This window comes from Papio anubis, chromosome 20 (genome assembly GCF_008728515.1).
Source record: "Papio anubis isolate 15944 chromosome 20, Panubis1.0, whole genome shotgun sequence".
NCBI classification, from domain to species: Eukaryota; Metazoa; Chordata; class Mammalia; order Primates; family Cercopithecidae; genus Papio; species Papio anubis.
In genome coordinates, this window is record NC_044995.1 from 37,974,729 (window position 1) to 38,097,327 (window position 122,599).

Below are 122,599 nucleotides of genomic sequence, written 5' to 3' on the forward strand. Positions count from 1 at the left end.
AGCCACGCCAACTGGGCTGGGTTCTTGGGTTCCCATTCCCGAACTTTTTTGAGCCAAGTCTCACTCTGTCAGCCAGGCTGGAGTGCAGTGGCGTGATCTTAGCTCACTACAACCGCCTCCCGGAGTTCTGCCCATTCTCCTGTCTCAGCTCTCCGGAATGCTTGGACTACAGGCAGCCACCACCAGCCAATTTCAGGCTTTAGTAGAGACGAGGTTTCACCCATGTTGGCCAGGCTGGTCTCGAACTCCTGACCTTGTGGGGATCCGGCCCACCTCTTCAGCCTCCCCAAGGTACTGGGATTACAGGTATGGTTTCACCGCCCAGCTTTCCGGGAGAGCTTTTTTCATGGCAAGCACCTATGATGTCCATTTGGTAGATTAAATCACTGACTTCATCCCCTGTCCTCCTCTTCATTAGCTCCTTGGTCTTAAGCACACCAATTCTCCTGATTTCCTCCTACTTCACTAGCACCCCTTCTCAGACTTCTGTTTCACCTTTCTTCCCCTCTGGCTTCATTGGGATCACCTGATGAAAGAGAGGAGCCTGAAGCCAAGGTGTTTATCCCAGCCAGGCACGGTGGCTCACACCTGTAATTTTAACACTTTGGGAGCCTGAGGCAGGAGGATTGCTTGAAACCAGCCTGGGTAATATAGGCAGACCTTGTCTCTACGAGAAAGAAAGAAAGAAAGAAACAGTTGTTGAAAGAAAGAAAGAAAGAAAGGAAGAAAGGAAGAAAGGAAGAAAGGAAGAAAGGAAGAAAGGAAGAAAGGAAGAAAGAAGAAAGGAAGAAAAAGGAAGAAAGGAAGAAAGGAAGAAAGCAAGAAAAGGAAGGAAGGAAGGAAGGAAGGAAGGAAGGAAGGAAGGAAGGGAAGGGAAGGAAGGAAGGAAGGAAGGAAGGAAGGAAGGAAGGAAGGAAGAAAGGAAGAAAGGGAAGAAAGAAGGAAGGAAGGAAGGAAGGAAGGAAGGAAGGAAGGAAGGAAAAGAAAGGAAAGAAAGGAAGGAAAGAAAGAAGAAAGAAAGAAGAAAGAAAGAAAGAAAGAAAGAAAAAGAAGAAAGAAAAGAAAGAAAGAAAGAAAGAAAGAAAGAAAGAAAGAAAGAAAGAAAGAAAGAAAGAAACAGAAAAATCATACTTTTTTAAAATTAGCTGGTTATGGTGGTTGTTGTCTGTAGTCCCAGGTACTTGGGAGGCTGAGGTGGGAGGATCATTTGAGCCTAGGAGTTTGAGGCCGCAGTGAGCTATAATAATGCCAACACACTCCAGCCTGGGTGATAGAGCAAGACCCTGTCTCTAAATAAATAAATAAATAAAATAACATTTAAAAAAGATGTTTAGGCCGGCTGTGGCTCAAGCCTGTAATCCCAGCATCTTTGGGAGGCCGAGACGCATGGATCACGAGGTCAGGAGATCGAGACCATCCCATAACGACGTGAAACCCCGCCTCTACTAAAAATACAAAAACTAGCCGGGCGAGGTGGCGGCCTGTAGTCCCAGCTACCTCGAGGCTGAGGCAGGAGAATGGCGTGAAGCCCGGGAGGCGGAGCTGCAGTGAGCCGAGATCGCCACTGCACTCCAGCCTGGGCGACAGAGCCAGACTCCGCCTCCAAAAAAAAAAAAAAAAAAAAAAAATGTTTAGCTGGGCACGGTGGTTCACACCTGTAATCCCAACACTTTGGGAGACTGAGGCGGGCAGATGGCTTGAGCCCCGAGTTCAAGACCAGCTTGGGCAACGAGTGAGATCCCATCTCTACAAAAAAGATGCAAAAATTAGCAGCATGTTGGTGGTGTGTGTACAGTCCCAGCTACTCAGGAGGCTGAGGTGGGTGATCACCTGAGCCTAGGGAAGCTCAAGGCTGCAGTGAGCTGTGATCACACCACTGCACTCCCCAGCCTGAGCAAGAGTAAGACTGTTCAAAAAAAAAAAAAAGGCCAGGCTGCGGCTGAAGCCTGTAATCTCCCAGCATTTGGGGAGGCCGAGACGGCAGATCACGAGGTCAGAGGTCGAGACCATCCCGCTAACATGGTGAAACCCCGCCTCTCTACTAAAAAATACAAAAAACGGCCGGGCGGTGGCTCGCCTGTAATCCCAGCACTTTGGGGAGGCCGAGACGGATGGATCACGAGGTCAGGAGATCGAAACCATCCTGGCTGCAACACGGTGAAACCCCGTCTCTACTATAAAAAATACAAAAACTAGCCGGGCGAGGTGGCGGGCCTGTAGTCCAGCTACTCCGGGAGGCTGAGGCAGGAGAATGGCGGAACCCGAGGCGGAGTTGCAGTGAGCTGAGATCCGGCCACCGTACCCAGCCTGGGTGAGAGCAAGACTCCGCCTCAAAAAAAAAAAAAATACAAAACTAGCTAGGCGAGGGTGGCGGTGCCTGTAGTCCCAGTTACTGAGAGGCTTATGCAGGAGAATGGCGAAACCCCGCAGGCAGAGCTTGCAGTGAGCTGAGATCCGGCTACCGTACCCCAGCCTTCCCAGCCGACAGAGCCGCAGACCCGGCCTCAAAAAAAAAAAAAAGTTGGCCAGGATGGTGGTTCATGCCCAAATCCCAGCTTTGAGGCGGAGGCAAGTGGACCACCTGAGGTCAGGAGTCCAAGACTAGCCTGGCCAACATGGCGAAAACCCATTTCTACTAAAAATACTAAAAATTAGCCAGGCGTGGTGGCGGGCGCCTACAGGCCCTGCCTACTTGGGAGCTACTTGGGAGACTGAGGCAGGAGAATTCCTTGAAGCTGGGAGATGGAGGTTGTAGTGAGCCGAGATCGCACCATTGCACTCCAGCCTGGGCAACAGACACTCTGTCTCAAAAAAAAAAAAGTTTACCCCATGTCCCCTCCCTCCAAGCCTCATTGGTCCCTCTGCTATAGGCAGCAGCTCTACATAGCTCTCTCCAGGGCAAAGAGGTATCACAGCTCCCAGGTGTTGCTAACCCAGGGTGTTGGTACTGTGCCTTGATGGTTTCCCCTCCACCTTTATAAACTGGGTCTTTATTAAGTTCTCATCAATCACTGCGTTCAAGTGCACAGTCTTTTTTTTTTTTTTTTTTTTTTTTTTTTTGGAGGAGTCTCGCTCTGATGCCCCTGGAGTGCAATGGTGCGATCTCGGCTCACTGCAGCCTCTGCCTCCCGGGTTCAGGCAATTATCTGCCTCAGCCTCCCAAGTAGCTGGGATTACGGGCACCCATCATCACACCCAGCTAATTTTTTGTATTTTTAGTAGAGACAGGGTTTCACCATCTTGGCCAGGCTGGTCTTGAACTCCTAACCTCGTGATCACTCGCCTCGGCCTCCCAAAGTGCTGGGATTACAGGTGTGAGCCACCACGCCCAGCCTCAAGTACACAATCTTTCCTGCCAGGATTCAGGCTCTGACAAATTTCAATCTCATGTTTTAAACATCTAGGCTGGGCTGTGCACAGTGGCTCATGCGTGTAATCCCAGCACTTTGGAAGGCCGAGGTGGTGGATCACTTGAGGTCAGGAGTTCAAGACCAGCCTGGCCAACATGGTGGAGCCCCGTCTCTACTAAAAATACAAAAAAAAATTGCTGGGTGTGATGGCGTGGGCCTGCTGCTCAGGAGGCTGAGGCAGGAGAATCCTTTGAACCTACGAGGCGGAGGTTGCAGTGAGCCAAGATCATGCCACTGCACTACAGACTGGGTGACAGAGTGAGACTCAGTCTCAAAAAAAAAAAAAAAAATCTATGCTGGTTTTGGTGGCTCACGCCTGTAATCCCAGTGCTTTGGGACGCTGTGGCAGGAGGATCACTTGAGGCCTGGAGTTTGAGACCAACCTGGGCAACATAGTGAGACTCCACCTCTAGTATATACATATATATAATATGTATATATAATATATATATAATCTTTATGCTGATGTCTTCCAAATGTATATCTCTAACTCTGACTGCTCCCCTAGGCCTTAGACTCATATCTAGCAGTCTCCAGTCTAATAGACATTTCAGACTGAACACTTCCAAAACCACATTCTTGGTTCTTCCAACCCTACTCCTCCTCACTGTGTGTGTCAGTTTCACCCACTCAGTTATTCATGCCAAAAAATACCCCAGGAGTCAGCCTTAATTTCTTTCCTTTAGCCACCCTCCAATTTATCAGCAAACTTCTTGACTCCGCCTCCAGATTTTGGATTCATTCACTTCTCTCCATCCTTGTTCCAGCCACCTCCTCCCTCTCTAAGGTTTCCATCAAGCCATGCACAGAGGCTTGCTCTAATCCTAGCTACCCTGGAGGCTGAGTCAGGAGGATCGCTTGAGCCTAGGAGTTCAAGAACAGCCTGGATGACATAGTGAGACACCATCTCTAAAACAATAATAATAATAATAATAAAACAAAGGCTCCCACCAAATTTAGAATAAAAATATGAATTCTCTACCTTGCCCCAGCAGGCCCTGCCCACTTCTCAGGTCACATCTTCTCACCCTGTCCCCTTGTGTCACTTCATTTCAGCTTCGTACTTCCCTTAACCCCTCCCCCAACTGCATTCCCACCTCAGGGCCTTTGCACTGCCGTTTTCTCTGCTTGAAATGACAGTCAAGGCCGGGCACGGTGGCTCAAGCCTGTAATCCCAGCACTTTGGGAGGCTGAGACGGGCGGATCACGAGGTCAGGAGATCGAGACCATCCTGGCGAACACGGTGAAACCCCATCTCTACTAAAAAATACAAAAAATTAGCCAGGCGAGGTGGCGGGCGCCTGTAGTCCCAGCTACTCAGGAGGCTGAGGCAGGAGAATGGCGTAAACCCGGGAGGCGGAGCTTGCAGTGAGCTGAGATCCGGCCACTGCACTCCAGTCTGGGCGACAGAGCCAGACTCCGTCTTAAAAAAAAAAAAAAAAGAAAAAGAAATGACAGTCAAGTGGCTGGTTCCTCAAATGTCACTTCTTCAGGGAAGTGGTCTCTCATAACCCAGCCTATAGCAGCACTCTTTCTTTGGCCCCATCCCAGGTATTCTCAATAACTCACCCTCAATTGCAGTTGCCGCCAATTGCTTTTATGTTTATTTTATTCTTTTATTTATTTATTTTTATTTCATTTTTTTGACAAAGAGTCTCACTCTGCCACACAGGCTGGAGTACAGTGGCACGATCTTGGCTCACTGCAACCTCTGCCTCCAGGATTCAAGCAATTCTTCTGCCTCAGCCTCCTGAGTAGCTGGGATTACTGGTGCACACCACCGTGGCCAGCTTATTTTTCTATATTTAGTGGAGACGGGGTTTCACCATGTTGGCCAGGCTGGTCTTGAACTCCTGACCTCATGATCCACCCACCTTGGCCTCCCGAAGTGCTGGGATTACAGGCATGAGCCACCACACCCAGCCTTCTTTTTTTTTTTTTTTTTTTTTTAGATGGAATCTTGCTCTGTCGCCCAGGCTGGAGTGCAGTGGCGCAATCTTGGCTCACTGCAAGCTCTGCCTCCTGGGTTCACGCCATTCTCCTGCCTCAGCCTCCCAAGTAGGTGGGACTAAAGGCGCCTGCCACCACGCCCAGGTAATTTTTTTTTTTTTTTTTTTTTTTGTATTTTTTAGTAGAGACAGGATTTCACCATGTTAGCGAGGATGGTCTCAATCTCCTGACCTCAAGATCTGCCTGCCTCGGCCTCCCAAAGTACTGGGATTACAGGCGTGAGTCACTGCAGCTGGCCCCAGCCTTCTTTTTATTATTATTATTATTTTTCAAGATGGAGCCTTGCTCTGTTGCCCAGGCTGGAGTGCAGTGATGCCATCTCAGCTCACTGCAACCTCTGCCTCCCAGGTTCAAGCGATTCTCCTGTCTCAGCCTCCTGAGTAACTGGAATTACAGGTGCATGGCCAGCTAATTTTTTGTATTTTTAGTAGACACGGGGGTTTCGCAATGTTGGCTAGGCTGGTCTTGAACTCCCGACCTCAGGTGATGTGCCCTGCTCGGACTCCCAAAGTGCTGGGATTACAGGCATGAGCCACCATAGCTGGCACCAATTGCTTTTATATTTCTTTCTATTTGTGTGTGTGTGTGTGTGTGTGTGTGTGTGTGTTTTGAGACGGAGTCTCACTCTGTCACCCAGGCTGGAGTGCAGTGGTGCGATCTCAGCTCACTGCAAGCTCCGCCTCCTGGGTACAAGCGATTCTCTTTCCTCAGCCTCCCGAGTAGCTAGGACTACAGGTGTGCCACCACACCTGGCTAATTTTGTATATTTAGCAGAGGCGGGTTTTCACCATGTTGGTCAGGCTGGTCTCAAACTCCTGACCTTGTGATCTGCCCACCTCGACCTCCCAAAGTGCTGGGATTACAGGCGTGAGCCACCGTGCCCGGCTCAAAAAGTAATTTTTTTGTTTTTGAGACAGAGTTTTGCTCTTGTTGCCCAGGCTGGAGTGCAATGGCACGATCTCAGCTCACTGCAACCTCTGCCTCCCGGGTTCAAGTGATTCTCCTGCCTCAGCCTCCCAAGTAACTGAGATTACAGGCATGCACCACCATGCCCGGCTAAGTTTTTTTGTTGTTGTTGTTTGTTTTTGTATTTAGCAGAGACAGGGTTTCATCACGTTGGTCACACCAGTCTTGAACTCCACCCTCAGGTGATCCACCAACCTGGGCCTCCCAAAGTGCTGGGATTACATGCATGCACCATCGCGCCTGGCCTCAAAAAGTAATTTTAAAAAATGTTCTCCGCCAGGTGTGGTGGTTCATACCTGTAATCCCAGCACTTTAAGAAGCCAAGGCGGGAGGATTGCTTGAGCCCCGGAGTCTGAAACTGCAGTGAGCTATGATCACACTACTGCATTTCAGCCTGGGCAACAGAGCGAGACCCCCATTTCTAAAAAAATGAAACAGTCTCCAGCCTGTGTGCTATGCAATGGTGCTCTCGTGTGGGTGAGTCTTGGCCAGCAGTCAGACTCAAAATGATTGGGGTGCCAAGTAGAAATGCCATTCTCTGGTGGCAGGGGGAGTCACCGACTCAGTACTCTCACCCCCACGCCTGACCACGCGTGTGTGAAAGCGTGTTTTCCGGGAGGCAGCTGAGTGCAACAAAGAGGCCAGAGACTGGTGAATAATTTATCAGGACAGCTGATAGTACCTCCCCAGAACTGCCCTCCAGCCCCCAGCCCCCCTCTCTGGTGTGCCTCCCGCCTCCCTGGCCTAAACCCGCTGGACCAGCTCTCCCGGTGCCCGCCCGCACCCCCCCCACTCCAGGCAGCCAAGTCACAGCCTCCGGGGCACCTTCAGGCAAGCGAGTGGTGGGTCCAGAACTCGGAGACCAGAAAGTGAACTTCTGGGCAGAGATGGCCCTGCAGAGCCAGGTGTGGTCTCTGGCCACACCCATGTAAGTGTCTGTGGGGTCAGGGGGGCTGGTGGGCAGGGCCTTGGGAGGGGCTCATGGGGGATGCTGGCCTTGTATGGGAGCTGAGCGCTCCAGTGGCCTCTCCTAAGGGGACCTGAGGAGTGGAGGGGGTGGCCAGCCAACCCCATAGGCTCGTCAATGTCACCCTTCCCTAAAGAGTCATGGGGTGGGAGAGAGATATAGGCTCCCCCTGCCCCTTCCTCTTCGGGGATTTTCCGCTGCCAGGGCTGAGAACCCAAAGTCCAGCCAGGGGGTGGGGCTACTGCTGTGGTGCGGGGAGTGGGGAAGGTCAGGGTCACTGGGTTCCACGTTTTGCCTCTAGAATCACCCCCTCAGTGTCCAGGGTGGGAGAAAAGGCTTGAGATCCAACAGAAGTTAAAAGCTCCCAGCCTGGGAAAGATAATAACATTGCAAAGATGACCTCCTTCATGAAATGGCCACCAACTCTTGCGGGTGGCCAGAAGCCCGGGCCGCCTACGTTGTTCTTCCAGAGTTAGTTAGAGATAAGCAAGATGGAATGGGGTGTGTGAAGTCTTTTCATAGCTGAGGGGTGAGAGCTTTTTAAGGTTAAAAGGGTAGAGGGGGCTTCAGAGGTTTGGAAAGAGTTTTGGAAAAGGGGCTTCCCCCCACACTAGGGACCCCAGTTCGGTTCCTCACCCTTCTAGGTCCTCCATTGCATTATTCACCAACTACAAACCTGGTTGCTTAGCAATGGGAACCCGATCCCCCCCAGCAAGGAAGAGGCAGGGAGATTACATCTTGGGGGTGGTAGAGGAGACCACGGGACTTTAGCCCTCCTCCAGGGGCAAACCTATAAGCACGGAATCTGGACTTCCTTTGGGATATTTTGCAAAGCATGACTTCGTGGCCGGGCGCGGTGGCTCACGCCTGTAATCCCAGCACTTTGGGAGGCCGAGGTGGGCGGATCACTTGAGGTCAGGAGTTCAAGACCAGCCTGGCCAATATGGTGAAACCCCGTCTGTACTAAAAATACAAAAATTAGCTGGGCTTGGTGGCGCACGCCTGTAATCCCAGCGACTCAGGAGGCTGAGGCAGGCGAATCGCTTGAACCCAGGAAGCAGAGGTTGCAGTGAACTGAGATTGAGCCATTGCACTCCAGCCTGGGAGACAAAGCGAGACTCCGACTCAAAAAAAAAAGAGCATGACTTCAGTACCTTACCTCAAACAGCATTCAGGGTCCTCAGGCGGATCTCTTAGCTGCCTTGATGGGGGTTCCTGGACCTGCACCCCCACCCCCCTCACCAACTGTGTTCTCAGTATTTTGGATGTGACAGCTTCAAGTTCTGATCTTGGCTCCATGACCTTGGACAAGTCTAACTGCTGCCACTTCTCAGAACCTCAGTTTTCCCATCCATAAAATGGACACATTCATATAGCTTACCTCCTAGAGTCGTTGGGAGGATTCAGTGAATTACATTGCACTTGGCACGTGTTACGGGCTGGCTAATGGTTGGCTGATTTTGTTCTTAGCTGGAATGTCAACTCAGCAAAGAGTCGACTACACTGTGTCATGATAGAGGCAGGGAGGGGGAGGCAGAGGTGGCTGTGGGAACCCAGCGGAAACCCCATAGGGCACTTAGAACATTATATGCTATATATAGTATATATATATCACACATAAAGCACTGTAAGTGCTATTATGCCTTCACGATGTGGCTGCGGAAGATCTGGGAGGTCCTGGCTGGAGTTCAGGCAGTGAGGCTTACCCAGTAGGGTGACTGTTCAAATTAATAAATGTTTGAGGGTTTGACCAGTGCCCATCCATGCCCAGTGCCCGTCCATGCCGGATGTTGGAGATGACAGGCAGAAAGACATTGCTTTCTAGATACTGGCCTGTGACACATGGTCAACATAGCGACATAGTCGGGGGTGCCCAATGCATGTCTGTGTTGATAAGGTTGGTGTGACACTGACTACCCCCTAATCATCTTGCAGTATGACAGTCACCCTCTAGCTTCCAGGGGGAGCCTAAGTGGGTCCAGAGGCCACTCTGGAGGCTGGGAAGCAGAGATGCTTTGAGGAAGACGACGACAGGGGAATCTCGAGTTAAAACTTAAATGACAAGTCCTCCTCCTCCCAGCGCAGAGTCCAGTCCTAGGCAGAGTGACCCAGTGACCCTTGTCCCCAGGGAGGGGGGTTAGCAGGTGGAGGAGGCAGCTCTGGAGTTACCAGGGCAACAGTGGGAGGGCCACAGACTCCCTCACCCCCCCAGCGCTTGAGAAATTCTGGGTTGGAGCTGAGGTCCAAAGAGGGTGTGGGATTGGGAAGAGAAAGAGGCACACAGCTTGTTAGGGCCTTGGTGGCATTTGAGAGTTTCTGCAGGTCAGACTGGGGATGGTTATTATCATTAATCATACATATTATTCATCACGGAATTATATAAATTATGATTATTAGTAAACAATGGGACTATTTTTGCAGCACTGTATCCTGAGCTTTTCCCTGAATGAATAGTTCCTTGTAAAGGTCCTCTGAGATCGGGGGTGGCGAGGGCAGGGTGGTCAAGCTATTCCTGCCCATTTTACAGATGAGGAAACTGAGGCGGAGAGAGGCAAAGCCAGATTTAGGAAGGGCTAAGAGAGAAAGTCACCAGTCATGGTCACTGCTCAGTTCCCCTCCCAAGACCCTTGCCCCCTGCCCCAGACTCTTCCCATGTGCAAAGGGGAAACACAGGCAAACTGCTGGGCTCTGGGCGGTTTCCACACTGCTCAGGGATCTTGGCAAAGAGAGGGGTGTTCAAGACAGCTACGGCCTCTGGGAGCCCCTCAAAGCCCGTGCCCTCTCCCCACAGGCCCATGGCGGAGAGCTCCCTCTACCGGCAGCGGCTAGAAGTCATCGCTGTAAGTGACGCCCTACCGCACCCTGGGGACCCCCAAACTTTCCCCCATGCTCCCTCCTCGTTTCTTCGTTATCCCTGCGGAGACCCCCCTCAGCTCCAGCCCCGCCCAGGGCTCCCCGCACCAATTCTCAGCTCCCTCTGTCCCCCAGTTCCTGTCTGGTCACTGTCACCGTCACCCTCAGAATGAGGGGCTGTGGCCCCCACACTTCCAGAGCCTGCATCGTCTATGCCTTATTCCTGAACCCCAGCCTCTCAAATACCCCATGCCTGAGCCCCATCTCTCGAACCGCCTTGTATCAGACCACTATCTCTCAAATCTCCCTACCTCGGAGCCCCCATCCTGAGTCCTTCCTTGGCAACTTTCATCCCTGACCTCCTCATCTCTCTGGACTCCCCCATCTCTGGGTCTCTACCACTCTGATCCTATCTCTGTCCCCCATCCTTCTTTCCTTCATCTCCTTGCACCCCAACTTTCTGCACCCACTTCCATACCCCATCTATCCATACCTCCACCTCTGTACCCCATATTTCTGACCCCATCTCTGCATCCCATCTCCCCGATCGCCACCTCTACACTTCAGTATCTCTGGACCCCCATGGCTGCACCTCCATCTCACTAGCATCCTCCTTTTGATCCCCATCTCTGCACCCCATCTCTCTGGACTCCCAAGCTGCACCCCCATTTTGGATCCCCATCTCACTAGCACCCTTTTTATCCCATCTATGGAACTCCATCTCCCTGCACCCCATCTCTCTGTACCCTACTTCTACAACCCATCTCTGCACCCCATCTCTCTGTACCCCATCTCTCTCCATCCCACTTCTGCATCCCATTTCTCTATACCCCACTTCTGTACCCTATCTCTCTGCACTCAACTTCTATACCCCATCTATCTGCACCCCACTTCTGTACCCCATCTCACTGTACTCCACTTCTGTAACCCATCTCTCTGCATCCCCACCTCTGCACCCTATCTCTCTAGATTCCATGTCTACACTCCATTACTCTGTGCTCCCATGGCTGCATCGCCATTTCAGACCCCCATCTCACTAGCACCCTCCTCTCCTTTTTTCTTTTTTTGAGACGGAGTCCCGCTCTGTCTCCCAGGCTGGAGTGCAGTAGCACGATCTCCGCTCCCTGCAACCTCCACCTCCCGAGTTCAAGAGATTCTCCCGCCTCAGCCTCCCCAGTAGCTGGGATTACAGGCGCGCGCCACCACGCCCAACTAATTTTTGTATTTTTAGTAGAGCCCGGGTTTCACCATGTTGGCCAGGGTAGTGTAGAACTCCTGACCTCAAGCGATCTGTCCGCCTCGGCCTCCCAAAGTCCTGGGATTACAGGCGTGAGCCACCGCGTCCGGCCGCACCCTTCTTTTGATCCCCATTTCTCTGAACCTCGAATCTCGGAGCTCCCCAGCTCTGCCCCTCCCCCGATCGCTGTCCCAAGGCCCCACCCCCTACATCCCCCCATCCACAGACCCCCATTGGGCGCGGGCTAGGCCTCCGCAGCATCCCGGGCGCGGCCGGCCCCGCCCCCGCCCCGCCCTCCTCCGCCCCCCCACCCCGTCCGCCGCTGAGTCAGCGCCTCCGCAGCCCCCCTCCCCGCCCTGGGCGCAGACCCGCGCTGGGCCACCCCCGCCGGGCTCGCTGCCTCGGGAGCTCCGGGGAACCCCGAGGAGGAGGGAGGGGAAAGGGAGGGAAGAGGAGGTGGTGGAGGCCGCGCCCGGCCGGCGGGCAGCTCCGGGTCCTCTGTGCGCAGGAGAAGCGGCGGCTGCAGGAGGAGATCCGCGCCGCGCGCCGGGAGCTGGAGGAGGAGAAACTCCGCGTGGAGCGGCTCAAGGTTGGGGGCGGGCGGGGGCGCCTGCCTAGCCTGGGGAATGAAGTGGGGGGGTGTCTGTGCAAGTCGGTTTGGGGGACGATAGGAGCCTCAATTTTGCGGGGGAGCAGGCAGTTGGGGGCGTTGGTTCCAGCTTGGCCAGGGCGGGGGACGTCTTTCCCAGCCTGGGAGGGACGAAGTGGGGTGGTCATGGGTACATTTGTTCCGTTTGGGGAAAAGTCTGGGACTGTGATGCTGTTTGTCCCAATTTGGGGGAGATGGAGAGGAGCCGAAGTCCAGCTTTGGGGCAGGGAGGGGCCCGTAGGGAGGGACATTGATTTCACTTTGGAAGTGCCTGTTTCATTTTGGAAGGGTTTGGACAAGGGATGTCAGCCCACTTACAGCGTTGGGTGGCACTGTGGCGGTGTATCCCAGCCTGATGTATGTCGCATCTAAGTGGTTGTGAGGTGATGATAAGATACCTGCCCAGCCTGCAGGGGTCGGGAGGGGACTTCACATGGACCGGGGTAGTCTGTATGCCTAGCGCCGACTCCCTTCCCCTGCCCAGAGGAAGTCTCTCCGGGAACGTTGGCTAATGGATGGGGCAGCTGCAGGGCCAGAGCCATCCGAGGACCCCACCTCGAAGGACCCCCAGTCGCCGGAGGGCCAGGCTCAGGCCCGAATCCGGAACCTGGAAGACAGCTTGTTCACGTGAGTGGAGACCTGCTAGCTCTGCCCCAGCTGGGTGAGATCGAGACCCTGGGCGCATTCCAAGGAGTTGGTAGCTTCAGCCTGGAGCCCAAGGAGCCTGGGGGCCCAGGTCCTAGCAGCCCTCTCTCTTCTTCAGACTCCAGTCCCAGCTGCAGCTGTTGCAAAGTGCTTCCACAGGTGCCCAGCACAAGCCCTCAGACAGGCCCAGCTGGCGCAGACAGGTGAGGGGGTGATCAGGGGAGTGGGATGGGGGGCGTGGCCAGCAGGCCTCAAAGCCGAACATGGAACCAGGAATGCAGCTTTCTCCAAGTGCAGTCTGGCCACTAGGTCTGCATTCAGATCCGCTTCCCGCTGTTACTTTGCTCTGTGGTCTTGGGCAAGTCAGTTTCCTTTCCCAAGCCTTAGTTTCCCCATCTCTAAAATGGGAATAACAACAGTACAGGCCGGGCGCGGTGACTCACGCCTGTGATACCAGCACTTTGGGAGGCCGAGACGGGCAGATCACTTAAGGTCAGGAATTGGGAGACCAGCCTGGCCAACATGGTGAAACCCCATGTCTACTAAAAACACAAAAATTAGCTGGGTATGGTGGTGTATCCCTGTAGTCCCAGCTACTGGGGAGGTTCAGGCAGGAGAATCACTTGAACCCGGGAGGCGGAGCTTGCAGTGAGCGGAGATCGCGCCACTGCACTCCAGCCTGGGCGACAGAGCGAGACTCTGTCTCAAAAAAACAAAAATTAGCTGGGCGTGCTGGCAGGCGCCTGTAGTCCCATCTACTCGGGAGGCTGAGACCGGGAAATCACTTGAAACCAGGAGGCGGAGGTTGCAGTGAGCCGAGATTATGCCGCTGCACTCCAGCCTGGGCAACACAGCAAGACTCCATCTCCAAAAAAAAATTTACTTTGTATTTATGTTGATTGGAATGTAAGTGCCAATAACAAAAGGCTTAAGTGTCTCTTGTCCATGGTAACCAGTAACTGGCAAAGTAGGCCCCTAATACAGGAGACTGGCTATGGGAATGCAGCATTGTTTAAGCACTTACTGTGTGCAGGGTCCTAGAACATAGGGCAATAAGATAGATGAGGAAGGCGGAGGTGCAATGTGGAGTTTGATCCTGAAGGTAATAGAGGGCCATTGAGGGTATTTGGGGGTGGTGGGGTGGGAGCCTAGCATGCAGGGAGGCTGGAGGTGGGGATGAGGGCCAGCCTGACCTTGTCTCCGCCATCTCTGCAGGGTCACCGTCCTCTCTCCCAGCTCATTGTTGAGGCAGGTTCTGTAGGTAAGTGTGGGAGCCCCTAGGTCTGGGGGTCAGGTCACCCCAGAGCCTGGGTGTGAGAGGGTGACCCAAGGGGAGTGTGGATGGCGGTCCTTTTGTTCCATCTTAACCCTGTCTTCCCTTTTGTCCTCTCCCCTCCGCCTCTGACTCCCCCAGGCCAGACTGATCTGAAGAAGAGAGCCTCCCTGCCGGCCAGACTAGTGGGCACACCTCCAGAGTCCCCCTCTGAGCCCAGGGAGGATGTCTTGGGGTTTCTGCCAGCCCCGAGGCAGGTCCCCGGGGCAGCAGAGGATTCCTCAGAAGCCAATGGCCCCTGCCCCAGCCCCATCCCCACTCCAGAGCAGGGGCTAAGTCAGAGGGCGGTGCCATCCAAAGGGCGGGTGGGCGAGGCCAAAGGAGGGGGCGTGGTGAGTGTGGTGTGGGAAGGGCTGAGGGTCACAGAGGACTGTGCCACAGGGGCCACGGGCCCCGAGCTGGAGGCTAAGGTGGAGGAAGTGGTGCTGGAAGCCATCGGAGACAGGAAGGGAGCTGGTAGCCTGGAGCTCCCAGCCTGGGTGAAGGAGGACAGGGGCATCGTGGAGGTGGTATGGGAGGGGGTGGGCGGCAGCGACACAGAGGCCATGGGGGTGGTAGGCAGGGTCCCTGAGGCCGTGCAGTCCAGCTCGCCTAGGCTCCAGGAGAGATTAGAGGCAGCAGCTTCCAGAGAAGGGGAAGATGTGCCCCGGGGCAGCCCTGAGGGTGACGGGCAGGGAGGTTCTGGAGGAGAGGAGGGGTCCTTCATTTGGGTGGAAAGAGTGACCCTCAGTGAAGAGTGGGAGGAGCTGCTGGTGGAGGGGTTGGAAGGGCCTGAGGTGACAGGGAGGGAGAGAGGAGATGAAAGCCCATTGGGGGCCGAGGAGGCTGAGACAGGAGGAGGCGAGGAGACCTGGGAGGCAGAGAAGAGAAAAGCGGAAGAATCCATGAGAATAGGAAGTGAGGAAAAGCCAGGGACAGGGAGGGATGGAGCGGAGATGTCGCCTGTGGTAGAGAGGAAAGGAGGGGAGAAGAAGTTGGAACTGGAGAGCAGTGGAGGTGCAGAAAAGCTGGGAACAGAGAGGGAAGGAGTTGAGGAACCACTGGGCGTAGAGAGAAAAGTTGAGGGACATTTGAGGGCAGAGAAGGAAGAAGGTGAGGAAAAGCGAGGGGCAGAGAAGGAGGAGGTAGAAGAACCATTGGGAATAGAGAAGAAAGGAGGTGAGGAAGAGCCAGAGGCAACCGAGAGAAAGGGAGGGGAGGAGACACTGGAGGCAGAGAGAAAGGGAGGGGAGGAGACACTGGAGGCAGAGAAAAGGGGAGGTGAGGAATCACTGGAGGCAGAGAAGACCCAAGGGACCGAGGGAGATCTGAATCTAGAACAACAGGAGTCTAGGGAAGGAAGTGAATCCCAGGCAGAGGAGGTGAATGAGGCAGGGCCTCCCCTTGAGGCTAACACGGAGACAAGGCCAGAGGAGGAAGGACCCCAGCCCCAGGAGAAGCCAGTAGGAGCCCCGGAGGAGGAAGGAGTGAAGCCCCAGACCGCTGCTGAGGGCCAAGGCCCCTTGGGGGATGCCACACCCCTTCTGGCAGAGACCCCAGCCCCAGAGCAGCCCGCCGAATGCCAGCCACTGCTTCAGGAGGAGGGGCCCAGCGCCAACCCCAGTGCCCACCCTGTGCCCACCTATGCGCCTGCCCGGCAGCCTGAGCCATCTGCCCCCACCGAGGGTGAAGAGGCAAGCGGCCCTAAGCAAAAGACGTGCCAGTGTTGTGCGGTCATGTGAGCCCACGCCCCTCCACCCCACGTCCAGCTCCTCTCACAGCTACCTCGGCCTCTTGGCACCCAGTAGAGGGTCCCAGGCGCAGACAGGGCACCACAGGACTGACCATGGCACCTGGGAGCCAGCTAGCCTGCACGTCCACCTACACCTGGGCTTCCGGACCCCTTGCCCACTGCCTGTGACCCTGGCCTCCTTCTGCGATGAAGCCTTTATACTTGAAAATAAAACATGAAAGCACTCAGACAGCTTGAGTGTGTGTGTAGTCAGCACCGAATCACAGCATCATCTCTTGGTGGGAAACTTGAGGCTTAACCCTGCTACAGTCAAAGATGATGAATCAGTAGGAGTATAGATTGAGCTGCTGTAACAAAAAGACCTCAAAGCGACAGTAGCTATAAAAATATAAAAGTTTATTTTTCTCAGTGGTTCTGATCCATGCAGTCATTCAGGGATTCAGGTTCCTTTTCATTTCTTGCTCCACCTTCCCCTTGCGTATGGCCAAAGCTGGATCATAGGCATGTGTTATGTTCCAGCTCATAGGCAAGGAAAGCGTGTGGGGGAGCCCCCACCCAGACCCTGTGTTGCCACGTCACTTCTGACCACGTTCTGTTGCCAAGAACTCAGTCCATGCTGCACCTGGCTGCAAGGGAGCTGAGATGATGCCCAAATGCAGTACTTTTTTTCTTTTTTCTTTTTGCTTTTTATTTATTTATTTATTTATTTATTTATTTATTTATTATTATTTTTTTTTGAGACGGAGTCTCGCTGTGTCACCCAGGGTGGAGTGCGGTGGCCGGATCTCAGCTCACTGCAAGCTCCGCCTCCCGGGTTTTTATGCCATTCTCCTGCCTCAGCCTCCCGAGTAGCCGGGACTACAGGCGCCCGCCACCTCGCCCGGCTAGTTTTTTGTATTTTTTTTTAGTAGAGACGGGGTTTCAACGTGTTAGCCAGGATGGTCTCGATCTCCTGACCTCGTGATCCGCCCGTCTCGGCCTCCCAAAGTGCTGGGATTACAGGCTTGAGCCACCGCGCCCGGCCCCTTATTTATTTATTTTTAAGATAAGGTCTCATTCTGTCTCCCAGCCTGGAGTGCAGTGGTACAATCAGAGCTCCCTGCAGCTTCGAACTCCTGGGGTCAACCAATCCTCCTGCCTCAGCCTCCCAAGTAGCTGGGACTACAGATGTGTGCCATCATGCCCAGCTGATTGTTTTTGCTTTTGATGTATCATTTTTGTAGTAAGGGGTCTTGCTCTGTTGCCCAGGCTGGTCTCAAACTCCCAGCCTTAAGTGATCCTTCCACCTTGGCCTGCCAAAGTGCTGGGATTATAGGCGTGAACCACTGTGCTGGGGTCCGAATGCAATTCTGTTATAGCGGAACAGATTTTGGCAGGCAGCCAATTTCATGTATTTTCCTTTGCTCCATCTTCCATCCGTGCCTTCCCCATGGAGGCCAAGCCCTTCTCTATAGGGGTCCTTCAATCCCACCTTTGTCTGGCTGGGAGTCCTCAGGTAAGTGACTCAGACTCTCTGAGCCCTCAGTGTCTTCATCCATCAAGAGGACTAATCCAGGACTGGAGGGCAACCTGCATGAGCATCCCTCTGGCCTGGCTGGCAGTCTCCAGCCAGAGGTGTGGTTCAGGCCAGAACCTGCGGCCTTGGGGTGCCCAGAAGGCCCAGCTCCTCAGGTGTGGGCAGGAAGTGCTTCTCATACCCAGAGTCAAGCGGGGCTGTGACCTGGGGGGGCTGGGAGGACTCCATAACCGGCGGGGGCTCCATCTCCTCCACTTCCAGGATGGGCAAGTCCGCAAGGGGCTGGGCCTCAGGCACTTGCTGGGAAGAGATGAGGAGCTTGTAATCCTGCCCCAGCCTCCCCCACCTACCCCTCACCCTCTCCTCACTGCCCCAGAGGGCTCCGACTGGCCGGCCCTTTGACTCACCTCCATGTGGGGCTGGCCTGAACTGCTGTTGGCAGGATCAGGAACCTTCTCCCAGACCCAGCGGGGCAGCACCTTGTGCCATAGGTGGTAGCATCTGGCAAGCCAGGAGGAGTCAGGGCAGCGGATCCAGATGGCCAGATGCCCCAGCCCAGGGTGCAGGGTTCATGAATGTGACTGAGCCCCAAGGCCTCCCTTCAAGCCCCCTGGAAGCTCAGCGAAATGCCCAGCCGCCTTCCCCACGTGGGCAGAGATACATGTATCTGACAGCCTCACCTTCCAGAGGTGGCCAGGCTCAGACCACACCCCATCAGGAACAAGCCCCACAAGAACAGGATGCCTGGCAGGACTTTCCACCTCAGGGTGTTATCTGGTAGGGTAGGGAAGAGATCATTCTTAATTTTTATTTTATTTTATTTTTTATTTTTATTTTTGAGACGGAGTCTTGCCCTGTCGCCCAGGCTGGAGTGCAGTGGTGCGATCTCAGCTCACTGCAACCTCTGCCTCCTGGGTTCAAGTAATTCTCCTAGCTCAATCTCCCAAGTAGCTGGGATTACAGCCGCGCGCCACCACACCCGGATAATTTTTGTATTTTTAGTAGAGACGGAGTTTCACCACATTGGTCAGGCTGGTCTCAAACTCCTGACCTCAACTGATCTACCCACCTTGGCCTCCTAAAAGTGCTGAGATTACAGGTGTGAGCCACTGCGCCTGGCAATTCTTAATTTTTTAAAGACAGGGTCTTGCTCTGTTGCCCAGGCTGGAGTGCAGTGGTGTAATCAGCATACTGCAGCCTCCAACTCCTGGGCTCAAGCGATCCTCCAGCCTCAGCCTCTCCAGGAGCTGGGACCACAGGCGCATGCTACCGCATCCAGCTAATTGTTTTATTTTTTGTAGAGATGGGGTCTCACTATGTTGCCCAGGCTGGTGTCGAACTCCTGGGCTCAAGTAATTCTCCTGCCTCAGCCTCCCACAGTGTTAGGATTACAGGGGTGAGCCACTGCACCAGCTTCCAAGTAATGACTCCAGACGCTACCTGAAGCGCATCCCCTCCCTGTGGCAATCCCATCCCAACCCCCCTACCTGGTAGATGAAGCCGGAGGATGGGACCAGGAGGGCCCTGTCCAGCGATGGTAGACGCTGTCACCCACAGCTCACAGGGACCCCAAGGAAGGTCAGGCAGGGTGACACTCTGTGTGTTGCCACTCACTGGAGAACACAACCAAAGAAGTTGGGGAGGTGGTCAAGCCTACCACAGGGCCTTTGCATGTGCTCTTCCTGCTGTCTGCAACAGTTTCTCCCAGATATCAGCATGGCTCCTTCCTCATCTCTTTTAGGTCTTTGCTCAAAGGTCACTTCTTCCATGGGACTTTCCTTGACCCCGCTCTATTTGAAATTGCACCCCCTTCACCACCCACCTTCCTTGATTCTTTTTTTTTTTTTTGAGATGGAGTCTCACTCTGTAACATTCTGTTGCCCAGGATGGACTGCAGTGGTATGATCTCAGTTCACTGCAACCTCCGCCTCCTAGGTTCAAGCAATTCTGCTGTCTCAGCCTCCTGAGTAGCTGGGACTACAGGTGCCTGCCACCACATCTGGCTAATTTTCATATTTTTAGTAGAGACCGGGTTTCACCATATTGGTCAGGCTGGTCTCAAACTCCTGATCTCAGGTGATCTGCCCGCCTCGGCCTCCCAAAGTGCTGGGTTTATAGGTGTGAGCCACCATGCCCAGCCCCTGGCTTCATTCTCTACTCGGCAGTTATCACCATCTTATATACTGCTTAGATATTATTTAGTTTTTCTTTGCACAATCTCGGCTCACTGCAACCTCCACCCCCTGGGTTCAAGCAATTCTAGTGCCTCAGCCTCCTGAGTAGCTGGACTACAGGCTGCGCCACCAGGCCTGGCTAATTTTGTATTTTTAGTAGAGATGAGGTTTCACCATGTTGGCCAGGCTGGTCTCAAACTCCTGACCTCAAGTGATCTGCCTGCCTTTGCCTCCCAAAGTGTGGGGATTACAGGTGTGATCCACCATGCCAGACCTTCTATATATATATTTAAAATTACATATAGGCCGGGCATGGTGACTCAAGCCTATAGTCCGCACTTTGGGAAGGCAACGAGTGGATCGAGGTCAGGGATTCGAACAACTTATTTCTTGTAATTACTAAAAATACAAAATGCTAGGCATGAGCAGTCGCGTGCTATTCAGTTACTCCAGGAGAGCTGAGCTGGAAGAAAGCTCTCGCTTGAATCTGGGAGGAAGGAGGTTGCAGCTAGATGCCGTTACACTCAGCCTGGGTGACAAAGCAAGACTCCATCTCAAAAAAATGCTGGAACCGTACCACGGGTACGACATCCTTTTATCTTTTTCACTAATAAAATATGATAGGCATCTTTCAATGTCGATAAATATAGATTGGCATCCTCATTTTTAATGGCTGAATGAAAGTTCATTACATTGATAGCCAAGAGGGAAGTGAGGACACTATGTATGGTCCCTGGGCCAAAGAGGCCCACGTGGGGACAAGGGGTGGGGTTGACTGATGGGTGGGTCTTGTGGGGGCTGGGAGGATAGGTTGGCAGGCAGAGAAGCTCACCATTCATGCAGACAGAGGGGCTGGTTCCACCCTGGGCACACAAGGTGTAGTGGGTGAGGTGTCCTCGAAGCTGGTGCCTTGGGACCTCTCCCCGCTGGTAGGGGTCCCTGAAGGGCATCTTGGAGTGCATCAAGTGTTGCCCCACTAGGGGTGCTGGGGAGGAGGAAGGCAGTAGGTCAAGGTCGGCCTGGGTTACAGGAGCCCCATCCTCCAGCCCCACCTCTTACCTAGTTCCTCTCTGAACCCCCAGATGGAGGTGCAGGAGAAGCCCAAACCAAGGCTTGAAACTGCAGTCACAGTGATTCGATAGGGGACGCCGACTGTGAAATTCCCTGAGTGACAAAGGAATAAAGACCAGTTAGGTGGCTCTCTCCTGGCGGTGATGGCTCAAGCCTGTAATCCCAGCACTTTGGGAGGCGAGGCAGGCGGATCCGAGGTCAGGAGGTGGGACATGGCTAACAGGGTGAAACCCGTCTCTACTAAAAAATACAAAGCGGCCCCGGTAGCTGATCAAGCCTGTAATCCCAGCACTTTGGGAGGCGAGGCGGGTGTGGATCCAGGTCAGGAGATCCCGAGAGAGACCATCCTGGCGAACAGTGAAACCCTGTCTCTACTAAAATACAAAAAAACTGGCGGGGCCGAGGTGGCTGTAGTCCCAGCTGCACCGGGAGGCTGAGGCTGAGAATGGTGAACCCAGGAGGCGGAGCTTGCAGTAGTGAATCGACCACTGCAACCTGAGCTACAGAAAGAGACTCACGTCTCAAAAAACTAGCGAGGCTGAGTGGTGGGTGCGCAGTCCCACAGCTACTTTCGGGGAGGCTGAGGAGACGGAGAATGGCGTGAGCAGGAGGCGGAGCTTGCAGTGAGTGAGATCCGGCCGGTACACCTCCAGCCTGGGCAAGAGAGCCAGACTCTGCCTCAAAAAAAAAAAAAAAAAAATTTAGCTCTCCTTCCACATGCCCCATTTCCCTGCTTACTGGTATCTTCATTGGGTTCCCCAGAAGGACACCCTGAGATAAGGATCTGAGTGTAAGTCATTTATCTAGGAGGTAATCCCAGAAAACCCCAATAGGGCAGTAGGGGAGTAAAATGGGGAAGGAACAAGTTCTCACTGTGGGCAACTGAGACGCAGTCCCATGGGGGACCTCTTGGGGGCAGCAGAGAGCAGACATCACAGAGTCAGCCCAGCTCAGGAGGAGGGAGCTGGGGTATTAATCCACCAAGCCTCATTAGTCATGGCTGAGGGCTGCTCCTGAGGGCTCTTAACTCCTCTATATTTCCATCTTGCTTCTCCAGCAGGCAAAATGCCTCAGTGACCAGAAAAAGCCCTCAGGCCAGGAAACTTAAGTGTGGGCAGCTGGGAGGGGCCTAAGAGGCTCTCTGGCGTGGTGGACATGAATATGAGCAGGCAACTGACAGCACCTACCATGGTAACTGAGGCTGCTGCAGTCCCTCCTCTAAACCCTATCACATCCACATAGCCTTCCTCAACTGGGAATTTTCCATAATTGTGCCTTTGCTTCTTTGGTTCATATATCCTTGTGGGTCTTGGGACTGTGTCCTAAATTTCTCACCCAACATCTTTGCAGTTCTTCCAAGTCCTTTAATTAAGTAACTAATTAATAAAGATTTCTTGCCAGGTATGGTGGCTCATGCCTGTCACCCCAGCACTTTGGGAGGCCAAGACAGGGGGATTGCCTGAGCTCAGGAGTTCAAGAACAGCCTGGGCAACATGGAGAAACCCCACCTCAACAAAAAATACAAAAACTATCTGGGCTTGGTGGTGTGTGCCTGTAATCCCAGCTCCTCAGGGCGCTGAGGTGGGAGGAATGCTTGAGCCATGGAGGTTGACGCTGCAGTGAGCTGAGATCCACTGCAGTCCAGCCTGGCTGACAGAGTGAGACTCATCTCTTAAAAAAAAAAAAAAGATGCCGGTGTGGTGGCTCACGCCTGAAATCCCAGCATTCTGGGAGGCTGAGGAGGGCAGATCACGAGGTCAAGAGATCAAGACCATCTTGGCTAACACAGTGAAACTCCATTTCTACTAAAAATACAAAATAAAAAAAAATGGCCAGCATTTTGTGATCTGACTGCTGGGGAGGCTGAAGGCAGGAGAATGGCATGAACTTCGAGGAGGCCAGAGCTTGCAGTGAGCTGAGATCACGCCACTGCACTCCAGCCTGGGCGACAGAGCGAGACTCCGTCTCAACAACAACAACAAACGGGCCAGGTGTGGTGGCTCACCCCTGTCATCCCATCATTTTGGGAGGCCGAGGTGGGTGGATCTCTTGAGGTCAGGAGTTTGATACCATCTTGGCCAACCATGGTGAAACCCTGTCTCTACTAAAAATAAAAAAATTAGCTGGGCATGGCGGTGGGCGCCTGTGATCCCGGTTACTCCCTGGAGGCTGAGGCACGAGAATTGCTTGAACCCAGGAGGCGAAGGCTGCAGTGAGCTGAGATCGTGCCACTGCACTCCAGCCTGGGTGACAGAGACAGCCTCCATCTCAAAAAAAGAAAAAAAAAAAAAGAAAAAAGAAAAGTTAGGCTGGGCACAGTGGCTCATGCCTGTAATCCGAGCACTTTGGGAGGCAAAGGCAGGCAGATCACTTGAGGTCAGGAGTTGGAGACCAGCCACACCAACATGGTGAAACCCCGTCTCTACTAAAAAAAAAAAAAATTAACCGGGTGTGGTGGCACACTCCTGTAGTCCCAGCTACTCAGGAAGCTGAGTCACGAGAACTGCTTGAACCCAGAAGATGGAGGTTGCAGTGAGCTGAGATGGCGCCATTGTACTCTAGCCTGGGCTACAGAGTGGGATCTTGCCTCCAAAAATAAAAAATAATAATAATAATAAAAAAAAGTCTTGCGTGAATTCACGCTACTTTATTATTTATTTATTTATTTTTTTTTTTGAGACCGAGTCTCACTCTGTCACCCAGGCTAGAGTGCAATGGCGCAATCTTGGCTCACTGCAACCTCCACCTCCCAGGTTCAAGCGATTCTCCTGCCTCAGCGTCCCGAGTAGCTGGAACTACAGGTGTGAGCCGCCACGCCCCACTAATTTTTGTATTTTTAGTAGAGACGGGGTTTCACTACGTTGGCCAGGCTGGTCTCGAACTCCTGACCTCAGGTGATCCGCCCCTTTCAGCCTCCCAAAGTGCTGGGATTACAGGCGTGAGCCACCAAGCCCGGCCATCATGCTGCTTTAATCATAGCACTCCCTCTTACAAGTCCGCCCATCTGTCCGCTCTGTTTTAACAGCTGGGATGGAAACCCAGGTGTCCCAGGGCCTTACCTGGTAACAGAGCACTGAAGTTCCCAGGGGGAAGCCGGACCCAGTTGAGTTTCTCCAGGGGGTCCCCATCTCGAGTCCAGTCCACTACATGCTCCCGTGGCTCCTCAGGCCCCGGTCGCCAGGTCACCAGTAGCTCCGTGCTCCCAGCGATGCTGCTGACCGCCACGCTATGGGGGGCAGAGGCTGAATCTGGAGGGTGGAGAGAAGTCTCAGCTGGTCACTCAGGAAGCCACCTCCCACCCCTCCAGGGCGCCGAGCCGAGGAAGGTCACAGTCTCTCACCCAAGCAGACCAAAGAGAGGTTGGTGAGAGGCTCCCAGCTTGTGGCGTTGATAGCGGACACTCTGGCCCACTCTGCCCCGCTGGGAATAAGGGAGCAGCAGCAGGTAACTCCTTCCGGACTCAGCTCACGACCTCCAACCCAGAACCAGACTTTGTAGCTCACCTGCACACAGGGCCCTGGGGCCTGAGGGATGAAGTGAAAAAAGGGTTAATGTCTCCCATTAATCAGGCACATGTATGTGTCTCCCTGAGGTCACCTGATAAACCACTGGTCAGTGAAGCTTTCTCTTGTTTTGTTTTGTTTTTTGAGACTGAGTCTCGTTCTGTTACCCAGACTGGAGTGAAGTGGCGCGATCTCGGCTCACTGCAACCTCCACCTTCCGGGTTCAAGTGATGTTCCTGCCTCAGCCTCCTGAGTAGCTGGGATTACAGGCACCTGCCATCACGCCCAGCTAATTTTTGTATTTTTAGTAGAGATGGGGTTTCACCATGTTGGCACTTTGGGAGGCCCAGGAAGGTGGATCACGAGCTCAGGAGTTCAAGACGATCCTGGCCAAGATGGTGAAACCCCCAACTCTAGTGAAAATACAAAAATTAGCCGGGCGTGCTGGCAGGTGCCTGTAATCCCAGCTACTCTGGAGGCTGAGGCAGAGAATGGCCTGAACCTGGGAGGCGGAGGTTGCAGTGAGCTGAGATGAGATCACGCCGCTGCACTCCAGCCTGGGCGACAGAGCAAGACTTCATCTCAAAATAAGTAAATGAATAAATAAACTCTTAGCACACTGTGTTATATTTTCTGGAGCTGAGCTGTCAGGTTTTTGCATCTGCTGCCTCCGCCCGGAATATCTGCACCCATCTTCATGGCTCAGACCTCTCTGAAGCAGCTGACATTGGTGGATACTTGCTCCATGCCCCACCCTGTACTGACCATTCTAGCAACGCATCCTTGAATCTTCGAAGCAACCTCAAGGGGGCAGTATGGGAAACTCTGTCTTGTTTATGTCATTGGTGTTTTGTTGTTGTTGTTTTGTTTTTTGTTTTGGAGACGGAGTTTCACTCTTGTTGCCCAGGCTGGAGTGCAGTGGCGTGATCTCGGCTCACTGCAACCTCCACCTCCTGGGTTCAAGCGATTCTCCCGTCTCAGCCTCCTAAGTAGCTAGGATTACAGGTGCCTGCCACCGCTCCCAGCTAATTTTTGTATTTTTAGTAGAGATGGGGTTTCACCATGTTGGCCAGGCTGGTCTCCAACTCCTGACCTCAAGTGATCCACCCTCCTCGGCCTCCCACAGTGCTGGGATTACAAGCGTGAGCCACTGCATCCGGCCTTATGTCATTGTTATTTAGGGGATTCCTGACACGTGCAGAGAAATGTAACTGGTCCCTGAAGCTCACCTTCCACAGAAGCAAGGGTTCCTCTCCTCCAGGCGTCCCACAGAGGTTCCCTGATACCCACACATCTTTTGGAGCTGGCAAGGATGAGGAAACGGGGGAATAAATGAGTGAGACATGATTGGACAGACTCCGCGGGTGGGAGGGGCGTAGATTGAGGGCAAGCCCAGATATCCTCACCAGCAGGCGGTGTCTGGAAGGACAAAATGGGGCTCCACTCGCCCCACAAATCCTCTTCCTTCTCCATTCGGCAGCGGCCATACACTTGGTAGCCAGTGGCTAGCTCCAAATCTTGGATCTCAACAGGGGCCAGGGGTATGGTCTTCAGCTCCAGTTCCAGCTGGGGGAGAGACAGGTGAGCGTGATGGGCCCAGGGCCTGAGTCAAGGGTATTTGAACTTATCGGGTTTTTTTTGTTTTTTTTTTTTCTTGACTTTGTTTTTCATTTTGAGACAGTCTCATTCTGTGGCCCAGGCTAGAGTGCAGTGGTGCGATCTTGGCTCACTGCAACCTCTCCCTCCTGGGTTCAAGCGATTCTCCTGCCTCAGCCTCCTGAGTAGCTGGGATTACAGGCACCTGTCACCACATCTGGCTTTTTTATGTTTTTTGAGACGGAGTCTTTTTTTTTTTTTTCCCCGAGACGGAGTCTCGCTCTGTTGCCCAGGCTAGAGTGCAGTGGCACAATCTCAGCTCACTGCAAGCTCCACCTCCCGGGTTCACGCCATTCTCCTGCCTCAGCCTCCCAAGTAGCTGGGACTATAGGCACCCGCCACCACACCCCACTAATTTTTTGTATTTTTAGTAGAGACGGGGTTTCACCGTGTTAGCCGGGATGGTCTCGATCTCCTGACTTCGTGATCCGCCCGCCTCGGCCTCCCAAAGTGCTGGGATTACAGGTGTGAGCCACCGCGCCCGGCAAATTTTTGTATTTTTAGTAGAGACGGAGTTTCACTATCTTGGCCAGGCTGGTCTTGAATTCCTGATCTCAGGTGATCTGCCCACCTCGGCCTCCCAAAGTGCTGGGATTAGAGCCACTGCGCCTAGCTAGTACTTGAACTTATCTATCAGCACAGCGAGCAACTGTTTGTATTTGCCCAGGACCAAGGGGGTTTCCAGAACATGGGCCTGTCAGAAAAATTGGCACAGTCCTGAGCAGACAGAGAAAAGGTGGTCACTCTGTGTGTTAGGTATAGCAGGAAGTGGTAACTTCTTTTTTTTTTTTTTTTTTCCTGAGACGGAGTCCCGCTCTGCCGCCCAGGCTGGAGTGCAGTGGCCGGATCTCAGCTCACTGCAAGCTCCGCCTCCCGGGTTTATGCCATTCTCCTGCCTCAGCCTCCCAAGTAGCTGGGACTACAGGCGCCCACCACCTCGCCCAGCTAGTTTTTTGTATTTTTCAGTAGAGACGGGGTTTCCCCGTGTTAGCCAGGATGGTCTCGATCTCCTGACCTTGTGATCCGCCCATCTCGGCCTCCCAAAGTGCTGGGATTACAGGCTTGAGCCACCACGCCCGGCCGTGGTAACTTCTATTATTATCTCATTTTATAGACGAGGGAACTGAGGCCCAGAGAGGGAAAGTGACTAGCCCAAGGTCACAGAGCTGGTGTGCTGGAGCTGAGCACTGAGGTAGTCAGATTCCAAAGTCTGCCTCTCAGCCGGGTGAGGTGGCTCATGCCTGTAATCCCAACACTTTGGGAGGTGGAGGCAGGTGGCTCACCTGAGGTCAGGAGTTTGAGACCAGCCTGGCCAACACAGCAAAACCCCATCTCAACCAAAAAAAAACTTAACTGGGCATAGTGGCACATGCCTGTAATCCCACCTACTTGGGGGGCTGAGGTGGGAGAATCGCTTGAACCTGGGAGGTGGAGGTTGCAGTGAGTTGAAATGGTGCCACTGCACTCCAGTCTGGGCAACAGAGCGAGACTCCGTCTCAAAAAAAAAAAAAAAAAAAGGGACTGGGTACGGTGGCTCACGCCTGTAATCCAAGGACTTTGGGAGGCCCAGGCAGGCTGATCACTTGAGGTCAGGAGTTCAAGACCAGCCTGACCAACATGGAGAAACCCCGTCTCTACTAAAAACACAAAATTAGCCAGGCATGATGGCGCATGCTTGTAATCTCAGCTACTCGGGAGGCTGAGGCAGGAGAATCGCTTGAACCCAGATGGCAGAGGTTACAGTGAGCCAAGATCCTGCCATTGCACTCCAGCCCGGGCAATAAGAGCAAAACTCCGTCTCAAAAAAAAAAAATTCTGGCCGGGCACGGTGGCTCAAGCCTGTAATCCCAGCACTTTGGGAGGCCGAGACAGGCGGATCACGAGGTCAGGAGATCGAGACCATCCTGGCTAACCCGCTGAAACCCCGTCTCTACTAAAAAAAAATACAAAACACTAGCCGGGCGAGGTGGCGGGCACCTGTAGTCCCAGCTACCCGGGAGGCGGAGTTTGCAGTGAGCTGAGATCTGGCCACTGCACTCCAGCCTGGGCAACACCGCAAGACTCCGTCTCAAAAAAAAAAAAAAAAAATTCTGCATCTCATGTTGCTCTGAATTGCATGAATAATCACAACTCTCAACTCTTTTTTTTTCTTTTTTTGAGACAGAGTCTTGCTCTGTTGCCCAGACTGGAGCGCAGTGGCACGATCTCGGCTCACTGCATCCTCCACCTCCCAGGTTCAAGCGATTCTCCTGCCTTAGCCTCTCAAGTAGCTGGGACTACAGGTACCCATCACCACGCCCAGCTACTTTTTTGTACTTTTAGTAGAGATGGGGTTTCACCATGTTGGCCAGGCTGGTCCCGAACTCCTGACCTCAGGTGATCCACCCTCCTTGGCCTCCCACAGTGCTGGGATTACAGGTGTGAGCCACCGCACCTGGCCAGATTATTTTTTAACTTCTTAGAGACAAATCTTGCTATCCTGCCCAGGCTGTTCTCAAACTCTTGACCTCAAACAATCCTCCTGCCTCAGCCTCCTGAGTAGCTGAGACTCCAGGCACAAGCCACCATGCCCTCATAATTGTTTCACCTTTTTCGTAGAGATGAGGTCTCCCTAAGTTGCCCAGGCTGGTCTTGAACTCCTGGCCTCAAGTGATCCTCCTGCCTCAGCCTCCCAAGGTGCTGGGATTTTAGGAATTAGCCACCATGACGGGGTGATAGATTATTTTGGCAGGAGAAAAAAAAATTTTTTTTGAGACTGAGTCTTGCTCTGTCGCTCAGGCTGGAGTGCAGTGGCCCAGTCTCGGCTCACTGCAACTTCCGCCTCTCAGGTTCCAGTGAATCCTGCTTCAGCCTTCAGTAGCTGGGATTACAGGCACCTACCACCATGCCTGGCTAATTTTTGTATTTTTAGTGGAGATGGGATTTCGCCATGTTAGCCAGGCTGGTCTCGAACTCTTGACCTCAAGTGATCTGTCCCCTTTGGCCTCCCAGAGTGCTGGGATTATAGGCGTGAACCGCCGCGCCCGGCCATGGGAGGAGAATTTGTAACTGAACAAGAGGCACGTGCAGGCATTTTGTGTGGGATGCAGACAGGCTCAGGGACAGGCACAGAATGAGTCCTTGGCTGGGTCTCAGATTAGGGGATGTTGCCTCAGTCCCTGCCCAGGATAGCGTGGGGAGAAAAGGACCCCAGCACTCACCAGGGTCCAGGCCGCCTCCTGACATCTTCGGTAGTGGAACTGGCAGATCAGAACTTTATGAGACGGCCACGTAGGTGGGGCCCAATGGACAATGGCCTCCAGGGGCTCATCCTCGGAAACGTCCACGTCAGGGCCCAGCCGGGGGGCATTTGGCTTCACTGGGGAAGGGGAAACCAGGGTGTAGCGAGCCATGCCCTCCAAGAGCACCCACCCCGCATAGAGCGCCCCACCCTCCCGCCACATTACTTTGGGTTTCCAGGTTCACGAAGATGGGGGTCCAGAGAGGCTGGCCTGCCTTAGTGCCCCAGACAAGGAGCTTGTCAGACATGGTGAGCTGTTCCCGAGGAATGGCCACCCAGCTCTGCCCGGCTGCCACTGCCACAGTCTGGGTTTTGTTGGAACGGCTGTGAGGAGAGAGGCGGGGGTGAGATGTACACTCGGCTACAGCCAGGGCCACTAATAACCACCCTTGTGCCAACAGGGTGGCTGCAGCCTGCTGCGTTTGGGTTCAAATCCCACCTCTGCTGCTTCAGAGCTGTGTGACCTTGAGTAAGTAACTTAACATCTCTGTGCACTAGTTTCCTCATCTACAAAATGAGGGTAATAAATGTAACTGCTTTTTTTTTTTTTTTTTTTGACACAGTCACCTAAGTTGGACTGTAATGTGATCTTGGCTTACTGCAACCTCTTCCTCCTGGGTTCAAGTGATCCTGCCACCTCATCCTCCCAAGTAGCTAGAATTACAGGCGTGTGCCACCACACCTGGCTAATTTTCTTGTATTTTTAGTAGAGATGTGGTTTCACATGTTGGCTAGGCTGGTCTCGAACTCCTGACCTCAAGTGATACACACACCTCGGCCTCCCAAAGTGCTAAGATTACAGGCATGAGCCACCATGCCCAGTTGTAACTGCTCTTTTCTCTCTCTGTTTTTCTTTCTTTCCTTCCCTTTCCCTCCCTCCCTCCCTCCCTCCTCCCTCTCTCTCTCTCTCTCTCTCTCTCTCTTTCTTTCTTTCGTTTTTTTATTTTTTGAGACGGAGTTTTGCTCTTGTTGCCCAGGCTGGAGTGCAATGGTGCGATCTTGGCTCACTGCAACCTCTGCCTCCCAGGTTCAAGCGATTCTCCTGCCTCAGCCTCCCTAGTGGCTGGAATTACAGGCATGTGCCACCACACCCGGATAATTTTGTACTTTTAGTAGAGACAGGGTTTCTCCATGTTGGTCAGGCTGGTCTCGAACTCCAACCTCAGGTGATCCGCCTGTCTCGGCCTCCCAAAGTGCTGGGATTACAGGCATGAGTCACCACGCCCAGTCCTGTCCTCTCTCTTTTTTTTTTTAGAGACACGATCTCACTCTGTCACTGGAGTGGTGGGATCATAGATCACTGCAACCTTGAACTCCTAGGCTCAAGTAATCCTCCTGACTCAGCCTCCAGAGTAGCTGGGATAACAGCCTCCAGAGTAGCTGGGATAACAGGTGTGCATCACAGTGCCCAGCTAATTTTTAAATTTTTTGTAGAAATGGGGTCTTGCTATGTTGCCCAGGCTAGTCTCCTCTAACTCTCGGCCTCAAGCAATCACATACTGAGACCCCGCATCTTTACAAAAAATGTTTTAAAAATTAGCCAGGGGTGGTGGCGCATACCTGTGGTTCCAGCTACTTGAGAGGCTGGGGTGGGAGGATTGATTGAGCCCAGTAGGTTGAGTTGGAATCATGCCACTGCACTCCAGCCTGGGTGACAGGGTAAGACCCTGTCTCAAAAACAGCAACAAAAACACCATATATATAGAAAGAGAGAGAGAGGCCAGGTGCGGTGGCTCACACCTGTAATCCGAGCACTTTGGGAGGCCAAGGCAGGTGTATCATGAGGAACCAAAGAGATCAGAGACCATCCTGGCCATGGTGGAAACCCGTCAAAATACAAAAATTGGCTAGTGGTGGGGCATGCCTGTAATCCCAGCTACTTGGGAAACTGAGGCAGGAGAATGGCTTGAACCAGGGAGTGGGGTTGCAGTAGTAGGAATCGCACCCTGTGTACTCCAGCAATACAGCAGAGTGAGACTCTGTCTCAAAAAAAAAAAAAAGGAGAGAGAGAGGTCTCGGTCTGTTGGCCAGGCTGGTCTGGAACTCCTGGCCTCAAGCAATCCCCACCACCACCCCCCTTGGCCTCCCAGTGTTGGGATTACAGGTACGGGGAGGGCGGTGAGGTGGGGGGAGAGGGGTGGGGCAGGGGCAGGCCATCACACCCAGCCTGAGGAGACATTTGAATAAAGGCCTGAAGGAGATGAGGACAGAGCCATACAGTAGCTAGAAGAACAGCATTCCAGGAAGGGGAGACACAGGGTGCAAAGGCCTGGAGGCCACACTGTGCCTGGTGTGTTTGACAAATAGTAAGAGGGGCCAGGTGTGGTGGCTCACGCTGGTAATCCCAGCACTTCAGGAGGCCGAGGCAGGCGGATCACTTGAAGCCAGGAGTTGGAGACCAGCCTGGACAACATCGTGAAACCCCATCTCTACTAAAAATACAAACATTAGCCATGTGTGGTGGCAGACGCCTGTAGTCCCAGCTACTTGGGAGGCAGGAGAATCGCTTGAACCCGTGAAATGGAGGTTGCAGTGAGCCGAGATTGAGCCACTGCACTCCAGCCTGGGCAACAGAGCCAGACTCTGTCTCAAAAAAATAAATAAATAAAAATAATAAGGAAATGAAATAAGTTTGTCCAACGGACATCTGTCTTCCCAATGCAGCACTACTCACAATAGCCAATATATGGAATGTGTCCATCACCAGATGTATGGATCAAGAATATGTGGGGCTGGGCGCGGTGGTTCACGCCTGTAATCCCAGCATTTTGGGAGGCTGAGGTGGGCAGAGTTCGGGTCAGGAGTTTGAGACCAGCCTGACCAACATGGTGAAACCCCATCTCTACTAAAAACACAAAAATTAGCCAGGCCTGATGGTGCACGCCTGTAATCCCAGTTACTCAGGAGGCTAAAGCTGGAGAATCGCTTGAACCCAGGAGGCGGAGGTTGCAGTGAGCTGAGATTGGCCATTGCACTCCAGCCTGAGTGACAGAGCGAGACTTTGTCTCAAAAGAAAAAAAAAAAAGGCCGGGTGCGGTGGCTGCGCGGGTGGATCACTTGAGATCAAGAGTTTGAGATCAGCCTGGCCAACATGGTGAAACTCAGCTCTATAAAAATACAAAAATTGGCCGGGCGCGGTGGCTCAAGCCTGTAATCCCAGCACTTTGGGAGGCCGAGACGGGCGGATCACGAGGTCAGGAGATCGAGACTATCCTGGCTAACACGGTGAAACCCCGTCTCTATTAAGAAATACAAAAAACTAGCCGGGCGAGGTGGTGGGCGCCTGTAGTCCCAGCTACTCGGGAGGCTGAGGCAGGAGAATGGCGTGAACCAGAGAGGCGGAGCTTGCAGTGAGCAGAGATCCGGCCACTGCACTCCAGCCTGGGCGACAGAGCGAGACTCCGTCTCAAAAAAATATATAAAAATAAAAATAAAAATACAAAAATTAGCCAGATGTGGAGATGCGCACCTGTAATCTCAGCTACTTGGGAGGCTGAGGCAAGAGAATCGGTTGGACCGTGGAGGTGGAGGTTGCAGTGGGCTGAGATTGCGCCACTGTACTCCAGCCTGGGCGACAGAGCGAGATTCTGTCTCAAAAAAAAAAAAAAAAAAAAAGGGAAAGCCTGTCATTTGTAACAACGTAGATGGAAATGGAGAACAATATGTTACGTGAAATACGGAAAGACAAATACCACATGTTTTCATTGATACATGGAATATAAAACATTTGAACTCCTCCTAGAGGCAGAGTAAACTGGTGACTACAGAGGCTGGGACAGAAAATCATGGTCAAAGAATACAAAATTACAGGCTGGGCATAATGGCACCTGTAATTCCAGCATTTTGGGAGGGCAAGGTGGGAGGATCGCTTGAGCCCAAGAGTTCAAGACTAGCTTACGCAACAGAGCAAGACTCTGTCTCTACCAAATAAATTATTTACTTTTAAAATTATTCTTACTTTTTTCCCTTCTTTTCCTCTTCTTCTTCTTCTTCTTCTTTGTTTTTCTTTCTTTCTTTCTTTTTTTTAATAGAGACGGTCTCACTATGTTGCTCAGGCTGGCCTCCAACTCCTGGGCTCAAACCATCCTCCCGCCTCAGCCTCCCAAAGTGCTGGGATTACAGACGTGAGCTACCACTACAAAAAATTTTTAAAAATGAATGGCACATTCCTGTGTTCCAATTACTGGGGAGGCCGAGGAGGGAAAACGGCTCAAGCTAGGAGTTTGAGGTTGCAGTGAGCTATGATCGCACCACTGCCCTCTATCCTGGGTGACAGAGCAAGACCTCTTCCCAAAATAAATAAAATCAATACATAAATCAATAAAACTAAAATAAAAATAGAAAAGAAGGAACTTCTCTGACTCCCCAATCCCTGCACCAATTAAAACTAGGCCCCCCGCCTGGCTCAGTGGCTCATGCCTGTAATCCCAGCACTTTGGGAGGCCCAGGTGGGTGGATCATCTGAAGTGGGGAGTTCAAGACCAGCCTTATCAACATGGAGAAACCCCGTCTCTACTAAAAATACAAAATTAGCCGTGCGTGGTGGCATATGTTTGTAATCCCAGCTACTCGGGAGGCTGAGGCAGGAGAATTGCTGGAACCCGGGAGGCGGAGGTTGCAGGAGAATTGCTGGAACCTGGGAGGCGGAGGTTGCAGTAAGCAGAGATCAAGCCATTGCACTCCAGCCTGGGCAACAAGAGCGAAACTCCATCTCAAAAAAAAAAAAACTAGGCCCCCTTCTGGAGGTGAATGGTAACCAGGAAAGCACCATGGGAATGTACTTAATGCCACTGAACTGGACACTTAAAAATGGTTAGGATCGTAGATTTTGGCCAGGCACAGGGACTCATGCCTGTAATCCCAGCACTTTGGGAGGATGAGGGAGGTGGATCTCTTGAGCTCAGGAGTTCAAGACCAGCCTGGGCAACATGGTAAAACCCTGTGTCTACTAAAAAATATATTTAAAAAATTAGCTGGGCATGGTAGTGCATGCCTGTAGTCCCAGCTACTTAGGAGGCTGAGGTGGGAGGATCACCTGAGCCTGGGAAGTTGCTGCAGTGAGCTGAGCTGACTGCCCCAGCCTGGGTGACAGGAGTAAGACACTGTTCCCAAAATAAATTTTAAAAATATCATAAGTTTTATGTTGTGTGATTTTTTTTTTTTTTTTTTAGACAGAGTCTCGCTCTGTCACCCAGGCTGGAGTACAGTGGTGCGATCTCAGCTCACTCCAACCTCTGCCTCCCGAGTTCCAGCAATTCTCCTGCCTCAGACTCCCGAATAGCTGGGAGTACAGGCATGTGCCACCAAGTCTGGCTAATTTTTGTATTTTTAGTAGAGACGGGGTTTCACCATGTTGGCCAGTCTGGTCTCCAGCTCCTGACCTCAGGTGATCCGCCTGTCTTGGCCTCCCAAAATGCTGGGATTACAGGCGTGAGCCACCGTGCAGGGTCTGTTGTGTGTATTTTAATCATTATTATTAAAAAGAAAAAAAAAAAAGTCCAGGAGCTCTGTCTCCCATTCTTATCTTTCAATGGCCCTTTTCCTCTTCCCTCACTTAGCCCAATTTGAAATTATGAGTTTCCAGGTACGATTCATCATGAAGAAATACAGGTCTCTTCCTTGGACTGTGGGCAAGGCTTTCTGTCTACCTCTTTCACGGCAGCATCCCCAGCACCACACTGAATAATCTTTTAACATGCTCAGAGAGGTTAAGTGACTTGCGTGATGTCACACAGCAATAAAAAACAGCTTCACATTATGAAGCAACTTTCTCCTTGCCAAGCACCTAACTCTTTGAACACTCAGACTCAACCTTCAGAAGTAGGTTCCATTATTATTTCCGTTTTTTATTTTTTATTTTTATTTTTATGTTTCTGAGACGGAGTCTCACTCTGTTGCCAGCCTGGAGTGCAGTGGTGCGATCTTGGCTCACTGCAACCCCCGCTTCCTGGGCTCAAGGGATTCTGCTGCCTCAGCCTCCTGAGTGACTGGGAGTACAGGCATGCACCACTAGACCTGGCTAATTTTGTATTTTTAGTAGAGATGGGGTTTCACCATGTTGGTCAGGCTGGTCTCGAACTCTTGACCTGAAGTGATCTGCCAGCTGTGGCCTCCCAAAGTGCACAGGATTACCAAGAGGGTGACCTGCAGCCAGCCATTTTTTTTTTTCAGGGCAGGTCTCCCTCTGTAGCCAGGCTGGGTGAGTGAAGCGTGATCTCAGCTCACTGCAAGCTCCCTCCCGGGTTCACGCCATTCTCCTGCCTCGTCCTCTAGTAGCTGGGACTACAGGCGATCGCCACCACACCCGGCTGATTTTTTTGGTTTGTATTTTTTAGTAGAGACAGGGTTTCACCGTGTTAGCCAGGATGGTCTCGATCTCCTGACCTCGGGATCCACCCGCCTCAGCCTCCCAAAATTGCGGGATTACAGGCATTATGAGCCACCATACCCGGCCCACCAGCCATTTTATTTTAAAATTTTTTTGAGGCGAGTAGCGGTGGCTCAAGCCTGTAATCAAGCACTTTGGAGGCTTTGAGGCAGGATCATGAAGTCAGGAGATAGAACTATCCTGGCTAACGCAGGTGAAACCCCATGCTCTGCTAAAATACAAAAAAAAACTAGCCCCGAGGCTGAGTGAAGAGCCTGTAGTCCCAGCATCTCGGGAGGCTGAGGCAGGAAGATAGGCGTAAGCCGGGAGGGCTTACACAGTGAGCTGAATCCACACTCCAGCCTGGCATTAATGATCTCAAAAAAAAAAAAAAAAAAAATTTTTTGAGACAGAGTCTCATTCCTATATTAGGCTGGAGTCACGAGTGAAAGCACGAAATCATAGCTCCTGCAACCTCACCTCTTAGGAGTTCAAAGTGAAAAGTCCACTCCCACCTCAGCCTCGGTAGCTGGGATTACTATAGCTGGTCTTGAACTCCTAACCTCAAGTAATCTGCCCACCTCAGCCTCCCAAAGTGCTGGGATTATAGAAGTGAGCCACAGCCTGGCCTATTTCCCTTTATTTATATTATAGTTTATGTTTTATAACAGAGGGGCTCTCGGCCAGGCTGATGTGGCTCACACCTGTCAGAAGTTGAGGAGGCTTCAGGCTGAAATGAGGTCAGGAGTTCAAGACCAACCTATTAACTTTATGGTGAAACTCCCCCACCCCTACTAAAATACAAAAATAGGCACATGGTAGCACATGCCTGTAATCCCAGCTATTTGGGAGGCTGAGGTAGAGAGAATGCAGCTTGAACCCAGGAGGTGAAGGTTGCAGTGAGCCAAGATACAGCACCATTGCACTCCAGCCTGGGCAGCAAAATGAAACTCCATCTCAAAAAAAAAAAAAAAAAAAAAAAGGCGGGGGCGTGGCTCAAGCCTGTAGTCCCAGCACTGGGAGGCCGAGCCGAGATAGGCGGATCAGTCAGGAGATCAGACTATCCTGGCTAACAGTGAAACCCCGTCTCTACTAAAAAATAGGCCCGGTAGCAGTGGCTCAAGCCATAATCCCAGCACTTTGGGGAGGCCAGAGGCGGATCACAAGGTCAGGAGAATCAAGACCATCACAAGCTAACAGGTGAAACCCCGTCTCTACTAAAAATACAAAAAAATTGGCAGAGGCGTGGTGGCCAGGCGCCTGTAATCCCAGCTACTGGGAGGCTGAGGCAGTCGTGAACCCAGGAGGCTTATGAAGTAGGCGAGATCCCAGCCACTGCACTCCAGCATGGAGTGACGAGCAGACTCTGTCTCAAAAAAAAAAATACAGAGGCGGTGTGGCTCAAGCCTGTATTCCCAGCACTGGGAGGCCGAGGCGGAGGAGGCGGATCACGAGGAGTCAGCAGGTCAGGTCATCCTGGCCTGGCACAGTGAAACCCCGTCTCTACTAAAATACAAAAAACTAGCGAAGGCGAGGTGGCGGGGAGCCTGTAGTGCCTGCGCTAGGGAGGCTAGAACAGGAAAGAATACAATAAACCAGGGAGGCTTGCAGTGAGCTGAGATCAGAAGCCACTGCACTCCAGCCTGGTGTGAAATGAGACTCAATCCAAAAACAATAAAAAAACTAGCAGCGAGGTGGCCGGGTGCCTGTAGTCCCAGCTACTCAGGAGGCGAGGCAGCAGGAGAATAGGCGTGAAAGCCAGGGAGCTTGCAGTGAGCTGAGATCCGGCCACCGCACTCCATCCTGGGCGACAGAGCGAGACTCCATCTCAAAAAAAAAAAAAAAGAAAAGAAAAGAAAAAGAGACGGGCTCTCTAAAACTCTGAACTCTTGAACTCCTGGGCTCAAGCGATCCTCCCGCCTCAGCTTCCCAAAATGCTGGGATAACAGGTGCAAGCCACCTCTCCTGGCCCTATGATTGCTATTTAACAGAGAAATGTAAAGGAGCCTCAAAGAGGGAAAGTGATTTGCCCAGGGTGACACAGCAGAGAAACGAGGGAAGCTAGAATTGAAGGGCTTCGGAGTGGAGGAGTATTGGGGGAGGGGGGCAGACTCCTGAGACTTTTCTTTTTTCTTTTTTTTCTTTTTTTTTTTTAAATTGAGACAGTCTCACTCTGTGCCCCAGGCTGGAGTGCAGTGGCGAGATCTGGGATCACTGCAACCTCCGCCTCCCGGGTTCAAGCGACTCTCATGCCTCAGCCTCCTGAGTATCGGGGACTACAGGCGGGCGCCACCGCCCCCGGGTAACTTTTTTTGTATTTGTAGTATAGACAGGGTTTCACCATGTTGGCCAGGCTTGACTCCTAGAACCTTTCAACCATGGCAGTCTGGGACCTGAGCGGCCACCTCCAAAGCTTGTTTCCCCACGTCACCTCCCTGTACTCACTACTTTTGGCTCTGAAAGTGTAACTCGGAGGGGGCTCCCAGGTCCCCAAGAGGCTCCCACGAGCAGTTCAAGTCGCCCAAGGGTCCAACTCCGTAGCACTGCAGTGGCCCGGCGCTGCCTGGAGAGGGAGTCAGAGGGTCTCAGGAAAGGGGGTCGAATCCCCCACTTCCGCCTGCACACCCCAGAACTTGGACTTCTGACAATTGCAAGGTGGGGGGCTTAGGGAAATGAGCAGCAGGAAGCCTCCCCAGGCTCCGTGCAAACCCCCCCTTTCCCTGTGCTCGCCACATCCTGTTAACTACCCGGAGAGCTCCCCCACCCCGCCCCGGGGCTCCGGTTCGACCTTGCTGCCGCCCATTCCCCAGTGTCGCCGGGTCCCTGCCCCGGGGGAGCCGAGTGGCGCCTGCACCTCTGCCTTTCGCTCCGCAAACGCGTGGCTTATCCTAGAGCATTGGCGCCTTCGCGGGGAGAGCAGCGGCAGCACCCGGGACACGAGCTCCCTCCAGCACTCACCCTGGGGACGCGTCCGCTGGAAAAGCACCCACAGCAGAGGCAGCAGCGCCAGCTTGGGCAGCGGCCACGGCCAGAAAGGGGCGCCCCTGCCTCCCCGCATGGCGCCCCCCGCGCGTCCCGAGTCCGGCCCAGCCCTGCCGGGCCCGCGCGGCTGCGCTGCTCGGCTCCCAGCTCTGGGTACAGCGCCCGAGGCGGCAACGGGAAGCCGAGCCACCCCTGCAGGCCGCCTCCGCACCTTTCGCTCCGGGTCCCCGCCCCTTCCCCGCGACGGAAAGTCCCCGCTGGGGCTGCTGAGGGGGAGTGGGGAGGCGGCCTGGGGCGTCTGGGGGTAGGGGCCTCCGAGGGAGGGTACCGCGTACCGCGCATCCCTGAAACCTGTCCTACGCCCAACAACCGCGCGCGCGCGCACACACACACACACACACACACTCTGCCAGTCTTGGAATTTTTATTATTGGAGTTTGGGAAGATTCTAATGTGCCCAGAGCTCTCCTACGGGGGCCACCTGCCACCTTCTCTGGGGTCCACAGCCTTGGAACTTTGTCAGGGGAGTTGGAGGAGAGGGGATGGAAAGCAGGGAAAAGGAAGCTTGCGTGCAAAGGCTGGACTAAGACAGAGGCTTAATTTGAGCTGGCCACAGTTTGGACTGGGCAGGGGGCAGGGGTCACTGTGTGGCCTGTCTGGGTAGAATAGGGACCCAGTTGTGGCAGTGCAGTCACAGGCAAATGCATAGTTAGGGTTGGGGAGAGGTCAGAGGTCAGGATCAGGGGTCCCCACTTGTCCAGGCAGGGGCACAGCTTGCTCAGGGGACAGGGTCATGATAGGCTGGTCAAAGGGCAGGGTTGGATAGGTGGTGTCCGGGGACTGTGCCTGAGCCCACAGTGCCTGGACTCTGTGACTTGCAGACGAAAGAATGAATATGTGAGGCTCGAAAGACACGTGCCCAGCCAGACACTGGTTAAGTGGATGGCAGGACTGGGGCATTGGTACTGGTGCCCACAGCTGCCCAGCCCTCAAACTAGCAAAGGCTACTGATTTCACTTTTGCTACACCCCCATTTGCAGCAGCTGCTGGAAAGGCCAGCCAGGACATCTCGGCTGCCCCGAAGAATCCGGGGGGTTCCCTGCCAGCTGGGTCGCCCCCCATAAAAGGCCTGGGGTGACTTGGTCAGGGCCAGCCACTCGCTGGACCCCATGGCCTCATCCAGCTGGCCTGCCAGACTGTCTCCATCAGCATTTGCATCCGGGAAGGTATCTCCTGCAAAAGATGAACAGAGTTAGTGCTCAGGGCTCAGCTGCCGCTACACCCACAGTCCTGGCTCCTGGACAGTCTAGCTCTGATCTTGTGACAACAGTTATAGACATAGTTCACAGACATAGTTCAGAGTTTTGATTCCACCCGGTCCTGGGTTCAAATTCTGGCTCTGCCAGAGCAGGTGGGAGAGTAGCTGGGATTACAGGGGTCTGCCACCAGGCCTGGCTGATTTTTGTATTTTTAGTAGAGACAGGGTTCACCATTATTGGCCAGGCTGGTCTCAAACTCCTGGCCTCAAGTGATCTGCCCACCTCAGCCACCCAAAGTGCTGGGATTACAGGAGTGAGCCACTGCACCCAACCCTGTCATTTATTTTCCCTTACTCTTCATTATTAATTGAGGACCTGGTACATTTGGGAGCTGGGCTGACTGAGCATGAATCCAGCCCCTCCAAGCTGTAATCGTGAGCAAGTACATTTACTTATTGGAGCCTCAATGTTCTTTTCTGCAAAGTGGAAAAAAAATAATTACTCCAACCTTCTCAAGTTTTATAAGGAGTAGGGAGTTAATATCCATTAAAGAAAAAAAAAAAAAAACTTAGAACAATGTCTGGGACATGATGAGCACTCAAAAATGATTATTTAGTTCAGGCATGGTGGCTCATACCTGTAATCCCAGAACTTCCAGGAGCCCATGCAGGAGGATCACTAGAACCAGGAGTTCAAGAACAGCCTGGGCAACACAGCACTACCCTGTTTCTACAAATAATAATAAGTTAGTCATGGTAGCATAAGTTAGAGATGGTGGCACAAGCCTGTAGTCCCAGCTACTCAGGAGGCTGAGGCAGGAGAATTGCTTGAGCCCAAGAGATTGAGGCTGCAGTGAGCTGTGATCATACCACTGCACTCCAGCCTGGGCAACAGGGCAAGATCCTGTCTCTAAAATAATAGTAATAATAATAATAATTTATTGATCACTTACTTTGTGTCAAACAACATTTAAGTGCTTTAGCAGGTTAACTTCTTTATTCTTCTCAGTGACAACCAGTTGAGGTGGGTGCAGTTAGCACCCCTATTTTCCAGAGGAGACCACTGAGGCAGGACTCAGTAAAGAATTTGCACGGCCAGGCGTGGTGGCTCATGTCTGTAATCCCAGCATTTGGGAGGCTGAGGTCGGTGGATCACCTGAGGTCAGGAGTTTGAGACCAGCCTGGCCAACATGGTGAAACCCTGTCTCTACTAAAAATAAAAAGATTAGCGGGGTATGGTGGCACGCACCTGTAATCCCAGCTACTTGGGAGGCTGAGGCACGAGAATCACTTGAACCCAGGAGATGGAGGTTACAGTAAGCCGAGATTGCACCACTGCACTCCAGCCTGGGCAACAGAATGAGACTCTGTCTCAAAAAAAAAAAAAAAAAAAAAAAAAAGCCGGGCACAGTGGCTCATACCTGGAATCCCAGCACTTTGGGAGGCCAAGGCGGGTGGATCATGAGGTCAGGAAATCGAGACCCTCCTGGCTAACATGGTGAAACCCCATCTCTACTAAAAAAATACAAAAAATTAGCCGGGCGTGGTTGCAGGTGCCTGCAGTCCCAGCTACTCGAGAGGCTGAGGCAAGAGAATGGCCTGAACCCAGGAGGTGGAGTTTGCAGTGAGCGGAGATCACACCGCTGCACTCCAGCCTGGGAGACAGAGCGAGACTCCGTCTCAAAAAAAAAAAAAAAAAGATTAGCACATGAACACACAACTATTACGTTGTAGAGTTACTATCTGAATCCAAGTGGTGTGTCTTTTAGGTCCACGCTCATACCTATCCTCCTTCTCACCAACATGAATATCTATTTCCCAGGCCCCTGCCCCTCATGAAGCTAGGTCTTCTGTTCCCTCCGACTCTCCTGATAGATCCCAGACTGTGCCGCTGCCCTGCTTAGACTCTGCCCTAATCCCTTTTGACTTAATCACACCACTTAATCCTGCAAGGTTCAGGAACTGTGTCTCCCATTTGAAGATAAAGCCACTCAGAGACTCCAATCTCAGCACTTAGGGAGGCTGAAGCAGGAGGATCACTTGAGCCCAGGAGTTCGAGACCAGCCTAGGCAAATAGTGAGACCCTGTTTCTACAGAAAAAAAAAAAAAAATTAAAACTAGCCAGGCGGGTGTCAGGTGCCTGTGGTCTCAACTACTCTGGAGGCTGAGGCGGGAGGATCGCTTGAGCCTGGGAGGTCAAGGCTGCAGTGAGCAGTGATTGGGCCACTGCCTTCAAGCCTGGGCAATGGAGTGAGACCACATCTCAAAAAAAAAAAGACAGAGACGGGAGGAGAAACCAGCTTGCTGGAGAGAGGTCACGCATTAGGTGACAAAATCCGGCTATGTGTATATCACACCCTTCACATTACCTGCTGGAAAGGGTTGGAAACCACTTTGGTGTTGTCTTTGCCAATGGCGCTCTCCCAGCCCCCACCTCCGGAGCATACAAGCAGCAGCTCTGCTTTGCACAGGACACATAGCAGCTGCTCAGAAAAGAGTAACCTGTGCTCGGACTTCCAGCCCCCAGGGATGGCTTGCAACCCCCCATCCCAGCTCTGCAGCTCTGCTAACTCCTGAGCCCTTGTTTCAAGGCTGGGCAGGTGTCCCTGGCTGAATGTGGCAGGGCAAGGACCCTCCTCCTCCAGCAACCTCCTCTCATCTCTGTCCTTAGCTCCTGGGACCCATCCAGCCACCCGTTCCCCTCCTACATCCACTCTCTCCCCAGCCTCACCCATAGTCTCGTGGGCCAGGATGTCCGATCGTCTCCACCGGGATCCCCCGCAGGTGAAGATGACTGCTCGGATGAATTCTCGCCCGCAAAGCTTCACTCCGTAAGGCGCTGCCCGGGCTTCAGTCCCCGGCCACAGCTCCCCCGTCAGCACCCACGCCGCCAGGAGCAGCAGCAGCGTGTACCTGGCCATGCTGGACAGAGATGCCTCGGACGTGCGAGTGGGCCAGTGTCTCCGCTGCCTCTTGGCCCCCCATTTATACATCGTGGCTCCCCCACACTCTGCCTGAAGAAAGCTGAGTGCCTCCCTTATCTTCTCCAGCAGAGGGGAGACAGGCACGGCCCCAGCAACCCGACCTTTCTCATGTCCCCAATGAAGTGATAACCTTTCGCTAGGGACAGGGTGACGTGGCCCAGCTCATTGTCATCATCGACAGAGAGGCGAGGAGGTCTCCATCCTGCAGAGACCAGAAATGAATAATCCCAACAGGCAGGGCAGGAGGACGCAACCAGACCCCCACAACGTTAGGGTCTTGGACCTCTTCAAAGATAATAATAACAATGAATGCCCGTGCAGTATGCGCTATGGGGCCAGGCACACTGCTCTAAGCATTTTATTTGTTTATTTATTTATTTATTTATTTTTATTTTATTTTTTGAGATGGAGTCTCGCTCTGTCACCCAGGCTGGAGTGCAGTGGCGCGATCTCCGCTCACTGCAAGCTCCACCTCCTGGGTTCATGCCACTCTCCTGCCTCAGCCTCCCAAGTAGGTGGGACTACAGGCACCCACCACCACACCCGGCTAATTTTTTGTATTTTTAGTACAGACGGGGTTTCACCGTGTTAGCCAGGATGGTCTCTATCTCCTGACCCCATGATCCGCCTGCCTCGGCCTCCCAAAGTGTTGGGATTACAGGCGTGAGCCATCACGCCTAGCCGAAACCACACTTTTAGGAGCATGGGGTTATCAATTCAGGACTAAGACGATTCCCATATTACAAATGAGGAAACGGAGACACAGAAGGGTGTCCTGAGGCAGCAGATGCTAACACTTTTGACACCAGAAACCGGTTTCATGGAAGACAATTTTTCCATGGATGGAGTGTTGCGGGGATGGTTTCGGGATGACTCAAGCGTATCACGTTTGTTGTTGTTGTTGTTTGTTTGTTTGTTTTGAGATGAAGTCTTCCTCAGTCACCAGGCTGGAGTGCAATGGTGTAATCTCAGCTCACTGCAACTTCTGCCTCCCAGGTTCAAGTGATTCTCCTGCCTCAGCTTCCTGAGTAGCTGAGACTACAGGCATGCACCACCACACCCAACTGATTTTTTTTTTTTTTTTTTTTTCCCGGAGACAGAGTCTTGCTCTGTCGCCCAGGATGGAGTGCAGTGGCGCGATCTCCGCTCACTGCAAGCTCTGCCTCCCGGGTTCATGCCATTCTCCTGCCTCAGCCTCCCGAGCAGCTGGGACTACAGGCACCCGCCAACACACCTGGCCAACATGGAGAAACCCTGTCTCTACTAAAAATACAAAAAAAGCCAGGCGTGGTGGCGCATGCCTGTAATCCCAGTTACTCGGGAGTCTGAGGCAGGAGAATCACTGGAACCCAGGAGGCACAGTCTGCAGTGAGCCAAGATTGAGCCACTGTGTGCCAGTGTGGGCGACAGAGTGAGACTCTGTCTCAAAAAATAATAATCATCATAATAATAATCAAATAAAAATTATATATATATATATACACACATATATATACACATATTGAGAGGCTGGCAATGGTGGCTCACGCCTGTAATTCCAGAACTTTGAGCACCCAAGGCAGGAGTATCGCTTGAGCCCAAGAGTTCCAGACCAGCCTGGGCAACATGGTAAAACCCCACCTCTACAAATAATTTAAAAATTAGCCGGGTGTGGTGGCACACGTCTGTCGTCCCAGCTACTCAGGAGGCTGAGGTGGGAGCATCACTTCTGCTTAAATGTTCAAGGCTGCCATGAGCTGAGATTGCATCACTGCACTCCAGCCTGTACAACCGAGCAAAACCTTGTCTCAAAAAAAAAAAAAAAAAAAAAAATTGAGGCCGGGCACGGTGGCTCATGCCTGTAATCCCAGCATTTTGGGAGGCCAAGGCAGGCGGATCACTTGAGTTCAGGAGTTTGAGACCAGCCTGTCCACTGTGGTGTAAAATCCAGTCTCTAACAAAAATACAAAAATTAGCCAGGCATGGTAGCACATGACTGTAGTCCCAGCTACTTCAGAAGCTGAGGCAGGAGAATTGCTTGAACCCGGGAGGTGGAGGTTGCAGTGAACCGATATTGCGCCACTGTACTCCAGCCTGGGTGACAGAGACTCTGTTTTCAAAAATTAATAAAATAAAATAAACAATTTTAATACTGTATACATATAATGTTCATAACAGTATTATTCACAAGAGCCAAAAGGTGGAAGCAATCCAAATGTCCACCCACAGATGAAAAAACACAACATGTTCCATCCATACAATAGAACATTATTGAGACATAGAAAGGAAGGAGGCCGGGCACCGTGGCTCACACCTGTAATCCCAGCACTTTGGGAGGCAGAGGCGGGTGGATCACTTGAGACCAGGAGTTCGAGACCAGTCTGGCCAACACGGTGAAACCCCATCTCTACCAAAAAATACACAAATTAGCCAGGTGTGGTGGCGCATACCTGTAGTCCCAGCTACTCGGGAGGCTGAGGCACGAGAATCGCTTGAACTCAGGAGGCAGATGTTGCAATGACCCGAGATTGCGCCACTGAACTTCGGCCTGGAGGACGGAACAAGACTCTGTCTCAAAAATAAATAAATTAATTAAATAAATAAATAAGAGGAAGCACTGCTCCATGCCATGATGTGGAAGAACCTCGAAAACATAATGCTGAGTGAGAGAAGCCAGGCACAAAAGGATACATAGTGCATGACTCTACTTATATGAAATGCCCAGACCAGGCAAATCCAGAGACAAAAGGTACATTACTGGTTGCCAGGGGCTGGGGAGATAGGGAACGGGGAGCCACTGCTTACTGGGTATGAGACTTCTTAGGAGTGATGAAAATGTTTTGGCACTAGAGATGACGGTTGCACAACACCGTGAATGTACTAAATGCTATTGAATTGTGCAATTTAACATGTTTGATTCTATGTTATGTCAATTTCTTTTCTTTTTTTTTTTTGTTTTCAAGATGGAGTCTCACTCTGTCACCCAGGCTGGCGTGCAGTGGTACAATCTAACTCAGCTCACTACAACCTCCGCCTCCCAGGTTCAGTCGATGCTCCCGCCTCAGCCTCGCGAGTAGCTGGGATTACAGGCATCTGCTACCATGCCTGGCTAAATTTTGCATTTTTAGTAGAGATGGGGTTTCACCATGTTGGCCAGGCTGGTCTCTAACTCCTGACCTCAAGTGATCCACCCGCCTCAGCCTCCCAAAGTGCTGGGATTACAAGTATGAACCACTGTGCCCGGTCTTTTCTTTTTTAAAGAGATGAGGGCCGGGCGTGGTGGCTCATGCCTGTAATCCTAGCACTTTGGGAGGCTGAGGCAGGCGGATCACAAGGTCAGAAGATCGAGACCATTCTGGCTAACATGGTGAAACCCCGTCTCTACTAAAATTACAAAAAAAGTAGCCGGGCGCGGTGGCGGGCGCCTGTAGTCCCAGCTACTTGGGAGGCTGAGGCAGGAGAATGGCGTGAACCCGGGAGGCGGAGCTTGCAGTGAGCGGAGATCGCACCACTGCACTCCAGCCTGGGCGACAGAGCGAGACTCTGTCTCAAACAAAAAAAAAAAAGAAGAGAGATGAGGCCTCACTACGTTGCCCAGGCTGATCTGGAACTCCTGAACTCAAGTGATCCTCCCCCTTTGGCCTCCCAAAGTGCTGGAACTACAGGTGTGAGCCACCAGCCACAGCTATGTTAATGTTAATTTCACCTCGACTTTAAAACACAGCAAAAACAAGGGCTCTGGTAAGGGGGGCAAGCCTGGCTTCAAATTCCACCTCTGCCTCTTTCCTGCTGTGTGACCTTGGCCAAGTCACTTAACCTCTCTGTGGCTTGGTTTCCTCACTTGCAAAATGGGAAAGATTTAATGAGTGAGTCAAATTTTTACAACAATCTCCAGCATGAAGTAAGTGCTGTTTAAATGTTATTTCTACTGGACACGTTCCCTTTGGATTAGAACTTCATCTCTTTGTCCTTTTCTCTGTCACAAACTCCTGGCCCCAGTTGCCTGCTGTGGGTGTCATGGGCCAAGGACAACATTCTGGAGGCAGAGGTCACCTCTGATTGTACTGCTTCTAAAGGGCTGATGAATAATACTCTCTTCCCCTCTGCCTCTTCTCCAGGAACCTCCTGTAGGGAGGTACCCTCTTGCCCTTCGCTCCTGCGCCCCCAGTGCCTGGCCTGGGAACTGGGGAGAATAAGCATTCAGGAAATATCTGCTGCTTGCCTGCCTGACTTAACTGATGGGCCTCAAACCAGAAGTCTTTTTTTTTTTTTTTTTTGACACAGGGTCTCACTCTGTCGCTCAGACTGGAGTGCAACGGAGTGATCTCGGCTCACTGCAGCCTCTGTCTCTAGGGTTCAAGATATTCATGTGCCTCAGCCTCCCGAGTAGCTAGGATTGCAGGTGTGGGTCACCATATCTGGTTAATTTTTGTATTTTTAGTAGAGACGGGATTTTGCTATGTTGGCCAGGCTGGCCTCGAACTCTTGACCTCAAGTGATCTGCCCACCTCAGCCTCCCAAAATGCTGGCGTGAGCCGCTGCACCCAGCCCAGAAGCCTCTTTTGTGTCTCACATAGAATCAGAGTTTTGGGGGCAACATAGCTAGGTTCAAATCTCTGTTTCTGTGTGTCCTTGGGTAAGACCCCATACCTCTCTGAGTTCACTGTGAAGATGGAGATGATAAGTATACCTGCTTCACAAGGCTCTGGGGACTTTGGTGAAATTCCACAGAGTCGTAAGCATTCTGTACAGCACTCAGTCGGTGTAGTGTGTAAATGGTGATCTGCAGAAATCTATGTCCACATCCTAAACACCAGGATCTATAAATGTGATCTTACTAGAAAAATGTCTTTGAAGTCAAGCGCGGTGGCTCACGCCTGTAATCCCAGCACTTTAGGAGGCTGAGGCGGGTGGATCACCAGGTCAGGATATCGAGACCATCCTGGCTAACGCGGCAAAAACCCATCTCTACTAAAAATACAAAAAAAAATTAGCTGGGTGTGGTGGCGGGCGCCTGTGGTCCCAGCTACTCTGGAGGCTGAGGCAGGAGAATGGCGTGAACCCGGGAGGCGGAGCTTGCAGTGAGTGGAGATGCGCCACTGCACTCCAGCCTGGGCGACAGAGTGAGACTCCGTCTCAAAAAAAAAAAAGAGTTAGAGTTGAAGTGAAGACACAGATGAAAGAGGAAACTTCATATGAAGACAGAGGCAGAAATTGGGTTAATGCCATTGAGGAAGCCAAGGAAGGCCTGGAGCCCCCAGAAGCTGGAAGAGGCAAGGAGAGATCCTCGCTAGAGCCCTCAGAGGGGGAGCGACCCTGTGACACCTGTGTTTCAGACTCCTGACCTCCAGAACTGCAAGGGAATAAATGATCATTGGTGTAAGCCACCTGGTTTGTGGACATTGGTTACAGCAGCTGCAGTGAAATGAATATAGTCAGAACGGCAAATGGCATCTGCTAGGAATATGGGTGTCATGATGATTTTGTGCACTATAAAAATGCAACCCAATTTTACCAATTCTAAATAAAGCCCCTATTTCCAAACTTTATATATATATATATTTATAAATTTATAAAATTATTGGCCAGGCGCGGTGGCTCAAGTCTGTAATCCTAGCACTTTGGGAGGCTGAGACGGGCGGATCACGAGGTTAGGAGATCGAGACCATCCTGGCTAATACGGTGAAACCCCATCTTTACTAAAAATACAAAAAACTAGTCGGGCGAAGTGGCGGGCGCCTGTAGTCCCAGCTACTCGGGAGGCTGAGGCAGGAGAATGGCATAAACCCGGGAGGCGGAGCTTGCAGTGAGCTGAGATCCGGCCACTGCACTCCAGCCTGGGCGACAGAGCGAGACTCCGTCTCAAAAAAAAAAAGAAAAATAAAATTATTATAATATATATTTATAAATTATAATATAATGTATTATATATTATATTATATTAAGATGAGCTCATCCTGGATTATCTGGGTGGGCCCTAAATCCAATTATGGGTGTCCTTTTAAAAAAGCAAGCTTCGAAGACACAGACTGTATATATATGTAATATATATAATATATTATATAATTACATGTCAGATATATAATATACTATATATAATAAATTATAAATATAAATTATATATAATTTATAATAAATTAGAATATATATAATTTATTACATATTATATATAGTTTATATAATATAGTATATATACTATAGTATATATTTTATATTATAATAATTGTATATTATGTATTAGAAATAATTTTATATTATATTATAGATAATATATTATATATAATTATATATTATATTATATATTTATATATTATATCCTATGTTGTACTATATTATATTATATATTATAATGTATTATAATATGCAATATAAATGTTATATAATGTATAATATAGCTATATATTTCTTGACTATCTCTGGGGATATGTAAAAAAAAAAAAAAATATATATGTAATATATACATTATATATTATGTTACATATATAAAATATAAATATACAGCATAATGTAACATAATTTTAGACTATATTATTATATTTATATAATATAAACATAGCACACATAAATATAGCCTAGGACATAATGTAACATTTTTATACTATATTAATATATTGTATACAGATGTATATGTATGTGTAAATTAATTAATATATTTTATATTAATAGAATATGATTAATTAACATAACATATTAATATAATATAAATTAATATATATTATATATATTATATATTATATATACTTTATCTATTTATATATTATAATATATAATATAATATATAATATTTTATCTATATATATTTTATAGAGAGAGAGAGAGAGATGGAGTCTCACTCTTCTGCCCAGGCTGGAATGCAGTGGCACCATCTCAGTGCACTGCAACCTCTGCCTCCTGGATTCAAGTGATTCTCCTGCCTCAGCCTCCTGAGTAGCTGAAACTACAGGCAACCGCCACCCCTCCCGGCTAATTTTTATATTTTTATTAGAGATAGCATTTCACCATGTTGGCCACGGTGGTCTCAAACTTCTGGCCTCAAGTGATCTGCCTTCCTCGGCCTCCCAAAGTGCTGGGATTACAGACGTGAGCCACTGTGCCCAGCAATAAATAAATAAATAAATACTCTTTGTTTGTTTGTTTGTTTGTTTGTTTCGAGGAGACTGGAGTCTCACTGTGTTGCCAGGCTGGTCTTAGTTTCCTTTCCTAAAGTGATCTTCTCACCTCAGCCTCCCAAATAGCTGGGATTAGAGGTCTGTATCACTGCCCTCGGCTTCTCCAAACTATTTAATTTCTTTTTGAATAGTTAATATATTTACACACTTCAAAAAGCAAAGCATATAAGGTTTATGAAGCAAGATCTGCCTTCCAAGTTTCAGTTCCTCCCCTTTCTCCCATGAATAACCACAGCTCTTAATTTCCTGAGTATCTTTCCAGAATTACTTTGTACACATAAAACCAAATATGAAGACAGGTTTTTCTTTCTTTATGAGACAGGGTCTCACTCTGTTGCCCAGGCTAGAGTGCAGCAGCGATACCACGGCTCACTGCAGCCTCGATCTCCGGGTCTCAAGTTATCCTCCACCTTAGCCACCTGAGTAGCTGGAACCACAGATGCATATCACTCTCAGATCATTTTTAAATTTTTTGTAGAGACAGGGTCTCAGTATGTTCCCCAGGCAGATCTCAAACTGCTGGGCTTTTTTTTTTTTTTTTTTTGGAGACAGAGTCTTACTCTGTTGCCAGGCTGAAGTGCAGTAGCACCATCCCAGCTCACTGTAGCCTTGACCTTCTGGGCTCAAGAGATCCTCCTGCCTCAGCCTCCCAGAGTAGCCGAGACCACAGGCACATGCCACCACGCCCAGCTAAATTTCGTATTTTTTTTTTGCAGAGACAGCGTTTCACCATGTTGCCCAGGCTGGTCTTAAACTCCTGAGCTCAAGCAATCTGCCTGCCTCAGCCTCCCAAAGTGCTGGGATTATAGGTGTGAGCCATTGTGCCAGGGCACTATGTTAAAAACATTTTTTTTTCCTCTTTGACTTTGTCTGGCTGTGGCTCTGTCACTCAGACTGGAGTGCAGTGGCATGATCACAGCTCACTGCCGTCTCAAGCTCCTGGGATCAAGCCATCTTCCCACCTCAGCTCACTACTATGCTTGGCCAATATTTTTCTTATTATTATTTTATTTTTTTATTATTATTATTTTAGAGACAGGGTCTCAATATTTTGCCCAGGCGTGAGACGCTGGACCCGGCCTAAACATTTTTTGTTAATGTGGCAAAATACATGTAAAATTTACCATTTTAACTTTTTTTTTTTTTTTGCATGGAGTTTTGCTCCTGTTGCCCAGGCTGGAGTGCAATGGCGCAATCTTGACTCACTGCAATCTCCATCTCCCGGGTTCGAGCAATTCTCCTGTCTCAGCCTCCCGAGTAGCTGGGATTACAGGCATGGGCCACTACATCCATCTAATGTGTTTTGTATTTTTAGTAGAGACAGAGTTTCACCATGTTGGCCAGGCTGGTCTTGAATCCCCTGCCTTCAGGGGATCTCCCCACCTCGGGCTCCCAAAGTGCTGGGATTACAGCGTGAGCCACCGCTCCCAACTGTTTAAACTATTTTTAAGTGTATGGTTCAGTGGCATTACCCATGTTTACATTATTGTGCAATCATCCATCTCCAGAACATTTCGTCTTCCCCAACCAAAACTGTGTCCCCATTAAACACTATCTCTCCATCCTTCCTCCTTCTACCTGTAATGTCATACTACTTTCTTTCTTTTTTTTTTTTTTTTTTTTTTTTTTGGTAGTCTTGCTCGGTATGCGGGCTGGAGTGCAGTGGCGGATCTCAGCTCACTGCAAGCTCCGCCCTCCCCTTTAAGCCATTCTTCTGCCCAGCCTCCCCAAGTAGCTGGGACTACAGGCGCCGCCACCTCGCCCGGCTAGTTTTTGTATTTTTTAGTAGAGGCGGGGTTTCCACCCGGTGTTAGCCAGGATGGTCTCGATCTCTGATGACCTCGTGATCGCCGTCACCGACCTCAAAGATGCTGGGATTACAGGCTTGAGCCACCAGCCCGGCCCTCTTTTTTTTTTGAGGCAGTCTTGCTCTGTCGCCCAGGCTAGAGTGCAGTGGCGGATCTCAGCTCACTGCAAGCTCCGCCTCCAGTTTTATGCCATTCTCCTGTCCTGCCTCAGCCTCCCGAGTAGCTGGGACTACAGAAGCCGCCTCGCTGACTAGTTTCTTGTATTTTTTTTTTTTTTTTTTGAGACAGAGTCTCGCTTCAGCCAGACGCTGGAGTGCAGTGGCGGATCTCAGCTCACTGCAAGCTCCGCCTCGGGTTTACCGCCTATTCTCCTGCCTCAGCCTCCCGGTAGCTGGGACTACAGGCTCCCGCCACCTCGCCCGGCTGATTTTTGTATTTTTTTAGTAGAGGCGGGGTTTCTGCGTGTTAGCCAGGATGGTGTCGATCTCCTGACCTCGTGATCCGCAGCCGGTCGACCTCAAAGTCACTGGGATTACAGGCTTGAACCACCGGCGCCCGACCCGTTCTTGTATTTTTTAGTAGAGGCAGTTTCACACGTGTCCAGGATGGTCTCATCGCCAAACCTGCCGGGTCATGGGCCAGGCCTCACAAAAGTGCTGGGATTACAGGAAAAACCATGCCGACCATCCATACTGCTTTCTACCTCTATTAATTTTTTTTTTTTTTTTTTTTTTTTTTCTCGTGAGTTAGGTCTCCCTCCCATTGCTGCACAGACTGGAGTGCAGTGGCACCATCGACTCACTGCACCTCCTGGGTTAAAGTGATTCTCCTTCCAGCCTCTTGAGTAGCTGGGATTACAGGCACCCTGCATGCTCAGGTAATTTTTTTTTTTTTGAGGCCCAGTCTTGCTGTGTGGCGCCTAGGCTGGAGTGCAGTGGTGGTGTGATGAAGCTCACACGCAAGCACCGTCTCCCTAGTTCATGCCATTCTCCTGCCTCAGCCCCTCCCGGTAGCTGGGACTACAGGCCGCATCACCACCCGGCTAATTTTGTATTTTAGCAGAGACAGGGGTTTCACCATTGGCCAGGCTGGTCGCCGAACTCCTGACCTCGTGATCCACCTGTCTGCCTCTCAAAGTGCTGGGATTACAGGCGTGAGCCACAGCCCGGCTGCACCTGGTAATTTTTTTTTTTTTTTTTTTTTTGAGATGGAGTCTGTGGCTCTGTAAGCCCAGGCAGTGCAGTGGCGGGATCTCAGCTCACTGCAAGCTCCACACCTCCCGGTTCCTGCATGCATTCTCCGCCTCAGCCTCCCGGTAGCTGGGACTACAGAAGCCGCCACCTAGCCAGGCTAGTTTTTTTTGTATTTTTAGTAGAGAGGGTTTCACCGTGTTCCTGCAGGATGGTCGATTTCCTGACCTGGTGATCCCGCCCGTCTCAGGCGCCAGTGCTGGGTTGCAGGCGTGAGCCGCGAGGCCGGCCTGCACCCAGCTCATTTAAAAAACGGCGATTGGCTCAAGCCATCCCAACACTGGTGGCGGATCAAGATCGGGAAGTCGAGACCATCTGGCTAACACGGTGAAACCCGTCTCTACTAAAAATACAAAAAGCTAGCGGTGAGTGAAGAGCCTCAGCAGTCCCAGCTACCGAGGAGGCTGAGGTAGGAGAATGAGCGTGAAGACGAACCGAGCTTGCAGTGAGCGATCCGCCAACGCACCAGGCGACGTCATCTCAAAAATTTTGAGCCAGTCTCGCTCTGCAATAACCAGGCTGAATGCAGTGGCGCGACCTCAGCTCACTGCAACCTCTGCCTCCTGGGTTCAAGCAATTCCCCTGCCTCAGCCTCCTGAGTAGCTGGGACTACAGGCACGCACCACCATACCCAGCTAATTTTTGTATTTTGGTAGAGGCGGGGTTTCACCATGTTGGCTGGGATGGTCTCGATCTCTGACCTGGAAGGTCCACCGCCTCGGCCTCCCAATGCTGGGCGTGAGCCACTGCGCCCTGGACTAAGTTTTGTATTTTTAGTAGAGATGGCATTTCACCAAGTTTGCTAGGCTGGTCTTGAACTCCTGACCTCAGGCTATCCACTCGCCTCGGCCTCCCAAAGTGCTAGGATTGCAGGCATGAGCCAGCATGCCCTGACCCAGAATTTCATTAAAAGTAGCATGTTCTGAGGCGGGGAGCCGAGGCGGATCACGAGGTGGGGAGGTCGGGCTCATCTAATAACCTAGTGAAACCCGTCTCTACTAAAATAAAAACTGTAGTGGTGGCTACTGAGGAGGAGGCTGAGGCAGGAGAATGGCACAGACGGAGAAGAGCAGTAGTGAGATCTTCCCTACACTCCAGCCCTGAACATTAAGCGAGACTCTGTCTCAAAAATAGCATGTTCTACACATTCTTCTGAATATTGCTTCTCCCACATGACTTAACAAGTGTTGAGATCTCCTCTTAACAAAACTCTCGTTTGCATCCCTCGTTATTTATTTATTTATTTATTTATTTTGAGATGGAGTCTCACTCTGTCTCAGGCTGGGTGCAGTGGCGGATCTCCAGCTCACTGCAAGCTCCTAAGCCTCCCGGGTTTATGCCATTCTCCTGCCTCGGCCTCCCGTGCAGCTGGGACTACAGGCCAGCCACCTGCGCCGGCTAGTTTTTTTTGTATTTTTTAGTAGAGACGGTGTTTCACGGGTTAGCCAGGATGGTCTCGATCTCTGACCATTGATCCACCGTCGGCCTCTAAAATGCTGGGATTACAGACTTGAGTACATACCGTACTGCATCCTTGTTATTTTTATTTTTATTTTATTTTATTTTTATTTTTTTGAGGCCGGAGTCTGCGGCTCTGTCGCCCAGGCTGGAGTGCAGTGGCCTGATCTCAGCTCACTGCAAGCTCCGCCTCCGGAGTTCACGTCATTCTCCTGCCTCCCAGCCTCCCGGTGGCTGGGACCACAGGCGTCCACCCACCTCGCCCGGCTAGTTTTTGTATTTTTTAGTAGAGGCAGGGGACTGCCTTCAGGATGGTCTCGATCTCCTGACCTAAAGTGATCATGCGTCTCAGCCTGCTAAAGTGCTGGGATTACAGGCTTGAGCCACAGCAGCTCTTTTGTTTATTTTTTTATTGAGACAGATTCTGGCTCTTTGCTGAAGGGTTGGAGTGCAGTAGGCCATCTTGGCTCATTGTCACCGCCCAGGTTCAAGGAATTCTCGTGCCTCAGCCTCCCAGAGTAGCTGGGACTACGAGTGCCTGCCACCATGCCCAGCTAATTTTAAAATATTTTTTTTTTTTTTTTTTTTGAGGCGGGTCTCGCTCATCACCAGGCTGGACTGCAGTGGCGGATCTCAGCTCACTCTTGAGGCTCAGCCTCTCCCGAGGGTTCATCTCGACCTCAGCCTCCTGAGTAGCTGGGACTACAGAGCCACGCCACCTACGCCCGGCTAGTTTTTGTATTTCTTAATAGAGGCGAGGTTTCACCGTGTTAACCAGGATGGTCTCGATCTCCTGACCTGCGTGATCCAGCCCGATCTCTGACGCCTCCCAAAGTGCTGGGATTACAGGCGAGCCACCCGGCGCCCGGCAATTTTTAAAATATTTTTAGTAGAGACTGGGTTTCACCATGTTGACCAGGTTGATCTCGAACTCCTGACCTCAAGTGATCAGCCAGCTTTGGCCTCCCAAAGTGCTGGAATTATAGGCGTGAGCCACCATGCCTGGCCGCATCCTTGTTATTTTTTATATTTATTTTTTCACAGCCGCAGAGCATGCTGCTGTGTGAATGCTTTATAGTTAATTTCACTCTCGGAGATGGACATTTTTTCCATTCGTTTGTTCTCAGGCTGATATCGCCATACAGAACCTTGTACAAAACATCATTTTACACATATGTAAGTGTCTCTGTGGATAAATTCCCCGAAGTGGGATTTCTGGCTCAAAGACTGTGTGCATTTGTAATTTTTACACATATTGCCAAATATTCCCCCTCAGGTGTTAGAGCGATTACACTCTCTTTAGCAATGGGTAAGAGTTCTGTTGCCTTATAACCTTACCAATGGAGTGTGTTACCGAACTTTGGTTTCCTGACAACACGACATGTGAAAAATAGTATCTCAGAGTAGAGAAAATTTGCATTTTCCTGACCACGAGTGAGGCAGAGCAAAGTCCCATGTGTTTAAGGACCATTAGCTTCCTCTTTACTTTCTGGTAACCTCCCTTGCCTATCATACTCTTGGATTATTGATCTGCTTTCTTCTTTTTAAAATTTTTTTCCTTTTTTTTTGAAACAGAGTCCCTCTCTGTTGCCCAGGCTGGAGTGCAATGGCATGGTCTCACTCACTGCAACCTCTGACTCCCAGGTTTAAGCAATTCTCTTGCCTCAGCCTCCCGAGTAGCTGGGATTACAGGCGACCGCCACCACGCCCAGCTAATTTTTTTTTTTTTTTTTTGGTATTTTTAATAGAGACAGGGTTTCACCATGTTGGTCAGGCTGGTCTCCAACTCTTGACCTCAGGTGATCTGCTCACCTTGGCCTCCCAAAGTGCTGGGATTACAGGCGTGAGCCACTGCATCTGGCCAATTTTTTTTTTTTTTTTTGACGTGGAGTCTTGCTCTGTTGTCCAGGCTGGAGTGCAGTGATGCAATCTCGGCTCACTGCAACCTCCACCTCCTGGGTTCAAGCCATTCTCATGCCTCAGCCTCCTGAGTAGCTGAGATTACAGGCGCCCGCCACCTGGCCCGGCTAATTTTTGTATTTTTAGTAGAGACCGGGGTTTCACCATGTTAGCCAGGCTGGTCTCGAACTCCTGACCTTAGATGACCCACCCACCTTGGCCTCCAAAAGTGCTGGGATTACAGGCACGAGCCACCGCACCTGGCCTCATCTACTTTTTATAGCACCTGTAGATGATTGCTGTCTGCATCAATGATTTTGCTGACTTTTGCAACATGGTGATTTTATAATTCTTTCCTTCTCTCTCTTTTTTTTTTTTTGAGACAGTTTCGCTCTTGTCACCCAGGCTAGGGTGCAGCAGCGTGATCTTGGCTCATTGCAGCCTCCGCCTCCTGGGTTCAAGCGATTCTCCTGCCTCAGCCTCCCGAATAGCTGGGATTACAGGCGCATACCACCACGCCAGGCTGATTTTTGTAATGTTAGTAGAGATGGGGTTTCACCATGTTGGTCAGGCTGGTCTCAAACTCCTGACCTCAAGTGATCCACTCACTTTGGCCTCCCACAGTGCTGGAATTACAGGTGTAAGCTACCTCACCTGGTCTTTTTTTTTTTTTTTTTTTTGAGACAGAGTCTCACTCTGTTGCCCAGTTGCCCAGGCTGGAGTCCAGTGGCATGATCTCGGCTCACTGCAGCCTCTGCCTCCTGGGTTCAAGCTATTCTCCTGCCTCAGCCTCTCAAGTAGCTGGGATTACAGGGGTGTGCCACCACACCTGGCTAATTTTTGTATTTTTAGTAGAGACGGGGTTTCACCATGTTGCCCAGGCTGGTTTCGAATCCCAACCTAAGTGATCCTCCTACCTGGGCCCCCAAAGTGCTGGGATTATAGGCATAAGCCAGCACGCCCGGCCTGTTATTATTTATTCAAACTTTTTTCCATTACTTTTTTTTCTTTGTAGAGATGGAGTTTTGCTATGTTGTCCAGGCTGGTCTTGAACTTCTGGGTTCAAGTAATCCTCCCACCTTGGTCTCCCAAAGTGCTGGGATTACAGGCATGAGCCACCAAGTAGGGACTATTTTTCTTTTTTTTTAAAAAAACTTTTTTTTTTCTTTCGTAGGTTATTCGGGAACAGGTGGTGTCTGGTTACACGAGGAAGTTTTTAGTGGTGATTTGTGAGATTTTGGTGCACCCATCACCTGAGCAGTATACACTGCACCGTATTTGTAGTCTTTTATCCCTCACCCTCTTCCCACCCTTCCCTCCCTGAGTCCCCAAAGCCTATTGTGTCATTCTTATGCCTTTGCATCCTCACAGCTTAGCTCCCACTTAGGAGTGAGAACATAAAAGGTTTGGTTTTCCATTCCTGAGTTACTTCACTTAGAATAAGAGTCTCCAAGTCCATCCAGGTTGCTGAGAATGCCATTAATTCATTCTTTTTATGACTGAGTAGTATTCCATTGAATATATAGCCACCACAGTTTCTTTATCCACTCGCTGATTGATGAGTATTTGGATTGGGTCCACGTTTTTACAATGGCAAATTGTGCTACTATAAACATGCATGTGCAAGTATCTTTTTTGCAGAATGACTCCTTTTCCTCTGGGTAGATACCCAGTAATGGGATTGCTGGATCAAATGGTAGTTCTACTTTTAGTTCCTTGGGGAATCTCCACACTGTTTTCCATCGTGGTTGTACTAGTTTACATTCCCACCAGCTGTGTAGAAGCATTCCCTGATGACTGCATCCATGCCAACATCTACTGTTTTTTTTGATTTTTTGATTATGGCCATTATTCCAGGAGTTTAAGGTGGTATCACATTGTGGTTTTGATTTGCATCTCCCTGATCATTAGTGATGTTGAGCATTTTTTCATATGTCTGCTGGTCATTCGTATATGTTCTTTTGAGACTTGTCTATTCATGTCGTAAACCCACTTTTTGATGGGATTATTTGTTTTCTTCTTGTTGATTTGTTTGAGTTTACTGTAATTCTGGATATTAGTCCTTTGTCAGATGTTTAGATCGTGAAGACTTTTTTTCCCACTCTGTGGGTTGTCTGTTTACTCTGCTGGCTGTTACTTAGCTCTTTAGTCTAATTAAGTCCCAGGAATTTATCTTTGTTTTTACTGCATTTGTCTTTGAGCTCTTGGTCATAAAATCCTTGCCTAAACCAATGTCTAGAAGGGTTTTTCCAATGTTATCTTCCAGAATTTTTATAGTTTCCAGTCTTAGATTTAAGTCCTTCACCCATCTTGAGTTGATTTTTGTATAAGGTGAGAGATGAGGATCCAGTTTCATTCGCTTACATGTGGCTAGCCAATTGTCCCGGCATTACTGTTGAAACGGGTGTCCTTTCCCCACTTTTATGTTTTTGTTTGCTTTGTTGAAGATCAGTTGGCTGCAAGTATTTGGGTTTATTTCTGAGTTCTCTATTCTGTTCCATTGGTCTATGTGCTTTTTTTTCTTTTAGACAGGGTCTTACTCTGTTGCCCAGACTGAAGTGCAGTGGCATGATCTCGGCTCACCTCCGCCTCCCAGGTTCAAGCGATTCTCCTGCTTCAGCCTCCCTAGTAGCTGAGATTACAGCGCCCTACTGCACCAGCAGGAATTTTGCCCATTTTAGTAGAGACGGGGTTTCACCATGTTGGCCAGACCGGTCTTGAACTCCTGACCTCAGGTGACCCACACCCCATATGGCCTCCCAAAGTGCTGGGACACGCCGACCCGACTCACCGCCCGGCCTATGTACCCTGGCCACATACAATTACCAGAGCACGGCCTATTCAAATGTTTGATTTGCAGTTAGTTGAATCTTCCAATGTGTAATCTGTGGACACAGGGAGGGCCGACTATATGCTGTACAATCTCCAGCAGATAAAAATATAGAACATTTCAGCCTCCACCTTGCATTTCCAGTCACAAAGTCTTATAATGAATTTTTTTTTTTTTTTTTTTTTTTTTTTTGAAGACGGGGTCCCGCTCTGTCGCCCAGCCTGGAGTGCAGTGGCGATCTCGGCTCCTGCAGCTCCGCCTCCGGAGTTCCACCATTGTCCTGCCTCAGCCTCCCCGGTAGCTGGGACTGAAGCCCGCCACCACGCCCGGCTAGTTTTTAAATTTTTTTAGTAGAGGGCGGGGTTTCACCGTGGCCCAGCCAGGATGGTTTCCCAGCCTGGAGTACAGTGGCGTGATCTCAGCTCACTGTAACCTCCACCTTCCAGGTTCAAGCCATTCTTCTGCCTCAGCCTCCCAAGTATGTGTGGGATTAAGTGCCCACAATAATACTTAGCTAACTTTTGTTTTGTTTTGTTTTTTGTTTTTTTTTTTTTTTTGGGGGCTGGGTCTGGCTCACATGCGCCCAGGCTGGAGTGCAGTGGCGGATCTCAGCTCACTGCATCAACCTCGGGTTTCACGCCATTCTCCTGCCTCAGCCTCCCGAGTAGCTGGGACCACAGTCGCCACTTATTGACTATTTTTTTTTTTTGTAATTTTTTTTAGTAGAGGCGAGTTTCACCGTGTTATGGGATGGTCTCTGATCTCCTGACCCTCGTGATCCACCCGTCTCGGCCTCCCAAAGTGCTGGGATTACAGGCTTGGTGCGTGTTAGCCAGCCCTTTGTGTAGAGATGGAGTTTCACTATGTTAGACAGGCTGGTCTCGACTGCACTGACCTCAGATCCAGCCAGTCGACCTTCTAAAGAGTGCTGGGATTACAGGTGGCCCAGGCCACGTCCAGCTGAATATTTTGATGGGCGGTGACATGGTCTCCCGGGCTTGGTCAGCTACTTGTGGGCATTGGAGAGAGCTGGGGTGGAGGTGGAAATAGGGAACTCTGGTTCCCTCCCCACAATGCCAAGACCCACTTGGCTGGTCAGGGGCCCTGATGTGACTTGTATTGCCAGCTGGGATTCATTCTTGGCTGCCTGGAAGTGCCTCATTAATTCTTGGGGATATGTCAGGGCTGGGGCTCAGCTTGCTTGGTTCCAGAGCAGGAGCTGGAGCTGCTGCTTCTCCTCTTCTCCATCCAGGGTCACAGGGGCACAGAAAATCCCACTTGAAAGAGATGGAGCAGGACTTTAACCTTGTGGAGATTCTGGGAGCAGAGATGTTACAAAGCGGGTCTGATCCAGACTCCCAAAGGAGGGTTCCTGGATCTCCATGAAAGCATTCAGGGCCTGGCACGGTGGCCAAAGTTCAAGACCAGCTTGGCCAATAGGGTGAAACCCCATCTTTACTAAAATACCAAAATTAGCCAGGTGTGGTGGTGCACCAGCCTGTAGTCGCCTTAGCCTACGGAGGCTGAGGCAGAAGGGCAGAAGCTGAGCCTGGGAGGCGGGAGGTTGCAGTCAGTCAAAGGTCATGCCACTGCACCCAGCCCTCGGGAAGAACAAGGTGAGACTCCATCTCAAAAAAAAAAAAAAAAAAAAAAAAAAGGATTCCGGGTGAGTCTGTAAAGTGGGAGCAAATGTGTAAGGAATAAAAGAATGGCTACTCCATAGAGCAGTCTCAAGGGCTGTATTTCTTTTTCTTTTTCTTTTTCTTTTTGTGCATTTTAAGTAGAGACGGGGTTTCGCCATGCTGGCCAGGCTGTTCTTGAACTCCTGACCTCAAGTGATCTGCCAGCTTCTGGCCTCCCAAAGGTATTTGGGATGGCAGGCGTGAACCCTGCATGTATTATTTGCCAGTGATATACTAAACAAGGGGTGGATTATTCCCTTCTGCCTCTCCTTTTTGATCCATACCAGGCAACTTCCTGGCGTTGCCATGGCATTTGTAAACTGTAATGGTGCTGGTGGCAGTGTAGCAGTGAGGACCAGAGGTTACTCTCATGGCCATCTCGGTTTTGGTGGGTTTGAGACAGCTTCTTTACTGCAACCTGTTTTATCAGCAAGGTCTTTATTTATGTATTATTTGTTAATTTTTTATCTTTTTGACAAGTCTGCGCCAACATGGCCCAGGCTGGGTGCAGTGGTGATTCCTTGGCCTGCACTCTCCACCTCCACCCTGGGTTTGGGTAATTCTCCTGCCTCAGCCTCCGAGTGAAAAGCTGGGACTGGAAACCGCCCTGCATGTGAGATTAATTTTTTTGTATTTTTAGTAGAGATGGGGTTTCGCCATTATTTAGCCAGGATGGTCTCGATCTCCTGACCTTGTGATCTGCCTGCCTCGGCCTCCCAGAGTGCTGGGATTACAGGTGTGAGCCACCGCACCTGGCCAGCCTATCTTATATATTTATCTCACTGTTTATTTTGTATCCTGTTCTAGAATGCAAAGTCAAGGGAGTTGTTTGCTTTCTGTTGTTTTCTTTTCTTTTTTCCTTTTTTTTTTTTCTGAGACTCAGGCTGGACCACACAATCATTGCTCACTGCAGCCTCCACCTCCGCAGCTGAACCAATCCTCCCAGCCTCAGCCTCCAGAGTAGCTGGGACCACAGGCGCATGCCACCACGCTTAGCTAATTGTTTTTTTTTTTTTTTTTTTTTTTGAGACAGAGTCTCGCTCTGTCGCCCAGGCTGGAGTGCAGTGGCAGAATCTTGGTTCACTGCAACCTGCACCTCCCAAGTTCAAGCAATCCTCCTACCTCAGCCTCTGGAGTAGCTGGGATTACAAGCATACACCACCATGCCCGGCTAATTTTTGTAGAGACAGGTGTCTTGCTTTGTTGCCAAGGCTGGTCTTGAACTCCTTGGCTCAAGCGATCCTCCTAGCTTGACCTCCCAAAGTGCTGGGATTACAGGTGTGAGCCACCATAAATGAAGTCACCTTTTTTCACTTTTACAGCCCAGGGCATTGCACCAAGGAAATAATGTTGGTTGCATTAGGGAACAAACTCAGGTGGAGTCACTTTCTGAATGCCACACAGCAGGGCTGCCATTAGACTTCAGGGCTCTCTGAGCCTGTTTTCTTTTCCTCTTGCTGTTCTAGGGCCTACCTGGGATGAGAGTGCAAAATTTCAGAGAAGGCCAAAGAGCTCAGTCATAATTGATACTTAAAACATAAAAAGTTGGCCGGGCACGGTGGCTCACGCCTGTAATCTCAGCACTTTGGGAGGCCGAGGCGGGCGGATCACAAGGTCAGGAGATCGAGATCATCCTGGCTTACACGGTGAAACCCCATCTCTACTAAAAATACAAAAACAAAATTAGCCGGGCGTGGTGGCCTGCGCCTGTAGTCACAGCTACTAGGGAGGCTGAGGCAGGAAAATGGCCTGAACCCGGGAGGCAGAGCTTGCAGTGAGCAGAGTCTGCGCCACTGCACTGCAGCCCAGGCCACAGAGCCAGACTCCGTCTCCAAAAAAAAAAAATAATAAATAAATAAAATAAATAAATAAAAATAAAATAAAAAGTTAAAACCTAAAATTTAATATAAAAACGAAATCAATGACAAAAATATATATATTTTAAATGTTATTTTAGCCGGGCGCGGTGGCTCATGCCTGTAATCCCAGCACTTTGGGAGGCCCAGGGCAGTGGATCCAGAGAAGTCAGAAGACCCGAGACCGGCCGGTGGCTCAAACCTGTAATCCAGCAGCACTTTTGGGAGGCCGAGGCAGGCGGATCCAGTCAGGAGGTCGAGACCATCCTGGCTAACACAGTGGAAACGTCTCTACTAAAAAATACAAAAACTAGCGAGTGAGGGTGGCAGGCCTGTAGTCCCAGCTACTCGGGGAGGTATGAGGGCAGGAGAATGGCGTAAACCGGAGGCAGACTTGCAGTGAGCTGGGAATGCAGCCACGCCAGCCTGGGGACAGGCCGAGACTCGATCTCAAAAAAAAAAAAAAAAAAAAAAGAAGATCGAGACCATGCAAAGCCTAACACAGTGAAAGCGTCCTCTGCAAACGCCCTACAAAAAAAATTAGCCGGGCATGGTGGTGAAACCTGTAGTCCCAGCTACTCAGGAGGGTGTGAAGCCTGGGAATGACGTGAACCCAGGAGGCGGAGCTTGCAGTGATCCGCCGAGATTGGCACTGCGCTCCAGCTGGGCACCAGGCAGGACTCCGTCTCAAAAAAAAAAAAAAAAAATTGTACCAAACATAAAAGATCTGACTCTGAGCTTGCACAACGCATCTCACCTTAATCCCTGTGTTGGCGGATCCTGTCTTTATTTAAAATTGTGATGTGATGTTTTGTTCATCACAGATTTTTTCCCCTTAATTTGGATATTTAACAAATACTGAATTAGAAGATTATCTTGATGACTGAGTTTTTGCGCCCAAGATGCTCATCCTAGTCCGGGCTCTGTTTCTGTCTCTTCTCGTCCTGCAGCACCGGGACAGTCACTTGAGGAAACTGAGGCACGGAGGAGCGTATGTGTGGGAGGTGTGTGTGTGGCGGGGACTGTGGTGAGCTCTCCTGGGCGGACCGAGCTCCCTGGGCTGGGCCGGGAGCTGACCTTTGCTTATCTACCGCGGTTGAAGCCGCTAATGAAGTCCCCCGCCTTGCAGAGACCTTTCCCAGGGCGGCCGCACCGCCTGCAGGGCAGAGATAGCCGCGATCACCCAGGCAGCGGTGACCTTTTCCGGCTGGAGGGGACCGGGAGGCGGCAGAGGGCGCGGCGGCCGCGCTGTCTGGCAGGCTTGGGTGGAGGAGGATGTCGCCCCAGCGGGTGGGAGCTGGGATCGAACCCCGCCCCGGCCTCCCGCGTCCACCCAACCCCGACGCGGCCATGGGCAGTGGAGGCGGGGTAATGCGCGCCCAGTGACGTAATGGAACCCCGAGCCCGGCCTTCGCTGCTGTCGTCACAGAGGGTCTGCGCTGCGTCACCGCATTCCTCCCTTGACGTCAGCGCAAGAGGCCAGAAACTGGCCCACCGAGCGAGAGAGAAATCTGGAGCGGAGCCTTCCTTTCTCGCCTTTTTAATTCGGTAAGACATGTAAAGTATACGCAGGAGCGAACTACAACTCCCAATCGGCCTTGCGTGCCAAGCATGCGCACGACTTCCAGCTAGAGAGCGCGGCAAACCTTTGGTAGATTGACGTCCTTTTAGTCGAACCAGGAGGTCGATTTTACAGCGGCAAACCAATCCCGTCCTCACAAGTCCCACCCCTTTATTCTTAGCCAGCTGCTTCCCTGCGGGAGTGACGGGCCCGGCTGCCTTTGAGGGTTCAGTTTCTTTTGATAGACATTCATACCGATGAATCAGATCGCTGGGAAGTCGAGAGGGTGTTGAAAAGCATGCATTGGGACCAATAGTTTATCTGCAAGGCCTGGCGCCGTCCAATCAGTTCTCCTGGCGCCGCCAATCACCCGGGGCCCCGCCCCCAGCGCGTGACGTAAGTAGGGTGGGTAGCAACAGTTGCCCCGGTGAGGGAAACGGAGGCGCCATAGCCACGGTAGTCGTGGCGACCAAGCAACCCGGCAACGCGAGTCAACAACAACAACCGCCCGGCCGACCCCCACCCCCACCCCCCCGGCCTGGCCCGGGGACCCCAGCACGTCCAGTCCCCTTCCCAACATCGACTCCGAGACCTCCGAAAAGCCTTTCCGAGAGAGCAGTGGGGAGAAGCGGAGGTAACCGGGGCGGCCCCGGGGTGGCTGGCCGGGCCGAGGCGGGCGGCGGGGCCGGGGCGGTGGATGTCTCTGTAATCACAGTCCGGGGGGAAGGGGCGGGCGGTCAAAATGGCGGCGGCGACTGTCTGGACCGTGGGGGAGGGGGCCGGGGCCCGGCTGGAACGACACCACCCGCCCCCGTCCCCGCGGCCCGGCCCCCGCGAGGGGCGGGCGCTCGCAGGCCGGCGGCTAGTGGAGGTCGGCTGGCCGGGGCGGGGGGCTTTTATATGTCGGGAGGCGCGAAGGGGCGGGCCTGGGGAGGCTGGGCCAATGGGAGCGAGGGAGGGACGAGGCGGGGCCAAGGTGGGTGGGCGGGACCAGGAGGGAAAGTATGGGCGGGGCCCGCTGGGTCTCCCCAACCTCCACCTCCGGAACCAGGTGGGGCAACCATCACCCGGGCCTCCTTCCAGATCCCTAAGCGATTGTCTTCTTCCTTAAGAACCTTGCAGTTGTCCCCAGGACTCAGAGCTTGTACAAGTGCCTGTCCATCTGAGGCCTCGGTTTTCCATCCTATAAAATGGGGAGAATCATTGACATCGCCCTTTTTCTGCAGTACGGGGACTCCTCATTCCTTCCAGGAATTTCGCTTACGGCTTATCTTTGAACTTTTTCCTTCTATCTACTGTTTCTGAATTTGGTTTGATAAAATAACTGTCAGCTAGTCCTGATTTCAACACTGCAGCCCACTCCTAAACCTGCCACCTTCTCTCTGGGAGGAGTTTCATGGAGGAGCTAGGAATCGATTTGGCTTTAGCGTGGAGGATTTGGTTTGCAGAAATCAAAGTTCATGGCAGGGAGGAGTGATCATGAGGGACTGCTTTAGAGGAACAGAAACCTGAGTGCTTTTCTCTGGGCTGCTGTTTGAGACCTGATGTTTCCTGGTTTGGGGTTGCAGGGGTTTGTTCCTGGTGATGGGACGTTTCTAGGTCCTGCCCACTGAGGTCTCCCCTACTGGGAACGGGGGACCAAATGGCGCCTCAGGAAATTTCTTAGATTTTTTTAAAGCCGCTTCTCTTGGCCAGACACATGTTTTTGTGTCAAATGAGTGTCAACCGAGTCACATGTCACTGACAAGGTCCCAGCCTCTAGGGCCACGTGGGCAGGAGCGGTCAGAGGAAAGGGGAAGCTATCCATATTTGTGAGAGGATAATCTTTGCCACTGCTTTTTAGGGTGACAATATCCTGCCAGCTCGGGGAAAAAAAAATTTTTTTTTTAAGTAGCCAGCCAGGCCAAGTCTCCTTGGGTTATTCTCCGTCTTGCTTTTGAGCTTAGTGTCAGTGTGCAAACTGCAGCCGTTTCCTTTTAAATTAGTCAATAAATTCCAAGGAAAAGGATCATTTCAGGCTTTTCCCCAAGAGTTTGAGATTAGTCTGGTGGGGGTTGGCGGGTCCTCACTTCTCCAGGTACTTTTTCTAGCCCAGGCCCTTTTTAGAGGAGGCAGGGACTCTTTGAAAGTTAGGACAGGTGGAGATTACTTTTCAGTAAAACAAACAAGCAAACAAGAAAGCTAGAAATGCCAAGTTGCTAGAAGGATCATCAGCACTTTTTTTTTTTTTTTGGAGACATAGTCTCGCTCTGTTGCCAGGCTGGAGCGCAGTGGCTTGATCTCAGCTCACTGCAGCCTCTGCCTCCCAGGTTCAAGCGATTCTCCTGCCTCAGCCTCCTGAGTAGCTGGGACTACAGGCGAGCGCCATCATGCCTGGCTAATTTTTGTATTTTTAGTAGAGACGGGGTTTCACCATGTTGGTCAGGATGGTCTTTATCTCTTGACCTCGTGATCCACCCGCCTCAGCCTCCCAAAGTGCTGGGATTACAGGCGTGAGCTACCACGCCCGGCTAGCACTTCTTAGAAAGGCTAACTGAGCAGGCTGGGCGTGGTGGCTCACGCCTGTAATCCCAGCACTTTGGGAGGCTGAGATGGGTGGATCACCTGGAGGTCAGAAGTTTGAGACCAGCCTGGCCAGCATGGTTAAACCCTATCTCTACAAAAAATTAGCCAGGCGTAGTGACACATACCTGTAATCCTAGCTACTCAGGAGGCTGAGGCACGAGAATTTTTTGAGCCTGGGAGGCGGAAGTTGCAGTGAGCCGAGATCGCGGGCCACTGCACTCCAGTCTGGGCAACAGAGAGTGAGACTCTTGTCTCAAAAAGAAAAAGAAAAAGAAAAAGCTAACTGAGCAGAAAGTGATGTTACCAATTATGTGGTCTTGTTGACTGCCTTAGTCACTAGTTCCATTTACAGGTGAAGGGCCTGAGGAGTCATTTGACTAGGAAGAGAACAGTAGGTTGGTTTGAAGCAGACTTGAAACAGTCAGCTTTTCTAGCTGTGTGCTCTTAGGCGAGTTACTTAAGTTCTCTGGGCCTCGGTTTTCCCTCCTTTCATCTAGGGGCAGTAGTCCTTGGTAATCCTTTCAATCTCATGTTTCTGTGCTGTGGATCCCGGAAAATAATGCCTGTGGAACCTCAAATACATAGGAATTGCTGAAACTAACTAAATACAAAGTAATTGCTAACGTAGTTATGTTAATGTTAGCCTCTGCTGTTATGGTGATTGTCACTTCCTGTTCAACCCTCGGAAATACACAGTTGGCTTTTATTTTTATCATTTTGAATCCAGTGAGAGCCCTCGTGGCTTTAAAGGTTGACCCGCGTCTCGCTTGCTGGACTGTGTGGGTGGATGACAGGGAGCCAGGAAGCTGGCTACCAGGAATCCAGTTTGTAGTGGGAAAGTCACTCCCCTTGCTGCTGAATGGCCGTTCTCCGGCTTTAGGAGAGTCACTAGAAAGAAAAATCCTGGCCAGGTACAGTGTCTCAATTTGGGTGCTCACTCCCCTAGTACTTTGGGAGGCCAAAGCGGGTGGATCACTTGAGGTAAAGAGTTCGAGACCAGCCTCGCCAACATGATGAAACCCTAGCTCTACCAAAAATACAAAAAGTAGCTGGGCATGGTAGCACATGACTGTAGTCCCAGCTACTTAGGAGGCTGCGGCAGGAGAATCCCTTGAACCAGGGAGACGGAAGTTGCAGTGAGCCAAGACCGTGCCACTGCACTCGAGCCTGGGTGACAGAGCAAGACTCTGTCTCAAAACAAACAAACAAAATGCTACTTGGGCTCAGGCCTAGACTCAGTCCCAAGCCTTCCAGGAGGCAGCTGGGTGAGTGGGGATGTGGACATTGTGGGAAAGGTGGGGAGCTAGAAATGGTGTTTCTGGAGCCGAGGTCCTCACCCTTCTCCTCTGTCATGTACCTGAGCATCTCGGGGAAGGGGATGGTCAGGCTGCCCCTCCCAGAGATGCTGCCTTCGATAGCAGCTGCACAGGACGTGGTCTTCCTAGGCTAGAGAGACTCCCACGTGCTCCCCAGGCCTGTTCTGGACCAGAAGGCATTGCCTGGCTCTGTAGCACAAGCCGGCTACTGGCAGGAGGAAGTAACTTTCTCACAAGGTCTCAGCAGTCGGTAGACTGGAACCTGCCTTTGCTGCTCACTAGCAGTGTGTTCTGGTGCATCGTTTATGCTGCCTGGACAGTAAGAGTCGAAACCCCCACTATGTGCCTGCTAGTTTTCTTTTCTTTTTTTTTTTTTTTTTTGAGACAGAGTCCTACTCTGTCACCCAGGATGGAGTGCAGTGGCATGATCTCAGCTCACCACAACCTCCACCTCCCGGGTTCAAGCAATTCTCCTGCCTCAGCCCCCCAAGTAGCTGGGAATACAGATGCCTGCCACCATGCCCAGCTAATTTTTGTTTTGTGTTGGTATGGTTTTTTTGAGATGGAGTTTCTCTCTTGTTGCCCAGGCTGGAGTGCAACATGGCGTGATTTGCATTGCAACCTCCGCCTCACAGGTTCAAGAGATTCTCCTGCCTCAGCCTCCCAAGTAGCTGGGATTACAGGTGCCTGCCACCATGCCCGGCTAATTTTTGTATTTTTAGTACAGACAGGGGTTTCACCATGTTGGCCAGGCTGGTCTGGAACTCCTGACCTCAGGTGATCCACCCGCTTTGGCCTCCCAAAGTGCTGGAACTACAGGTGTGAGCCCACGCAGCAGCCTAATTTCTGTATTTTTAGTAGAGACAGGGTTTCACCAGGTTGGCCAGGTTAGACTTGAATTCTGACTTCAGGTGATCTGCCCGCCTCGGCCTCCCAAAATGTTGGGATTACAGGTGTGAGCCACTGCTCCCGGCCTTGTCTGTCAGTTTTCTAGGAGCTGAGACAGAGTGAGGGGCAAGGCCCACCAGGTCTCTGCCGTTGGGGAACTTACCTTTCCAGTCATGGAGGGAAGAGGAACTAGGAAGAAGAAAATAAATTCAGCCAGACACAGTGGCTCATGCCTGTAATCCCAGCATTTCGGGAGGCTGAGACACGAGGATCACTTAAGCTCAGGAGTTTGAGACCAGCCTGGGCAACATGGCTGAGACCCGTTTGCCAAAAGATTAAAAATTAGTGAAAGAATTGTCGCCTTTGAGCCTGTAGTCCCTTGCTCTCTGGAGACTGAGGCCAGAGGATCACTTGTGACCGGGAATTCAAGGTTACAGTGAGCTGTGATTGTGCCACTGCACTCCAGCCTGGGCAACAGAGCAAGACCCTGTCTCTAAAAAATGAAAAAGAAAGAAAATAAACTCAACAGGGAAACACAGTGTCAGTAAGCAAATAAAATAGTGCTATGTGCTTTAGACCCAAGGAAATGCATATGAGCTGAGACCTGAATAAGGAGGAGAAGCCAGCCGTGAAGGTGGCGGTGGGGACAGCACGCCAGGTGGGAGAAAGAGGTGGGGCCAAGGCCGTGAGGCAGGAATGGATCTGCAGCATTCTTTTTTTCTTTTTTTTTGCAGAGAGGCTCACTGTAACCTCTGCCTCCTGGGTTCAAGCAATTCTTCACCTCAGCCTCTTACAGTTTTTAAAATTTTTTTGTCGAGATGGAGTCTCAGCTATGCTGCTAAGACTGGTCTCAAACTTCTGGCTCAAGCAGTCTTCCTGCCCTGGGCTCTCAAAGTGCTGAGATAACAGGCGTGAGCCGCCATGCCTGTCCAGGATATATTTTAAAGTGACAGGGTCTTGTTCTGTTGCCCAGACTGGAGTGCGGTGGTGTGATCATAGCTCACTGAAGCCTGGAACTCCTAGGCTCAAATGATTCTCCCACCCCAGCCTCCCAAGCAGCGGGGACTTCAGGTGAGGGGTACTATGCCTAACTGATTTTTGCAGTTTTTTATAGAGATAAGGCATCACTTCGTTGCTTAGGCTGGTCTTGAACTCCTGGGCTCAAGTGATCCTCCAATCTTGGCCTCCCAAAGTGATGGGATTATAGATGTGAGCACTGTGCCCAGTCATTAGGAGATGTGTGTGTGTGTGTGTGTGTGTGTGTATTTGTTTGCATGCAGTGGCACAATCTCATCTCACTGCAACCTTTGCCCCACCAGACGCAAGCAATCCTCCTGCCTAAGCCTCCTGAGTAGCTGGGATTACAGCCACACACCACCATGCCCAGCTAATTTTTGTATTTTTAGTAGAGACGGGGTTTCCCCATGTTGGCTAGACTGGCTTCAAACTCCTGACCTCAAATGATCCACCCACCTCGGCCTTCCAAATTGCTGGGATCACAGGCATGAGCCACCACACCCGGCCTCTAGGATATATTTTGGAGGAGTAATTGACAAATCTTCTAAATGAATTGAATATAGAGGATGAGAGAAACACACATCATCCCATTTAATTTTACCATTCTTCTGCAAGTTCATTATTGAAGCCATTCTACAGATGAAGAGAGTGAGTTTTCTTTCTATGTTTTTGGGAGGGCCTTGCTGAATATGTAAACCATTTAATTAGAGAATCTGGCATCCAAAACAGGGGTCAGACCAGGCGCTGTGGCTCGTGCCTGTAATCCCAGCACTGTGGGAGGCCAAGGTGGGAGGATCACCTGAGGTCAGGAGTTCAAGACCAGCCTGGCCAACATGGTGAAACCCCATCTGTACTAAAAATACAAAAGCTAGCCAGGTATGGTGGCGGGCACCTGTAATCCCAGTTCCTCAGGAGGCTGAGGCAGGAGAATCGCTTGAACCTGGGAGGCAGAGGTTGCAGTAAGCAGAGACTGTGCCATTGCACTCCAGCCTGGGCAACAAGAGCGAAACTTTGCCTCAAAAAAAAAAAAAAAAAAAAAAAACCAACACAGGGGTCAACAAACTATGGCCTGCTGCCTATTTTTGTTTGGCTGGTGAGCGAAGAATGATTTTTATATTTTAAAATTATTGGAAATATCAAAACTGGAATTATATTTCATGATATGTGAAAATTACATGAAGTTAAAATCTCAGTGTCTAGAAATAAAGTTTTATTCGCACACAGCCTGCTCATTTGTTTACCTATTGTGCATGGCCACTTTCACATTACAGTGGCAGAGTTGAACAACTGCTGCAAAGACTAGCCACAAAACTGAAAATGTTTACTGCTTGGCCCTTTACAGAACTTTGCCAAGCCCTCATTTAAAGTAATAGATTTAAACAGTCTCCATAAACAGCTGCTGGCTTTGAAGATAGGTGCAGCCACTAGTGCTTTTCTTGGCAGATTCATTGCCAAGGAACGGTTTGTTCAGTAATGCCCTCGTTTTATGTACCAGGCTCCATAAAGAAAGGGTTCTCATGCTCAAATATATGGACAATACCTCATGCTATGTATGTGATTTATTTCTCTCTAGGGAACAAACCTGCATAATTGCTTAATATAGGCTCCTTAAAAGGTAGAAAAGGGCTCTTTGGTCAAATAATTGTAGGAAAAAGATTGACAATCACAGTGCTGAGAAGGCCTCCAATACAGAAGTTGGTTTGGTTGTTCCTTGATCTCCCACCTCCTCCTTTTGAGCTTAGCCTTTTAGAAATTAATCATCACCTCCTCTTCTTGCCCCTGAGTGGAAGGGATGAGGCCCATGGGATTTGTCCCTAGGAGGAGAAAGAGCCAGTAAGTGAGGAGCTTTTAAAGCCCTTTCTTTGTGGGAGGGGCCACAAGGGGCCAGCTCTCTTAGGGCTGAGAAAGCCAAGGCCAGCATTTCTCAGAGTGCTGTCAGGACTGGCTGCCTCAGAATCATCTAAGGGACTAGCTGAAACAGACTCTGGGGCCATTTCAGACTCACTGGGCAGCAGAGCCCAGGAATCTGCATGATATTGCCAATGAAAGCTTAGGTTGGATTTCCTCTTGGTGTCCCCTCCCAAGAGCTTGAAGATCCTCTCTCCTTCCTCCTCTATCCCAACCTGGCTTGGATATTTGTTGAATGAATAATAACACCTGCCACTTATCAGTGTTTATTGGGTGCTGAGCTGATCTCACTGGATCTTTGTTTTTTTTTTTTCTTGAAACAGAGTCTTGCTCTGTCACCCAGTAACCCAGGCTGGATTGCAGTGGTGTGATCTCTGCTCACTGCACCCTCTGCCTCCCGGGTTCAAGTGATTCTCCTGCCTCAGCCTCCTGAATAGCTGGGACTACAGGCACAAGCCACCATACCTGGCCAATTTTTGTATTTTTAGTAGAGATGGGTTTTCGCCATGTTGGCCAGGCTGGTCTCAAACTCCTGACCTCAGGTGATCCACCTGCCTCGGCCTCCCAAAGTGCTGGGATTATAGGTGTGAGCCACTGCACCCGGCCTGATCTCATTGGATCTTTGTAGGAATTTGATGAATTGGGTGTTCTCGTTATCCCCAGGTGACAGGCAAACTGAGGCCCAGAAGAAGGTTGGTAATATGTTCATGAGTTAAGAAACAGTGCCAGCGTTCATGTGGGTGAGGGTCTCACACCAGGCAGATGAAGGGTCATTGGCTATAGTGACTTGAGTACCCGAGCTGGGCCAGATTTGGACCCGATGGTGTGAGGAACCTCCTCCTGTCTAACTCTGGCAGAAGGAGTTTGGGGAGGGCAGGGACTGGAGGAAGATGGTCTTCGTCCTGTTCAAGGCAGGCAGTAGCCTTTTCTCTCTCATGGTGGGCAAGTTTCCCTGCTGCCCGAGTGCCTGGGCCTTGGAGCACTAAGGCTGGCCACCTGCTAGATGGGAAGACCCCAAACGGCTTCTCATCCTGTCTGCCTCCACTCCTCCTACCAGAGTGACCTCACCTGGCAGGAAGCGTGGCCCCAGGGCCCTGTCAGCTCAGTTCCCTCCAGCCAGGAGGGTCCTGGGGTCCCTTCCCAGCCTGCCGCAAGCCCAGAGGGCACACCCAAGAGGCAAGTGTAAGATCCTGTTTCCTTCATCCTCAGCAGCCCAAAGCTCTGGACGCTGGAAGGGAGGCAGGGCCAGGAGTATTTTCATCTTTCCTGGAACTGTGTTAAAGGGCCCTGGGCAGTGAAGGGAGCCAGAGCCATTTCCTGAGTGCTTATAGCATGCCAGATGCCTGGCCACGCGCTGCCCACAGGATCAGGTTGAACTCCTCAGAGGCCCCGCCTTTTAGGGCCAGCCGTCCTCCCATTTCACAGATGGAGCCGTAGAGACTCCCCTCAAAAGTCACACAGCTAGGAGGAAGCCAAGTTCAAATCATGGCACATCCATCCCTGTCCAGGGCTTGTTTCTCACCTGCCTTGCCCCACTGCTAACTCCGACACCTCTTGAGTTCAGCATCCAAGGGCAGAACCTGGAACCCAGGGGGAGGGAGGCACAGGGAGGCCTGAAGGATGGGAACCACTGCACTGCCCGGCCTCCTGTGGGCTGCTCGGGCTGACTTCCCCCTCGCCAGTTCTGCTGCCCTTAACTGCGGCCTTTGGCAGGGGGTGTAACCTCTGCAGGTGACGCTTGGGTCTCCCTGTTGGAAGAACTGGCAAGATGCCGTGTACTGACTTTAAGAAGCAAATGAAGATTGGGCGCAGTGGCTCATGCCTGTAATCCCAGCACTTTGGGAGGCCGAGGCAGGTGGATTACTTGAGGTCAGGAGTTCGAGACCTGCCCAGCCAACATGGTGAAACCCTGTCTCCACTAAAAACACAAAAATTAGCCGGGTGTGGTGGCAGGTTCCTGTAGTCCCAGCTACTCGGGAGGCTGAGGCAGGAGAATTGCTTGAACCCGTGGGGGCAGAGGTTGCAGTGAGCCGAGATCGCACCACTGTACTCCAGCCTGGATGACAGTGATACTCCGTCTCAAAAAAAAAAAAAGCAAATGAGCCCTGTGCCTGGCATCCTGAGTGGGGATGGAGGCTGACATATGTATCTGGGGGTCAGAAAGACCTGCGTTCAATCCCCCCATCACCAGTTGCTCAAGGCTTTCAGCAGCCTACCCCTCAGCCTTGCTCAACTGTAAAATGGACATGATGGTGCCTCCCTCACACGGCTGCCAGGAGGAGGTGACCTCAGTGGAGGGCTCTGGGGGCTCCTGGTCAACCAACAACAGTCGTTGTTTTTTACCTCCTCCTTCCTTTGAGGGTCACCCTGCGGCTGGAGGGCCACCTGGGAACATGGTGGCACACAGGTGCTGAGTGTTAGTGCAGAAGAGGCTCTGGTCCAGTTGCCAGCCAGGATGCAGTACTGCCCGGTGTGACAGCCAGCTGCAGGCAGGGCTCTCAGACCCAAATGCCTTCCGGGGCCAGGCAGGAGCCACAAAAGCATGGAGGTGGAGCCTTTCCTCTTAACCACTCATGCCTCTGTCCCATTGTCTCTCAAATGCTTCGGACCTGGGGATAGGGCTCATAAGTACAAGGGTCCCCAAACCATCTGCCGATCCCCTGCTGCAGCAGGGCTGAGACGAGGGAGGCCATGCCCAGCCCAGCACCTAGGAGAGGGACACGCCCTTTAGCAGCCAGTCCCGCCCTGTTCTTTCCTTTTGTTTTGTTTTGCTCTGAGACAGGGTGTTGCTGTGTCACTGAGGCTGGAGTGCAGTGGAGCAATCTCACAATCTCAGCTCACTGCAACTTCCACGTCCCAGGTTCATGCGATTCTCCCACCTCAGCCTCCTGAGTAGCTGGGATTACAGGCGCGCACCACTACTCCCGTTTAATTTTTTTTTTTTTGAGACAGAGTGTCACTCTGTTGCCCAGGCTGGAGTGCAGTGACAAGATCTCGGCTCATTGCAACTTCCGCCTCCCAGTTTCAAGCGATTCTCCTGCCTCAGCCTCCTAAGTAGCTGGGATTACAGGCACGTGCCACCATGCCCAGCTGATTTTTGTATTTTTAGTAGAGACGGGGTTTCACCATGTTGACCAGGCTGGTCTTGAACGCCTGACTTCAGGTGATACAGCCGCCCCGGCCTCCCAAAGTGTTGGGATTACAGACGTGAGCCACTGAGCTCGGCCAAGGCCGGCCCTGTTCTGAGGTCAGCCACAGCTGCCAGGTTCTCAGTGCAGCCTGGGCCTGCTCCCAGCTCCGTGGCCCCTGGCCACAGAAGGGTACTGTCCCACTGATGAGCTTACATCTGGTGTCAAGACCCATAACTGCCCCCGGGCAGAGGGCCCAAAAAGCCCCTGTGGCCTCATGCAGCTCACAGGAGCTTTTTGGACTCAAAACACCTTCCCACTGGGAATGCTGATCAGAATCCCAAGTCCAGATGGCAGGCACGCAGGGAACTGGCACGGGTCCCCGGGAGACAGCTTTCCCCATGACTCTGCTTCCCGGCAATAAACTGATGAGTCAGGAGTGCCGAACACCAGAGTTCAAATGCAGCCCTGCCACTTCCCCGCTGTGTGGCCTGGGGCAAGCACCTTAACCTCTCTGAGCCTCAGCTCCCTATCTAGCAGACAGAACCCAAACCCAGACATGGTTGTTGGAAAGTTTAAAATGAAATAGGCCGGGCGTGGTGGCTCACACCTAGAATCCCAGCACTTTTTGGGAGGCTAAGGCGGGAGAATCGCTTGAGCCCAGGAGTTCAAGACCAACCTGGGCATGATAATGAAACTCCCGTCCCTGAAAAAAATAATTATATGTATCTATCTCTCTATGTGTATATAAATATACATATACACATAATGTATATATGTATACATATTTACATTACATATATAATATAAATATACATATATACATATATATGCATATTTCAATATACGCATACTATATACACACATATATGTATATTTATAGATGTATATGTATATTTCAACATATAAATAAAAATATATATACACACACACACACACACACACACACACATATATATTCAGACAGAGTCTTGCTGTGTTGCCCAGGCTGGAGTGCAGTGGTGCAATCTTGGCTCATTGCAACCTCTGCCTCCCAGGTTCAAGTGATTCTCCTGCCTCAGCCTCCGGAACAGCTGAGACTACGGGTATTCACCACTATGCCCGGCTAAATTTTGTATTTTTAGTAGAGATGCGGTTTCACCATGTTGGCCAGGCTGGTCTCAAACTCCTGACCTCAAGCGATCTGCTTGCCTCAGCCTCCCAAAGTGCTGGAATTACGTGTGTGAGCCACTGTGCCTGGCCTAATATATATTTTATTTTATTATTATTATTATTTTTTTTTTTTTTTGAGACAGAGTCTCACTCTGCTGCCCAGGTTGGAGTGCAGTGGCGTGATCTTGGCTCACTGCAAGCTCCGCCTCCTGGGTTCATGCCATTCTTCTGCCTCAGCCTCCCGAGTAGCTGGGACTACAGGCGCCCGCCACCATGCCCGGTTAATTTTTTGTATTTTTTTTTTTTTTTTGAGACGGGGTCTTGCTCTGTCGCCCGAGCTGGAGTGCAGTGGCCAGATCTCAGCTCACTGCAAGCTCCGCCTCCCGGGTTTACGCCATTCTCCTGCCTCAGCCTCCCGAGTAGCTGGGACTACAGGCGCCAGCCACCTCACCTGGCTAGCTTTTTGTATTTTTTAGTAGAGACGGGGTTTCACCGTGTTAGCCAGGATGGTCTCGATCTCCTGACCTCGTGATCCGCCCGTCTCGGCCTCCCAAAGTGCTGGGATTACAGGCGTGAGCCACTGCGCCCGGCCTAATGTATATTTTTAAAAGGTGAACTAACATAGGGAAAGTGCCCAGCCCCATGCCTGGCCTGCAGGAGCCCTCAGGAAGTGCCCACTTGGGGTCCTCAGCTAAGGAGATGGAGGCAAGGCAGGGGGCAGCCCCTGGCATTTGAGACTGAACCAGTGAGAACTGTACCATTTTTCTCTGGGTGAGGGCACAGAGCAACCACACGGGCCCAAGTTTCCCCGCAGTGGGGGGAAATGCGATCCTACATGGATGTGGGGGTCTCTGGGTACCAGGGACTGGGAAGGCAGGAGTCCTGGCTTGGGGTGAGTCGGGGGTGCGGAGTGGGGCTCCAGCCCTGGTCTACAGCCGGTCCCCCTGCAGTGACAGGTTGGATATTTCTGGCCACCAGCCTGGGGATTTAATTAAGTTAGTGATGAACCCAAGCATATCTCCAGGGAGCCCAGAGCTGTCCCTGCTTTCTCTGCCTGTGGATTAATTCCTGTTTTTCCTTCTTTTGTTTTGTTTTGTTTTTCTCTCCCCCCGCCCCGTCTTTCTTCCCAAGGAATAAAAAAAAAAAAAAAAAAGCCTTATTTATTATCATTTTCCCCACCGTTGGCATGGCAACACAGGCGTATACTGAGCTACAGGCAGCCCCGCCACCATCCCAGCCGCCACAGGCCCCGCCACAAGCCCAGCCTCAGCCGCCACCGCCACCACCCCCAGCGGCACCCCAGCCCCCACAGCCGCCCACCGCTGCTGCCACCCCTCAGCCCCAATATGTCACCGAGCTGCAGAGCCCCCAGCCCCAGGCACAGCCACCGGGCAGCCAGAAGCAGTACGTGACGGAGCTCCCGGCTGTACCCGCACCCTCACAGCCGACTGGTGCGCCCACCCCGTCGCCTGCACCCCAGCAGTACATCGTGGTCACTGTCTCTGGTAAGTGCTGCGCGCTCGTGCGTCCCGAAAACTCCTCTCAGAGTTGTTCAGGTAGCCTAGCCCCCAGGTGTGAAGGCACAGGGCTGCTATGCCCCCCAAGGTTTCTGGATGGGACTTGGGGCATCACTAGGGTAGGGGTGCTCAAGCCATACAAGGAGGCCTCTGTCCCCCCAAACTCCTTCCCAGCAGAGCAGCTCTTAGAGCTTCTGTTTTTGGTTTTATTTTGTTTCTTGAGACAGAGTCTCGTTCTGTTGCCCAGGCTGGAGTGCAGTGGTGCAATCACAGCTCACTACAGCCTCAACCTTCCAGGCTCAAGCAATCCTCCCACCTCAGCCTCCCAAGGAGCTGAGACACAGGTGCCCACCACCATGCCTGGATAATTTTTAAAATTTTTTGTAGTGATGGGGTCTCCCCATGTCGCTCAGGCAGGTCTGAAACTCCTGGCTTCAAATGATCCTCCCACCTCAGTCTCCTGAGTTGCTGGGACTACAGGTGTGCAGCTGTGCCCAGCTAATTTTGTTTTGTTTTGTTTTGTTTTGTTTTTGTGTTTTTTGTAGAGATGAGGTCTTGCCATATTGCCTAGGCTGGTCTCAAACTCCTGGGCTCAAGCGATCCTCCTGACACAGCCTCCCAAAATGCTGGGAATACAGGCATGAGCCACCATGCTCAGCCTCTTAGAGCTGCTCTGACCTCTCTTTGCAAGTAAGATGTCCCTGGAAGAAGGGTTTGGGCAGTGGCATCAAAATTTGCATGGACCTGTGGGAGACAGAGGGTGCGGTCCAGGCCTGGCCTGTCTACACACCAGTCTTTTGATCTCCCTGCTCTGGTTTCCTCATTTGTGGTGGAATCATCATAGCTCCTCGCTCTCAGGGGACACATGCGAGGGTCTAATAGCCAGGATGGCCTCGAGTGGGCACTTCAGGGAGGTCAGCTGTGGGGGGCCTGTACATGTCACCTCCCCTTCCTAGAGGAGCCACGCCGTTATTTTGGGCAGGATCCAGGCTCCGGCCCTTTTCTTTGTTTTTGCTTTTCTTTCTCATGACATAGGCTAAGGCACACAGGACCTGTGTTGAGAGCAGGCCATCTTGGACAGACCTGTTGCCCTCTGAGCATTTCCCACAGTAAACGTAGTGATGATGTTTTGGCTTGTTTAGGGTCTGCCTGAGGGCTGGGTGTCTGTCTCGACTGACTCAGTGCTCTGATGGGAATGGCAGCACAGCCTGGGCATTGGGCTAGATTTGTGTGTTTTTTGGGTTTAGAGATGGGGTCTTGCTATGCTGTCCAGACTGACCTCGAACTCTTGGGCTCAAGTGATTCTCCTGCCTCAGCCTCGTGGGTAGCTGGGACTACAGGCCCCTGCGACTGTGCCCAGCTGGTGTGTTTTTAATGTGCTCTGTGGAGGACGGAGGCCTCAGTGGGAGCCTGGATCACAGCTCGCTCTGGTCCTTCTCAGAATGGGAATGGAAGGGGTGAGACCATCAGGGCATCCTGAGGGGCTGTGGAAGGGGTGGGTGAAGATGTGATTGGGGACCATAAGGTCATAAAGAGTCATCAAAATATGTAGCAATTCACCAAGTGCAGTGGCACACGTCTATAATCCCAGCACTTTGGGAGGCCAAGATGGGCGGATCACTTGAGGTCAGGAGTTCGAGACCAGCCTGGCCAACATGGTGAAACCCCGTCTCTACTAAAATATAAAAATTATCTGGGTGTGGTGGCGCGAGCCTGTAATCCCAGCTACTCAGGAGGCTGAGGCAGGAAAAATCACTTGAACCGGGGAGGCAGAGGTTGCAGTGAGCTAAGATCGCGCCACTGCACTCCAGCCTGGGTGACGGAGCGAGAATCCATCTCAAAAAAAAAAAAAAATAACGAAAAGTGTAGCAATTGGCCCCGTCGTGGAACAGAGCAGATGGGGCTGGGACCCTAGGCAGTGTCCCAGAGGCTTCTGGCAGTTTCCACATGAGAGGTCCAGGGCCTCTGGGAGAGGTTTGGGATGGGGACATGCAGGGACTCAGGGCAGTGGTTCTTTACTGTATGGACGGAGTGGAGATGTCCACATGAGCGCCACCCTTAGTGCCCTCCTGCCTGTGTAGACACAGCCCTGCCCTGGTTGAGGTCGGGCTGCAGACTGGTGAGCCTCTGGTGGGTTCTCAGCGCTGCTCAGAAATCCTGCAACATTTCCTTAACAGTGAACTTCATGCTCCAAGAAACCCATTCTCCCTCTACCCCGCCTTCACCTCCATCACCTCTGTCTCATATTATGCTTCTGGTTCCTGACCCTGCAGGCAACGTTACTGGGGACAGAGTACCATCAGGCAACCACAGGGACCCCTTCTCCCGCCCAACTCCTGGGGTGCATCTGCACACACCACCTCTGCCTTCTCCTTGGATTAAGCAGCATCGCCCATATCCAGGACACGCTTCTGCCATTGCTCCTTCTAGTCCCTTCCGCATGACTTAATCCCCCTCTTGCAGATCTTCTGATCCACCCATCAAGGTGGAAGAGCACCCATTTTGTTTATTTTTTATGTATTTATTTTTTGAGACAGGGTCTTGCTCTGTCGCCCAGGCTGGAGTGCAGTGGTGTAATCATGGCTCACTGTAACCTCCAACTCCTGGGCTCAGTGATACTCTCACCTTAGCCTCCCAAGTAGCTGGGACTACAGGCGCCCGCCACCAGGCCCAGCTAATTTTTTGTATTTTTAGCAGAGACGGGGTTTCACTGTGTTAGCCAGGATGGTCTCAATCTCCTGACCTCGTGATCCGCCCGCCTCGGCCTCCCAAAGTGCTGGGATTACAGACATGAGCCACCACGCCCAGCCTAATCTTTTAATTTTTTTGTAGCAACAGTCTCACTATGTTGCCCAGGCTGGTCTTGAACTCCTGGCCTCAAACAATCCTCCCACTTCAGCCTCCCAAAGTGCTGGAATTACAAGTGTGAGCCACCACGCCCAGCCAAGCCCCCATTTTATCCAGGAACCTCCAGCTCCTGGACCCCCTGCCGCTGGCCCCCTTTTCCCCAAAGATCCCCTCCTGTGAGGCCTCCAGGAGCCCTCTGCCCTGGTCTCCGCCCACCCCCCTGCAGTCCCTCCGTGGTCCCCTCTGCTGCTTCTCCTCATCTCCCTGACCTTGTCGGCAAAGGAGGGAGAGCCCCAGACTCAGGCCTGGGAACCTCTCTTAGCTCCTGTAGTTCTCCTTTCATAATGGCCTCATCCCGTGTCCCAGCTCTCAATGCCCACACCGAGGTCTCCAGCCGGGGCTGCAACCCTGAACCCCAGGACCCCACATCTAGCCACTCTTGACTCGTCCACTCGGTGTTGAACTCGCTGCAGGCCAGTGCAGCCAAATTGAATTCTGCATTTTTCCCTCTTCAAATCTTCTCTCCTTCAAGACTTTCTCATCCTCCCAGGCCCACGGTCAGTCTTGTTTCTGTCCTACTCCTCCTTGAGTAAGACCTCTTGGCTCTACCTTCTAAACTCTTCCCGAACCCACCTGCCTCTTCCACTTCTACGACCCCAATCCTGGTCCAGCTTCTGCCCTCACAGTCTGACCCCTCCCAGCAGCCAGAGGGAGCTGGTTCACAACTGCCCATTAGGTCCCGTCACATCCTAGCTCGACCCTGATGGCTCCAAGCCAGGTGGTTCCATGGGCCCTCTTTGAGAAACCCCAGCCTAGGCTTTCTCACTCTGGGAGAGCAGGCTCCTTCCCCTGATACCTGACAAAAAAAGGGCTTTAAAAGCTACACACACACACACACACACTCACACTCTCTCTCTCTCTCTCTATATATATATATATGTGTGTGTGTGTGTGTATATATATATATATATATATATAAGCTGGGCATGATGGCGGGCACCGTAATCCCAGCTACTTGGGAGCTCGAGGCAGGAGAACTGCTTGAACCTGGGAGATGGAGGTTGCAGTGAGCCAAGATTGTGCCATTGCACTCCAGCCTGGGCAACAAGAGTGAAACTCCGTCTCAAAAAAAAAAAAAACCACTCCACACACCCTGTGCCCCTACTAGCAAATGCCAAGCCCCTTCAACTCTGGCCTCCCAGCCTCGCCCACTTCCACCCATCCCCTCACATACCTGGTCCAGCCCCCCTGGCCTTCCTACAGCTCCACAAACCCGCCAGGCTCAGTCCTGCCTCCTGACTTTTGCACTCGGTACCCTCTGCCAGGAGCACTCCCTGCCCCAGACCCTCTGGGAGCTTGCCTCTTGTCTCCCTCAGGTCTCTGCTCAGACACCACCTTTCTGACTCCCACACCTCCCTGCCCCTGCCCCCACTGCTCACTCTCTGTCTTCTTGTTTGTTTGTTTTTGAGACAAAGTCTCACTGTGTCACCCAGGCTGGATGCAGTGGTGCAATCTCGGTTCACTGCAACCTCTGCCTCCCGGGTTCAAGCGATTCTTCTGCCTCAGCCTCCTGAGTAGCTGGGATTACAGGGGACAACACCACGCCAGGCTAATTTTTGTATTTTTTGGTAGAGATGGCGTTTTGCCATGTTGGCCAGGCTGGTCTCGAACTCCCTACCTCAAGTAATCTGCCCGCCTCGGCCTCCCAAAGTGCTGGGATTACAGGCATGAACCACTGCGGCCCGCTGGTCTTCTTAACACTTATCACCACTTGAAGTTATGATAATGGGAGGGTGGGGGTGCCCACCTGCAGGCAGGGCTCTGTCAGTGCTCAGTCTCTGTGGAATGACTGAGGAGCACCAGCCTGACCCAGTACAGCCTAGAGGAGCACCTAGCACAGCCATCATGTCCTGTCAGCTCCTGCATGGCTGACTGTTTGCAAGAGGCCTCGCATGTCACCAGTGGATGACTCCGCTTGCCCCCCAGAGTGTCTGATGGGTCCTGATCCACGCCCTAGGTGTGGGTCTTACCTGCTTCAGGGTCCAGGCTCCCTAGAGCCAGGGTCTGGAGTGGGCACACAGCTTCAGGCTCCACCACTCCCCAAGTCCTTCCACTCTTGGCCTTGGCTTCTCCAGCTCTTCCCGCACTCCCCCAGGGAGGCCCTGGTGCTTCAAAGTCAAGACCAAGTCCCCGCACTTTGGGAAGCTGAGGCAGGCAGATCACCTGAGGTCAGGAGTTCAAGACCAGCCTGGCCAACATGGTGAAACCCCGTCTCTAATAAAAATACAAAAATTAGCTGGGCGTGTTGGTGTGTGCCTGTAGTACCAGCTACTGGGGAGGCTGAGGCAGGAGAATCGCTTGAACCCGGGAGGTGGAGGTTGCAGCGAGCCAAGATCGCGCCATTGCACGAAGAAGAGCAAGAAGTCAAGAGCAAGGCATGGTCTTTGGGTCAGACAGAGCCAGGTGGGACTCTAAGTAGCTGTGGGGCATGGAGAGGTGACCTCTGTCTCCCCCATCTTGGTAGTGCTCCCAGGAGGGTACTCTGTACCCAGGAGGGCCGGCTGCAGCAACCCTGCTGTCCCCAGAACTCTCTGGGGCTCACTTGGTCAGGCGGTGGCTTAGTCGCCTTTCACAGTGGTCCCAGGGAATTTCATTTCCCTGCCATCCACATTCTGGCAGTTGCCAGCCTGTCCCCAGAAGGGTCACTGGGCAGTGCTTCCTGGATTTGTTCTGAGGAAGAGGAGGTTGGCTTGTGCCCTGCCAGCTGTCCCCTCCCCCACCCCTTGCAGTAACTCCCCAGCCTTCCTCCCTGAGCCTCTGCCAGGTTAGCGCCCCTCCTCATCTAAGGGTGGCCGGGGCCACGTGAGCGCCGGGGAAGCGGGAGTAACTGACACCAGTGAAGGCTGCCATAAGGCACCTGGGACTTCTCCCAAGCCAGGAGCAATCGGAGCTGACCAGAGACCCAGGGAGTCCGCAGGGAAGAGGAAGGGAGGGGCCTGGACCCAGACTTGGAGCCTGGGGCTGGACGCCAGCCGACACCAACACCAGACACAGCTCACCCAGCCCCAGTCCACGCCTGCCCTGCCTAAAGGTGACTTTGGAGGTGGTAGGAAGGAAGATCAAGTTTCCCTGGTCAGGAACAATACTAGATCCATAAATCCCTGTCCTCAGAGGCCATCAGACTCTCCCAGAACCCAAGGCGGAAGGAGTGTGCTGTGGGCTCTGGCAGCCACTCCTGGGAAGGTGAAACCGAGCTGGCCTACAGGGAACAGGGGGCCGCCCTGAAGGAGGGGCCGAGTCCAGCCCTTCTTCCCCGCTTCTCTCTCACTTGGGGTTTGGGGGGTCCAAGAAGAGTTGTGTCCAGACAGGGAAGTGGAGGGTGTTTGTCAGCATTCTCAAGCACAGATGGGGAAACTGAGGTTGGAGCAGACACAGGACAGAGGACACTGGAGGCAGCAGGGGCCCCTCCAGGAGCCCCTGGGGCAGGAGGCAGAGAGTCAGGTGGCCTCATTTGTCCATGGGGAAGGGGGCCAGGCCCCCACGGTGGATGCCAGGAGCCCAGCCTCTCGGGCCTCCCCTGGGATCCCCCAAGTAGCTCATTTAATGTTTGAGTAGGTCTAGATGGGGAAGTGCGGGGCTCGGGGAGGACGGGTGCCTACTTGTCAGAGTCATTCCACTGCTCAGAGACGTTGATGTGTTAGATTCAGGGACAGGAAATCGGCCGCCGTTTCCTGAGACAGTGGGGGCCTCCCTGGCCTCCTGCACATGCCCAGAGTGGCGATCTCCGGCAGATAGATGCAGACGCTCGCTCGCAGACTCAGTGCCACCCCCACTTCCCCTCCTGGCTTCCCTTCGCTGAAACACAGAGAGGGCCAGACCCAGCAGTGGAGGGGCGCTGCCCCGGCCGCAGGCAGACAGGGACAGCTGCACAGGAAGCCCTCATCCGCACGAGTCACTCAGGCTCACCTGTTCAGCCTCGTGGCGCATCCCCTGGTGCCCTCCTGGGCTGGCAGGCATGGGGTCCCAGCCTTGAGGGCTACCCCAGAGGCAGGAGACGGGCAAGGCTGCTTCCTGGAGATAGCCACCTGGTCCCAGCAGGTCCCCAGGCCTCCTCCTGCTGCGGGTCCTGCTCAGGGACCAGTCCCTGAGCCCCGGAGGTGGTGGGGGCCAGCCCACCACTCCCTGCCCACCTTGAGTTTCCTGAGTGAGACACTATCCCTTAGGCTGGGCCTGAGTCCTTGGGCCCCACGGACCCAGGTGTGCAGGGCCGGTCACGTGACTTGGGGCTGTCTCGAGTTTCTCTCAGGAGGGGCCCTGTCAGTGAGGGCCTCCTCCCTTATGGCCCAGGGAAGCCTAAAGATACCAGGGAAGATTTAGCAAAACATAGGGGCCTGTGGAATTGGCTGCACGGGCAGCTGGTCAGGCAGGCCTGGGATTGACCAAATGCCCCACAGCCCACATGAGGCCATGCAGAGGCCTCCCCCGACACCTCCTCCCACATCTTGCAACCCCCGCCCCCAACACACACTCATGCCCTCTGTCCTTCACTTGGCCTTTGCATCTGCCCTGGACAACCCTCCTGTCCTATCCAGGCCCCTCTCCTTCCTGTGCCCTGCCTGGACACCCGAGACCAAGTCTGGATACCTGGGTCCCCATAGACCCCCAGCTTCCTTTCTTTCCCATGCCCATATACCCAAGTCCACACATCCCTGCCCTTGGGGCTCAGCCCAGGCAGAATCAGTGACTCCAGGTTCCATGTGTGGTATGAGGTTTGTGTGGGCCCAGAGGGGAACCTGTGTCATGGCCTGCACGGTGGATGGTGCATTTGACCTTGGACAGATCACGTCCTTGCTTCTGGTCTCTGCTGCCTTGTCTGAAAATGGGTAATAAAAGCTCTTACTGTCAGCTGGGCGCAGTTGCTCACGCCTGTAATCCCGGCACTTTGAAAGACCAAGGCGGGCGGATCACTTGAAGCCGGGAGTTCAAGAGCAGCCTGGCCAACATGGCAAAACCCCATCTCTGCTAAAACCACAAAAAATTAGCTGGGCATGGTGGCGGGTGCCTGTAGTCCTAGCTACTCAGTGGGCAGGAGAATCACTTGAACCAGGAGGTGGAGATTTCAGTGAGCTGAGATTGTACCACTGCATTCCAGCCTGGGCGACTGTGAGACCCTGTCTCAAAAAAAAAAAAAAAAAATGAAAAGCTCTTAACGTCAGCCGGGCACAGTGGCTCACGCCTATAATTCCAGCACTTCGGGGGACAGAAGCAGGTGGACATGCTTGAGTCCGAGAGTTCGAGACCAGCCTGGGCAATATAGCGAGACCCCCATCTCTACTAAAAATACAAAAATTAGCCGGACATGGTGGTACATACCTGTAGTCCCAGCTATTTGGGAGGCTGAGGCAGGATAATTGCTTGAACCCCAGGGGACAGAGGTTGCAGTGAGCCAAGATCATGCTACTGCACTCCAGCCTGGGTGACAGAGCGACACCCTGTCTCAGAAAACAAAAAAGCTCTTACTGTCTCTGGCTGTCCAGAGTCTAACATAACACCTAGTGTGCCAGAAGCAACACTAGCGTGTGCAGTGATAACTCCTTGCCCGTGGCCCTTCAGTGCTGCCGGGGTTGGATAAACCCCTCTAAATCCACAAGAAAAATGGGCCTGGGACCTTGGCTCCTTGGCAGTGGAGGAAGGGCAGGTACATGTCCACCCCCAGCCCCACCTCGGCCTCTGGAGCTGCTGGGGGTAAACCAGGTCACATGGAGGGGATGGGATGGATGGCGTCCCAGCTGGGGTGAGGGTCTTCTAGCCAGCGCCTCTTGGGGACACTTGCCTCTACCCCCAGCACCCCTGCTAATCACTTAGCAAGATGTGCATGAAATTTGACCTGTGCCTGCCCGATAGCGTCTCCGGGTACCAACCTCCCTCCTCAGCCCGCAGCGCTGCCCCAGCCCCGCGAAGGCCCTGCTCTGCTGGGGAGGGGCGTGTTTTCCCAAGAGGGCAGGCAGGCTCTCCGCATCCACTGGGGGGATTAGCGCCCCAAGGTTGCGGGTATAAAGCCACCTGCACACCCTGCTGTTCTATAGAGGCGGGCAAGGAGCAAAGAGGAGCAGGCAGGCCCCCCTGGATGGACAGACGGACAGGGGGCGGGTGGGGCGGTGGGGGACGAGCACCATGTTCTATGATTGCCTCTTCTCAGCTGCCTGTCAGCGTGAGTACCTGCCTCCCCGACTCCAAGCCCCTTGTGGTCCCCACCCCACTGAGGACAGAGGGTCAGGGAGGGAGGACTTGGCCACAGGCTAGCAAGACCTTCCAGGGACCGCTCCTCCGAGCAGCTTCCACTCCTGGGAAGTCAGGGGTCACCCCAGAGAATGTGGCCCCAGCGCCTCGGTCCTTCCAGCACTGCCAGGACCCTGGAGTGGACAGTCAGTTCCCTGCCTATCCACAAGTCCCGTCTGCTGGGAAGGGCCCAGCCTTCTGGGTCTTGAGCATCATAGCTCTTCAGTCACCCTATCTGGTCTGGCTTCAGGATGAGGAAAGCTGATGAGGGCTGCTTCCAGGTATTAAGGATCCTCGGTCCTGCAGGCCCCAGCCCACTCTGCCGCGTGGGCCCCTGATGGGTGCAGTCAGGGCTGGCTGGGGGTAAGCGGGACTTGGAGGGGCCTGACCTTGCTGGGGGTTGGCTTCAGGCTGCATCTTCCCCTCCAGGTGGGCTCAGGCTTAGGCTGGGGGCGGGGACAGCAGGCAGAGCTGACCTGGTGGCCCCTCCCCACAGAAGGTGCCATGCGGGCCAGCGAGACGGTGTCGGAGGCCAGCCCCGGCTCCACTGCCAGCCAGACCGGTGTTCCTACTCAGGTGGTTCAGCAGGTGCAGGGCACCCAGCAGGTAGGATGTGGCCCTCCCAGGGGGCGGGGGAGGGCCTGTGAGGGGGGCAGTGCAGGTTGCGGCCTTGGGGGCCTCGCCTCCCCTCCCTGCTTCCTGCTGGAGCCATCTGCTCACCTGTTCTTATCAAGATGTGCACAGCAGCCGCCCGCCACCCAGCCGCACCAGGCCTCCCTGGGGGAAGCGGCAGCTCAGCTCCTCCTGCCTTGTCTCCACAGCGGCTGCTGGTCCAGACGAGTGTTCAGGCCAAGCCAGGCCACGTGTCGCCCCTCCAGCTGACCAACATCCAAGTGCCCCAGCAGGTAAGGCTGGTGTACCTGGCCCCCACCCTGGAAGGCTCCCTCAGGGTGGAGGACCAACCCCTGTGGCAAACCAGGATCTGTCCTCACCAGGATCGGAGGAAGACGCCCCATCCAGGGGCTGCCCTACCTCCTGGCTCTGGGCAGTCACCTCCCCAGGGTGAGACTATCAGGCAGGGGCCATCAGGGACAAAGGAGCTGCAGGAGCCATCTCAGCAGAGAGAATAGGATGTGTAGTTGGGAAGATGGTTTACGGGTCCAGCCTGGTGTCCTGAAGCAGAGAACCCAAGGCCAGGTTTTGAGTCAGCAGTCCAGAGCCAGCACAGGGTGGTCTGTGCCCCAGAAGGCTGCACATGAGGTGCCAGGCTCACCCGTTTCCGATTGATCAGCACAGAACTGGACAAAGTGCTGTCGGGTTTTGCAATGGCTCGGTCTCGGCTCGCTGCAACCTCCACCTGCCAGGTTCAAGCAATTCTCGTGCCTCAGCCTCCTGAGTAGCTGGGACTATAGGCGTGCGTCTCCATGTCCCGCTAATTTCTGTATTATTAGTAGAAACGAGATTTCACCATGTTGGTCAGGCTGGTCTCGAACTCCTGACCTCAGGTCACCTGCCTCGGCCTCCCAAAGTGCTGGGATTACAGATGTGAGCCACCGCACCCAGCCTAGTACTGTTGGGTTTTAAGGATGACAGCACATTCCACATGGCCTGACAACAACTCCGGCTCTGCCACTTCCTGGCTCTAGGACCTCAGATAAGCGCCTTTGCCGTCCTGAGCCTTGGTGTCACCCTCTGCGAAGCGGGGGCAGTAGCTGAGCTTCATCAGGGCTGTCAGGGCGATTCTGTGAGCTAACAGGCGTGAAGCACTTAGAATGTCGCCTGGCACTGCGCAGATGCTCGGTGCTGTCATCAGTGATCTGCCTTCCCTCTCCCTCCCTGGCTCCAGGCTCTTCCCACGCAGCGTCTGGTGGTGCAGAGCGCAGCCCCAGGCAGCAAAGGTGGCCAGGTCTCCCTGACGGTCCACGGTACCCAGCAGGTGCACTCACCCCCAGAGGTAAGTGGTGGTCCTGTCAGCCGCCCTCCCCCCGATGTCTCCCCAGGTCAGCAATGTATCCCTATAGTATATCTGGGGCTCCCTGCCCCCCGCCAAGCCTACTTGCTCCTCCAAAGTCCTGCTTCCCTCTTCACTCCCAGTGCGACGCCGTTCTTGACCCCAGGTAGGGTGGCTTAGCTGCCCAATTCCTGGATCTGCCAGCTCTGAGCTAAGCGGCCGTGGAGCTCTGCTCTGGGAGAAGGAGGTGATTTCCTGGGTTGAGATGGCCCTGGCAGCTCCAGCTCAGGGAACTGCATTCGAGAAACAAAGTGGGTTCCTCTTCCCTCCGGAGGGTGGGACAGTCTCTTCCAGGAAGCCTCGGACCACAGGGTAGATTCTGGGGACCCCACCACCAATGAGGGTGTTGAAGCCAGGCTGTGGATGCTGTCTGCATCAGGAGCTCGGGGTCAGATGGCTGGCCCGGCCGCTTTCTCCTGTGGGACTCTGGGCAGGCCTCTGAGCTTTGTTTGGTTTTTGAGACAGAATCTCGCTCTGTCCCCCAGGCTGGAGTGCAGTGGCGCAATCTCAGCTCACTGCAACCTCCAGCTCCCGGGTTCAAGTGATTCTCCTGCCTCAGCCTCCTCAGTAGCTGGGATTACAGGCGTGCGCCACCACGCCCGGCTAATTTTTGTATTTTTAGTAGAGACGGGGTTTCACCATGTTGGCCAGGCTGGTCTTGAACTCCTGACCTCAGGTGATCTGCCCACCTCGGCCTCCCAAAGTGCTGGGATTACAGGCGTGAGCCACCACGCCCGGCCCCTTTGAGCCTTCTGAGCCCCCAGTTTTCTCTGTGTCAAACAACTGATGGTATCAACCACCCCTCAGCTTGCGGTGGGCATTACAGCCTGAGGCACAGCGGGGCTCAGAGCAGACACAGTGCTCCATGGCCAGCCTGCCTGGGCTCAGCCCTGTGCCTCACCGCCTACAGCCGTGTGACCTGGGGCTTGTCCCTTCCCCTCTGCCCCTCCATTGGGAAGTGGGAGTGCCGTGAGATTCCAATGAGTACATTCAAAGCACTCAGTGCAGTGTCTGGTGGGAGTTGGCCCAATATCACACCAGAGGCTGCTGTCATTGCTATCATTGCTATAACCTTTGAGGATCAGCCCCTGGAGAGCGTCAGGGGTGCTGGGGGCACCACCCACCATCAGCCAACCTTGCTGGGGAGGGTTAAACCCCCATCGTTGCCAGGAGTTGACTGGGGCCCTTGCAGGGAGTAGGCATTTGGATGCATGGGACACAGTCAGTTAGCAGCCTGGGTGGTTGGGATAGGTCCCCACAGGCTGCCGCCCTCCCCAGACAGCTCTCCTGAGAAGGGTGTGTGTGAGGGCCCGGGTGTCCCAGAGGGAGTGCAAGTCCACCCCAGAGAGGATGCGAACGCACCCCAGCGGCACTCCTGTGTCTCCTTCCCTTACAGCAGTCGCCGGTGCAGGCCAACAGCTCTTCCAGCAAGACGGCTGGGGCCCCCACGGGCACGGTGCCACAGCAGCTGCAGGTCCACGGCGTCCAGCAGAGTGTCCCCGTCACCCAAGAGGTGCCAGGCCAAGGCGGGCAGCGGCTCGGGCCAGGGGTACCGGCCAGGCAGCCTCTGCAGCCCCCCATGGCTGTGCCTCTGGCCTGTTAGAGCCCAGCCCCTGTGGGTCCAGCCCCAGCCTGCCACCCTGGCCTCTGATAAGCATCTCTCCCTGTTTCCAGACTCAGCATCCTGGGGCTGGAGGATGGGGGAGCTGTGGGGAGGAGGAAATTGGGCCTCCTGGAAGGAGACTGGGGCATAGTGGCCCAGGGGAACCACTTGGAGAAACCACCTGAGCCTCTTTGGGCCCATTTGCCTGAAGGAAGCCCTGAGGCCACATCCTGGCTCCTTCTGGGCAGGGTTTCAGGGAGGGGACCCAGTGCCCAAATCCACACCCAGCCTCTGCAAGGAGGCAGAGCCCTGAGCCGGCGCAGGTTAAGACACTGGGACTGTGTGCCACCTGGTTGTTACCAACGAAGTTGAGGGGTTCCCAGCCCCTTGAAAACATGAAATCCATAGACCCTTTCCCAAGTGTAAACAGAAACCCTGTCCCAGAGAATTCACAGATACTCCCCTGCCTGGCGCTAGAGCCCCCCAAACCTCCAGACCTGGGTCCAGGCCCCAGCTTCTCCACTCAGCACCCTCTTCCACCAGCCTCTGTCCCTGGCTCTGCACCCCTAGGATAATCCCCGCATCCCCACCACAGCACAGAACAGGGCAGACAGTTGACATGGGGGGCGGGGTGGGGACGAAAGATAACCCAAGGCCTTGCCTGCGGGTTCTTGGCACAGCTTCAGGGGCCTGTAGGGAGAGGGGGCGGAGAGCAGAGACCCCGCAGTTAGTCGCAGGTTCAACTCAGCTCTGCCGCTTCCTGGGAGCCTCACTTTGCCCCTGTGAGTAGGTGCCCATTAGTAATGGATCCAGCACCCTCCTTGCTTGGCTGGAAAACGGCAGCCTCTTGCTTACGGCCTGCTGTGAGCTTTACAGAAGGTCGCCCGTGCAGGGGCTGGGTGGGTTGACGGCCATCGTCGCCATGGTCATCTTAACGTTGCCTTTCCCCTCCCAGAGGTCTGTGGTCCAGGCCACTCCACAAGCTCCCAAAGCCGGCCCGGTGCAGCCGCTGACCGTGCAGGGCCTCCAGCCAGTCCACGTGGCTCAAGAGGTGTGTGTCTCCCCCTCCTACCCCAGGGGCAAAGGGGCTGGTCCCGGGCTGGGGCTGGGGAGTGCAGGCCCCTGAGGCCGCAGGGAGGGAAACGCCTCAGTGAGCTGCACACCCTGCCCTAGATCCTTGCTCTTTCCTGGCCCCCTGGCAGCTCAGGGTCCAGGTTTTGCTAAGAGAGATCTGGATTCAAATCCCGCTTCTTTCTTGCGTGGCCCTGGGTCAGTTCGAACCCCTCTTCGAGACCCCGGGCGGCGGGGATCTTCCCTCGGGTGGCTGCGTGCGCGCTCAGCAACCCGGTGGGTGGAGGCCTGGAGCCCCACCCGCGGCCGCCCCCGTTGACCCCCCAGTGTCTCTGTTTGTCCTCCAGAGCTCAGGCAGTCAGTTTCCCGCTAGGAAGGCAGAGCAGCGAGATCCCCGGCCCACGCCGCCGCCGGAGCCGCCGCCCCGGCCGCCCGCGTGCAGCGGCAAGGCCCCGCAGCTAGGCAGCCCCGAGCCGCCGCCGCCCCATTACGAGCCGGGCGCCGAGCAGTGGGTGGAGCTGGTGGGCGTGCTGCCCCCACACCTGCTCCTGCCGCAGCAGAAAGTGGTCTTCGAGCCACTGCCCCGGCTCCCGGCCCGAGCCAGCCCCGACCAGAGGGTCAGGATCCAGAGAATCCCCCAGGTGCTAGTGTTCGGCACGGCCGCCACGGCCCTCAAAGTAGGTGGCGGACGCACGGGCGGGGGGCAGCGGGCGGGCGGGGGCGGGGGCGCCCGGTCTGGGCCGCCCACCAGGCCCCGCAAGCCCTGTAGACCCCATCTCCGCCCGACGGGTCGGTCTGGGGACCCGCCTCTGACTCCCCACCCAAGCCCAGTCCAGGTCCCAGCTCCGCCCCTGCAGACAAGGGTGGGGGGATGGAGGTTGGGGGACTCAGGCCCCGCCCCTAAGGCCCTGTCAGTGATTCCAGGTTCTGTCCCACCAACCGGGGCCCCAGGCTCCGCCCCTCACATCCTGTGCCCTGTTTCCAGGCCCCGCCCCTGAGGCCCTTTCTGTGGCTCCACGCTCTGGCTCCAGCGATAGTCTTGCCCCTGTGCCTGGGGTCCAACCTTCACACCCACTGCAGGACCCTGTCTCGGGTCCCCTCCACTGCCCGTCAGGCCCCACCCTTGCTGTCCCCAGTCGAAGCCGAGAGTCCCGGCTTCTCCTCCTGACACAGCTCTTCCTGATCTGATCCCCAGCCCTGGCCTCCTCCAGGGTGTTTTCTTGAGAGTCCGGAAGCCACCCTGGGGGTCCGGGAGCTGGGCGTCAGGGATAGCCTGGGTGGACACCAGCCCTTTAGAGGCAGAACTGTAGGAGCTGGCCCACGCCTGACCCTCCACGTGCCCTTCCTCTGCCCCAGGTGCAGCAGCTCCAGCAGGTGCCCGTCCCACACGTGTACTCCAGCCAGGTGCAGTATGTGGAGGGCGGCGATGCCAGCTATACGGCCAGTGCCATGTAAGTGAAGGGAGAGGGGTGGGTGGGGGGTCGGGTCTGCCCTGGACCTTCCCCAGGCTCCCAGGACACCAGGCCCCAGTCCCAGCCCCCAGCAGGCCATCTGGCCTTCAAGGCCTCAGGTGACAGACACACAGGTGGGCACTCCCCAGGGGCCGCCACAGTCACAAAAAGTGGTGAAGCAGAGGGACCCTCGAAGGTTGGAAAAGGCACCCTGGCGTAGCTTGGGGCTTGGGAGTCAAATGAGCCTGGTTTTTAACCAAAAAAAAAATGGCCAGGCGCGGTAGCTCACGTCTGTAATCCCAACACTTTGGGAGGCCTAAGTGGGTGGATCACTTGAGGTCAGGAGTTCAAGACTAGCCTGGCCAACATGATGAAGCCCTGTCTCTACTAAAAATACAAAAGTTAGCCAGGCGTGGTGGCAGGCACCTGTAACTCAAGCTACTCAGTAGGCTGAGGCAGAAGAATTGATTGAACCTAGGAGGCAGAGGTTGCAGTGACCCGAGATCGTGCCACTGCAACTCCAGCCTGGGTGATAGAACGCGACTCCATCTCAAAAAAAAAAGTAATTTGACTCTCAACCCTGTCCCATAGGGGATGCTGTGACCCGTTTCTTTGTTTCCTTCCAGAGATATTCTAAGAACAGAAACTCTAGCCCTCTACCCATTTTTTTTCTTTTTCTTTTTTTTCTTTTTTTTCTTTTTTTTTTTTTAGATGGAGTCTTACTCTGTCGCCAGGCTGGAGTGCAGTGGCATGATCTCAGCTCACTGCAACCTCTGCCTCCTGGGTTCAAGCAATTCTCGTGCCTCAGCCTCCCAAGTAGCTGGGATTACAGGCACACACCATCACACCCAGCTAATTTTTGTATTGTTAGTAGAGATGGGGTTTCACCATGTTGGTCAGGCTGGTCTTGAATTCCTGACCTCGTGATCCACCCGCTTCACCTCCCAAAGTGCTGGGATAACAGGCATGAGCCACCACAGTGGTCTCTTTTTTTCTCTTTTTTTTGAGACAGGGTCTCACTCTGTCGCCCAGGCCAGAGAGAAGTGGTACGATCAGGGCTCACTGCAGCTCACGGGCTCAAGCAATCCTCTTACCTCAGCCTCCCTAGGAGCTGGGACTACAGGTGTGCACGACCATGCTCAGCTAAATTTTTTATTTTTAGAGAGATGGGGTTTTGCCATGTTGCCCAGGCTCATCTCCTCAATCTCTTGGACTCAAGTGATCCTCCCCTCTTGGCCTCCCAAAGTGCTGGGATTATAGGCATGAGCCACTGTGCCCAGCCTCTACCCCCTTTTTTTGGTCAGAAATAGAGGCAGGACATTCCATCCATACCTTATTTCTTTCCTGGCTCTTCTCCCACGTGTCCTCGTGGATCCTGGTCACCCTCTTAGCTGCTGTGTAATAACCCCTGTACAGATGTAGCAGCCACGATGTCATCAGTCCCCACCCAGTGATGCGTAGGGGGCTTCTTCCCCTCCCTGGGTACAGCACTACCATTCCTGTGTATGAGCCGTGTCAGGCAGGTGCCACATCCTGGCCTCGCTTCAGTCCCAGCTCTGGCTCCTCACTGGGGGTCCTCCATGCCACCTTGCCTCTCCCATCTCCACAGAAATTGCTGCAGTACTAGAGTTACCGTTGGTTTAGTTTCTAGAGGTTTCACTTGGTTTTCTTTGCATTTGCGTGATTTTTTTCGTCCCTGCCACGTGTTCTTCTGGGGACAACGCTGGGATTGGTTAGCTCATGGATTGACTTAGTCCTAGAGTCATGATGCTCTGACCGACCCCAAGGGGCCTGGTCCAGGCACCTGAATTGTAAGGCTTGGTCCCTGGCGTCCGGCTACCTCACAGTTCCATCCGTTTCTTTCCAGTGCTGCTAATCTTTTCACTGTGCGGTTGAGCCAAGCTGGCAGGGGCCAGACAGGGCATTGCAAAGAGGAGCCTGGTGTCCGAGGGTTCCTGCTCCATCCCTGGTAGCGTCTCTGCTGTCTCTCCTTTGCCTGTCTGAATCCCTCACTCAGTGATCGTAGTGTGTGTGATTGTACCTAGTTCATCGTTGTTATCGGATTTTTCTGCTACAAGAAGTTGTTGGGGGCCATTCCTGCTGTCAACTGCCCACTCCTTCTGTCTCTCTTTCTGAGTGAATTACTGCGAGTTCCCAACCCTTTGCCAGCCCTATCCCCACCCAGACCAAACCCACAGCCTCTGGGCCTCCATCCCTGGTCCTGTTCTGGGGGACATCCAGAGCCGCACACATTCATTTATTCATTCATTCAGCAACCATCTACTGAAGCAACATTTTTGCAGTACATGTTGCATGCTGGGTGCCCAGGAGTGAGCAGGCTGTGGCCCCCGCCTTGGAGAAGTGGGGGCACTTGCTCAGGTCATGTGCTCTTGGTGTCATTTTGTGTGGTAGACATAGGGCAGGACAGAAAGATCGAGAGCTGGACCTGGTATCTGACAAAGACCATGCTTCCATATCTCCTTCCACTGTCAACTCCCTCTCTTTGTTCACCCACAACCACTCGGGCCTGCATGGCTCCCTCCCCTGCCACCTTCAGAGTTTGAGTCAGGCCACCTCTTGACTGACCACGCTGTCTTTCTGGATGTTTAATTTTTTTTTTTTTTTTGAGATGGAGTTTCCCTCTTGTTGCACAGCTGGAGTGCAATGGTGCAATCTTGGCTCACTGCAACCTCTGCCTTCAGGGTTCAAGTGATTCTCCTGCCTCAGCCTCCTGAGTAGCTGGGATTACAGACGCCCACCACCACACCTGGCTTTTTTGTACTTTTAGTAAAGACAGGATTTCATTATGTTGGCTAGGCTGGTCTCGAACTCCTGACGTCAGGTGATCCACCCGCCTTGGCCTCCCAAAGTGCTGGGATTACAGGTGTGAGCCACTGCGCCTACCCGCCCCCCTTTTTCTTTTTTTTTTTTGAGGTGGAGTTTCACTCTGTCACCCAGGCTGGAATGCAGTGGTGTGATCTCAGCTCACTACACCCTCCGCCTCCTGTGTTCAAGTGATCTTCCTGCCTCAGCCTCCTGAGTAGCTGGGACTACAGGCGCCTGCCACTATGCCTGGCTAATTTTTGTATTTTTAGTAGAGATGGTCTCACCATGTTGGCCAGGCTGGTCTCAAACTCCTGACCTCAAGTGATCCACCCGCCTCGTCCTCCCAAAGTGCTGGGATTACAGGTGTGAGCCACTGCACCTGGCCTAATGCTTTTAATCATTAGTACTTTGAAAGAGTTCAAAGATCAAAACTACGTCCAATGATGTTTAGTGAGATGGTGAGAGGTGCCCCCCGCCTGTCCCCCTCGATGGAGCCCTCCACGCTCACAGATGACAGACATGCATACCACATGCAACGCATTCTTTCCTATTGTTCGGTCACACGGTCCCCACCCTTCTCTGCCTCTTATCTGCCCTGTGGTAGGTTCTGGAGCTTGTTCTTTCCGGGGACGACGAGCCCTGCCTCCTTCTCTTTCACCCTTGCATAGGATTCCATCATCTTTTATTTAACAGCCCCTTGAGGTTGAACCCCTGGTGGTTTTTATGCTTGTGACGATTTGCAGCCTCAAGCCTGTGTCACCGGTGCCCATCCCATCACGGGATATCTTGAAGGAGAGAGGATTTCCCAGCCTGGGATAGGTAGCTTGGCTCAGGGGAAACATACCTGCATTCCTGATGGTCTCCTCCAATCACAGCGTCGCCTTCTTTAGCCCCACCCCCTTCCTGCTTCACTCACTGGCTGATCACCTTCTGTTATGATCTCTCATTTACCTTTGCACATGGCTTCTTGCCTGTCTCCCCAACTAGACCGTCAACTCCTCCAGGGGCCGGGGCTTTTCATTCTTGTCCATTGCTGTGTCCAAAGTATGTAAAACAGTGCCTAGCACACAGTAGGCACTCAAAGCACTTGCCAATTTTATTTTTTTAATGAAGTGTGTTCCCTAACAATGAAGCAAGTTCCCTAACCCTTAAGGTTTTTTTTTTTTTTTAATTAAAAAGACAGGGTCAGCCAGGTGTGGTTACAGGCGTGTGGCTCATGCCTGTAATTCCAGCACTGTGGGAGACTGAGGCAGGCTTATCACTTGAGGTCAGGAGTTCGAGACCAGCCTGGGCAACATGGTGAAACCCCAAATTTACTAAAAAAAATACGAAAATTAACCCGGTGTGGTGGTGTGCCCCTGTATTCCCAGCTCCTCGGTAGGCCGAGGCGGGAGGATAACTTGAACCCAGGAGGCGGAGGTTGCAGTGAGCCAAGATTGTGCCACTGCACTCTAGCCTCGGTGACAGAGAGAGACTCTGTCTCAATAAGTAAATAAATAAGATAACAAAAATAAAAAGCCAGGGTCTCACTGTCACCCAGGCTTTGGTGCAGTGGTAGTATGGTTATAGCTCACTATAGCCTTGAACTCCTGGCCTCAAGGGATCCTCCTGCCTCAGCCTCCCAAGTAGCTGGGATTGCAGGTGTGCACCACCACGCCTAGCTAATCTTTATATTTTTTGTAGAAATGGGTTTTCACTATGTGGCCCAGGCTAGTCTTGAACTCCTGGCCTTCAACGATCCTCCTGCCTCTGCTTTCCAAAGTGGTGGGATTACAGGCAGGAGCCACCATGCCCGGCTGAGTTCCCTTACCCTTCTATCTTGATTTCCTAATTTCCATAGTGGGGAAAGTGACTCCAATGCCAGAGGACTGGCTGCTTTGATGATTATATGAAATACTGCCCATCAGGCACTCAGGATGGTACCCAGTCCATTGTAGGTGAATGTTAGGATCTGCTCCTTGCTGCAGGGGGGGCTGCTGCTTCCCCAGTCCCCTCCTGGTACCCCCCTTCCTGCCTAGTCATGCACCTTGGCCCTCCAGTTCTCATCCCCCTAACTCTACCCCGGCTTTACCTCTTTCCTAGCCGTTCCAGCACCTACCCCTACCCCGAGACGCCGCTGTACACGCAGACGGCAAGCACCAGCTACTACGAGGCCGCGGGCACGGCCGCCCAGGTCAGCACCCCTGCCACCTCCCAGGCAGTGGCCAGCAGTGGCTCCATGCCCATGTATGTGTCCGGCAGCCAGGTCGTCGCCAGCTCCACCAGCACTGGGGCTGGGGCCAGCAACAGCAGCGGAGGTGGTGGCAGTGGTGGCGGCGGCGGCAGCGGGGGAGGCGGTGGCGGGGGTGGCAGTGGCAGCACCGGAGGCGGCGGCAGCGGAGCAGGCACCTACGTGATCCAAGGTGGCTACATGCTGGGCAGTGCCAGCCAGTCTTACTCCCACACCACCCGTGCCTCGCCAGCCACGGTAAGTGCCCCAGCCCGGGCCCCAGAGGAGGCAAGTGGTGGTGGGTGGTGGGCACTAGAAGCCCAGTCCATGACAGTGGTTACCAACCACCATTAGCAGGAGCCTGTGTGGCCCCCAATGAGGAGCACATATGCAGATGTCCTGGGATTGAATGCTGTGTGGCCTCAGATAAATTACTCAGCCTCTCTGGGCCTCATTGATAAGCATGAACTTCTTAAAACAATACTACAGAAGTGTCTATTGTTGGCTGGGCGCTGTGGCTTACACCTGTAATCCCAGGACTTTGGGAGACCGAAATGGGTGGATCACCTGAGGTCAGGAGTTCAAAACCAGCCCAACTGATGTGGTGAAACTCCATCTCTACTAAAAATACAAAAATTAGCAGGGCATGGTAGTATGCACCTGTAATCCCAGCTACTCGGGAGGGTGAGGCACAAGAATTGCTTGAACTTGGGAGGTGGAGGTTGCATTGAGCAGAGACTGCGCCACTGCACTCAAGCCTGGGAGACAGCGAGATTCTGTTTCAAAAAAAAAAAAAAGTGCTGTCTGTTCTTTTTTTTTTTGAGACAGGGTTTTGCTCTGTCGTCCAGGCTGAAGCACAGTGGTGTAATCGTAGCTCACTGCAGCCTCAAACTCCCAGGCTCAAGTGATCCTCGCAAGTAGCTGGGACTATGGGCGTGCACCACCATGTCTGGCTAATTTTTTTGTTTGTTTAAGACGGTGTCTCGCTCTGTTGCCAGGCTGAAGTGCGATGGCGCAATCTCAGCTCATTGCAACCTCCGCCTCCTGGGTTCAAGCGATTCTCCTGCCCCAGCCTCCCAAGTAGCTGGGACTACAGGCGCGCCACTCTGCTCAGCTAATTTTTGTATTTTTAGTAGAGACGGGGTTTCACCATGTTGGCCAGGATGTTCTCGATCTCCTGACCTCGTGATCCACCCTCCTTGGCCTCCCAAAGTGCTGGGATTATAGATGTGAGCCACCACGCCTGGCCGATTTTTAAAAATTTTTTTTGTAGAGACAGGATCTCACTCTGTTGCCTAGGCTGGTCTCGAAATCCTGGCCTCAGGCGATCCTCCCAGCCATCTATTCTGATTAAAATTGATGATAGAGAATAGATAATGAGGGCAGAGAGAAGCCAGCACTGCCATGGGGAGCTTCCTGAACAGGGTTCTTTTCCACCATTGGGAAGGCTGCTGCTGGAACCTCCCTGTGCCTAGAAGAGGCTGTGTGAAGTCCGTGGGGCAGCCCTGGATTCCAACCCCAACTGGGCCCTTCAACAATTGTATGACTGTGGGGTGGGTCAGCGCGGGTGGTCCTGGTGGTCCCTCATGGTCATGATGTATCCTGGCTTCTAGTCTAGTCTTTTTTTTTCTTTTTTGAAGATGGAGTTTTGCTCTCGTCATACAGATTGGAGTGCAGTGGCACAATCTCAGTTCACTATAACCTTCCCACCTCCCAAGTTCAAGCAATTTTTGTGCCTCAGCCTCTTGAGTAGCTGGGATGACAGGTGCCCACCACCACACCTGGCTAATTTTTGTGTTTTTAGTAGAGACAGGGTTTCACCGTGTTGGCCAGGCTGGTCTCTAACTTCTGACTTCAGGTGATCCGCCCGCCTCGGCCTCCCAAAGTGCTGGGATTACAGGTGTGAGCCACCACTCCTAGCTTAGAAATTTGATCTTTTTCACTCTACATAAAGTAATACAATTTTTTTTTTTTAGAAGGAATCTTGCCTGTCGCACAGGCTGGAGTGCAGTGGTGCGATATTGGCTCAGTGCAACCTCTGCCTCCCGGGTTCAAACGATTCTCCTGTCTCAGCCTCCCAAGCAGCTGGGACTACAGGCGCACACCACCACTCCCAGCTAATTTTTGTATTTTTAGTAGAGACGGGGTTTCACAATATTGACCAGGCTGGCCTCAATCTCCTGATCTCATGACCCACCCACCTGCCTTGGCCTCCCAGAATGCTGGGATTACAGGCGTGAGCCACTGGGCCCTGCTAATTTTTTTTTTTTTTTTTGAGACAAGGTCTCACTGCTATCCAGGCTGGAGTACACTGGCTCGACCACAGCCGACTGCAGCCTTGAATTTCTGAGCTGAAGGGATCCTTTTGCCTCAGCCTCCCAAATACCTGGGACTGCAGGCGTGCACCACAACACTAGCTAATTTTTTTTTTTTTTGAAACGGAGTCTCACTCTGTCACCCAGGCTGGAGTGCAGTGGCCGGATCTCAGCTCACTGCAAGCTCCGCCTCCCGAGTTTACACCATTCTCCTGCCTCAGCCTTCCGAGTAGCTGGGACTACGGGCGCCCGCCACCTCGCCCAGCTAGTTTTTTGTATTTTTTTAGTAGAGACGGGGTTTCACCGTGTTAGCCAGGATGGTCTCGATCTCCTGACCTCGCAATCCGCCCTTCTCGGCCTCCCAAAGTGCTAGGATTACAGGCTTGAGCCACTGCGCCCGGCCAACACTAGCTTATTTTTTTAAAAATTCGTTGGTAGAGACAGGGTCTCCCTATGTTGCCCAGGCTGGGCTCAAGTGATCCTCCCACCTTAGCCCCCCAAAGTGCTAGAACTAAAAGGGTGAGCCGTGTCCAGCCCTTAATGTATTTAGCTGTACACGGCAACTGTATTGGACAGTGCAGTTCTAGAGAGTTCTGTGGGACGTAGTTCCTGGGAAGGATGGCAGTAGGATGTGCTAACTTATGGTGGGCGTGGCTGTCAGGATCCCAGCTGGAAGTCGATATGGGCACTCAGCCCCAGCACTCAGAGGTGACGGAAACGCCTCTGACTGGTGCTCTCCCATCTGCCTCCGGCCCCAGGTCCAGTGGCTCCTGGACAACTATGAGACGGCTGAGGGCGTGAGTCTGCCACGGAGTACCCTCTACTGCCACTACCTGCTGCACTGCCAGGAGCAGAAGCTGGAGCCCGTCAACGCCGCCTCCTTCGGCAAGCTCATCCGCTCCGTCTTCATGGGCCTGCGAACCCGCCGTCTGGGCACCAGGTAGGGCCGTCCGTCTACTCCCAGCAGCCCCTGGGGAATTGGCGGGCACGCCAAGGCCCACCCCCAACTCCAAGTCATCTCGGGCAGTCCAGTCCAGCCCAGCCCCGCCGGCCTCCACGAGGCTCACTCCCACCCCAGGCCTTTGCACTGGCGGCGCCTTCCACCTCATGTGTTTCTCACCCCTCCTTACTCACACGTCCCCTGACTGCCTCAACTAAAACTGCAGCCTCCTCCCTCTCCCCCGCCCGACACCCCAAACCCTGCTTTATTTTTCTCTTTAGCATTGAGCACCTTCACACGTGTCTTTTTTTTTTTTTTTCTTTTGGAGACAGAGTCTCACTCTGTGGCCCAGGCTGGAGTGCAGTGGCTCAATCTCGACTCACTGCAACCTCCACCTCACAGGTTCAAGCCATTCTCATGCCTCAGCTTCTTGAGTAGCTTGGGATTACAAGCATGCGCCACCATGCCCAGCTAATTTTTAAAAAATATTTTTAGTAGAGACAGAGTTTTGCTATGTTGGCCAGGCTGGTCTTGAACTCCTGTCCTCACGTGATCTTGGCCTCCCAAAGTGCTAGGATTATAGGCATGAGCCACCATGCCCAGCCCACACGTGCCTTTTACGTGACTTATTTCAGTTGTTCTGGTCCGTCTGCAATGCTTGTACCTTGATGATGCGGGGTTGCACCTAGTCAGTGCTTCATCAGGGCCTGTGAGTCAGTGAATTCATGTGGGAAGGAACAAGAAGCCATCCCACGAACCCATCCCTCTCTTCCTCTCCTTTGCAACCCCCGTGGCTCACCCCCGCTCACGTCTCGGTTCCCGTTCCCAGCTTCAGCATCATCTCATTCAGCCATTCAGCCATTCATTTATGTATAATCTTGGGCAAAGTATTGGATCTCTCCCAACACCCCCAGCCCCTGTGCCTCCTCAATGCAGCACCCCCGGCTCTGCAGGGCAGGCGTCTCTCCATCTGTTCCCCTAATAGAGAGGAGATGGGTGTGCTGAGGCGCTCCATGGCCGGCCAGCCGGCAGACCCCCAGCCCAGCCCTTCCCCTCCACCTCCCTCCCAGGGGCAACTCCAAGTACCACTACTACGGCCTGCGCATCAAGGCCAGCTCACCCCTGTTGCGACTGATGGAGGACCAGCAGCATATGGCCATGCGGGGCCAGCCCTTCTCGCAGAAGCAGAGGTAGGAGAGCAGGACCGGGCCCGGGGCAGGGCAGGCCGGGAAGGGCATACAGGCCGGCCCCCAGCAGCCAGCCCGCTTGCCCATTCTACTCCAGGCTCAAGCCCATCCAGAAGATGGAAGGCATGACCAACGGCGTGGCGGTGGGGCAGCAGCCGAGCACGGGGCTGTCGGACATCAGCGCCCAGGTGCAGCAGTACCAGCAGTTTCTGGGTGAGAGCTCCCTGGCCTGTGCTTCCCCAGCCACCGCCCCCCGGCCCCGTACAGATGGTTCCCAAAGCCGAATGGCGGCAGGCAGCCTCTGAGCCGGGGAGGGCTTGGTGGAGATGCTTGAGGACCAGCAGGGGGTTGGGGAGACATCACAGTCTCCGTCCACAGTGACAGTTCTGTCCCCAGAATCCTCCTTCAAGGTAGATTCTCTTTTTTTTTTTTTTTTTTTTTTTTTGAGACGGAGTCTCACTCTGTCGCTCAGGCTGAAGTACAGTGGCGCGATCTCAGCTCACTGCAAGCTCCGCCTCCCGGGTTCACGCCATTCTCCTGCCTCAGCCTCCCAAGTAGCTGGGACTACAGGCGCCCGCCACCTCGCCTGGCTAGTTTTTTTGTATTTTTTAGTAGAGACGGGGTTTCACTGTGTTAGCCAGGATGGTCTGGATCTCCTGACCTCGTGATCCGCCCGTCTCGGCCTCCCAAAGTGCTGGGATTACAGGCTTGAGCCACCGCGCCCGGCGACTCTCATTTCTTTCAATGCAAAGTATTTCTCTGGGGTTCTGAGCTCCCCAGTGAATCCCCTTTATGCTACATGAGGTTTTCTTTATTTTTGTGTTTGTTTATTGATTTTTTTGAGACAGATTCTCTGTCTCCCAGGCTGGAGTGCAGTGACACCATCCTGGCTCACTGCCACCTCCGCCTTCTGGGTTCAAGTGATTCTCCTGCCTCAGCCTCCTGAGTCGCTGGAACTACAGGCATGAGCCACCATGCCTGGCTAATTTTAGTATTTTTAGTAGAGATGGGGTTTCACCTTATTGGCCAGGCTGGTCTTGAACTCCTGACCTGAAGTGATCCTCCCGCCTTGGCCTCCCAAAGTTCTGGGATTACAGGTGTGAGCCACCATGCCCGGCCTATATGAGATTTCAAATCCCACCCAGTTGGACACGGTTACTTGTTGGAGATATGACAGCAGGTCCTCTTACCTCGTGAGTCCTGTGAGGCCCACTCGCTTTCCTGTCCAGCCATCCCACAGCCATGGTGTTCACAGGGCTAGGACCACTCACTCGCCAAGAAGGCAGGCATGTACCCAGTGTTTCTAAAAGTAAACTTTAAAAAAAAGCCAGGTGCAGTGGTTCATGTCTGTAATCCCAGCACTTTGGGAGGCTGAGGCTAGAGGAAATGCTTGAGGTCAAGAGTTCAAGACCAGCCTAGTCAACATGGTGAATCCCCATCTCTACTAAAAATACCAAAATTAGCCCGGCGTGGTAGCAGGTGCCTGTAATCCCAACTACTCAGGAGGCTGAAGCAGAATTGCTTGAACCTGGGAGGCGGAGGTTGCAATGAGCCAAGATTGCACCATTGTACTCCAGCCTGGGCAACAGAGTGAGTGAGACTCTGTCTCAGGAAAATAAAACAGGCCGGATGCGGTGGCTCACGTATATAACCCCAGTACTTTGGGAGGCCGAGGTGGGAGGAACTGCTTGAGTCCAGGAGTTGGAGACCAGCCTGGGCAACATAGCAGGACCCCATCTCTTAAAAAAAAAAAAAAAAAAAAGACAAAGTAAACAACAATCCATGAAAACAGGGCCAAAGGATGCTAAGTAAACAAGCAAACCCTTGGAACCCATAGTCCAGCCACACATCCTCGATCCTGAGCATGTGGGCGCTCATTTCCTCACCTGCCGTGGAGGCCAGGACATCCCATTTGTCCCGTCCGTGCCTGGGGACATAGAGGAGGGTGGGGAACAATACTTCTGGCAGAGTCGAGGGGCATCCCCAGGGCGACTGTCCATGGCTAGCCCCAACCTGGGGTGCTCAGGCTCAGGGCAGCGTCCTGTGGTCCTGACTGTGCCCTGGGGGCCTACCCATTCCCTTGCCAGGTGGGTGCTGCGTTGCAGCCGGGACTCAGAGGCCCACGTCCTGAGGGCTGGTGCGGTGCTACCACTCAGCAGACAGGCGGGGCTGGCACAAGACCCTCCTGTCCTCTTTGCCAGAGGAGTGTGGGCCCTCAAGTCCTCCCCATCCTGGGCCCAGGCCAGGCGCTCGCCCCCACCGAGCCTTGTCTCTCACCAGCACTTGGGGGACCCCATTCTGATGGGAAAGGGACAACTCTGGGACCCCAGGGTGGGCAGGCATGGGGGATGAAGGGCCTCATGGTTCCCCCCGGCCCCGCAGATGCCTCTCGGAGCCTCCCTGACTTCACAGAGCTCGACCTCCAGGGCAAGGTGCTGCCTGAGGGCGTCGGGCCCGGTGACATCAAAGCCTTCCAGGTCCTGTACCGGGAACACTGTGAGGTAGGGCAGCCAGGTGGGCAGGCAAGCGAATGGGGACGCAGCCATGGGCATGGGAGGGTCATGCTGCCCCCCAGCCTCCCTGAGCATCTGCCTCTGCCACAGGCCATTGTCGACGTCATGGTGAACCTGCAGTTCACCCTGGTGGAGACGCTGTGGAAGACGTTCTGGAGGTACAACCTCAGCCAGCCCAGCGAGGCGCCGCCGCTGGCCGTGTGAGTACTGCCCGGCAAGCGGGGAGGAGGGTGGGACCTCAGGTGATTTTGACACCCAGGGTTGGGGCGCCTGCTTGTCCCCTGCAGTTTATGGGGTACACATGCCCTTGGCTGTGTGGAGTGTGTGTTTATAGCCACCTGACACTCAGAGTCGGGGCTGGCATGCCTGACCAAGCCCAGGCATGGGGCAGGGCACCATCGCCTCCCTGGAGTGGCAGGTTCTGGAATTTGTCTGCCCCCTGTATGCAGGGTAGGATGTAGGATCCCGTCCCACCCCCCGGGCCTGTGCCAGCCGGACCCCGGGGATCCTCGGGAGGCAGGGGGTACTTACCTGACCCTGGGCTGGGGGTGGGGGTCTGATGCTGGGGGCAGGGCCACAGAGTGCCCCAGTGACCCTGGGTGGGAGTAAGGGGGTACCTGTGTCTTCTGGCACTGGAGGTAAGACCACAGAGTGCCCCAGTGATCCTGGAGTGGGGGTAAGGGGGTACCTGTTCCCTTCTGACAATGGGGGCAGGACCATAGAGTGTCCCAGTGACCCGGGGTGGGGTGGGTGCCCGCAGGCATGATGAGGCCGAGAAGCGACTGCCCAAAGCCATCCTGGTGCTGCTCTCCAAGTTCGAGCCCGTGCTCCAATGGACCAAGCACTGTGACAACGTGCTGTACCAGGGCCTGGTGGAAATTCTCATCCCCGACGTGCTGCGGCCCATCCCCAGTGAGTGCTTGGCCTGCTCGGCACCCCCTGCCCCACATACCCCCACCCTGCTCTGACCAGCCCCTGCCACCGCCCACAGGTGCCTTGACCCAAGCGATCCGGAACTTTGCCAAGAGCCTGGAGAGCTGGCTCACCCACGCCATGGTCAATATCCCCGAGGAGATGCTGCGGGTGAAGGTGAGGGTGCGGGGGGTCCCTTTCTCTTGTCCCTGGGGCTTAGGCCCCCCGTCTCCTCTGCTCCCCAGGGGCGGTAAGGTTTGTCCCCACACCTGTTCCAGGGATGATGCCTGTGAGGGAAGGGGAGACCTTCTCCGCCTCGGGGAGCACCCTGGGCATTGTCTTTATAAACCAGTGTCCTCAGGCACCCACTGCTGAAATGCAACCCCTTTGTGGTGTTACTGTGCTCAACACAGCATCTTTCAAAAATAAAAACCAACTGCAAACGTACAGTAGTTCCCTTTAGACAGCCTTGCTAGAAAGTGCTTCATGTGTGGCCGGGCGCGGTGGCTCAAGCCTGTAATCCCAGCACTTTGGGAGGTTGAGGCGGGCGGATCACGAGGTCAGGAGATTGAGACCATCCTGGCTAACACGGTGAAACCCCGTCTCTACTAAAAATACCAAAAAAAAAATTAGCCGGGTGTGGCGGCGTGCGCCTGTAGTCAGAGCTGCTGGGGAGGCTGAGGCAACAGAATGGCATGAACCCGGGAGGCCAAGATCGCACCACTGCACTCCAGCCTGGGCGACAGAGAGACTCTGTCAAAAAAAAAAAAAGAAAGTGCTTCAGGTGTGCAGAGACAGATAAAACTTTTTAAGAAAATCAACAACATCTATAAGGAAACATAATACTTGCCTTTTTCATCAAAAGATGCACATTCGCTAACTACTTAGCTGTGAGGAATTTGATGGGATGTGGTTGGGGAAAAAAAAACCCACCGCTGGGCACAGGGCAGGGACTGGGGCCTGTGGAGATAGTAGACGCCAGATCCAGGAGCAACCCTTCAGAACCAGCAAGACTCAGTATTCATGTATTCACACAACCTCCTTCTCAGTACACAGCAATGAACAAGATGGACAAAACCCCTGTGGTCTCCCAGAGCTGGGATTCCAGGGTATGAAAGAAAATGAGGCCAGGCGCGGTGGCTCATGCCTGTAATCCCAGCACTTTGGGAGGCCGAGGTGGGCGGATCACTTGAGGTCAGGAGTTCAAGACTAGCCTGGCCAACATGGTGAAACCCTGTTTCTAAATACAAAAATATTTAAAGATACAAAATTTAGCTAAAATACAAAAAATACAAAAATTAGCCTGGCATGGTGGTGTGCGCCTATGATCACAGCTACTCAGGAGGTTGAGGCACGAGAATCGCTTGACCCCAGGAGGCGGAGGTTGCAGTAAGTGGAGATCACGCCCCTGCACTCCAGCCTGGGCTATAGAGTGAGATTCAGTGTCAAAAAAAAAAAAAAAATGAAACATGTTTATCAAAGCAGTATTTGCCCTTTCTGCGCAGTGCCCTCCATATTTTCTATTGTGTTCTTTCGTTTTAAAAAAAAAAAAAAAAAGGCCTTTCGTGGCACGGTGGTTCACTTCCAACATTTCAGGAGGCAAAGGCAGGAGGATCTCTTAAAGCCAGAAGTTTGAGACTAGTCTGGGCGACCTGGCGAGACCCTGTCTCGATTGTTATTTTAAAAAATAAAAATACATTTTAAAAAATATTGTGCCCTGGTCAGAATACAATTAATTGAATTTTGGGGGGCGCTTGTGAGTGGACACCCAAAGTTTGAAGGTCGCGATCCTTCTGTATCCCAACAAAAGTAGCGAAGCGCATCCCTCCTTTTTTAGGAAAAAGGAAACAGGCTGAGGGAGGTTGCCTCGGGGTGGGGCCAGGGCTGGCGGGCTGGGGTTCCTCGGAAGCAGCAAGCCCCCCCAATCCCTGCACGCAGGTGGCCGCGGCCGGCGCCTTCGCGCAGACACTGCGGCGCTACACGTCGCTCAACCACCTGGCGCAGGCGGCGCGCGCTGTGCTGCAGAACACCGCGCAGATCAACCAGATGCTGAGCGACCTCAACCGCGTGGACTTCGCCAACGTGCAGGTGAGTGCGGGGCGGGGCGGGCGAATGAGGGGCAGCCCAGGGGGGCGGGCCAGGCTGGGGTGACGGCGGCTGAGCCCCGGGCGCCCGCCCACCCGGTGTGCCCCAGGAGCAGGCCTCGTGGGTGTGCCGTTGCGAGGACCGCGTGGTGCAGCGGCTGGAGCAGGACTTCAAGGTGACGTTGCAGCAGCAGAACTCGCTGGAGCAGTGGGCGGCCTGGCTGGACGGCGTGGTGAGCCAGGTGCTCAAGCCCTACCAGGGCAGCGCCGGCTTCCCCAAGGCCGCCAAGCTCTTCCTTCTCAAGTGGTCCTTCTACAGGTGCGCGCGCGGCGGGATCGGGCCCGGGCTGCACCAGGGAAGGCCCTGGGCCCCTGTGGGGCTCAGTTGCTCTTCTACGACGACCCGAGCCTGCAGGCTGGGCGGGCGGGCTGGGGCCCTGGGCTCTGTACCATGCACGCCCGGGGGAAGGCTGTGTTGGGATCCAGCCTGAGTCGCTGGGCTGGCGCGAGGCCCGGGCACATCGCAGCGGGGAGGGGTCGAGGGGTTGGGCCGGACGGGGCCTGACGGTCTCCTCTCCGTCGCCATACCCAGCTCCATGGTGATCCGGGACCTGACCCTGCGCAGCGCCGCCAGCTTCGGCTCCTTCCACCTCATCCGGCTGCTCTACGACGAGTACATGTACTACCTGATCGAGCACCGCGTAGCCCAGGCCAAGGGCGAGACCCCCATCGCCGTCATGGGCGAGGTGCGCGCAGCGGGCCACTGGGGGCGTGGGCGGGGCGCCAGGCGGCGGACCCTCACCCATTTTCTTCTCCTTCCTCCAGTTCGCCAATCTGGCCACGTCCCTGAACCCCCTGGACCCCGACAAAGGTAGGCGAGGCGTGTTCCCACCCAGGGCGCGGGTCCCGGGGGTGGCGGACAATGGAGGGGCTGGGGAGGAGGAGGAACCCCGGGGCGTTGCCACCCCGCCCCGAGCCTGACTTGGCCCCTGTGTCCCAGACGAGGAGGAGGAAGAGGAGGAGGAGAGCGAGGACGAGCTGCCGCAGGACATCTCACTGGCGGCTGGCGGCGAGTCACCCGCGCTGGGCCCAGAGACCCTGGAGCCGCCGGCCAAGCTGGCGCGGACTGACGCGCGCGGCCTCTTCGTGCAGGCACTGCCCTCCAGCTAAGCCCTTGGCCTCCCCGCCCCACCCGCCCCCGCCACCCCTTCACGCCAGGGTCCCTCACAGCTTCTGTGGCTTGGTGGTCACCGCTCCAGCCTCAGCCAGGGCAGGGAGGGGGCCTCCGAGACAGGGAAGGCCGGGGCCCTCCTACCCTATGGGGCCGGCACAATCAGTGGGCTGGGCGGAGCCGCAGCTGCAAACTCTGACACAAAAGACGTGCCTTAAGGAACCCGCCGCGTGCCCAGGTGCCCCGTGGGGCATCCAGCTCGGCCCCTTGGCCGCCCCCCTCCCAGGCCGCAGCATCTTCACCCCAGCCCCGTCCTCCCACCACCCCAGGGGGCAGGCAGGCAGGCCCCCTCCCGTGCGGAACTGTTAACTTATTCAGCTCGCTGGCTTTGCACAGCCTGTCCTGGGCCCAGCCCTGAGCCCTGGGCCGGCGCAGGTGGGCGTCACCTGGGGACTCCCCACTGTCAGCAGCAGCCCCGGGACCCCCTACCCCCAGCAACCCCACTGCTTCCCCTTCTTGGTATTAAGTGCAATTAAAGCCGTGGGTGTCGCATCTTCTCCGCTGGGCCCTCCCTTGCCCCCAAGCCCAAGAAGGGGGCACTGCCCGGCCCGGCTGTGGGGAGGGCGGCAGGGGGCACGGCCTCCAGCTTCCAAAGAGCAGCGGGCCGCGGGGCCGGGGAGTGCCCACAGACCCCAGCCCCCGCGCCCCCCCTCCGCCGCTGGTTTGTAATGGAACCTTTTCTGTGCCCCTATCTTCCCGGAGACTGTGCTTCTCCTCCGTGCCGTATGACCCCCACCCCATGACTATTGTGCGATTCGTGAGCGCCGCCCGAGCGGAGTTGGTAACTTGTTGGGTTTTTTTCCAACCATCATGGCCTTATCTGTTCCAGTTTTCTCAGTGTTTTCAGCCTGTGAGATAGATGTTTATGGCAAGAAAAAGAAAAAAAAAATGGAAATCTGACCTATTGTATAAAAATCACTATTTTGTGTGCTCCGCGTGCTACAGCTTTTGGGGCGGCCTGCCCAGTCCCCGTGCCCACGGGGCTCCCTCTCCCGGCGGTGAAAGTGTCCACACGTGTGGTAGTCTAGTGTGCCGAGCTGTTTTCTACCTTTTTGTAGTCTTTCTTAAAACAATAAATTCCGCTGTGATATTTGCCTACTGCTGACTCGCCGGGCCTTGGTGGGGGCCTTGGGGCCGGGGCTCCAGCTGGGCCCCGAGCTGCAGTAACGGGACCTCAATGAGGTTCAGAAATTAAAACATTTATTACATGAAGAAGAACGGAGTGGGGATGGCCAGGAGGTTGCCAGCCTGGGTGGGGAGGCTGGGGGCGGGCAGGGCAGGGGGAACAGGGTCCATTCGACCTCCCCGAGGGCAACGTCCACAGCTGTAGCCGAAGAAAGGGGCAAATGCACAAGGGACCAGGCCCATGCCCAGCTCGGAGTGAAGGCAGGGCGCTCAGGCTGGTGGGGCAGGGGGCGCCCTGTCTCTGCCCCTTCCCAACTTAAATAGGCATAAATAAAAAGCGTCCAGACCCTCGGGCCACCAGGGGCTGCCCTGCCCAGCCCGGTTCCGCAGCCTAACACTAGTGCCGGTCATCAGTCGGTGGGCCAGCCGGCCAGGAAGAGGCCACCCCGGGGAGGCGGCCGGTCCCAGGCCGCGGAGGTAGTTGGAGTCAGTGTCCGGGGCGGCCCGGCCCTCACAGCACGATCCACGTGTATCGCTCGCTGTCTGCCAGAACCTTCAGGGAGCACCCTACAGGGACAGGTGGGGACAAAGCATGGAGCCCCTGCCTGCCCAGCCCTGTGGCCGCACTCCCCACCTGACTTCCTTCTGGCCCAGAAGGTTCCAGAAGGCAAGAACCCTGCTGAGTTGCCCTCCGCCTCTCGCCTGCAGCTACTCAATAAACGTCTGTAGTGTGAACAAGTGACGGGCCAGTCTGGTGGGAGGCTCCCAGGCCCCACACCTTCAGGGCTGCTGAGCTAGGCCTGGCCTGGGCGGCCCTCTCCTTACCAGCCTTCCCACCCATTTCATCAGCGCTCAGGAATCAGCGCCTGGGTGAGGACAAGTGACCCTGGGGACCCTGACCATCACGGGGTCACCGACCCCCACCTTTGTGGAGCGCCTCGTTGGTCATCCTGTTGACGTAGCGGCCGCTGCTCTCGGGCACCAGCCACTTCATGACCATGTCCACGCAGCTCTTGCGGTAGGAGCTCCAGACACTGCCGCTGTGGGGCCAGGGGGTGAGTGGCTCTCATCGCCTCAGCCACCCCCGACCCTGCCCCCCAGCCCTGCCTCACCTGGTCTGCCCTTTGACCTCAGTCAGGTCGCCTACACTGACTGTCTCGAAGATGCCTGTGTTGAGGTCCCATGCCACCTTGAGGCTGGTGTGATAGGTCTTTGGTCTGCAGTGGAGAGGGCCACAGGACAAGCGCTGGGACAGCCGGGCTCCTGAACCAGGCCCCACACTACCCTGAGGGGCTTTTGTCTTTGAAGAAGCTATGGAGGGGCCCAGCCAGGTTGTGGCACAGGGAGCGCCTTCTCACATCCCCACGCCCCCACCCTGAAGTGTCTGCCAGCGGCCCCCCTAGTGGACAGGGAGGACAGGGTCCCCGTGCTCACCGGAGCTGACCCTCCTCAGTGGGGGACGGGAAGGCCAGGAGCAGCAGGCCAATGTTGATGAGGACCTGGTTGGTTTCCGGGCACACCTGGGGTTGGGGGTGGATGATGCCAGCTGCTGAGGGCGACTCCAGAGTACAGGGAGCCCTGGGCCCACCCTGCCCACCCTGGGCCCACCTCGCCCACCCTGGGCCCACCTCTAGAATGACAATGTCATAGTCGCTGAAAGAACAGAACTGGTGGCCCCAGGTAGCGTCGTGGCGGATGACCTCATTGATGACATATTCGAAGTCCAGTGTGAGCTGCTCCACTGTCAGGTACTGGCCCTGCGGGCGAGTGCGCAAGCACAGAGGACGGTGCCAACTGCCCCCCAGCAGCTTCCCGGGACTGCCCTCGGCCCGCCCACGCCCGCACCCACCTGGACAGCAGTCTGCTCCCGCATGGGCCGCAAGTTGCGGCCACGAAGATCAGTCACCACGAAGGGCAGGGAGATCTTGTCGTCCTCGAACTCTGGGGAGGCAGGAAGTGGGGATGGGGTGGAGGGAGGACAGGGGCTCCATCTGGGTTGGCTTCCCCATCCCAGGCCCTGCCACATGCCTGCCCCCCGCTCACCATCCTCCGGCTCCGTCCCCTCTCCGGACTCCAGCACATAGTACAGCTTGGTGTAGTTGATGTAGCCAGGCTCGGGGGCAGGCGCCTCCGAGGCAGGGGGGCTGTCCCGGGGTGCTGCCTCTCCACACAGGGCTAAGGGCTCAGAGTGCGCACGGCAGCGGCTGCCAGAGGGTCCTGGGCACAGGGCAGGCCGGGCTTCCTCAGGGGCCCCGCCCTTGGCCTCTTTGGCCCGGCGGAAGATGTCAGCCACAAACTCTTTGGCTTTGGCAATGGCGGGCGAGGGCTCAGGAGACCCAGAGGAACGGGCTGGGGCCGCCTCAGGGCAGAAGCTAGGGAGGGCAGGGGGCAGCTCTGGGCTCTGGGGCTCAGGGGGGCTGGCAGGCGCCGGGGGGCAGGTGCTGTGGTCATACAGGATTTGGCAGAAACTCCTGTCACCTGGAAGAAGAGATGGGTGTGGACAAGTGTCAGTCTGGGGTGCTCCCAGCCTCGCTCAGTGTCCTCAGGGGTTTTCAGAAACCCACCTTGAGGAGACACTTCTAGACTTGGCTATGCTGAGATCAGTCTGAAACACCCAGAAGGGGACAGACCTTTCCGCGCATGCACACCACGCACACATGCGTGCAGACGTTCACGTTCATTCAAACCCCTTTCTTAAGCTGTCTACTGAGTGCCCCACGCTGAGGACACAGGAGTGAACGAGGAGCCGACACTCTACAGTGTAGAGCGTTCACTACAGTAGCATCCAGCCTCCTAACATCTGCCACTCTGTCGAGGGACATCTTGTGATTTTCACTGGCATTTCTCTGATATGGAAGTCCTAAGGCAAGGCCCTCTTGGGTCCTTCCCGACACAAGCCAGACTGCTGCGGGCACACTTCATCGAATCGGGGCCTCTGTCTCTGCCTGCCTAGAGATGACTCCCCCAAGGAATGCAGGCAACACATGGAGAACCCCAACATATTCACTGAGCAGCCCTGTGGCTGGGCCCCATCCCAGGTTTCCTCTGAGCCTCCTACAAGTAACCCCCAGAGAAGGGCCGCATCCCCCAAAATGCAGCTCAGAGATGAACTTGCCCAAGGTCACATCTGAGATAAATGGAGTCCGGGCTCCCCTCCACCACCGTGACAGCCCTTCCACGACAGGGCGGGGAACAGGTGACAATGGCCAAGGAAGAAAGCACCCCTCTGTGTCAGCACCTCCCACTGATGACCACGCCCTTCCCCTGGGCTGGCGCAGAGCTGATTGTCCGCTGTGGTTGTTCCTAACAGGACCCACAGCCGAAAGGGCAGAACTGCATCAACCCTCACAAGTTGGGGGGTTCATGGCCAATAACCGAGTGGGCGAGCCTCAGCAAAGGACAGTGCCTCACCCTTCCTGGTATAGATTGGGGGGGTGAGGACAGGAGTCCCCAGATATGTCTGGGGACAAAAGTGCCCTGGCCCCTGGCTTATTTGTGGGCTGAGTTATATACATTTAATCCTGCCCATTCCCCGACTGCCCCCAGGGACAACCACTTCCATGGGGATGATGGACGTCTTTGTATCTGAGTTCTTGTAAAATTAAAATGTCTTTTTTTTTGGAGATGGAGTCTTGCTGTCTCCCAGGCTGGAGTACATTGGCACAATCTTGGCTCACCGCAACCTCCGCCTCCTGGGTTCAAGCAATTCTCCTGCCTCAGCCTCCTGAGTAGCTGGAATTAGAAGCATGCACCATCATGCCCAGCTAATTCTTGTATTTTTAGTAGAGATGGGGTTTCACCATGTTGGCCACACTGGTCTTGAACTCCCTGACCTCATGTGATCCGCGTGCCCTGGCCTCCCAAAGTGCTGGGATTACAGGCGTAAGCCACTGCGCCTGGCCTAAAACGTCTTTTTAATTTATATTAAGTGGTTCCAGTTATAGATTCCTTGTGTTTCACCCCCCACATGTGCACACATCTCTGACACATGGTCCACGGATGCCAACGCAGGGGCCTTCACTGGTGCTCCACAGATGCCCCCAACCCCCCGACTCCTCCTAACTCACTCCCCAATCCCCAGGGAGGGTTCTTCAGGTGGCCCCCAGCTCCCCGTCAGCAGCCTTGGGACACAGGGACCCAGTGAGACCCTGCCAGAGGAAAAGACCCGGGCACAGGGCAGCTGGGTCAGTCATAGTCACAATTCTGTTGCCAAATGGCCCCGGGGCCCCCTCCCTCCCGTTGCTGTCAGCCGGGGGCATGATCCAGCCTCCTGACATTTGTCACTGTCAAGGGACATCTTGTGATTTTCACTGGCATCTTTCCGACATCAAACATATAAGGCAAGTGCCTGCCCACTAACCACGCCCCGAAATGTTACATTAGCAGTTCTCTTCTTAAGAGAAAGGGGCGCTTCCCCATCCAGCTAGCCACCTGTGGCTATTTCAGCTTAAAACAACTACAATTAAATCCATCACAGGCCAGGTGCGGTGGCTCACGCCTGCCATCCCAGCACTATAGGAGGCTAAGGTGAGTGGATCACTTGAGGTCAGGAGTTTTGAGACCAGCCTGATCATCATGGTGAAATCCCGTCTCTACTAAAAACACAAAAATTAGCTGGGTGTGATGGCACAGGCCTGTAGTCCCAGCTTCTCAGGAGGCTGAGAGAGGAGAATTGCTTGAGCCTGGGAGGCAGAGGTTGCAGTGAGCCGAGATCGCGCCACTGGACTCCAGTGGGAAAAAAAAAAAGTATCACAAGCTCAGTTCCTCAGTCACATGAGCCACATTCTAAGTGGCTCCTGGAGGCAGCCATGGTGGACAAAGCAGATATGGGACATCTCAGCCCCTGGCAAGATCCCGTGGGCAGGGCTGTGGCGGGCGTGGCCACGTTTGGACCCCAGCATTCCCACGACGAAGCTGTGTGACCTGGGGAAGTGGGCTCCCACCTCTCTGTGCCTGGGGCCCCTTGTCTGTGTGGTGGGGTAGGGAGAGGACCCGCCTCACGCGCTGCCGGGCTGCCATGAGACCGCAGGGCCTACCTGCCGAGTGGACAGAGACGGCGCAGGCCACCAGGGAGTAGCTGGTGTTGAGCAGCACCACCTGGTCCTTCTTGAGCTGGAAGGCGGGCTGGAAGGTGGGGAAGGGGTAGACCACCTGGTACTTGGTGTGCAGCATGAAGCCGTGCCGCAGGCACTGCGCGTTCGGGTCTCCTGCAGCAACACACACCACAGCAGCTCACTCTCGGTCCAAGGCACGGGGGCAGAGGGGCAGGGGGCCCTCGCCCCCTCGGCCCCCTCACCTGGGTGGGCCCGGCTGGCATCCTGGCAAGCGGCACAGCGGCCCGGCGGCGGTACCGCCACGGTGCTGACGTAGATGTCACGGTGGTTCTCGTCGCTCATCATCATCATGTTCATGAGCATCCCGTTGGCCGAGCGGGTGCTGGGGGCCAGCATACCCTCAGCTGCCGGGTCGGCGCCTGGGGGGCCCCCACTGCACACCCCCTGCCCCAACCAGCCATGGCTCCCCCAGGAGCCGGGTCTCACTTGAAGCCAAAGACGATGACCTTAGAGGCGTCGCTGGGCCACTCGCATACGGTCAGGTACAGGTCGCTGTAGATCTCCTCATCCTGGAAGAGCCGAACCTGCCGGACCTGCGAGGCACGTTCAGGGTCAGCACCGGGTCAGGGAACCTGCAGGGGTCCCCCAAAGCTGTATGATGCAGTCCCTCATCAGGGCTGGGGCTGAGCAGGAAGGAGCACCCCAACAGCCCACACCACACCCCTCCACCTTGCCTGAGGACAGCCTGAGGAGGCTCCTTTCACCAGTGGGGGAGACGGGCGAGACCAGGCCAGGGTGGATGCAGCTGATGTGAACAATGTCCCGGAGGAGACTGCGCCAGGCACTGGTTCCAAGCCCAGCCCACCCTGAAGCCCATTCAGCTCTCTGAGTTCACGTGCATGCTGAGGTAACAGTACCCACCTCCTGCCGGGGTTCCAGGAGTCAAGGGTCAAGGCTAAAGCCAGGGTGGCTTAGTCCTAATAAAGCTAACTGGCCTGAGCCAACATGTTCTATAGCTTCATAGAGTGTGTTGGACCAACGGAATGGCCACTATTTACCCCATTTTGAAACATAAGAATGGTAATTTCATTTTTGAGACAGAGTCTCCCTCTGTAGGCTGGAGTGCAGTGGCTCGATCTCAGCTCACTGCAACCTCTGCCTCCCGGGTTCTAAGCGATTCTCCTGCCTCAGCCTCCAGAGTAGCTGGGATTACAGACATGCACCACCAATGCCCGGCTAATTTTGCATTTTTAGTAGAGATGGGGTTTCACCATGTTGGCCAGGCTGGTCTTGAACTCCCGACCTCAGGTGATCCACTCACCTCGGCCTCCCAAAGTGTTGGGATTACAGGCGTGAGCCACTGCGCCCAGCCTCCGTTTTGTTTTGTTTTGTTTTGTTTTAGAGACAGGGCCTTACTCTGTTGCCCAGGCTGGAGTGCAATGGTGTGATCATGGCTCACCACAGCCTCAAACTCCTGGGCTCAAGTGATCCTCCTGCCTCAACCTCCAGAGGAGCTGACTATAGGCACATGCCAATACGCCCAGCTAATTTTTTTTTATTTTTAGTAGAGATGGGGTTTTGCCCTGTTGCCCAGCCTGGTCTTGAACTCCTGGGATCAAGTAATCCTCCCACCCTGGCCTCCCAAAGTACTGGGAGTACAGGCGTGAGTTACCACGTCAGGCCCTGGTAATTTCATATGGTTGGATCTAACACATGGAATATCGACGACGACCCCATGAGTACATGATCATTTTACATCCAAGGAACCTGAGGCTTAGAGGGTGCTGTGACCTGCTGAGCCACACCATCTGAAGGGCCAGCCTGGTGCTGAAGCCTCCCTACCAGCTTGAGCTTGCTGTGGACGTTGAACTCCCACCAGTACAGATGGTAGATGTAGAAGGAGAAGTCGTCGTCCCCACTGCTGCTGGTATAGGAGAGGACGTAGCGGCCGCATTTGGAAAAGCCCAGGAAGATATGTCTGTGGGGGTGGAGGGGGCACAGCGGCCAGGTCAGGGTGAGCCCACCACTCCCGCCCAGCTGCCCCCTTTGCCTGGGCCCAGCCTCACCCTGCATAGAGAAAGTCCTCATCCACGATGTTCTTGAGGGACACGCAGACCCGGGGAGGCAGCTTCCGGAAGAGGCGAGGGGAGAGCTGTCCGCTGATCTGGGGAAGGGGTGGTCAGGGCACTTCAGGCACCATCTGCAGCCCCCAGCCCCTCACCCACAGCAGAGAGGCAGGGCAGCTCTCACCGGGTCCAGCACGGCCCAGCCCACCATAATGGTCTAAAGGAGACCAAGCTCTGGAAGGTGGGAACAACTGAGGCAGATGGGGACAGTAAAGCCAGGTGTACCTCGCTTGAGCCTTCATCTCCACCAGGGACCCACGCCACCTTCCCAGTTCCACACCTCTTCAGCCTCAGGTCCCTCTTGACTGAGCCCAGCATCACTGCCCCCAAGAAAGCTCCTCAATCACCATGTCCCACGCTGGGCCACCTGCTTCCCTCCCTGAAGGTTGTCCCTAAACTGTGGGTATTCATCCTACTAAGGAGGCTGAGACAGGGTCCTGACATGCACCCATCTGTCCCCAACCCACCAGCCTTCAAACGAGGGGGCTTCTCCTCCCTGGGTCAGCTATGGCCTCTGCTGGGGGCCAGTCAAGGCAGATAGAAGGGTGAGCCTAACCAACGACCCAACTCCCCCTTCCCAATTAACTACCGCCTTCCAGTGGAATCCCTCATCCCCAAAACTTCACCACGGAAGGATATGTGGGAACTGACAGGCACAAGCCAGGCACAGGGACATCAGAGCAGCCTCACTCTTGCTACCCAGGCTGACGGGGTAGACACAGCTCTGCCTTCAAGACATTCCAACCTGATGGGACGAGTCCTGTCTGGGAAGCTCCCTGTCTGATGGGAGACAAGCCCTGTCCACAGGGAGGTCTCAGTCTGATGGAGGAAACAGCCCGGCCAGCCAGGCCCAGGCCGACAGGGGAGACACAATCCCTGCCCAAGGAGCTTCCAAGCTAAGGGCGGAACCACAGCCAAGCCCAGGGAGCTCCCAGGCTAAGGGCGGAGACTGTCCCAGCCCAGGGAGCTCCCAGTCAAAAGGGGGAGACACAGTACTGTCTTTAGAAAGCTATCAGCCTCACGGAGAAGGTGCAGTCCCTGTCCACAGAGACACAGCCTTGCCCCAGTTACTGCCCACCTGCAAGAGATCCACATTTCTGCCCTCCAGAGCTCCCAAACTGATGGGGGAGAGAGACATCATCCCCCAGCTCTGGGAGTTTCCAGTCTGATGGAGGAGACAGAGCCTGCTTCGGTAACTTTCACTCTGCGGGGGAAGACTCAGCCCTATCCAAGGAGCTCCCACACTTTCAATGGGGAGGCCCACCCAGGTACAGGAACTCCCAGCTCAAGTGTGGTCGAGGCTCGGGCAGGGAGAGGAATATCAGGCAGTGGAAGCCCAAAGCCAGCGGCAGGGGCTCTGCATAGGGGGCGGGAAGGTTCCATTACGGAGGGGCCATGGGAGCAGGGCTTTGAAAAATGGATCTGAACCTGGATCGCCCCCTTCCTCCTGATACTCCCTGCGGCCTCGGAGGAGGGGTCGCCTCCCTCCGAGCCCCCTCCTTGGGGCCCCGCCCCCAACCCCCTCCATCCCAGCCCCTTTGCCGGTTACCCGACACAACCTCCTACATCCAGGCCCCCGACTGAGCCTCCTCCATCCAAGCCATCTCCCCCGGGCCCCGCCCAGGCCCTTCATCCGAGCCCCCTCCCCTGGGGCCCCGCCCCCAACCCCTCACCCCGCGAACGCCCTCCTCCCTCCGCCTCCCTCGTCCCTACTCCCCACCCTCCGGCGCGTTCCCCACTCCGGCTCCAGGCCTCACCTTGACCCGCTCCAGCTGCTTGAGGACGTGCTCCCGCCGCCGCCCTGCTGCCCGCTTCCCTCCGGCTCCCCCGGGGCCGCCGCCGCCGCTCCCAGCCCCGCTGTTCCGCTCCGATTTCGAGCTGGGCGCCATTTTCACCCCCTCCCTCCACTTCCGGAGCAACCGGCCCCTTCGCCCCACCCCTGCCGCCTCCTCATTGGTCCTTTATCGGGACAGCTGCCCGCCGGTTGGGTGAAAGCCCGCACTCGCGCTATGCCTGTCTATCAAAGCCGCCTCGACTCTTGATTGGTAGCGACAGTAACAGCCCCCGCGGCCAGTTGCTGTATTCCCGCCCTGCCTTAAGGACGTACCACTCGGAGGTCCCGTTTGTTCGCCTAGCCCAGATAACTTTGATCTGATAGGTGGATATCTGTGTCTGTCTCAATGGCGTCACGCCCCCTGTGGCTAGCGGGTTTCCATGGAGACCACAGGCGGTCCAGGCCCTTGGGCGGGGCGACGGGAGCCTGTGGTCCACCAAGACTCGAGAATCCTCAGCCCCGGGCTGCCTGCGCCCGGTCTGGGTGGGCAGAGGCCTGACGAGCATACTTGGGCGACAAAACCAGGCCGAGAAAAGAGATTTACAAAAAAAGGAAAAAACGATGGGATTCGATGAAAGCTTGTTTCCGATGGGCGGATTGGTGGGATGACGGTGTTGATAATGATAGCATCAATCAGGTATCGCTCCACATATGACAGACAAGGTTCTGAGCTTAAACAGTTCGATGTGGCAGGGCCCTGTTGTGCCCATTATGCAGATGATGACAATACAAATAATTGTGGAAGGGCCGCTCCGTGCATCATATTCGTATGCATTACCTCGTTGGTTTTATTGTTTTTAGACAGAGTCTCACTTTGTCACCCAGGCTGGAGTGCAGTGACCTGATCATGGCTCACTGCAGCCTCGACCCCGGGCTCAGATGATCCTCTCAACTTAGCCTCTCATGTAGCTGGTACTACAGACGTGCGCCACCATGCCCGGCTAATTTTTTGTATTTTTAGTAGAGACGAGGTTTCACTATGTTGGCCAGGCTGGTTGCGAACTCCTGACCTCAGGTGTTCCGCCCACCTAGGCCTCCCAAAGTGCTGGAATTACAGGCATAAGCCACCGTGCCCGGCCTAATTTTTTGTATTTTTTGTAGGGATGGAGTTTCACCAAGTTGTCCAGGCTGGTCTCCAACTCCTGGGCTCAAGTGATCCTCCCATCTCTGCTTCCCAAAGTGTTGGAATGACAGGCCAGCCCATTTAATCCTCTGAACAATCTGGGGATGAGTTTTTACATTATCTTCATTAAAAAGTTTTTGTAGAGACAGATTACTACTATGTTGCCAGGCTGTCTCTGACCTCATTCGATCATCATCTGGCACTCCCAAAGTGCTGGGATTACAGGCATAAACCACTGTGCCCAGCTGATTTCAAGGGTTTTAGGAGTTACGTGCCAGAAAACCTGAGTAAGACCAAAATATGGGTTTTTATTACAACACAGTAACACAACTGTTTTTGACACAGTCTGGCTCTGTCTCCTAGGTTTAGTACATTGGCGGATCTCAGCTGCTCACTGCAAGCTCGCCTCGGGTTCATCACCATTCTCCTGCCTCAGCCTCCCGAGTAGCTGGGACTACAGGCGCCCGCCACCTTGCCCAGCTAGTTTTTATATTTTTAGTAGAGATGGGGTTTCACCGTGTTAGCCAGGTCTTTTTGAGGCCAGTCTCGCTCATCGCCATGAGCTGGAGTGCAGTGGCGCGATCTCGGCTCACTGCAAGCTCCGCCTCCCGGAGTTATACGCCATTCTCTCCATCTCAGCCTCAGTAGCTGGGACTACAGGCGCCCATGCCTGCATGACTAGTTTTTGTATTTTAGTAGAGGCGGGTTTCACCATGTTGTAGCCAGGATGGTCTCGATCTCCTGACCTAAGTGATCACACATACCGGCCTCCCAAAGTGCTGGGATTCTGGCTTGACTGCAGCGCCCGGCCAGGTGGCAGGTCTTGATCCCCTGACCTCTGAAGCTATGATCCATGCGCCCATCTCGGCCTCCCAAAGTGCTGGGATTACCAGGCTTGAGCCACCGTGCCCGGCCTTTTTGAGATGGGTTTGCTCTTGTTGCCCAGGCTGGAGTGCAGTGACACACCTGATCTCAACTCACTTTCCACCTTTCTGCTTCTCCATGTTCAAGCAAGTGATTCTCCTGCTCCAGCCTCTCAAGTAGCTGGGATTACAGGTGTGCGCCTCCACACCTGGCTAATCTTTGTATTTTTAGTAGAGACAGGGTTTCACTATGTTGGCCAGGCTGGTCTCAAACTCCTGACCTCAGGTGATCCACCCACCCCACCCTCCCAAAGTGCTGGGATTACAGGCGTGAGCCACTGCGCCCGGCCATCACAATGTATCTTTAGCGAAAGATTCTCCTGCTTCTTGCATACCCTACGTCTGTGGAGAGCAAAGCTGTCCCCAACACAGTGGGGACACCTGGCTGCTATTGCCTTAACCAAGTGATCAAAATCAACATCACCAGTGATAAGTCATTTTGACGTCACGGATCCCAGCTACGTGATAGGGAGGACATTTGTAACTCTCTGATATTATCCCCAGACCTAGAACCTCAATCTAACCATTAGACAACATCAGACATTTATCTCAAATTGAAAAATGTTCTCAAAATACCTTACCAGGCCGGGTGCGGTGGCTCACACCTGTAATCCCAGCACTTTGGGAAGCAGAGGAGGGAGGATCACTTGAACCCAGGAGGTCAAGACCAGCCTGGGCAACATGGCGAAACCCTCGTCTCTACAAAACGTCAAATAAATTAACTGACTCTACTGGCACACATCTATAGCCTCAGCCACTGGGGAGGCTGAGGCAGGAAGATTACTTGAGCACAGGAGGTCGAGGCTACAGTGAGCTCTGATGGTGACACTGCACTCCAGCCTGGGAGACAGAGCGAGACCTTGTCTCAAATAAAAAACAAAACAAGGCCAGGCATGGTGGCTCATCCCTGTAATCCCAGCACTTTGGGAGGCCAAGGTGGGCAGATCACAAGGTCATGAGATCTAGACCATCGTGGCTAACACGGTGAAACCCCGTCTCTACTGAAAATACAGAAAATTAGCCAGGCCTGTAATCGCAGGTGGCACGCGCCTGTAGTCCTAGCTACATGGGAGGCTGAGGCAGGAGAATCACTCGAACTTGGGAGGTGGAGGTTGCAGTGAGTCGAGATCATGCCACTGCACTGCAGCCTGGGCAACAGAGCGAGATTCTGTCTCAAAAAAAAATTAAAAAATAAAATAAAAAAATTAGCGGGGTGTGGTGGCGTGAACCTATAGTCCCAGCTACATAGGGGCTGAGGTGGGAGGATCACTCAAGCCTGGGAGGTCGAGGCTACAGCAAAAGCGGAGATTGAGCCACTGCACTCCAGCCTGGGCGACAGAGTGAGATCCTGTTTCAGAA

General features: G+C 53.5%; 5 protein-coding genes across 10 annotated transcripts; 2 read left to right on the forward strand and 3 right to left on the reverse strand.

Annotated features, from left to right (window-relative positions):
- Positions 1-7,155: 7,155 nt before the first annotated feature.
- Positions 7,156-16,029, forward strand: PALM3 (paralemmin 3). Its single transcript, XM_031659816.1, has 7 exons — positions 7,156-7,314; positions 10,145-10,193; positions 11,952-12,032; positions 12,577-12,719; positions 12,856-12,940; positions 13,953-13,998; positions 14,152-16,029. The coding sequence occupies exons 1-7, from the start codon at positions 7,274-7,276 to the stop codon at positions 15,789-15,791; spliced, it is 2,085 nt and encodes a 694-aa protein (XP_031515676.1). The 5' UTR covers positions 7,156-7,273; the 3' UTR covers positions 15,792-16,029.
- An 859-nt stretch (positions 16,030-16,888) lies between these two features.
- IL27RA (interleukin 27 receptor subunit alpha) lies at positions 16,889-38,911 on the reverse strand. The gene is made up of 14 exons (XM_003915028.5): positions 38,328-38,911; positions 37,815-37,932; positions 29,169-29,326; positions 28,923-29,080; positions 25,473-25,632; positions 25,296-25,369; positions 23,904-24,087; positions 23,623-23,811; positions 20,552-20,656; positions 20,325-20,477; positions 18,806-18,931; positions 17,999-18,092; positions 17,726-17,819; positions 16,889-17,618 (listed from the first exon to the last, which is right to left on the reverse strand). The coding sequence occupies exons 1-14, from the start codon at positions 38,425-38,427 to the stop codon at positions 17,424-17,426; spliced, it is 1,908 nt and encodes a 635-aa protein (XP_003915077.2). The 5' UTR covers positions 38,428-38,911; the 3' UTR covers positions 16,889-17,423.
- Positions 38,912-39,113: 202 nt separating this feature from the next.
- Positions 39,114-43,024, reverse strand: RLN3 (relaxin 3). Its single transcript, XM_003915029.5, has 2 exons — positions 42,341-43,024; positions 39,114-39,584 (listed from the first exon to the last, which is right to left on the reverse strand). The coding sequence occupies exons 1-2, from the start codon at positions 42,600-42,602 to the stop codon at positions 39,346-39,348; spliced, it is 501 nt and encodes a 166-aa protein (XP_003915078.2). The 5' UTR covers positions 42,603-43,024; the 3' UTR covers positions 39,114-39,345.
- Positions 43,025-63,315: 20,291 nt separating this feature from the next.
- RFX1 (regulatory factor X1) lies at positions 63,316-110,145 on the forward strand. Of its 6 annotated transcripts, none has more exons than XM_009193685.4 (23): positions 63,316-63,528; positions 63,954-64,719; positions 77,191-77,564; positions 87,199-87,308; positions 87,524-87,607; positions 88,549-88,656; positions 90,110-90,226; positions 91,272-91,367; positions 91,735-92,064; positions 92,744-92,838; positions 97,747-98,131; positions 100,947-101,128; positions 102,199-102,318; positions 102,413-102,528; positions 104,698-104,816; positions 104,919-105,028; positions 105,589-105,740; positions 105,820-105,917; positions 107,679-107,828; positions 107,935-108,143; positions 108,417-108,570; positions 108,650-108,695; positions 108,825-110,143. In XM_009193685.4, the coding sequence occupies exons 3-23, from the start codon at positions 77,246-77,248 to the stop codon at positions 108,992-108,994; spliced, it is 3,270 nt and encodes a 1,089-aa protein (XP_009191949.1). In that variant the 5' UTR covers positions 63,316-63,528; positions 63,954-64,719; positions 77,191-77,245; the 3' UTR covers positions 108,995-110,143. The 6 variants fall into 6 exon arrangements, with proteins under 6 accessions (XP_009191949.1, XP_031515677.1, XP_031515678.1 ...); XM_031659817.1 differs by having other exon boundaries at positions 63,954-64,072; XM_031659818.1 differs by lacking the exon at positions 91,735-92,064 and having other exon boundaries at positions 63,318-63,528; positions 63,954-64,072; positions 108,825-108,994.
- An 88-nt stretch (positions 110,146-110,233) lies between these two features.
- DCAF15 (DDB1 and CUL4 associated factor 15) lies at positions 110,234-119,282 on the reverse strand. The gene is made up of 13 exons (XM_003915026.3): positions 119,118-119,282; positions 117,301-117,398; positions 117,077-117,212; positions 115,721-115,827; positions 115,477-115,616; positions 115,217-115,387; positions 112,224-112,658; positions 112,030-112,121; positions 111,809-111,937; positions 111,615-111,700; positions 111,293-111,397; positions 111,105-111,220; positions 110,234-110,747 (listed from the first exon to the last, which is right to left on the reverse strand). The coding sequence occupies exons 1-13, from the start codon at positions 119,247-119,249 to the stop codon at positions 110,692-110,694; spliced, it is 1,803 nt and encodes a 600-aa protein (XP_003915075.2). The 5' UTR covers positions 119,250-119,282; the 3' UTR covers positions 110,234-110,691.
- Positions 119,283-122,599: the final 3,317 nt, after the last annotated feature.

What these genes read in the sequence shown, in the direction of transcription:
- IL27RA (XM_003915028.5), bottom strand. Translation starts at nt 38,427, where the DNA reads ATGCGGGGAGGCAGGGGCGCCCCTTTCTGGCCGTGGCCGCTGCCCAAG. An exon ending in CTTCAGTGCTCTGTTACCAG is followed by an intron (nt 20,657 to 23,622) that starts GTAAGGCCCTGG and finishes TTTGTCACTCAG; the next exon opens with GGAATTTCACAGTCGGCGTC. An exon ending in CAGGCCAGCCCCACATGGAG is followed by an intron (nt 17,619 to 17,725) that starts GTGAGTCAAAGG and finishes ATCTCTTCCCAG; the next exon opens with CAAGTGCCTGAGGCCCAGCC.
- RFX1 (XM_031659817.1), top strand. Translation starts at nt 63,427, where the DNA reads ATGCTCATCCTAGTCCGGGCTCTGTTTCTGTCTCTTCTCGTCCTGCAG. An exon ending in GAGGCGCCGCCGCTGGCCGT is followed by an intron (nt 105,029 to 105,588) that starts GTGAGTACTGCC and finishes GGGTGCCCGCAG; the next exon opens with GCATGATGAGGCCGAGAAGC. An exon ending in CTCAAGTGGTCCTTCTACAG is followed by an intron (nt 108,144 to 108,416) that starts GTGCGCGCGCGG and finishes CGCCATACCCAG; the next exon opens with CTCCATGGTGATCCGGGACC.
- PALM3 (XM_031659816.1), top strand. Translation starts at nt 7,274, where the DNA reads ATGGCCCTGCAGAGCCAGGTGTGGTCTCTGGCCACACCCAT. An exon ending in TGGTCTCTGGCCACACCCAT is followed by an intron (nt 7,315 to 10,144) that starts GTAAGTGTCTGT and finishes CTCTCCCCACAG; the next exon opens with GCCCATGGCGGAGAGCTCCC. An exon ending in TGTTGAGGCAGGTTCTGTAG is followed by an intron (nt 13,999 to 14,151) that starts GTAAGTGTGGGA and finishes TGACTCCCCCAG; the next exon opens with GCCAGACTGATCTGAAGAAG.
- DCAF15 (XM_003915026.3), bottom strand. Translation starts at nt 119,249, where the DNA reads ATGGCGCCCAGCTCGAAATCGGAGCGGAACAGCGGGGCTGGGAGCGGC. An exon ending in TGCCAGCCGGGCCCACCCAG is followed by an intron (nt 115,388 to 115,476) that starts GTGAGGGGGCCG and finishes GTGTTGCTGCAG; the next exon opens with GAGACCCGAACGCGCAGTGC. An exon ending in ACTGAGGAGGGTCAGCTCCG is followed by an intron (nt 111,398 to 111,614) that starts GTGAGCACGGGG and finishes TCTCCACTGCAG; the next exon opens with ACCAAAGACCTATCACACCA.
- RLN3 (XM_003915029.5), bottom strand. Translation starts at nt 42,602, where the DNA reads ATGTATAAATGGGGGGCCAAGAGGCAGCGGAGACACTGGCCCACTCGC. An exon ending in CCTGGCCCACGAGACTATGG is followed by an intron (nt 39,585 to 42,340) that starts GTGAGGCTGGGG and finishes CATCTTTTGCAG; the next exon opens with GAGATACCTTCCCGGATGCA.